The sequence below is a fragment of the Bos mutus genome, chromosome 19, assembly GCF_027580195.1.
Source record: "Bos mutus isolate GX-2022 chromosome 19, NWIPB_WYAK_1.1, whole genome shotgun sequence".
Lineage (NCBI taxonomy): Eukaryota > Metazoa > Chordata > Mammalia > Artiodactyla > Bovidae > Bos > Bos mutus.
The window spans coordinates 23,985,918-24,109,350 of NC_091635.1; the positions used below are offsets into that span (position 1 = coordinate 23,985,918).

A 123,433-nucleotide genomic window follows, 5' to 3' on the forward strand; every position below is an offset into this window, starting at 1 on the left:
CTCACAGTCCTGCAGACGGACCCACCCACAAAGGTCCCACCACCCTCTCACTTCCTGCGGCCTGCGTGTGCGGACTCTGCTCTTGCTCTCCTCTGTCCTCCGTTGCTTCTCTCTGGAGCACCTCTTTTCTCTCACCTCCCTCTTTCAATCCCGGTCCCTTTTTGTCTCAAGCCCAATTTAAAATCCTTCTTCTCCAGGAATTTGCCTGTGGCTGACCTCTTCCCACCTCTTCTTTACACAGAAGGTCTCTTTTTATTCAAAAGACTTTAGCTCTGGAACTCTGGCAACAGAGGGGTTGAGGATTGAACAAAAAAAGGAGTGAAGAGGCCTGTCCCAGCCGGTAGAGGCTGGGATGCTTTGGCAAGGCCCAGACGCACATGGCTGGAAGAGAGAATGGAAATGTACCGGCCTGGGGAAGCTAGTTTAGATTTGAAAGAGGACGATTTTGCCCAGGACGCTGTGTGGAGGAGGAGGAGGGTATATTTCCAGCGTCCTCCAATCAAGCTACTTTGGAAGAGAGAGTACAGCTAACAGGGCAAGGCTACTTTGAAGGAACTGGAAGCTGTTGTCATCCAGGGAAGATCAGACAAACCACCTGGATTAGTCAGAAAAGCCTTTTATTGATGACAGGCTTGGACCATCTAAATTTGCCTAAATGAGCTGCAAACATTTGGGTCAGGGACTGGCAAAGTCTGGCATGCAGGCCACATGCAGCCCACTGCTTGTTTTTGTACAGCTCCTGAGCTAACAGTGGTTTTCACTGGTTTTCAATGGTTGGAAAAAATCAAAAGAATACTATTTTGTGAAACACGAAAAAGATATGAAAATCAAGCTTCAGTGTTCATAAGTAGAGTTTCATTGGGAAATAACTATGCACGTTTGCACTACAGCAGCAGACTTGAATACTTATAACCGAGATTATATGGCCTGCAAAGCCTGAAGTATTTACTGTCTGTCCCTTTATAGGAAATGTTTGCTGACCTCTGACTTAAGGAGATTAAATAGCCTTAAAGATGGGGTGAAGCCTGAAATTTGGAAGTCTCAGGCCTGAGGGCTTTATGTCAGATACAATGTGATTGTCACCCGAGTCCTCGACTGTGTCCGAGGCTACAGTAAACTGGGAAGCAAAGTAACACGGAGGCCCTGGCACACAGACTTGCAACACTAGCGTCTCCGTGGCTGCACGTGGTTCTGGAATAGGCAGAATGGGAATGGGGAAGGAGACAGATGGGAATTAGGTGACCTCATAGTCACCGAGGGGTCTGAGGATCTCCAGGCCTGGGGTAAAACCACTTCTTTTCCATTTGTCTACCCTCCAGGAGGGTTTGCTGCTGGACTGTCCTTTCCAAGCCAGGCGAGGCCACAGCCAAGGAAGGGAGCCTGGTGCAGCAATGACTTCAGAGATGCGGCCTCTGGGACATTTAGCCGCTGGGTGGGAGAGTCTCTTGGTTAAGATGGTGTCTATCCTGGACAATCAGAGACCCCAAAAGAACCCACAGATGTTCCTCACTGTAGATTGTGCCAACCCTGTTCTCCACCAAACATTCAAGAGCAGAGGAGCTTGCCGTCTCTGGCTAACGGCTTCTTTATCTTACTTGCCTCCGCCGGCCTCTCAGTGGGAAATGCTATTTCCCTCTCCTACGTCCACAACCCTCCAGCTCACTTACCTCCTTTGGGAATTTCCACTGCAGTCACAACAGCACAGAATTGAGCAGAAGGTTTCCAGGGCCTCAGGAACAGCCCTTCATTTGGGGGAGGAGGGGAGGAGACTTGCCCAGCATCCCACAGGATGCAGGTGGTAAGGCCAAGGGTGGAATCTGGCGTCCACCCTCCATTTAGTACTGTTGCCATCCCATCTCTCAGCTTCCAGGATTCTATACCCAGGAGCCCCTGTCCTATAAATCCCTGGCACTCATGGGTGTGCAAGTGCGTGTGGGGTCCTCATTCCCTTTGTGGCCGCACTCCCATCCCCAGCTAGACCACAGCACTTAGGAGGCAGAGACAGCACTTACGCCTTCTAAGGCCCTCATGCCAGGGCACTATATTCAGCCTTGCTGACACTGAAACTCTGAGCTGGCCTGGAAGTCCCAGGTTTCTCACCCCAGAAGACAGCTAAGTTTGTAAAAGAATATGGGTTCTAGAATCAGAAAGATTCGTGTTGGGATTCTGACTCTGCCACTTGCTAGTATGGGAGACCTTGGGTAAATTACTCAACAACTTTAACCATCCTTTTTGTCTCATTAAAACTAAGGACACAAATATCCACATTGCAGGGTTATTGAAGAATAAGTGAGATGACAGATGTGAAAATGCTCAGCACAGGGCTCAGCACACAGGAGATGCCCCAAATCTCCTCGTTCCTATCCCCATTTGTGTTTGAAGGTGCTGCCTGCCTCTCCCTAACATCAGATATCAAAAAACTTTTTTGGGCATCTACAGGCCCCTGATTCAAGGCCAGTTATTGAAGAGAGGGCATAGGGACCATCATGGGTCTGCCCCCGGATTGATTCAAACAAGAAGATGTTGGAGGAGTTGAGTTCCAGGCTCCTCCTCCCCAGAGCCCAGATGTCTTGAGGCAGGAGGCTTGATCTAGCACTCAGAAAGCTGCATTCAGACCTTCCTTATTTGAGATTGGGGGTACAAGTTGGCTGCACATATTCCAAAATGTGTTTCATACAAAGGATTTGCACAAATCTCGTTATATCTCCAAGTCTCCATTTTCCCATCCTTGCAATGAGCGAGTAAATAGCTGTTTGCCCACTGAGCTCAGGGGAGTGTGGAACGTGTCCCCTGGGGCTCCGAGTCCCTCCTTCCCCTGCTACAGCCACAGCAGTGTTGAGTTCAGCAGTCTTACAGGAAGGCCTCAGTCACTTAGTGGTCTTAAAGGAAGAGATCCATGGCTACAAAATTTTGAAATCCACTGTCCTGTGGAAGCTGTTTGAGATGGTAACCCACTCCAGTACTCTTGCCTAGAAAATCCAATGGACGGAGGAACCTGGTGTCCATGGGGTCGCAAAGAGTCGGACTGAGCGACTTTACTCACTTCCATCTCTCAAGTCTGTTTCAGGCCCAGCCCGGCAAGGCTGTGGCCTCCCTTCTCCACCAGGTGGCAGCAACCTGCCTGCTGCTGCAGGTGCCAGGCTGTGTTGACAAGTACAAGATGTTCAGAAAAAGAGCCCAGGGAAAGGACCAGGAGGATGTTAGCACCAGCTAACATTACCCTTAACTAGAGGGTAAGTAAATAGATAGAGGTGACCCTCTGCAGTCAACTTCCTGATATAGAACCCCCTGGGCATCTGTGACTGTAAATATACCAAATGTTCTGCCCAAACCACCAGCCAAACTGGTGCTACCCCTCTCTTTGCCAGGTGGGAGATCGCCACTCGTTCAGCTTTAACTCTTTCTAAAACCAGACAGGCTCTTACTGTGTTGGATACTCAGGCTTTGGCAGCCTGAGGTCAGTTTGGGGGAATTAACCAGTTTTTAATGAATTAGTGAGACACAGAGGAGACATCACATTCTCCTTCTGAGACCCCAAGAGTTTCCTTCCAACTCCCCAAACACTCATGAGGAAAAGCAAAATCAAATCTGATAGTCTTAGGGGTAGTTTGGACTTCCACTGCGTGGATGCTCTGTGAATGAATAGACCTGAAAAGGACAAGTGTCATATGCACAAGCTGGTCCATTTACTCATCCAACAATGATTACTGAGTGCCTACTGGGTGCAGTCCTGGGCTAGATGCTTCGGGGGACCAGAAGATGAGTCAAACACAGATCTTTTGTAAAGAAGTGAGTACAACTTAAGTCAAATGACAGGTGATCGGGTTGTGTGTATTGAAGTCATATTGTGTATCTTCTTCTCCCTTCAGATTTCTGTTTCTTATTGTTTGGTTCGGGTCAAAAGTTAAATGATGAGGGCATGAAATGGGAGGAGAAACAGGGAAATGGAATGGTTAAAAGGAAAACAGAGACAGTTCAAACATTTGCCATAGGAATCCATAAAGCGGAGCATTGAATTGGCTCCACTCTTACCAATGTGTACAGATCTTAAAGCAAAGCATTCTCCCCATCTCCTCTGGTCAATTTTTCTGAAGAATATGTGATCCTAGCTCTACCCTGTTTAATCTTGCAAATGCACGCTGCCTGACTCCTTAAATTGGCTTAAAAATAATACTTATTGCTTTGATATTTTAATTTCATTTGTTTATTTTTTTGGCTACACAGAATGTGGGATCTTCCCCCATCAGGGGTCAAACAGCAGGCGCCCCGTAGTGGAATCACAGAGTCCTAACCACTGGGCTACCAGGGAAGCCTAATATTTTTTATTGTAAATGATACAGAGAAGTACAAAGAATTAAACAGAGTAAACCACAATCCCAGTGCCTATGGTAGTGTTTTTTAAATATTATATTTAATATCGTATATATATATCACTTAAAAATGAAAAAAGCACAGGAAAATAAATAGTGAACAGTGAATACCTTTCCACCACTTTTCTCCCACAGTTGCTTTTCCCAAAATAATCACTTTTAGGTCACTTAAATTTCCTTTCAGAAAACAAAAAGTCAAGCATTCAGGAGCACATCCATCTCTAAGCCTATATGAACATGTCCTCTGTGGTTATTTACAGAAAAGGGATCATGCTCTTCCGTATCTGACTGCTTTCATTTACTGAACTTATCTTGGACATCTCACCGCAGTAGCACAAACAAATCCACCCCATTCTTTTGAATGGCTGCAGCATTTCCCCTGAATCTATCATATTTTGTTGCCACCAATTGGCTTTTGTATGACTTGGTGGTGGTTTTTCATGTATTTTGGTGTTGCAAACAAAACCACAATGCACACATCTCCATTTTTCAAAGGGTCCAATGATTTCTGCACAAGGTTTCCCCCTAGGGCAAAAGAGATGTGCCCAGGGTCCTAGGAAATAATCTTTGGGGTGGGGGAATGGTATTACTTGAGCCCTTTGAGCTGCCCAGAGGCTTCATTTTGTGAGTGTGTGACTCTAACTTCTTTGGAGAAGTCATTACTCCACCTCCTGTCCCTGCCAAGCTGGCATGGCTGCTACCAGGCTGGCCATCCAAGCGCGGCTGCCCTGGACAGGTCCCTGCTCTTGAGTCCCAGCTGGCTGAGGGCTTGCTGGATTGGTTGGCGAGCTCCCCAGAGCTCTTGGCTCAGGCTGGGGTTGCTCTGCTTAGCTGAGGTTCATGGCTCCATGGTGCTGCTCTGAGATTTACAAACAAACAGGAAGCCAGGCCACTTCCTCCTTGCTGGGGCTGGTCCCCCGTCCTTATCACCCAGTTGGCCCAGCGGGGAAGGGGCAGCCCAGGATTCACAAGGCAGCTGCTGGGCAGAGGTGGTGGGGAATTTTGGTTCCACTCCCAGATGAGCTCCGCAGCCCTGTGCATCTACTCGCCCAGCTGGGACGGCCCTACTGAGAACCAAAGTTAGACTCCAGCCTCTCCCTTTCAAGAAGACTTTTCTGATAAAGCCTTCCCCGTTTGACTCCCCCTTCTTCTTTGATTGTGAGACAGAGTTCTTGTGAACTTCAGTAAGCAGCTCTCTGGGTGTTTGTGGTGGCAGAGCTTTCCCCTTGAAGGCGGCACCAACCTCTTCTGTCTCTTCCCAGCACCTACCCAGCATGGCACTCTGCTCGTGGGGGATGCCCAATAAGTGTCTGTAGACTGAATGACTGACCAACTCCAAAAGGGGTGCCAGGGAACAGGGGAGGCAGGACAGGGTTGTAGTCCCAGCTCATGGTGGAGCCTGAAGGCATCGCTGCTTCGGAGCAGACCATGGGGCAGCTGACCAGCGGGAGTGGTGGGTCAATTAAGAGAATGTGAAGCAGAGAGGTGGTTGGGGCCGAGGCCAGGGATGAGGGCTGCACTCTGTCAGGTTTACAAGGCCCAAAAGCCTATTTCCAATCAGTAGTCAGCCAGTTACTATATAGGTTATACGGGGGGAGGGGAGCTGGAGTGCCTGTTTTTTAAGGAATTCAACTTTTTAAAGCACAGTCAACATAAAAACAGGCTTCCCAAGTGGTGCTAGTGGTAAAAAAAGAAAATCCTCCTGCCAATGCAGGAGACATAAAGAGACGCAGATTTGATCCCTGGGTCAGGAAGGGCCCCTGGAGGAGGGCATGGCAACCCACTCCAGTATTCTGGCCTGGAGAATGCCATAGACAGAAGAGCCTGCCGGGCTACAGTCTATAGTGTTGCAAAGAGTTGGACACAACTAAAAGCGACTCAGCACGCACACACGCACAACATAAAAACAATGCTGAATATACTTTTAATCCTTCGTGGTGACTCAGAGGGCGCAGTGGGATACTGCGCTGCCCGGGGCGGTCCTTACGCCTATCAATTATTTAGAGAACATTAGCCGTGGGCCCAGCAGCCTGCAGTGAGTCACCGTCAGTTGCTTAAAAGAGAATCTCAGCTATCAACTCATTTAGTTGCCACTATTCTCTTATTTAAGAAAGCAGAAACCAAACTTAAAAATAAACAATAACTGGGAAACTCTGAAAGCCCAGTTATCTTCCCTTTGCAGTTGTTTGGTTTTCAAATAAAAGTTTCTCTTTTAAGCACTGGCAGGGCTGGGAAGCCTGAGCAGGGGGTTGGTTGGAGGCTGGTGAGGACAGAGCGATGGGGGACCAGGCTGGGGCTGAGGCGGAAGGTGAAGCAGGAAGCGTTGCCAGGAGGCAGAGACGTCGGTGGACAGCATGGGAGGGGAGAGAGGGGGTCAGAGCCGCCTCTCCGAAAATGCGAAAATGTGCAGACAACACAGACCAGGGACCAGCAGCCCCCGACGCTTCATAATGAGGGTCACACAGGTGGACCGAGAGCTGAACTTGGAGGCCTGGTGAGGCTCCAATGTGAGTGATCCTCACCTGGTTCCACAGCAGCCTCCCAGCATTGCAGGAGGTGGGGGGAGTCAGCTCCCTACCTTACCTGCACAATTTCCAAAGCTTCAGTGAACAGCCCATTTAGGGTGTTTCCTCTATAAGTGGAAAAGGGAGAGCTTAGGGAGATGGCTAAGGGTGAGGGCTGAAGCTGGGCTCAGCAGGGAGGCCACAGACTGTAACCCCCATGGTTGGCAAACCATGCCAGCAGCCCCACCTAGTCCCAACCGGACAGTAAGAGGTGAGTGGAAACCTCAGGTTAAAAATACCCAGTCTTCTTGTAAAGAGAAAGAAGAACAGGAAGGAAGTGTGGGGAAGTAAGGCAGAATAGAAAAAAAGCCCCAGAGAAGGAGAATGAGATGTTAGTAATGCCAGAAGTTGATCAGGTAAAAGAGGTGGGGAAAGCCCCCCAGGTGCCCAAGGGGCCGGTGGGCAGGGTTCAGGCAGACATTCCCAGAGAAATGATTTGGATCCACTGAGACCAGGGCTCTAATCCCCTGCAAAGAGCCTTGGCCCAGGAAATCAGTGCCCCCAGGGACAGTGGGGCAGGGGTGACCAGCGGGAGACTGTCGTGTCTGTCCTTTCCTCTGGGGGGAGAGAGCCAGCTGAGCCACCAGACCCTCAGTCTCTCCCCTGGACAGGGTGGAAGGGGGTTCAACTGGCCTTGGGAACAGCACCCACTCTTCTGGAGGGAAGGGAGAAGAGTGAGAGGGCTGAGTGAGGTGGCACGGCACTGACCAGAGGTGACCATCAGCCCCTGTACCCGGGATCCTGAGTCTGACTCCTGACTCAGCCGCCTACTAGCCCCACCATGTGGGACTGACGAATAACTTTTCTGTGCTTCAGCTTCCTTGTCGGTAAATGGAGATGCCAAAAAGGACAACCTCATGGTGTTGGGGGGAGGATTAAGTGAGCTAGTTTGCCCAAGGCTTCTAGAACAGTACCTGGTACCAAGTATTGCTTTTCAGCATTAGCCACTGGGGCCTGCAGTAGGAGACAGTGTGGGTGATGGGTGGGAAGGAGTTCCCAATGCCCCATGTCCAGGGGACAGCGCTTTGCAGAGAGCCTGCACCACCCCAGGCTAGGCAGGAAGAGGAGGAAGGAGGGGATAGAACTAAGATAGATGTTGCCTAAGCATTCAGGAACCAAGAGGATACAGACAGCCAATCACATTTCAGCATTAAACAAAAGCATTTCGTACCAAGTGCTAGAGTGCATGAAGATGGAGTAACTTCCCTGCTTTCAGTGTTTGGAAGGTGCCGGGTACACTGGTCTTAGAGGTCAAGTAGAGTAAGTCAGCAGGCTGAGAAGGGAGCATGGTATTCAAGCTGTCGCTCCTGGGTGAATGCCTGGGGGTCGGGAGCAGAGAGAGTAGCTGGGACTGACCAGCTTAGAAGGGTCAGCGGGGCCCAGCCATACAATCCTTTGCTGAGAGGTAGAACTTCATCCTTTAAGTCTGAGGCATGTGCAGAGGCTAGGAAGGGAGAGACCCAAATCAGACTCATGTATTTGAAAGAATTCTCTGGCAGAAATGTGGAGGGGAAATTAGAGGGACCAGAACAGTGGCAGGGAGGCCAATTGGTTTATTGGCCCAGCAATGGTAAGGGCCAGAGACACCAAAAGGAGGACCCTTACAAAGTGGACTAATGCAGGGAGGGATAAATTAGGAGTTTGGGATTAACACATACACACTACTATACACAAAATAGAGAAACAACAAGGACCTACTGTAGAGCACAGGGAACTCTACTCAGTACTCTGTAATATATGGGAAAAGAATATGGAAAAGAATGGATATATGCATATATATAACTGAATCACATTGCTGTACACCTGAAACTAACACATTGTAAATCAACTATATTCCAATATAAAATAATAAATGTAAAAAAATTGGAAAATAAAAAAATAGTACAGCATGGGGAATACAGCCAATATTTTATAATAACTATGAATGGAGTATAGCCTTTAGAAACTGCAACTCACTATATTGTACACCTATAACATACAAGGAGGTCAAACCAGTCAATCCTAAAGGAAATCAATCCTAAATATTCATTGGAAGGACTGATGTTGAAGCTGAAGCTCCAATACTTTGGCCACCTGATGTAGAGCTGACTTATTAGAAAAGACCTTGATGCTGGGAAAGATTGAAGGCAGGAGGAGAAGGGGACGACAGAGGATGAGATGGTTGGATGGCATCATCGACTCAGTGGATGTGAATTTGAGCAAGCTCCAGGAGATGGTAAAGGACAGGGAATCCTGGCGTGCTACAGTCCATGGAGTCGCAGAGAGTCAGACATGATTAACTAATTAAACAGCAACATACTAGGTAATATGTTATGGAAAGACCTGAACAAACTTTTGGGCCAACCCAATATAATATTGTACAGCAACTATACAGTTAAAATAATAATAAAAATACTGCTCAAGAAAACAAAAGAAAGTGGACTAGTTTGGAAGGATGGCAAGGAGGAAAGAGAAGAAATGCCCGTGTAGTTTCTAGTCTGAGTGTTTAGTGGTGTCCTTATCAGAGATGGGGAAGAAAGGTAACACAGTAGGCTTGACAGAGGAGGTTTAGGAAGGGTGAGCTTCAGGGAATTGCCTGGCAGCCCAAGGGTTAGGACTCAGCGCTTTCACTGCAGAGGCCCCAGGTTCAATCCTTGGTCTGGGAACTAAGATCCTGAAAGCTCCATGGGACGGTCAAAAAAAAAGAAAGAGAGAGAGAAAGAGTGAGCCTTCCCTGGTGGTCCAGTGATTAAGAATCTTCCTGCCAATGCAGAGGACACAGGTTCAATTCCTAGTCTGTGCAGATGCCACAAACTGTGGAGCAGCTAAGACTGTGTGCCGCAACTACTGAGCCCACAAGCTACAAGTAGAAAGTGTCCGCCTGAAGCAATAAAGACCGAGGGCAGCCAAAAATAAATAACTAAAATTTTTTTAAAAAGGAAAAGAAAAGGGTGAGCGTGAGGTGCCAGAGATAGCCAGGAGGGGCTTGGAGATGGAAGAAATGGTAGTTCAGTGATGGAAATGAGGTGCAGTTGCAGAAGACTCGCTTTAGACTGAATCAAGCAAGTTGGGACATGAAGCCAGAGGCCATGGTAGACACCAGGGGGCTGCTGGGAGAGGCATGGAGGCATGTCAGAGGGACTGACACCAGAGGGGTTGACACCAGAGAGGCTGATACCAGAAGGCTGATACCAGAGGGATCTACACCAGAGGGGTTGACACCAGAGAGGCTGATACCAGAGGGGCTGATACCAGAGGGGTCTACACCAGAGGGGTGATACCAGAGGAGCTGATACCAGAGGGGCTGATATCAGAGGGGCTGATACCGGAGGGGTTTACACCAGAGGGCTGATACCAGAGGGGTTTATACCAGAGGCGCTGATACCAGAGGGGTCTACACCAGAGGGGTGATACCAGAGGAGCTAATACCAGAGGGGCTGATATCAGAGGGGTTGACACCAGAGGGGATGATACCAGAGGGGTTGACACAGAGGGGCTGATACCAGAGGGCTGACACCAGGGGGGTCTACACCAGACGGGTGATACCAGAGGGGTTTACACCAGAGGGGCTGATACCAGAGGAGCCCATACCAGAGGGGCTGATACCGGAGGGACTGACACCAGGGGGCTGACACCAGAGGGGCTGATACTAGAGGGTCTGACACCAGAGGACCTGACACCAGAGGGGTGATACCAGAGGAGCTGATACCGGAGGGGCTGATATCAGAGGGGCTGGTACCAGAGGGGATGACACCAGCGGGCTGACACCAGAGGGGTTGACACCAGAAGAGCTAATACCAGAGGGGGTGACAAAAGAGGGGCTGACAGGGCTCCCCGAATCCTTAGCTCATAGCTCAGTTCAGTTCAGTTCAATTGCTCAGTCGTGTCCAACTCTTTGTGACCCATGAATCGCAGCATGCCAGGCCTCCCTGTCCATCACCAACTCCTGGAGTTCACTCAAACTCATGTCCATCGAGTTGGTGATGCCATCCAGCCATCTCATCCTCTGTCGTCCCCTTCTCCTCCTGCACCCAATCCCTTCCAGCATCAGAGTCTTTTCCAACGAGTCAACTCTTCGCATGAGGTGGCCAAAGTATTGGAGCTTCAGCTTCAACATCAGTCCTTCCAATGAACACCCAGGACTGATCTCCTTCAGAATGGACTGGTTGGACCTCCTTGCAGTCCAAGGGACTCTCAAGAGTCTTCTCCAACACCACAGTTCAAAAGCATCAATTCTTCAGCGCTCAGCTTTCTTCACAGTCCAACTCTCACATCCATACATGACCACTGGAAAAACCATAGCCTTGACTAGACAGACCTTTGTTGGCAAAGTAATGTCTCTGCTTTTGAATATGCTATCTAGGTTGGTCATAACTTTCCTTCCAAGGAGTAAGCGTCTTTTAATTTCATGGCTGCAGTCACCATCTGCAGTGATTTTGGAGCCCCCAGAAATAAAGTCTGACACTGTCTCCACTGTTTCCCCATCTATTTGCCATGAAGTGATGGGACCAGATGCCATGATCTTAGTTTTCTGAATGTTGAGCTTTAAGCCAACTTTTTCACTCTCCTCTTTCACTTTCATCAAGAAGCTAGAAAACCACAGAGTATTAATATCACAGTTTCCATTGCCTGGTTAAATGATGTTATGGATTATATTATCCAACTTGAACTAAATCAACTTCACAAAGTGGACATGGGAATTAAAATAATTCCCGCAAGGGAGCTGCAGGTTAAAGATCTCTGTAACTCAGCAAGCACTAGCACAACAGAAAGCAGCAGCACGGGTGCTCCTCACAGGAGCTCCTGGTCAGCCCCATCGGGAAGGTAACACAGGGACAAGCTGATCAGGTCTAACACAATGACGGCCAGCGAACTTGCTTTATAATTTGTCATTATCAAGGTCACTGTTTGAAATGTGAATTACACTTCCTACCATTGTTAAAAACAGACCTCACCCAAGTGTATTTTGTGTGTTGAAATAGAATGATAGTGGGTCATGTGTATGATTTGTCAGTGACTGAACTTATGTCAAGCGTGCATTCTCAGACTTTATTACTGATGAGATGCACCTTCTCAGTGTGAGAGCTGTCATCTCACACAGGCTTTGATTTGGAGGGAAATTCTTAAGTCATAAGTTCCAGGTCCCAGGACATGAACAGGTTTCCTACTTTACCAGTTCCACACATCTGCAATGCTACGTATTGCATTTACCTCTTAGAACAAAGGATGCTTGTACTCAAAGTGTGGCCCCAATGGTTCACTTTTTCATTGTCTTGGTCCTTCTCTTCCTTCTGGAGATGAGGGAAAGATTAGTTGAGCTCCCTAGAGAAAAGCATTAAGTAAATACAAGGCGTTGCCGAAGTTACGTTACTGTTAATACTATTCGCAACACTAAACAGGCAGCAGCAGTGAACGCTGCTCCAAGGTGTTCTCATAAGGATCCAGCTGAGAGGGTTCTAAACACATCCAACCACTCATCTCTTTACAACACTTGCATCTAGGGGTCCTGCTGGTGTGAGTCCCATGGGGCATGGAGGCTGCTAGGGTTTAGAAGCCCCAAAGGGATGGGACTGCTATTCTCTGAGGAAGGAAGCGCTCATCTCCTTTGAGCCGGAATCCAAGACCAGACTGGACCAGACTGGCTGAGGAAAGCCTTCCACCTAGTGGCCCAACGCCAGGGAGCTAATGCCGTCCCCTGCCGCTTGAGTACCTGCATCCCACTGCCCCCGAGGAAACTGGGGAGAACACACATGCACACAATTTTATGTTAAAGTAACTACTTTTACTTTTTCAAAGCACGTTTGTGTGGGGAAATTAATAGGATGGGGATGATTATTTCCCACAATTTATGCCCAACACACTCATCGAGCATGTGCTGTATATGCAGGGTGCTATACGAGGCACCAGGAGGACCCAGAGATGGAGACTCCAGCGCACTGATGATTCAGTGAGCGACCTGAGATCTGCACATACCATGGTACAGGCCAGACCCAGGGGCTTGAGGCTCAGACAGAGGAACAAGCGTTCTAAGGTGGGTGGGGAGTCACGGAGGTGATGACCCTGGCTTGGACCTCAAAGGCTAGGAAGGTCTGACAAGGTAGAAACAGAGCAAATGACATTCACAAAGAAGAACAAAAGTTCTGGAATGGGAAGGCATGGGATATGCATGGCCAGCAGTGAGGAGTCACTTTCGGCTGGCATCTAGAGAATGAACAGTGGGGTTGGAAAAGTGATTTAAAACCAGATTCAACAGCCACATGCTGGACTACAAGATTCAGAGTTTATCTGCAGTGAGCAAGGGGCAGGTGAGGTAGTAGACACAAAATGTCGAAATCAAAACAAAAGTCACCCAGGGTCCTATGGTGAGTTAATCTGTGGCCCAGCCAGGACTTGAATGCAGATTTATATTGACACAGGCAAAGCTCCTAGACCTGACGCTAACCCGACAGAAATGGGTCTGTGGGAAAGTGCTTCAGGCCAGGGATGGCCAGATGCTTCTCTGGGAAACCCAGGAGCCTGAGTCTCCAAGGAGCCGGGCGTCCTACCTTTGACAAATGGGTCTTGTCGAGCTCACTCTTCCCATGGGGCTTGAGTGAGCAGGTAGCTGGACTGCAGTCGTTGGGAACCCAAGTAGGTTGGGCTGGGAATGGCTGAGTGTGGGATCACTGCAATAAAATGGAGAGGAGCCCTCGGAGTGTCTCGGGGTGTGGGGAGCACAGGGCGTGGGCCTCGCATTCCCGGGTGGTTGAGACGCCACAGCTGATGATTATCATTATTATTCCTGCTCTGGCTTCTCTGAGCTTTCATCCTGCAGGACCCTGCCTTGCTGGCCGGGAGTCACCAACTAGCAAGGCGTCACTAACTAGCAAAGCCTCCTGGGGCAGGGCGGGGCGGGCAGGTCTTGGCTGCAAGGAAACACAACACTAGTTCGGGTTTCTTCCCCAGTGAGGCCAGGGAATTAACTTCCTAACCCTGGAACCAGGAGCCGACTTTCTCAGGGGGGAAACTGAGGCACGGAGCCAGGGAATGATTTGACCAAGATCCTGGGGGTCCTCACTATCCTGGCCCTGCTCACCAGACCAGGCTTATCCTTCCCCAGACGGGGCAGGTCCTGTCGGCCTGGAGGGGAGCCAGGGAAGGTGAAGGTGTGGATGCTAGAAGAGAGAACTGGGTCTGGGCCAGGACAGCAGAGCTGGTACCCTCCTTGCCAGGTGCTGCGGGCGTCATGAGGTCAGACTCCTGGTTTGGCGTCTCTCTGGAAGGTCCCTCCTTATGGGTGGATCAACCCAAGCCCCTGAGGGAGGCCAAGGCCACAGATGCAGACCTGCGAAATGCCCTGTTCTCTCGAATCAGACACTACATTCAGCACCTGGAGAGGAAGAGCCAGAGTCTCATAAAGACGGGCCAGGCCAGGGGCGGAGGGCCAGATGAGGCCCTGAGACAGGGAGAGGGGCGTGTGTGCATGCACACACGCGTTCGCTAAGGCCAGGCTTCTAGCAGTGGCATGTCCCTGCCTGCCCAGAGGAGATCGAAGAGCAGAAGATGTGAACACCAATCTGATGGCTGGGTGGGGGGCTGAGGGGGATCTTATCGGCAGTGGGAACCCCCAGGAGAAGGGAGGGAATGGCCTGATCAGCTGAGGCTGAGACCCAGCTGGTGCTGTCCACTGAGAGAGCAGTGAGCTTTGGGAACGTCTTCTGGCTTAATGCAGAGGTGGGACCACGGAGGGCAGGCCGAGAAGGATGAAGAGAGAGGATAGTAGACACAGCTGCGGAGGCCTCCACAAGCTCTCGCGTTCTCAGCGAGTCCCAGAGCCAGCCAACTACCCAATCATTCATTGCGTGCTCAGTCTCGTCTGCCTCTTTGCGGGGCTTCTCTGTCCAAGGGATTCTCCAAGCAAGGATACTGGTATGGGTTGCCATGCCCTTCTTCAGGGGACCTTCCCGACCTGGGGATTGAACCCGCGTCTCCTGTGGGTTGGCATGCAGATTCTTTACCACTTGAGCCACCTAGGAAGCCCGATTCATTCACTACCAAGCATGTATTAAGCAGCTATGATATGTCAGGTGCTCTGCTCTGAGCCGTGGCTTTGATTCTTAAGACATGGCCTCTGCCTTCAGAATAAAGACAAATCTTCCTACTTGGTTTCGTCCCCCCTCCTCCATGTAGTGCAATACCAGGATCCTGGGCTGAGTCCCGAGGCATCTTCCTCTTTGGCCATTTTTGACCATGACTGCACTTGCTTGCTTCTGTTCCCACCGCCAGCTCTGAGTTCACTTAGGAGCAAGGCTCACTAGAATTCCTACCACTTTCTTGACACTTACCTAGCTAAAATAGTCACCCTTCAGTCACAAAAGTCATCTCTGTAGCTTGCAACTGTGATTAGACTTCTTCAAGAAGATGTACTTGTTCTTCAGGTGATCCTACCCTCTTCCAGATCAAATACAGCTTGCAAAGTCCCCACTCCCAGGGGTCACCTACGGTTGGGCAAGATTGAGGGCAGAAGAAGAAGAGGGTGTCAGAGGATGAGATGGCTGGATGGCATCACTGATGCAATGGACATGAACTTGGGTAAACTTCAGGAGATGGTAAGGGACAGGGAGGCTTGGCGTGCTACAGTCCATGGGGCTGCAAAGAGTCAGGCACGACTGGGCGACTGAACAACAACAATAACACAGCCCCCACCGGCTCGCCATCTCCTGTTGGTGACCTAAAGAAGTCGCAGAGGTTCCCTGTTGCTTAGTAGATACAACTGGAACACTTAGGAGCCCTCCCACACATTTCTAACTCCTTTTATTATAACCCAAAGGTGTCCCTTCTCACCACCAGCACACTCGTCTTGTAACTCAGTAGCTGAGAAAGAGCAAAGAGCTCTTTAAGAGAACCACTTCCACATTCATAGTTGATTTATTCAACAAATATTTACTAACAGCCACTCTGTACCAGGCACTGTGATGTATTAAGATGGCTCTGATGGTGACTAGGGCAGATATGCCTCCTGTCCTGGGGGAGCCCATGAACAGACAGGACGGACACTAATAATGAAAACAGAATGGGATGTGTGATCAGACTGGATGGCCATCTGGGGTTCCTGAGAGGCCGGGCATTTCCACTGTGGCTGCACAGATCTCTTTTACTTCCTGCCTGGATTCTTCACAGAGCAGAGCATGCTTTGCTGGGGAGGAGTGGAGAATGTGCCAACAGGATGTCTACATGGTAAGAGCCCAAAGGCATCAGTCCGCATTCTGTTCTCCCCCCGCCCCAGGGGAGGAGGTCCCGCCCTCCTTGAATTCAGTCTCCTAGGGAAGTGACACAGGAAGCAGGGACGGAATTAAGAGCTTAAGAATTCCATGTCCAAACAAACCATGAAAGTGAGAAGGGCTGCAAAAGGCACTTCCCAATTTCACCGTGCTGGGAAATACCAGATCCTGCCACTTCTCCAGAAAGCAGCCACTTTGTTAAAGGTGAAATTCACTCTCTTCTGTTCTCTGACTACATCGCCCATGAGAGGTGGTGACGCTGTTTCATTTTGAAACTTGTCCATGAACGAAGGCTCTAAGAAGCTCTTATGCAGTTGTTGGATGTTGAGTCAGTGCTTAACCACTATAATTTGCAGAAAAGTCCTCCAACAATCTAACCAAGACGAGACACTACATATTCCACTTGACTTGCTTGTCCACTGCTCTCTGTGGAATGGGGAAAATAAGGAAAAGTTATGAAGTATCCCCTACTCCTAATGTTTTCAGAAAACATCTATAAAACTGACAAAAATAAAAGGGTTTCAAAGCTGACGACCCTTTCTCTGTAAGGGTCAGGATCCTGTGCAGAAACTTTTTTAGAGGACGTGATGGTGGGGTAAGAGGGTGGGGGCAGAGAGCTCCCATATTCTTGAATGTAAGCCTGCTGGGTGCTTCCCCAGGGCCTTCTCGTGGGTGGGGGTCTCTCCCCATTTGGGGCCTCTATCATCTGGTTGTGGAACTGGAGTGGGCCTAAGAATGTTGTGGAGGTGGTGGGTGGGGTGGGGCTGGCCTGCGCAAGGCAGCAAGGCAGCAGTCGAGTGTTCCTTTTTAGATGCTCCTGGCAGAAGTGAAAGTGGCGTGAGCGCTAAAACAAGAAAAGCATCAGAAGAAAACTTTCAAAGGCCACTGCCCTAAGTCGCTGGGGGTTTCCTAAACCAACAGGCAAATCCCTACACTAGAAAGTTTCTTTCCCTCCATCTTTCCTGTCTCCCCCTGCTTCTTTATTTCCATCCTTCCTTTTGTTTCTCTTTCAATGGAAACACCTTCTTCCTCTCTTCCAGCCTCAATTCTACCATCTTTCCAGGTCAAGCTGAAGGCTAACCTCTTTCACACACCTTTCCCATCTAATCAATCTCCGGCTGTCCACTCCTTTCCCTGAATCGCTTGGTATGACTACACAGTGTCTGATGCTCCCCAGCTGTTTTGTGTACAAGTCTTCTTTCTCCAACTAGGTTGAAAACGTTTAGAGGGCAGGGGCCATTCCTTACATTTTAGAGTCCCTCAGCCCAGAGCTGGGTATCTAATAGGCCTTTATTGAGACCTCCACTTGCCCTTTACTTCTCATTAAACATCAGAGAATTCACACAGGAAAATAAAAATAATAAAAGTGAATAAGCCTTCCTTTGGGTGGAGTTGTCAACCATTTTATACATCAGAGAATTCCTACTGGAGAGAAGCCCCATATCTGATGTGTCTGTGGGAGAGCCCTCGGGTGAGTCTGGAGGCTTGGAAGGCTCATCTGACTCAGTGTTCTGGAACTCAGTTACATAGAACTTGATGTGGGGAAACCTTCGCTTAAGAGACCCAACACTGGCGTGCACATTAGAGAGAAGTGATGAATCCGAAGAATGTGGACAAACCTCCCTCGGGACCTTTACCAACCAACATCAGAGGATTCACCCGAGTCAAGAGCAGGGGAGATGCGGGGAATACAATAGGATGCAAAGGGGCCACAGCTCCTGTCTCTGTACAGCTCGTCTCTGATCCATTTCTCAGCTGAAAAAATTGAGACTTGGACAGGAAGCATTTTCTACCGTAGGTACAGCTGGAATATCACAAAACTTTGATTAGTGCTATTAAAAAACAAAACAAAACAAAAAAAAACTTGAAACACTTCCATGTCTGATTTTCTTTGTCATTATTTCTCAACAGGGAAGGGAAGGGATGATGTCCTGGAACGCTTGTTACTGATGGTGAAATGGGGTTAGAGGGCCTGCATCACAGGTCAGGATAAGAGTTCTGTTCTCTGGGGACCTTTCTTTGATGTGCTGGGGGCCATGCTAGGTGCTAAAGGAGATCAGAGCTGAAAAGAGAGGTCCTTGCTCTCAAACAACTCATAACCCAGGAAGGGAACAGACAGGTTCTTACAATCTGCTTTAACGGGAGTGAACATGAAAAACAGCAGAGGCATGAGATACAGGAAAGGAGTCCCACGTTCCTTTGGGGGAAGTAGGATAAGCCTCACAGAGGAGGTATTGTTTTATAATAGCTGAGACATAAAGGATGAGGAGTTTGCCAGACAAACAAGTGAGGAGAGGGTGTTCCAGGCAAAGGCACTGACATAAGAAAGGGTATGGCTGTTGAGGATCGTGAAGCAATTCAATCTGTAAAGAATGGTGAGGGTGGCACAGGGGTGGGGTGGGCATAAGCTAGCCAGGCAGTTAGACGAGGGGAAGATAACACGAGGCCCCTGAATGTCCTGCAAAGCAGTTCAGATTTCCCTTTAAGCAATGGAAGCTGAATTAGTTTCCTACTGCTGCTGTAACAAATTGCCACAAACTTGGTAGCATAAAACCACACAGATTTATTATCTAACAGTTCTGGAGGTCAAGAGCTTCACTGGGCCAAAGTCAAGGTATCAGCAGACTGTGTTTCTTCTGGGGGCTCCAGGAGAGAGTCAGCTCTTTGCTTATTCCAGTTTCTAGAAGCTGCCGACATTCCTTGGCACCTGTCCCTCTCCCATCTTCAAAGCTAGCAATCACACCATTCTGACCTCCGCTTCCTGGTCACTTCTCCTCTGACCCTAATGTTCTTGCCTCTCTCTTCTAAGGATCTTTGTGATTAGATTGGATCCACTGGATAATGGGGCTTCCCTGGCAGACAGTAATGAGTCTACCTGCAATGCGGGAGCCCAGGTTCAACCCCTGGGTCGGGAAGATCCCCTGGAGAAGGAAATGGCAACCCACTCGAGTATTCTTGCCTGGGAAATCCCATGGGGTCACAGAGTCAGACACAACTGGGTGACTTCACTTTCTTTCTTTCACTGGATTATCCAAGTTAAGGTCCGCATTTCAAGATCCTTAACTTAATCCCATCTGCAAAATCCCTTTCACCAACATAAGGTAATATATTCACAGCTTCCGGGTTTAGGATGTGGACATATTTAGAAGGCTATTATTCGGCTTATCACAGGAGCCGTGCCAGAATTCTGAGCAGGAGCGTGGGGGCAATTGGAGTATTGGGTAGTACAGCATTGTGGTTCAAAGAGCAGCTGTAGGAGTCTGACCTCCTGGATCCAATCCTGACTCCATCATGTAAGACTTATGTGACCTTCTATCACTTCCTACTTCACTTCTCTCTGTTTCCTCATCTGTGAAATGAGAATATCTACCTCAAAAGACAGTCGGAAGGATTCTGCAGACTAACAGAGGTGCAACACTTAGGAGAGTGGAAAGGACTCAAGCTGGGGACATCTTGGTGCTCAGTACATGCTAAGAACAGCAATCTGGACAGGAAAAAGACTGCAGTCAACGCCATGCACAGCAGAACATAGCTTCTAGGGGACCCATTTCCACAGGACCATCAACATGATAGGAAGGAGGTCTCCAAGCAGCAGGGGATTCTATGGCACGGAGGAATCATGCAGGCCCTCTGAATGGCACCACGTTGCTCAGCGGAGCTCTCACCTTCTTCCTTTCTGCTGGCAAAATGAAATGAGAGAAAGAATTTGCACCAATCTGTTCCTATCCTTAGGTGGGGTTCTGTCTGTGTTGGATAATATTAGAGTGTTCAGTTCAGTTCAGTCGCTCAGCCGTGTCCGACTCTTTGAGACCCCATGAATCACAGCACGCCAGGCCTCCCTGTCCATCACAAACTCCCGGAGTTCACCCAGACTCACGTCCATCGAGTCAGTGATGCCATGCAGCCATCTCATCCTCTGTCATCCCCTTCTCCTCCTGCCCCCAATGGCCCCCAGCATCAGAGTCTTTTCCAATGAGTCAGCTCTTCACATGAGGTGGCCAAAGTATTGGAGTTTCAGCTTTAGCATCATTCCTTCCAAAGAAATCCCAGGGCTGATCTCCTTCAGAATGGACTGGTTGGATCTCCTTGCAGTCCAAGGGACTCTCAAGAGTCTTCTCCAATACCACAGTTCAAAAGCATTAATTCTTTGGCGCTCAGCCTTCTTCACAGTCCGACTCTGACATCCATACATGACCACAGGAAAAACCATAGCCTTGACTAGACGGACCTTTGTTGGCAAAGTAATGTCTCTGCTTTTGAATATGCTATCTAGGCTGGTCATAACTTTCCTTCCAAGGAGTAAGCGTCTTTTAATTTCATGGCTGCAGTAGGTGATGCTTTGTCTTAAGCTCTTCCCTGAGATCCCTGGAACAAGTGTTTGCTTTGACACAGGGCCAGTGAAAGACCTGGCAACATCTCAGCCACATACCCAGTGTGACCATGAGTGTGCTTCTGAGTTGATGGACAACTGGTTTGGGGCCTCTTCTTCCCTATCTTCTCTGTCCCTATTTTCTTGTACCAATGAACCTGAAGCTATCAAAGAAAATCTCTTCTTTCTGTTGTTTTTTTTCTCTGCTTCTGCTGCTGCTAAGTCACTTCAGTCGTGTCCACTCTGTGGGACCCCGTAGACAGCCTCCCACCAAGGCTCCCCCATCCCTGGGATTCTCCAGGCAAGAACATTGGAGTGGGTTGCCATTTCCTTCTCCAATGCATGAGACTGAAAAGTGAAAGTGAAGTCGCTCAGTCATGTCTGACTCTTAGCGACCTCATGGACTGCAGCCCACCAGGCTCCTCCATCCATGGGATTTTCCAGGCAAGAGTGCTGGAGTTGGGTGCCATTGCCTTCTCCGTTATTTTTCTCTACAGAACTCTAAAGGAGCAGTTTTGGATTACCTAGAAGTTTACCTGCAAATGGATAAAATACAGGACACCCAGTTAAACCTGAATTTTCAGATAAACAATGAATGATTTTAGTATGTCTCAAATGTTACTATATGTTTAAAGTGAAGTGAAGTTCCTCAGTTGTGTCCGACTCTTAGCAACTCCATGGACTGCAGCCTACCAAGCTCCTCCACCCATGGGATTTTCCAGGCAAGAGTACTGGAGTGGGTTGTCATTGCCTTATGTTTAGTAATACTTTAAAAACCAGATTATTTGATTAACCAGAATACTCTGTTCCCTAAATTCATCATATAATACTTTATGTTCTTTGATGTAATCTACAAGTGAGATTGGTATTCAAGCCCTGAAAGTTCTCACACCTTCTGCGGGTAGACATTCTCTGTACTAACACAGGGAAAGGAGGGAAGACTGTTTCCAGAGGGATGGCAAGGGTCCAAATAGTGAGGTCTGGTCCCTCTATTTCTCTGATATGAATGGTGATAGCTGTGATACAATTTCTTCTTCTGCCCAACTCAGAGATTCAGAAAAGCTCAGTTCCTGCTCTGTATCACGTCTGCCCTCCACATTAATGGGGAGGATCATCGCTGCTGCTCCAGGACCCAAGGATGACCAGGACACCCATTCTGCTTAAGTATATTGAGATTATTTTGTCTACATGGCTGCCTTTGATCTGGACTAGGATAATGATGATGACTCTCACCATCTATGGGATGTAAGTGAAAGTCTGTCTCTGGATTGGGTGTGTATAATTTGCAGTCACTGTTATACGGAACACATAAACAAAAGAACAGCTGAAATCTGCAAGCCTAGTCACTGTTGGCACTAAGTTTGCTCAAGGTTTGGCTCTCAGGCTCCATTCCATGTAACTCCTCCAATCTAGAATGACCCTCCTTTTTTATTCAACTTGAGCCCTCTAAACTTCGGTCTGTGGCAGGGAGTGGGGGGTAAACACCTGAAATCTTCCAACTTGTTTGCAGGCTGAGGCTCAGCCCTGCCGCCAATTAGGGCTTCAAGCAGATGATCACTTCCAGGTCACTCCCTGGTCATCTGCAGCCACTCTCCACTGCAGCATATTGTTCAGCCTGGTGCTGTTAGGTAGGACTTGAGTTTTCACATCCAAGTTATTTAGACATGTTGTGATGGCTGGTTTCTACATTTCTGTATTCACCCCCATTTCAGCATCATTTCAGAAACTCTAAGTAAATGCAAACGATTATAACAGTTTGTGAAACAGGAAGGAATTTTACCCCCTCTGGATGTGAACTGACCCACCTAGCTGAAGGCAGGAGGCCTAACCACACAGGATTAACTGTGTTCTCTAGCACCTCCATTACTTCTAGAAAAAGTGACCCTGAGGGGCCAGGGGAATTAATGACTTAATGCCTACAAAGCTCTAGGAACAACTTGCTGCAGATAAGGTCTCATTATCGTTAATTGTTGTTATTATTTTTGTTATTGTTGTTCTTAACCCAACTCCTGTGAAAAGCTGCCACAGCTCTGTTAGTGACCTCAGGTCAGGGGTTTAATGAATACCTCTTCTGAAGCGAGAGGCCCCAGGCACTATGTTCCCGCCCCCACATCCAGGCTCCACCTCCTTGGAGCTCCGTCTTCAGGGTCCTAGCAACCTGGCAGATCTTCCCAGGCCCTGTCTGAGGGACTCCATCGTTCTTCAGTCCCGCAAACACTCCAGCTCCCACTGCTCCCAGCTCCAGAGACCCGCATCCCCTTTGCCACCTCTCCACCGTGGAATCTCACACACCTCTCTTGACCTTGTCTCCCCTTTTCTGCAGTTTTCTAGCACTCCCAACACATTTCTTTTGACTCCCAAACTGCTCTCCAGAGCCAAGGCTTTTGAGGATCACGAAAGCTAAGAGGGGGTTCCCTGAGCCCTGTCCTTCACCCTTGCATTCCCCGTGTCCTCCACTGCATCCCAGGTCTCGCATCCCACCTTCGTGAGACCTTCAGGATTGTTCCTCAGGTGGCAAGGCCGGTTGGGTGGGTTTGGTTTAGGGTTACGGAGTTTGGCACTAACTCACAGCCCCGTGCAGCTGCCTTCTTTAATTAATTACTTCCCATTTTTGAAAAATCATCTCTTCATTTGGACCTCAGTGCATGCCTCTGGGGCACATGTCACATCAATTACACACAACAATTAAGTCTGCTGCCTAAAGAAGCTGTGAGCCTCTTAAACAACTCAAACACAGTTGAGCCTAACTGCCTTAGATCACTCAGCTGTACATGGACCTTGAGGCCGAACCCCCAGGGGAAGAATCGAGCTGCAGCAATCCACTTAGGAATGGAAGATGTTCTCTTGCTGTGGGTGCCTGCCCTGGGCCACCCATGCTCCCTAACCCCAGGGTTCCTCTTGGCCTTTGCTTAAATAGTCAGGAAGCTCAGGTGGTTTCTCTAGGGTAGTAACAATGTCTCTCAAATTCCAAAGCCCGCCTCTCTACTGTCCTAATTGGCCATCTTGCCTGGATAAAGATGAATCTGAGGCCCTCACACAACAGGATGGGGACTAAATTAATCTGTCCTTCCATCCATAGAGATGGTAGACACAGGCTTAACTAATGCTTTCACAGTGGTTTGAATTAGGAAAACAGTCACAGATGTTGCTTGAGGGTAGAGATAATTTCTTAATGGTCCTTGATTCCCACCTTGCATGACAGACACTTGGTAGATATTTCAGGAAGGTTCAGAGAATGCTAAAGACAGAAAGGGGTAAGAGCATGCAGTACATCTACAGTTCTCCACGTGCAAAGCAAGTAGACATATGGGATTGGTTTAAAACCTCAGCCTCATTAACATTGTCCTTTCTACCCAACTGGAATTAAAAAAGCAAACAAACAAACACATTAGTAGGCCACGTAAACATGGCTTTCCTTATCTATTTAACTCATTTCTTTATTGGCATACGTGAGTCACCTGTGAATCTTTTTGTCCATTTATCTTTGCCAGAATCGTGGCTGGCCATTTGAGTCCAAACTTCCAGAGAGCAGAGACCACATGTGTTCCATTTGCTTTGTATGGTGTCCAGCAAAGGGCTGCAGTAGAGTATTACAGACAAGTCCTGGACTTGGACCCTAGAGACCCAGGATTTCATTCTGGTCATGTTACCCTTAAAATCTGAACCTTGTTTTTAATATATTGTTTTTAAAAAATTAGCAGAAACAAACATTTTCTGCCCTTCCTACCTTCCAGTGTTGAAGGAAGAATTAAGTGAAATATTGTAAAAGAAAGATTTGTACAAGTTGTCACATAGAGTGCGTTTTTTAAAAAAATTATATGGAGAAAGAAATGGCAGCCCACTCCAGTATTCTTGCCTGGAAAAGTCCATGGACAGAGGAGCCTGACAGGCTGCAGTTCATGGGATTACATGACTGAGCATGCGTGCATGAGGGTGGAGGGAGATGGGTTGATAGCAATAAACTGGTAGAACTAAAAATAAAAAATTATAAAATGCATTTTGATGATAAGGACACCAGAGTAATTATGACCTAAACTCTGAGATGTTTCAGTTGGAGAAGCTGATGTATAGAGACCACAGCTATATGGAGTTCTGAACCAGATGATGGTCCCAGGCCATGAGGCAGCTAAATCAGCTGAGATCAAAGTGGCCAAGAGCCTCAAGAGCCTCCCTCATCTTTGTCCCCAAAGCAAAAGAGCTCCACTCACATACCTGACCTTTTAGTGCATTCTGGCATTTGTTTTAACTTTTCATTGGAATTTTAGTGGGGGTGGTGCAAGTTGAGACGGTATAGAATGAAAGCGCCCATGGACCACATACACACAAGTGCACACACACAAGCCCCCTGGCAGACAAGCCAAAAGTCCAGCTTTCTGGGTTGTCTCTAAACATTATCACTTGAGAAAAAAGTGGCTACCAAAGGGAAGTCCAGGACAACTTTATCCATTCTGTAAAAGGGGCAGTTTCTTATAGCAAGGGCTTCGAGATGAGAAATTAGATAGTAACTCTTAGGAAAGGAATGGAATTACAAGGTATTAAGGAACACAGTCAACTTTCTAAAGGAGAATCCTAGGTATTACATCTGAAAGGCTCTAAAAGCCATATAATCCCCTCTTCTTACAAAACCTCAAAGGTGGAGTGATTGAACAAAGGTCACAGCACTACAAGTATGAGGGCCTAGGAAACCCCGAACAGAACTCTGGCCCCAAGTCTGGTGCAATACATGGGGTAACATTAGTCAATGGGTAGGCAGGGAGCCACAGCCACTGCCCCTCCACGTGGAAAGAACTAGTATCGACTAGGGCTGCATCCCTGGAAACTTGGGGAGCAAAGAAATGCAGTGAATCGGGAGCTTGTACTAGGCTGTCCAGCTCACCTTATAGGAACCAGATAGCTCTGCTGCTGTTTAAATTAAATCTGTAAGATTTTCAGAGCTGTCAAAATATACAGAACTTTTTACTAAAATTTTTAAATTAAAAAAAAAATGGTGGGAGTTCCCTGGTGGCTCAATGGTTAGGGTTCTGGGCTCTCACTGCCATGGCCCAGGTTCAATCCCTGGGGAACCAAGATTCCACGAGCTACATGGCATGGCCAATAAGAGGGTGGGGGTAAGGGAGTTTTGCTGGTTTTGGCTGATGGCCTTAATGAGATGGTGAAGAATTATCCAGGACCAGGAAACCAGGATGACAGAAGTCTCATTTTCCAGTAAGGCCAGATGTGGGTGCTAAATATTGCCTGTAATGACTGCCAAGCAGAAGAAGGGAGGCACTGAAACTAGCCAAATGATGACAGCACTTCTTCTGGTAGGTTCTCAAGGGGGAAGAGTTAAGGGGGAGCAGAGGAACTAGGATCACCATGCCAGGCCCAAGGCCTTCCAAAGTACCTGTCACCAACACTTCAAATACACTGGTCAAGTCCCAAGTGCCTGGAGAGAGCGAAGAGGAAAAAAACATGAAATAAAGGACATATGTAAAACTGAATATTAGAACTATTATCCCTCACATGGTGAGGCTACTTGTTTTCACTCCACAGGAAAATGCAGCCATTTTTCCAAGAAGCCCTTTGAGAGGACAGCATGTTGGGAGTCAGAAGACTGAGTCCTGCCCTGCCTCCATTGTTGACTGGGCTGGGTGATTTAGGCTGAGCCAGTAGACACACCTTGGCTTGAATTGCCTTCATTGGGAATAATACCTGTTCTGTTTGCATCATGGGGTTGTTGGAAAATCTGATAATGGATATAACCTGTCTGCAAAAACCGTAAAGCACTCTTCAAGTGGAAGGTGATACTACTACTATTCCAAAGACTAGGAGCCCTTCAGAGGTTTGGCCCATGGGTAGAAACTCCTAGAGACTTGGTTCTTCAGCCCTCACTCTGCATACCCCTCTTCCAAGAGGCAGAGTGGGAGAAGGGATGGAACAAATGTCCAAGAAGGCAAAGTTAGACATCTCAGTGAGATATTCTAGGCTCACTAGCCTCCATGGATGCCAAGGTTTTTCTCACATCGAATCTAGGTTTTTCCTTTTACTACTTATGCTTGTTTCCTCCTGTTTTTCTTGAAGATTTTCTCTCACCTGCTTCAATATGACATTATTTTTAGTGTTTATCCACTGAAGACATTCACTATTGAAGAACTTGACCCAAAGTTGCTAAATTATGATCCCTGGAGTCCAAGTGTAATAAAAACGAAGCATCTGTTTTGAGAAGTAGCCAAGGATAGAGTCAGCCCTGGAACCCTTTAATTTATAAAGTTTCAATCTCTTCCCTTTTCCCAGACTCAGGTCATTTTATTCCCCACAGGAATTTTTGGGGGTGCAATTTTTGGAGAAGTAGCTGCATACGTATTAAAAATGTTGAGAGCTCAGATTTAGTGCAAGAACATTTATTAAGTGTAGTGTAAGAATAATAAAGAATTCCAATTAAGATAAAATTTGGAAAACATCAGGGAACTTTGGTTTATGGTGGGAAAGGTCATGACTTGGTTCTACTCCACTGGAGGCCTTTACTTTGCCTGGTTCATTTCCCCTCCCTGTACTCCAAGCGCTTTCAATTATGGACAGCTTCTCTTGGCGATGAACTTGGATAAATGCTACCTTGTTAGCTAATAGTACCATTAATTATATTAATGATTAATAGCTAATTAGTCATGATGCTGTAATGCTTAAATGGAGGCTTCCTTTCTTTCGGCAGCTCCATATCTCAAGCACAATAGCGCACACGCGCCTGCACACACACACACACACACACACACACACACACACAATCCCCTTCCCTATTTCTGGCCGCAGAACAAGCAGGGTTCTAAATTTGTTTTTCTGACAAGTCTGGGCGATCTCTAAATTTCTCGTTTTTATTAGCTGTCTCATTCATCAGACAAATAACCCACTACTGCTTACATTCCGTCTTTTTTATTTCTGTCTTCTGTCACCCACACAGCCCTTCAGTAACAAGGGGGCCAGAGTCAAGTTGTTTTTTGTTTATTTACCTTATAAACCAAAAAACCTCCTTGACTTCTACTAAATCTCGCTTGGACCTACTTCTCTACTTTGGCCCCCTTTCTGAACTTCACTTTCCCTAATCTTAACCCGCTCTCTACTTCATGGAACGCTCCCACTCTCCAGCCCAAAGCTCCCTCCGACTCTACATTTTGGCTTCCTTTCAGCAGCCACGCCCCCAGACCCAAGGGGAGCGGTGCGCACGCGCACTCCACGCCTTTACCTGGGCGCTCGGCAGTGGGCGGAGTAGGGGAGGCGGGGGTGGAGCGGGAGTCGGCGGTTGTGTGGGAGGCGAAGCGCTCACAATGTGGCAGCGGGGAGAAAAGGTGCGCCAGGGCCGGCCCCGAGGGCTGCGCATGCGCGCCGCCGCGCCCAGCGGCCGGGATGCCAGGGGGGCGGGCGGAGGGAGGTGTCGGGCTCCCTGTTGGGCGGGTGGGGGGGGGCCGGCAAGGGAAGGGGCCGCGGGCGCGCGCGCGCTCTCGCCGCTGCTCGCCCTCCCTCTCTCCCTGCCCCCCTCTCTGCACACACAACCACACACGCACACCCCCCCCCTCCCCTGCCTCCCTCCCCGCGCACCGCCCGCCCCGCCAGCCCCGCTCGCCCTCGCGCGCTCGGAAGGGAGTCGCGAGACGTCGGAGCGGCGGCCACGTAGCGCTGCGGCGGCGGCGGCGGCGGCGGCGGCGGCGGCCGAGGCCGGGTCTGCGGAGCGGCCCTGAGGACAGACGTTGGGCAGGGGGGAGGGGCCGGCCCGGCCGGCGGTTGTTACTCGAGCGCCGCGGCTACAGGCCCCCCGCCGCAGGGATGGACCGCCGAGGCGGCGGTCGGGGCGGCGGAGGCGGAGGCGGCCGGCCCGGGTGAGTAGGAGCCCCTGCCCCCCACGTACACGCCACAGTCGCGGCTGCGCCCCTGGCAGCAGCCCTTCCTCTCCGCCGCCCTCCGAGCCGACAGGGGCTCTGGGCGCCGGGTTAACCCTTCGCCGAGGCAGCTGCGTGCACTAGGCCGGAGCAGCCCCCATCCGGAGGGGAGGCCCCGGGCGTTGAGCTCTTCTGGCCCGGAGCCTGGTTGGAGGCGCCGGCTTCTGTTCCTTCGCCCCCTCTTTCTCGGACCCGGGCTGGGCTCCAGTTTTGCAGAGTGCGCTCGCCCGAAGGCCCGAGGGGAAGCTGGGGTTGCACGGGGTAGCGGGCCGAGGGGAGGTTTGCACCGGTCCTCCTTCGAGCATTCTCCTGCCCAGCAGCTGGTGGCTTGCACCCACTGCCTCCCCTGCCCTGCGGCTGCGCCCAAACCACCAACCCCCGGGAGTATTGTGCCGCCTGAGATAAAAATGCATCTAAGTGTACACCCGCCCAATACTCACCCAGAGGGTAATGCAGACCTTTCTCCACCCCCACCACAGCCTCCCCTCCAATCAGGCTCTGCTTAAGATTCTTAGATGGGAGCCACTAAAGGTAGTGACACCCCCGTTACATCTGCACAGAACATGTTCATTGTCGAGGAATGTCTCCGCCAGAAATGAAAAATACCCCTGCTTCACCCTGGAACACTGTCTTCACGATTTAAGATCCCGTCTGCTGTTCTTGAAGAGGGCCAGTCTTTGATCCCATCTAGCACATCCCTCCCCCACAACACGCGCCCGCGCGTGCACACACACACACATACACACACACACACACTTCCTGATTGCTGAACAGTCCCTGTCATCGCGGATCCATTGTCAGGAATGGCTTGTGCCAATCAAAGGAATGTGCTTTTGCCTTTGGAGAAGGGTGCTTTCCACAACCATGCTCTCAGGATATTGCTGTGTGAGTCTTGTCTTTGATTGTCCTCAGGTTGCCTCTGTGTTCAAGTATCATCTTTCCAGCGTTTCCCCTATATACATTACATCTCCCGTGGATCCCCAGTAATACCTGAGTGATGGAGTTTTTTCCCCCAGTTAATTACGTATGGTGTGTGGGAATTTCATTTTTTAAAAAAATTCGTTTTTTCTGTTGTAATGTTTAACATCTGTGGTCAAGGCATAGTAAATATATAGGGTAATATTTGGGGACGAATTTTTTTTTTTTTTCTTTCCCAGAGATGGCCTGGTCCGTATTGTTCTGGGAATGGCAAATAGCACATGCTTTGTTGACATGTGTGTGCTTAGGGAATGAAGAGCTGCTGTGGTTGGCGTGTGAGAGTGTGTGCACTGAATGCTGGTTGTGTTCCCATGTAGGGCTGATTTGAGAGTGGTGAGCTGTACGGTGACAGGGCTGGCAGGCATCTGGGATGTTTGTATCAGGACTGTGCACATATATTCAGATAGATACTGCCTTTAGTATAATTTTGTTGAAAATGTACACTGCTGCGTTTTCGGGATTCTGAAAATGTCTATTTTAGTGGTTCCTAACCTCTCTTTGGATTCATGGAAGCCTTTAGGACCCTCTTCCAGGGGAAATAGACACTCATAATTTTGTATGCAATTACAGTCATCTTGAGCCTGGTCCTGGGCCCTGAGGTTAAAATCTGTATTGAAAGGACTTTGAGTTTTGTGTTTTGCTTTCTTTCTTGAGGATTGGCATTACTTTGGTCCGGAGCAGTAAGCAACAAACGATGAAATATGTATCCTCATGTTTTGTTCTTAGATTACAGTGAGTTAGGTATTTGTAAGGTATCATTTCCCTGTCTTGCAGTAAAGAAATGTATGTGAGAATTTCAGAAAAAGTTAAAACTGGAGTCAGGATAACTTGTTTAAATGTGTCTAAATGTGCCTGGCACTATCTTCTAAGTATAGCAGATTTCAACAGCAGAATCAGTGGTCTGTTTTCTAATGCCTATCTGGAATCAATTTGTGTTGTTTGAGGTTGATCTGATCTCTTAAAAGAAGGCCTTATCTTTCCCCTGGTAGAGTACCTGCTCTGTGAAGATTTTTCAGCTTTAGTAAGTGTGATTTCATGTCTTTTTTTCAGAGTGATATTACCAGCAGAATCATCCATTTTTAAATTTCATTTTAATGGAAGGATTTTAATTATAATAAGGAAATAATTCAGTCTCTGTGTTTAAAATCTAGAACTAGGTATGAATGTTGCACCATTCTACAATAAGCAGGGGATAAATATCAACTATTCTTGTTTAAATCACCCTGCCCTCAGTTTTTGCCTTTTGACCATATCTCAGTCAGGAGACAGTGTGTGATAGTGTTATGATGGGCGGTGAGATAAAAGAAACAGGTCCCCAGCGCTCCAGGAGCTTGTAATTCTGATAATGTTTTTCGCTTACAAAATCCTTTAGGACGTTCATATTTTTGATATTTTGGAGTTTCTGAGAGGCTAAGGAATTTATGGTATTAACTGCATTTTGGATGGCAAGGGAGCCTTGGAATCTTGCATAAAATCTGTTTCATTCACCTGAAGAATAGCATTTATTCTAATAATTACGCAGTATATCCTATGAAATTTGAAAGCATGCTGAGATTGCAAATATTGCATTTTTATTACCTAATAAACGTGATTGAGGTGGCTTATATTGCAGGTTATGTTTTCTTTCATGTTGTGCCTAAAGTTTTACTGTCAGAAATTATTTGCCTATCCTAAGCCCAAGGAATTTCAAAATTGCAAATATGTTGCTTTTCTTTCTCAGTGTAGTATATGACAAATCATTAAAATCTCAGGGGCCAGTGTGCTTCCTTGATTTAACATCACAGAACCTCTTCTAACCAGTCACTTACCTAAGTAAACACCCACACACCACAAAGCAGCTGATCATATAACTCATATGGCTGTGAGAACAGCATTCTCTCTGCCAAATTCAGAGCTTGGAAGCTGGAAAACAATTGCATAGCAGTGAAACATGGAGTAGTGGTGCCGGCTACTCACTCTCATTAACACAAACAGCTTGCTGTAGTTTTTTCAACGCTCTTCTTCAGACACCCTTCCCTTAGGAGGTTTCAGATCAGCAGCTTCTACTCAAGGGAAACAGCACCTACTTTCTGCAACTGTGGCCTCAAGATCTGATGCGTGACACCCAGAGCTGTTTCCATTTCTGCTCTCAGTATGGGAAGTAATCTTGTAGTGTGGTAAGAAAATACTTTTCAAGTCTGTAGAAAAAAGTTGATTAGTAATGCTGCTGATGTGATTTTGTTTTTGAATGTCTGAAGCCTTTCGAAGAAGCAAACTTGTAAAAGTGAACTGTTTAAAAACAAGTCACCCTTTTCTCAAGAGTTTTGGAAAATTTCACCAAAATGTGAATATACTCTTGAGTTTCATTTCCCTTGTTCTAAAAAGTCAGTTGAGAGACAACCAAAAGCAAAAAAGAACTCAACTGGACTCTCTCGTATTTTGAATCATAGCCTTTGGAACTAAAGGAGGTGACTGCATTTCCTCGCCAGGAATTCCTGAGTCTTATGCTACCGTTTTAGGTATGATGTTTTTCTCATCTATTGTCATCATTTCAGACAGCATTTTGATAAAATGATTTTGATAAGCAGAATTTATTTTAATAAAAGTGAGTTGGTGTTGGAGTTAGTGACTTTAGCTGAGGGAGGATCAGGAAGATGGTTCTTTGGAGCCAGGCAGAACTAAGTTTGAATAAAGCTCCACTGCCTTTACAGCATTGGACTAATCACCTTGACCTCTCTATAGCCTCAGTTTCCTCATCGGAACAATGGGGTTTGTTATGATATTAGAGATAATATATATGAACTTCTGGAACACAGGCACATATACACATTAAGGACTCAATGGTAGGACAGGAGTGATGGAGTGAAACTGCAGATCATTTTGGCTTACAGGATTTAGAAGTCTGGTGCTGCGATCTGCATACTTTAATTTGTGCTGATTTGAGATGAAAAAATTGCAAATATTTAACTTGGTGCATACCTAAGTCTTGCAGGTGCACTGTGCTTGTTGGAACTTTGATTTGTTGCTCTATGGCTGGCTGAACTTGGTGGAGACAATAAAACTTAGCTCCAAATTCAACAGTGTTACCCACAGGCTGTGCTTGTTTTAAGCCTTTTCAGAGCTTACGTGGTGAAAGGGGTGTTTTAGGACACTAATGTAGCTCAATGAGTTCTGTGTCCAGAGCTGAATCACGTGCAAAGCCTTGTGTAAATTTTCATGGTTAATGCAAGTCATAAAGTGCTTGGTGGAATCAGTGAAGACATCCAGTGCTTATTTTAGTTAATCTGTTTGTTTATATAGCATTATCTTCAATATTTGAAAACACTTATGAACATTTTTTTCTTAAAAAATTCTCATTGCTCTTCTGAGGTTTTGATCATAAACTATTATTAGGGCTATAACTTTGAGTGCCTAAGGCATTTTTGCTTTGATGGGTGAAGGAAAGAAAAGTAAGGTCACTTACCTGTCAAATTTGATCAGCTCTCCACTTTAGACCTATAACTTCAGGTTGTGTATATAGTTCCCAGCATTGTTTTTAGTCAAAAAGGCAAGTTTATGGTAAAATACATTATTTTTTTTTAATGGCAACCCACTCTAGTACTCTTGCCTGGAAAATCCCATGGACGGATGGAGGAGCCTGGTAGGCTACAGTCCATGGCGTCTCAAAGAGTCGGACATGACTGAGCGACTTCACATACATAAACATACTATAAGAGTCTGATTACTTTGAAAAGTAGATTCAGGGCACATATACAGTTTTATTCAATACACAGAACTTTAAAAATAGGGTTTCTTGAGTTCTGTAGAATTAAATTATTCTGTCATTTTTGCAGAATATCACTGTGATAAGTCCATAACCCAAGAGTTAGCTAGAGACTTTTCAGATAAGGTAGGCACATCAGTAATGCATTAGGAAATAGCTCAAGGGACTCTGCTAAGCCTTATTTTCTTTTATTATTGAGCCACCTAGGGGCTTGCCCATGAGTGGAATCAGTCACTCGTATTGGATTGCTGATAAAGAAGAGTTGGCAAGTAATGGTCTTAGCCTCACCTTAGACTTTGCAGAACACTTGAAAAAAACTTAGTCTTGGCCAGAATGTATAACAGCAGCATTTATGCTGTGTGAGCCCACTGACTAAACAAGGTTTAGGTGATTGAGTTAACATAGTTTTTTCTCAACTATAATACATTTTGCCAAGTAAACTTTTTTTTGGAAGTGGTGTATTTTTTTTTTTCTGTCTAGTTTACTGGAGTCAAATGGCTCAGTAGATGGCTTGTTGCTTTTGTCAGTTTCTTGATAGGCCAGTCAGTGTGTGGTGAGAAGGGATTACTGGAGGAGAATAAGAATGGAAATAATGCAAAGAATGGCTCCTGAGCATGATTTTTGGTCTTTACCATGGATGTAAAGACCATGATATCAGAGAATTGTGACTCTACCTGGATTTCACCAAGATAGGCAGTGTGGGTGATTCCTTTTGACTTCAGTGCTAATGTAGAATATAATCTTCAACACATTTATACTTTTCAGCTTTGTGGTTTAGATTCAGTTTGGGGGATTCAGTGGAATATAACTTCTTTTTTTAAATAATCTTTTAAACATTTTTTGTGTATTTTTCGCTCCACTGGGTCTTGGTTGCTGCTCATGGGCTTTCTCTAGTTGCGTGGAGCAGGGACTGCCCTAGAGTTGTGGTGCGTGGGATTCTCATTGTGGTGATTTCTCTTGGGGAGCAAAGGCTGTAGGCGCAGGGGCTCCAGTAGTGACACACAGGCTTAGTTGCTCCACAACATGTGGGATCTTCCTGGACCAGGGATTAAACTTGTGTCCCCTGCATTGGCAGGCGAATTGTTAACCACTGGACTACCGGGGAAGTCCCAGCATATAACTTCTTAATTATACTGTGTGAGCTATAAAATGAGATTTATAACTAGGCCCTTATAAATTGTTTTTACCCTTTTGAATATATCATTTTAATATATCTAGAATAATGTCAGTGGCCGATGAATATTGAAATGTAAAAAATAATACAGTAAAGTACTGTTTTGTTTCTTGAGGGGGTGGCAAGGAGAGCATTTGTGACTTCAGTTTTGTACATAAATCTGTTTTTTTCCCCTGGTTCCTCTTAAAACTATGTCCCAGCTGACCACGGACTTTTCCTATATTAATATACTAAGAGCTGAAGTTTGAACAAAAAAGATCTTAATGACCTGGATAACCACAATGGTGTGATCACTCACCTAGAGCCAGATATCCTGGAGTGTGAAGTCAAGTGGGCCTTTGGAAGCATCACTACAAAGATAGTGGAGGTGATGGAACTCCAGCTGAATTATTTCAAATCCTCAAAGATGATGCTCTTAAAGTGCTGCACTCAATATGCCAGCAAATTTGGAAAACTCAGCAGTGGCCACAGGACTGGAAAAGGTCAGTTTTCATTCCAGTCCCAAAGAAGAGCAAGGGCAAAGAATGTTCAAACTACCACAGAATTGCACTCATTTCACATGCTAGAAAAATAATGCTCAAAATCCTTTAAGCTAGACTTCAGCAGTTTGTGAACCAAGAAATTCCAGATGTACAGGCTGGATTTAGAAAAGGCAGAAGAATCAGAGATCAAATTGCCAACATCCATTGGATCATAGAAAAAGCAAGAGAATTCCAGAAAAACATCTTACTTCTGCTTCCTTGACTATACTAAAGCGTTTGACTGTGTAGATCACAACAAACTGGAAAATTCTTAAAGAAATGGGAATACAAGACCACCTTTCTGCCTCCTGAGAAACCTATATGCAGGTCAAGAAGCAACAGTTAGAACCAGACATGGAAAAACAGATAGATTCAAAATTGGGAAAGGAGTATGTCAGGGTATATTACCAACCTGCTTATTTAACTTATATGCAGAGTCAGTTCAGTCAGTCAGTTCAGTCACTCAGTTGTGTCCGACTCTTTGCAACCCCATGAACTGCAGCATGCCAGGCCTCCCTGTCCATCACCAACTCCCAGAGTTCACCCAAACTCATGTCCATCGAGTTGGTGATGCCATCCAGCCATCTCATCCTCTGTCATCCCCTTCTCCTCCTGCTCCCAATCCCCCCCCAGCATCAGAGTCTTTTCCAATGAGTCAGCTCTTCGCATGAGGTGGCCAAAGTACTGGAATTTCAGCTTTAGCATCAGTCCTTCCAGTGAACACCCAGGACTGATCTCCTTTAGGATGGACTGGTTGGATCTCCTTGCAGTCCAAGGGACTCTCAAGAGTCTTCTCCAACACCACAGTTCAAAAGCATCAATTCTTCGGTGCTCAGCTTTCTTCACAGTCCAACTCTCACATCCATACATGACCACTGGAAAAACCATCGCCTTGACTAGACAGACCTTTGTTGGCAAAGTAATGTCTCTGCTTTTGAATGTGCTGTCTAGGTTGCTCATAACTTTCCTTCCAAGGAGTAAACGTCTTTTAATTTCATGGCTGCAATCACCATCTGCAGTGATTTTGGAACCCCCAAAAATAAAGTCTGATACTGTTTCCACTGTTTCCCCATCTATTTCCCATGAAGTGATGGGACCAGATGCCATGATCTTCGTTTTCTGAAAGTTGAGCTTTAAGCCAACTTTTTCACTCTCCTCTTTCACTTTTCTCAAGAGGCTTTTTAGTTCCTCTTCACTTTCTGCCATAAGGGTGGTGTCATCTGCATATCTGAGGTTATTGATATTTCTCCCGGCAATCTTGATTCCAGCTTGTGCTTCTTCCAGCCCAGCGTTTCTCATGATGTACTCTGCATATAAGTTAAACAAGCAGATTGACAATATATAGCCTTGACGTACTCCTTTTCCTGTTTGGAACCAGTCTGTTGTTCCATGTCCAGATCTAACAGTTGCTTCCTGACCTGCATATAGGTTTCTCAAGAGGCAGGTCAGGTGGTCTGGTATTCCCATCTCTTGAAGAATTTTCCACTGTTTATTGTGATCTACACAGTCAAAGGCTTTGGCATAGTCAATAAAGCAGAAATAGATGTTTTTCCGGAACTCTCTTGCTTTTTCCATGATCCAGCAGATGTTGACAATTTGATATATGGTTCCTCTGCCTTTTCTAAAACCAGCTTGAACATCTGGAAGTTCATGGCTCACAGACCATGTGAAATGCCTGGCTGAATGAATCATAAGCTGGAATCAGGTTGAGGGGAGAAATATCAATAAGCTCAGATATGCAGATGACGGCACCTATATGGCAGAAAGAGAAGAGGAATTAAAGAGATTAAAGAGCCTCTTGATGAAGGTGAAAGAGGAGAGTGAAAAAGCTAGCTTAAAACTCAACATTCAAAAAATTAAGATCATGGCATCTGGTCCTATCACTTCATGGCAAATAGATGGGGAAGCAATGGAAACAGTGACAGACTTTATTTTCTGGGCTCCAAAATCACTGCAGATAGTGACTGTAGCCATAAAATTAAAAGCTTCTTGCTCCTTGGAAGAAAAACAATGACAAACGTAGACAGCATTTACTGTGCCTCTAAAGATCTGTATAGTCAAAGCTATGGTTTTTCCAGTAGTTATGTATGAATGTGAGAGGTGGACCATAAGAAGGCTGAATGCCAAAGAATTTATGCCTTCGAACTGTGGTGTTGGAGAAGACTTTTGAGAGTCCCTTGGACAGCAAGGAGACCAAACCAGTCAATCCTAAAGGAAATCAACCCTGAATATTCATTGGAAGGACTGTTGCTGAAGCTGATGCTCCAGTATTTTGGCCTCTGATTCAAAGAGCCAACCCATTGGAAAAGACCCTAATGATGGGAAAGATTGAAGGTAGGCAGAGAAGGGGACAACAGAAGATGAGATGATTGATTGGCATCACCAACTCAATGGACTTGAGTTTGGGGAAACTCCAGGAGATGGCGAATGACAGGGAAGCCTGGTGTGCTGCAGTCCATGGGGTCGCAAAGAGTCAGACATGAATGAGTGACTGAACAAGAGTTTGAACTTAACCTTGCCTGAAGCATCCTGAGCTCTTCAGTTTTCTTCAGCATACCAGGCATACACACTAGGCATACAAAGTCATTTAAATTAACTCAGTAAGTGTTTAGGAAAATCCTAAATCCTTACAGTAAGAATTGGATAAATAAGTTAATGTATATTCATGCAATTGAGTAAATTTTATATGGCTACAAAAAAGAATGAAGAAGCTATATATTGTGAAAAATCTCTAAGCCATATTTAAGTGTAATACAGTATGTACTCTTTTGAGTATGGCTTATAAGATTCATTCATATTGTATGTAATAATGCTTCATTTATTCTCATATAATATTCATTGTATACATACATTCTAATTTATTTCTCCATTCTACCATTAATTGGAGAAGGAAATGGCAACCCACTCCAGTATTCTTGCCTGGAAAATCCCATGGATGGAGGAGCCTGGTACGCTACAGTCCATGGGGTTGCAAAGAGTCAGACACGACTGAGTGACTTCACTGTCACTTTCTATCATTAATGGACATTTGGATTGTTTCTGGTGTAGCTGTCATGAGTAATGCTGCTGTATTCACTATATTCTCTTCTGTACTTAAATTTTTTGATCCTTGCATATGTATACTAAATAATTTTTCTAATTTAAAAATTATATAATTTCAAATGGCTAGTTTCCTCCTGTCAGATTGTGGTAAACAACGTACACACTTATGCATCCATTCCAACTTGTCAGGAATTAAAACTGCATCCAAAAGGTAGTTTTTTCTGCCTTTCAGAAACTCCTCAACCTTTTCATCACCTCAAATGGAAAGTTAGATTTTTTTTCTTTAAAGATGTCTTGTGTCTCTAAGGTCAGGTGGTACAGAGAGTCCTAAAGACATTCCACAGGAGCTAGCTGTTGCAGGGTTGGACTCTTCTAAATCTAGAACTGGTGTTTATTTAATTCTCTGTAACACTGTTTCTCAAACTTTTGGACCATGATCCACAGAGAGAAGCAGTATATGCATGCCCACGTGTATTCCCTCACATGTGTTCCACCACCTACAATTGAAATAAAGCTCCAGAAACAGTACTTAGCCTTACCATCTGTGAGACAGGCTGTTGTTTTACACTGTTTCATTTGTAAAACTTGGGTTGGGACAGACAGTTTGAAAATCACTGCCCTAAATAGAACTTAACAAAAAGTATTTTCTTGAAGCTGATGCTAAACAAATGCTTACTGGAGTAAATGGGGATGGGGGTAGTGATAAAATGAAAAGCTGTGCTTAATGGTATGAGTTTGAAGTGTTAAGAAACGTGGCATGAAGGAAATCATCATATTTATGACCTAGTTATTGCATTATTGTTGTTTAGTCGCTAAGTTGTGTCTGACTCTTTTGAGACCTCATGGACTATAACCCACAGACAGGCTCCTCTGTCTGTGAGATTTCCCCAGCAAGAATACTGGAGCGGGTTGCCATTTCCTTCTCCAGGGGATCTTCCTGACTCAAGGATTGAACCTGCATCTCCTGCATTGGCAGGAGGATTCTTTACTGCTCAGTCTCACCACGGAAGCCCAGTTATTGCATAAAGAGAATTAATTCTTAAAGATGAAACTCTGGAAAGGTTAAAATTGGATTCTCATTTTGCCTAACATTTAAACTATGTTCTTCTAAAAGATGGGACACTTACTCTTGCTTAATACACACACACATACAGTCAAACACTGGCTACCTGTTTATTCATTGTTAGGTAGAATTGAGTGGACTAAGAAATATATACAAATACATATAAACATATACAAATGTAATAAATATATACAGCATAACCTTTAACACAAAATGTGGTTTAAATATCAATTTACTTGTGTAAAATGGTTACAGGATAAAAATACATCAAGGACTCAATAGTGAATTTTTACCTCTGTGTGAAAATCAGACTCTGGGCTTGGACTACCTTTCAGAGATATCTCTGTCAGAAAAGCAATCATCAGAACCTGGTTCAATGGAAGGACAAAACTTAAAAGTTACTTGGCTGGAGTTGTCTTTCATTTCCATACCCAAAGTTATGTATACTGTGACTTTGTCTGTATTTTTCTTTATTTAGCTACCATTTAATCCTCATATAACCCTTTGAGGTAGGTATTATTATCCCCATTTTTCAACAGGGAAATTAAGACAAAGTGAGGTTATGTAACTTGCCAAAGTGAATGTGTTCTTTTCTTAGTGTTGAGATTTTGTAGGAAAAGACCCATCAAATGATTTTATTTTGGTAATTGAAAAATTAGTTTTAAAATTAAATTTAAAAACCCATAAATATTTCTGGCTTTTAGAAGCCAGAGACTATGTAAGTAATTTTGTTAAATTGTTATTTAAAAAGAGATATTTTGGCCATGCCGTGTAGTGTGCAGGATCCTAGTTCCCCGACCAGGGATCAAATCTGTGCCCCCTACAGTGGAAGCCTGAAGTCCTAACCAGTGGACCACCAGGGGAGTCCCTGTTTTATTTTTAAAATAATGTACAGCAAAATTGATGTTTTGGCATGTGTACAGTTCTTTGTATCAGTACCTGTATAGATTCATGTGACCACCACCACGTCAGGATATAGAACAAGTCCGTCCCTCAAAACTTTCCTATAATCCCTTTGCACTGGTACTCTCCCCCACCCTCCACTCTGGCAACCATTGATCTGTTGTCCGTCTCTATAGTGTCCTCTTTTGGAAAGTGCTACGTAAATAGGATCAGTCAGTATGTAGCCTTTTGAGACTGTCTTCCTCCACTTTAGCATGATGCTTATGAGATTCATCCAAGTTTTTTGGTTATCAACAGTTTGTTCCTTTTTATCACCAAGTAATATCCCATTGTGTGGGTACACCACAGATTGTTTATTCATTCTTAAAGGGCATTTGGATTGTTTCTAGTTTGGGGTGAATATAAATTCCCATTTCTCTAGAGTAAATACCTAGGAGTGGGACTGCTTGATGACAGGTGTGTGTGTTTAACTTTGTAACAAACTGCCAAACTGTTTTCCAGAGCGAGTGTGCCCTTTTGTATCTCCACCAGTAACGTACGAAAGTCTTGTTTGGTCTACGTCTTTGCTGACCCTTGAAATTGTATTTTTATCTTCACTGTCCTAATGGGTGTGTGTGTGAAAGTGTTAGTCACTCAGTCATGTCCAACTCTTTGTAAACCATGGTCTACAGCCCACCAGGCTCCTCTGTCCAGGGAATTCTCCAGGCAAGGATACTGGAGTGGATATCCATTCCCTTCTCCAGGGGATCTTTCCAACCCAGTGATTGAACCCGGTTCTGCATTTCAGGCAGATTTTTTTTACTATCTGAGCTACCAAGGAAGCCTGAGTCCTAATGAGTATGTAGAAATAATTCATTTTGACCCTTAGGACCAGAATCTGGGTAATAGACCAAGCTGTGCCATCAACTAGCTGTTGACCTTACAGGAACCATTTAACATTTTAAAGCTTCATTTTTCTTCATCTCTCATATAATAAAGAATACTGAATATGTTGTAAGTTCTTTTGCAGCTCCCCGGTTCATTGGTGTGGAAGCATAAATCCTTGGCAACAGGACAGATCTGTGTTGCTTGTGCAAAAAAAATCTATTGACAGATCTAAGCTAAGGTATAAACACTATAAACAATACGTGTCTATTTGTAAGTAGAATCTATGTGAAATAACTTGATATTTATAACTGTAATTTAGCTCTCAGTTCAGTTCAGTCGCTCAGTCATGTTCGACTCTTGCGACCCCGTGAATCGCAGCGTTCCAGGCCTCCCTGTCCATCACCATCTCCCGGAGTTCACTCAAACTCATGTCCATCGAGTCGGTGATGCCATCCAGCCATCTCATCCTCTGTCATCCCCTTTTCCTCCTGCTCCCGACCCCTCCCAGCATCAGAGTCTTTTCCAATGAGTCAACTCTTCGCATGAGGTGGCCAAAGTATTGGAGTTTCAGCTTTAGCATCATTCCTTCCAAAGAAATCCCAGGGCTGATCTCCTTGCAGTCCAAGGGACTCTAAAGAATCTTCTCCAACACCATAGTTCAAAAGCATCAATTCTTCACGGGTGCTCAGCTTTCTTCACAGTCCAACTCTCACATCCATACATGACCACTGGAAAAACCATAGCCTTGACTAGACAGACCTTTGTTGGCAGAGTAATGTCTCTGCTTTTGAATATGCTATCTAGGTTGCTCATAACTTTCCTTCCAAGGAGTAAGCGTCTTTTAATTTCATGGCTGCAGTCACCATCTGTAGTGATTTTGGAGCCCCCAAAAATAAAGTCTGACACTGTTTCCACTGTTTCCCCATCTATTTCCCATGAAGTGATGGGACCAGATGCCATGATCTTCGTTTTCTGAATGTTGAGCTTTAAGCCAACTTTTTCACTCTCCTCTTTCACTTTCCTCAAGAGGCTTTTTAGTTCCTCTTCACTTTCTGCCATAAGGGTGGTGTCATCTGCATATCTGAGGTTATTGAGATTTCTCCCGGCAGTCTTGATTCCAGCTTGTGCTTCTTCCAGCCCAGCATTTCTCATGATGTACTGTGCATAGAAGTTAAATAAGCAGGGTGACAATATACAGCCTTGATGTACTCCTTTTCCTATTTGGAACCAGTCTGTTGTTCCATGTCCAGATCTAACTATTGCTTCCTGACCTGCATATAGGTTTCTCAAGAGGCAGGTCAGGTGATCTGGTATTCCCCTCTCTTTCATAATTTTCCACAGTTTATTGTGATCCACACAGTCAAAGGCTTTGGCACAGTCAATAAAGCAGAAATAATACTGAGACGTGTCTGTCATGTCTATAAGCTAAAATTATATAGCTAATGTTGCAGTTAACATTGACAATCAAGAGTCTTTGGCTAATGTTGGATGTTTTCATAATAGAACTATTTCTCAGCTTTCTAGAAAGGCTGTTGTTTACAGTAAGTTTAGTAACAAATATTTTACCATTTTCAGTCATGAAAAGGGGTCATTTTTTAAAAATTACGTATTTGGGTACTTAGTGTCTTACTTGAGCGTGAAACGAATTGCTTCTATAATGTTATGAAGAATAGTTTATTATTTTTCTAAAGAATTATACAAGCTTATCCAAAATTATTTAAGGATTACAGAAAAATATGAAGGAACAAAGTATCTCCTTCATCTTTGCCCCTATCCTAGGTATCTCTCAGTATGAGCATACATATGCATAGTTGTGTGGGCATAGTTTTATGTAGTGGGATTGCGTGATTCCAACTCCCACATGTACTTTACTCTTATTTTTTCTCATGTGGACATATTTCTCTGTCAATTAGTATAAACCTACATCATCATTCGAATGACTGTGTAGTATGCCAGGATCTGTGTGTATCACTATTTATGTTTCAAGTTTTTGTTATATTAAGTAGTGCTATAAAATGAATACCCTTGTATACATATCTTTTTGTACTTGTGTTATTATCTACTAATGAGGAATTCTCGATAAGCTGGGTCCAAAAATATGCACACTTCACACTGAGGAAAATAGTGCTGAGTTGCTCTAATGAAGGTTATTCCATAGTCACATAGCATTCTGGTCTGTATTGGCCAAACCAGCTGATGTCAGAAGTCAGGTTATCTTGGCATTAGCCAGTTTGGGATTTAAGCCATAAAACATATCTATACATGTTTGTAGGTGGATCCTGCTGAAAAAACTCAGTCCATTTGGTAATTGATAGTCTTTACCAAGTAAACCTGAAACTGTTGAAAAACATCAAAGTTAAAGCAGTTTTTTAAGGAATTCCCTAGTGATCCAGTGGTTAGGACTCTGCACTTCCACTGCTGAAGGCCACAGTTCAGTCCCTGGTAGGGGAGCTGAAGTCCTGCAAGCCACGTGGCATGGGAAAAAAAATTTAAAAAGCCCTCACTTTTGAGAAAAACTAATAAAGCAGTTTGTTTTTTTAATTCAAAGAAAATCTTTTCATTGATGTGGTTATATCTCGATTTGTACTACCCCTGTAAGTTCTCTTTTTTAAAATTAAAAAAAAATTAAATTTTGGAATAATTTTAGATTCACAGAAAAGATGCAAAACGGGTACTTTTTTTTCTTTTTTAATTTATTCTAGTTGGAGGCTAATTACTTTACAATATTGTGGTGGTTTTTGCCATGCATTCACATGAATCAGCCATGGGTGTACATGTGTCCCCCATCCTGAACCCCCCTCCCACCTCCCTCCCCATCCCATCCCTCAGGGTCATCCCAGTGTACCAGCCCTAAGCACCCTGTCTCATGCATCGGACCTGGACTGGCAATCTGTTTCACATATGATAATATACATATTTCAATGCTCTTCTCTCAAATCATCCCACCCTTGCCTTCTCCCACAGAATCCAAAAGTCTGTTCTTTACATCTGTGTCTCTTTTGCTGTCTCGCATATAGGGTCATCATTACCATCTTTCTAAATTCCATATGTATGTGTTAATATACTATATTGATGTTTTTCTTTCTGACTTACTTTGCTCTGTATAATAGGCTCCAGTTTCATCCACCTTATTAGAACTGATTCAAATGCATTCTTTTTAATAGCTGAGTAATATTCCATTGTGTATATGTACCACAGCTTTCTTATCCATTCGTCTGCTGATGGACATCTAGGTTGCTTCCATGTCCTGGCTCTGGTAAACAGTGCTGTGATGAGCACTGGGGTACACGTGTCTCTTTCAGTTCTGGTTTCCTTGTGTCTCTTTCAGTTCTGGTTTCCTTGGTGTGTATGCCCAGCAGTGGGATTGCTGGGTCGTATGGCAGCTCTGTTTCCAGTTTTTTAAGGAATCTCCACACTGTTCTCCATAGTGGCTGCACTGCTTTGCATTCCCACCAACAGTGTAAGAGGGCTCCCTTTTCTCCACACCCTCTCCAGCATTTATTGTTTGTAGACTAAAACAAGTACGTGTATATCACCTCATCTAGTCCTCTCTTTTTTCTTAAGATGACTGTATATGCATTTGTTTCTTGGTTATAAAAAGAAAGCCTTTGGTTAAAATATACACTTAAAAATGTTACAGTAACACAGTACAACTAACTCTATAGAAATATTATAAATGCTATTGATAATGTTCAATAACTTTGTAGTCTTCTTGTGGTTTATGGAATAATGGTAGAGTTTAAGGTCCAGTACTTTTAAAGGTTTATTTTTGTTTTTTTCTATGGCCGTGTTTCCATTTCCTAACCTGATACTGAGAGTTTTACCTAACAGCCGTTAAAATAATATAATTTAGTCTTTCACATTACTCTGAACCAAACTGAAAACAAATTATTACTTAAAAAGCAATTATATATCAGTATTTCTGAGCTTATTACGTATTCTACATAGATTTTAGAAGTTAAGTACTTTATATTAGAGAAATGAATCTGTAATTATTTTTAGCTAAATTCATTGTTCTCTTATAGTTGTTAGAACAGGTAAAATAAAATGGTAAGAACATTGAAGTTGGTATATTTTTATTGTATATTTGGCAAACTATGAAAATTAGCATTTGAAAATTACTTCATTGTGTTGACATTTTGTTCACGTTAAGTTATGATAAAGGTAGAATATGAAAATATTCCAGATGATTATATCTTATGAATAAAGTTGAAAATCATATAAACACAAAGCATAGTAATAATTATAACATTTGTGTAGGGTTTTGAACATGAATTTGAGCTATCTCCAGGAGACAGTGAAGGACAGCAGGGGAACCTGGAGTGCTACGGTCCATGGGGTTGCAAAGAGTCAGACAACTTAGTAACTGAACAACAACAACAAATAGGATTTTGAGATACTTTTCTCATATATTAATTCTTTTTTAAAAATTTTAATTTAACTTTATTTTTATTGAAGTATAATTGATTTACAGTGTTGTGTTTCAGATATACAGCAAAGTGATTCAGATATTTATCTTTTTTTCCAGATTATTTTCCCTTATACATTATTACAAAATATTGAGTATGTTTCTCTTCATCTAGTTCTGTTATTATTAAAGTCTTACATACACTAAGAAACCAGCGCTGGTACATTACTATCAGCTTAACTCCAGGTTTAGTTCAGATTTCACTAGTTTTTCAACTAATATTCTTTTTCTATTTGGAAACATCCTAAATCAAGCTTTTAAACTCTGTGCTTAAATAAGCTTGAATATCTTTTCATAGATTAATTTTAGTCATACATTGTACATTTGTACCGTGTATAATGTATCTGGATCTCTATATTTGTCTAGATAAGTTTAAAGTATCTTTGACGTTATTATCTTTGAAAGTTATCTTTTGATGTTCACAGATGTCTGCCCAAGGCCATATTAGGGTAGGTTTGGAGGTCTTTTTCCCCTACCGTTCTTGTGTCCATGCAGAAGCATAATTTATAATATGAGTAAGTATAGTTCTTGCACAGTGATACCCTTTTCAGTCCAGTTGTAAGTCTCTATCTCCAGGAGCACATAGCTACCTTTTGTTTTACTAGGAAATTATCTTGTGCTGGATGGTTGCACTGTCTGGCTCTGAGAGAATATAAATATTAAGCAGTTCTTGAAAGAGAAAATGGTGCTGGTTTTGCAGCAGAATACCATTATAGGTCAGTTTTCATTTCCAATCCCCAAAAAAGGCAATGCTAAAGAATGTTCAGACTACCACACAAATGCACTCATTTCACATGCTAGAAAAGTAATGCTCAAAATTCTCCAAGCTAGGCTTCAACAGTACGTGAACTTCCAGATGTTCAAGCTGGATTTAGAAAAGGCAGAGGAATCAGAGATCAAATTGCCAACATCTGTTGGATCATAGAAAAAGCAAGAGAATTCCAGAAAAACATCTGCTTCATTGACTACTCTAAAGCCTTTAACTATGTAAATCACAGCAAACTGGAAAATTCTTAAAGAGATGGGAATACCAGACCACCTTACCTGCCTCCTGAGAAATCTGTATGCAGGTCAAGAAGCAACAGTTAGAACCGAACGTAGAACAATGGACTGGTTCACATTGGGAAAGGAGTACATCAAGTCTGTATAGTGTCATCCTGCTTATTTAACTTATGTGCAGAGTACATCATGAGAAATGCTGGACTGGATGAAGCACAAGCTGGAATCAGGATTGCCAGGAGAAATATCGATAAGCTCAGATATGCAGATGATACCACCCTTATGGCAGAAAGAGAAGAACAACTAAAGAGCCTCTTGATGAAAATGAGAGGAGAGTGAAAAAGCTGGCTTAAAACTCAACATTCAAAAAATGAAGATCATGGCATCTCGTCCCATCATTTCATGGCAAATAGATGGGGAAACAGTGGAAACAGTGACAGACATTATTTTCTTGGGACCCAAAGTCACTGGGGAACCGTGACTGCAGTCATCAAATTAAAAGCCACTTGCTTCTTGGAAGAAAAGCTATGACCAACCTAGACAGCATATTAAAAAGCAGAGACATTACTTTGCTGACCAAGGTCCATATAGTCAAAGCTGTGGTTTTTCCAGTGGTCATGTATGGATGTGAGAGTTGGACCATAAAGAAAGCTGAACACTGAATTGATGCTTTTGAGCTGTGGTTGGAGAAGACTCTTGAGAGTCCCTTGGAGTGCAAGGAGATCAAACCAGTCAATCCTAAAGGAAATCAACCCTGAATATTCATTGGAAGAACTGATGCTGAAGCTGAAGCTCCAATACTTTGGCCACCTGATGCAAAGAACTGACTCATTGGAAAAGACCCTAATGCTGGGAAAGATTGAAGGCAGGAGGAGAAGGGGACAACAGAGGATGAGATGGTTGGATGGCATCACCAACTCTATGCACATGAGTTTGAGCCAGTTCCAGGAGTTGGTGATGGACAGGGAAGCCTGGCATGCTGCAGTCCATCAGATCACAAAGAGTCAGACATGACTGAGTGACTGCACTGAACTGAACCATTATAGAGGGGGTACTTACTTGGCTATCTTTCACTCTTCACTTGCTAATGCAGAGAATCCCTCCTGCAGCAAACTGTGGCATCCAAACTCACTATATTTAAATGACTTATTGAAAGTTTACATTATGGAAGAGGCAGAAGAAATTGGCAACATCACATGGGTATGGATTTTTAAAAATCACTTTCCTCCCAGCTTAAACAAAACTGTTGAGTGTTCCATTCGCTTACATGTCCTTTTAAAAGTAAATAAAAATCTTCCTAAGCATTCTTGGAAACAAAAGTGGTAGTCAGCAAAAGCTTCATGAAGGAGATAGGTACTTTTGAGCTAGGTCTGCAATGTGCCTAGAATTTTATAGTCATATAGGCCGTGGGGGTGGAGTGGTGGTGTTCCTAGGTAGAAGCAAAGAATGACATAACCAAAGGTTTAGAAGTGGAAAAAGTCAGGGTGCACTTTACAAATAGCATGATGACATTAGGTGGGAGAGAAGGATTTGGGGATCCAAGTCTGAAAAAGTCAGTTGGATCAGATGGAGGAGAGCTTTGGAATGCTTTGCTAAGGTATTGAACTTTATTCCAAGGCTCTGGAAGCCAATTATCGTTTTGTAGCTAGGGAATGACATGATCCAAATTCTTTAGGAAAATGTAGTTTAGAAAATCTCTGTGTAAGGTGGTTTAAAAGAGGGAGGCAGAAAGACTATTGTAATGTGTGTATGAGATGATTAGGGCCTGAACTCAGAGGTTATGTTAGCAATTGGAATAGGGAGGATATGTCAGTTTTTAAAAACAGGACTTGTTGGTTCATTAGGTATTGGGGTAAGGTAGAAGGAACAGCCCAGAATGAACCTGAGGTTTGGATCCTAAGTCAGAAACTACAGCTGCTTCGTTTGGATCTTCCACAAAATTGACCATAAAATAAGAACTTAAAAACAATAACATCCTAGAACTGAGGAAAATTATGTAGTCTCCTTGTTCCAGAAACCATAAAATGCAGCTTAGAACCGACTCGAGACAGAGGAAGCAAACTAGGGAAGGAAGAAGGTAGTTTTTCATTTAACAGTGGAGAACCATTGCTATGGCTTGTACTTGCATCTGATTTTTATATGGTGAAGTGGTGTAGGCCATTTTATTTACAGGCTTTCCTGGTGGCTCAAACAGTAAAGAATCCACCTGCAATGCAGGAAACCTGGTTTCAATATCTGGTTCAGGAAGATCTCTTGCAGAAGGGAATGGCAGCCCACTTCAGTATTCTTGCTTGGGCTTCCTAGGTGGCACCGTGGTAAAGAATCCAGAGGAGACTCAAGAGATGTGAGTTTGATCCCTGGGTCAGGAAGATCCCCTGGAGAAGGAAATGGGAACCGACTCCAGTATTCTTAACTGGAAAATTCCATGGACAGAGGCGGCTAGTAGGCTACACAGTTCATGGACTCACAAGAGTTGGACATGACTAAGCAACTGAGCACATACTGTGCTTATGGCGATAGCAGCACCACAGCCCTGACTGAAGATGAGAATCCTGGTGGCCTCATAGTGCAGCAGATTGAGAAAATCGTCTAAAATGGTCTTCTGCTCACCCATAGGCCTCTCTTTATAAACATACACGTATTTTGTTTGGCTGATGGCTTCTTAGTTGGACCGGTGTATATGAAGGTGACAGAATGTATTGTCTCGTCCATCAGCTAGAGAACACATGTAAAGCAGCTTTAATGCTAGTTCTTACTAAAACATTGGCTAAGCATGTAAACAATATAGACCTAAAACCTTACCTATAGCCAGAGCTACATAGTGAGTTCCACATGAAGATAGAAGTTTGTAGTTCAGTTTTATTGTCCTTTCATTGACAAATTAAAAGTTGACTTAGTGTATAGGATACAGTAGTGTCTACTGTCTAACCAGTCTTGACTGAATGATGATCTTACTAGGCAAATTGTTTTATTCAAACATATTTAACTTTTTTTTATTATTCTCTGTTAGCATATTTGGGATTAAAGTTTTATTATATCAAACATATACCATGTTTGGTACATTTTATATTATAGTTTTTAGAGATGTGAAATTTAAGTTATGGAAAATAAAATGTCATAATATGGGGGATTTTAAAACTATATTTTACCTCTGTAATTCCTTAGTTTCAGTTCAGTTCAGTCGCTCAGTCGTGTCTGACTCTTTGCGATCCCATGAATCGCAGCACGCCAGGCCTCCCTGTCCATCACCAACTCCTGGAGTTCACTCAGACTCACGTCCTTCGAGTAAGTGATGCCATCCAGCTATCTGATCCTCTGTCGTCCCCTTCCCTTCTGCCCCCAATCCTTCCCAGCATCAGAGTCTTTTCCAATGAGTCAACTCTTCGCATGAGGTAGCCAAAGTACTGGAGTTTCAGCTTTAGCATCATTCCTTCCAAAGAAATCCCAGGGCTGATCTCCTTCAGAATGGACTGGTTGGATCTCCTTGCAGTCCAAGGGACCCTCAAGAGTCTTCTCCAACACCACACTTCAAAAGCATCAATTCTTCAGCATTCAGCTTTCTTCACAGTCCAACTCTCACATCCATACATGACCACTGGGAAAACCACAACCTTGACTAGACGAACCTTTGTTGGCAAAGTAATGTCTCTGCTTTTGAATATGCTATCTAGGTTGGTCATAACTTTCCTTCCAAGGAGTAAGCGTCTTTTAATTTCATGGCTGCAGTCACCATCTGTAGTGATTTTGGAGCCCCCCAAAATAAAGTCTGATACTGTTTCCACTGTTTCCCCATCTATTTCCCATGAAGTGGTGGGACCGGATGCCATGATCTTCGTTTTCTGAAAGTTGAGCTTTAAGCCAACTTTTTCACTCTCACTCTTTCACTTTCATCAAGAGACTTTTTAGTTCCTCTTCACTTTCTGCCATAAGGGTGGTGTCATCTGCATATCTGAGGTTATTGATATTTCTCCCGGCAATCTTGATTCCAGCTTGTGCTTCTTCCAGTCCAGCGTTTCTCATGATGTACTGTGCATAGAAGTTAAATAAGCAGAGTGACAGTATACAGCCTTGATGTACTCCTTTCCCTGTTTGGAACCAGTCTGTTGTTCCATGTCCAGTTCTAACTGTTGCTTCCTGACTTGCATATAGGTTTCTCAAGAAGCAGGTCAGGTAGTCTGGTATTCCCATCTCTTTCAGAATTTTCCACAGTTTATTGTGTCCACACAGTCAAAGGCTTTGGCATAGTCAATAAAGCAGAAATAGATGTTTTTCTGGAACTCTCTTGCTTTTTGCATGATCCCAGCAGATGTTGGTAGTTTGATCTCTGGTTCCTCTGCCTTTTCTAAAACCAGCTTGAATATCTAGAAGTTCACGGGTCATGTACTGCTGAAGCCTGGCTTGGAGAATTTTGAGCATTACTTTAATAGTGTGTGAGATGAGTGCAATTGTGCAGTAGTTTCAGCATTCTTTGGCATTGCCTTTCTTTGGGATTGGAATGAAAACTGACCTTTTCCAGTCCTGTGGCCACTGCTGAGTTTTCCAAATTTGCTGGCATATTGAGTGCAGCACTTTCACAGCATCATCTTTCAGGATTTGAAATAGCTCAACTGGAATGCCATCACCTCTACTAGCTTTGTTAATATGTCTATTAAATAAAATATATAGGTTCTCCTTCCTTTCTTTTTCCTTTTCCTTGGAATTTTTGTTGAGGAATGCATGTCATTTATTGGATAATCTTCCGTAGTCTGGATTGTGCTGATTGTATCCATGTGACACCATTTAACATGTTCCTTGGTCCCTTTTTATTTCCTGTAAATTGGTTTTTAGATCTACGGACTCGATCCGATTAAGGTTCAGTTTTTCTTGTGGGTGTGGGGCAAGACTAACAGGCGGTGGTGTATAATGCTGCCAGGAGATGCACGGTGTTGGTTGTTTCTTCTTTGGTACTGTTACTGAGGATCTTTGTCTATATTTATTAATTCATTACAGGATGCAAAATGATACAAAAATAATTTCTTCTTCAATTATAATACTTCTATAGAAAGAAATTTCCCATCAACAAATATTTAATTTCCTTGAAGTACAGATCTGGTAGGAATGGCAAGTTCAATGCTTGATTCTTGTCCTTCACTAACCAGTTTTCAGAAGCATGAGCTTATTATTTTGTCATCCCCTACAGGTGACCAGTGGATTTAAGCATATTTGATGTGTTTGAATGCGCTCTGTTCCTCATCCTTGTTGATACCCAGTTGTCCTGTTTTTATCCATTAGGAGCTTATCAGGCTGGCTTCTGAGTCTTTTGACACCACCTTGGTAGTCTCTGATAGCTTCTTTGCTTTCCATTATTACAAGATGTTTCAGACTTAGATGTTTCCTGTCCTATTTCCTTTTAGTGGGAAATATCTGAACCTCAGTATGTTCTCAGTACTGAGCTAGACATAAGCTAGAATGCTGAAGTAGTATTTCAAAAAGAACTACCTGATCTCAAGTGGCTTATAGTCTTTAAAGTTTTTATTTTTTATTCATTTGGTTTATTTACTTTGCATACATTTTGATGTGGTAAAATCAGATTTCGATTTTCTCTTATTTGATTGAAGCAAATTTTGATTTTATTGTATGATAGGTATATATCAGAATGAGATGAAGGTCTAAAATAATTTTTTAAATTTAATATGTAATAAAAATTCATAGAATGACTTTAAAAAGATAAAACCTGGAAATGATACACATTTTACAAACCTGTTGCCATGCAGGAACAATAGTATGTTTGTTTTTTTGCATAAATGTGTAACCATGTAATTTATTGTCCAGACTGGGAGAAATGTGAGAGGGGCATTATTAATAATTACTCTGGGAGAAACAGGTATAAATCAGGACTATACCACCACCCTGTTTATAAACTAATTGGCAATATTGTAAACTTCCAGAGACCAGGGATCATATTAGCATGTTAGTAGTTATATCTGTGGTAACTCACGTGTGGTAGGTGCTCAGTAAATACTTGTTGAGTGTTACTGAAAATCTGCTGGTATTTTGAGGCTTGGTGTAGATTTAAGTGCTTTTTATGCTTTGTTAAATTATGTTTGCACTTTCTTCCAGCTTTCATCAACACTTGCGTCTAAGGGATCTTATATGTTGAACCTGAATAGATTTGATGAATTCATTTAATTTTTAAGTTTAGGATCTGTTGTTCTGTTTATTATAGAAATAATACATGTTCATTGTAAAAATATTAGAATATGTACATTTCCTCTTTACCAGCAACTCTCACCTCTGCTCCCCCACCTGCCAAAAGTCATCTATCCTTTGATTATGGGCTTCTCCAGTGGCTCAATGGTAGAAAATCTGCCTACAGTTCAGGAGACTCAGCAAGAGATACCGGTTCAATCCCTGGGTGGGGAAGATTCCCTGGAGAAGAAATGGCAGCCCACTCTAGTATTCTTGTCTGGGAAATCCCATGGACAGAGGAGCCTGGCAGGTCACAAAAGAGTCAGACATGACTAGCAACTAAAAAATAACAACATCCTTTGATTGGATTTTAGTTTAAGGAAGAGAAGAGCATAGCAGTTATATACTCAACTAGTTCTTAACTCTCAGAATCCCTCTCACTCACCATTTAGCCAATGGATCTTAATTTCCTCTCTTTATAAAGGAGACTTATACGCATTTGACAGGAACTTTGTAATTCTTAGATTTATGTGGGGTTTTTGTTGGGGGAGGGAGGAGCTGGGGAAGAAGAAAGCAGTTACTTGAGCAATAGTTATGTGATTAAAACTCTCAAGTATTGCCAAAAATAGTTGATAGAAATTTTGCGTTGATGTGAACCAGTGTGAAAACACTTTGATTTTGGTGAGGGAAGTATATTTAAAGATATTACAGTAAAAATCCACATTACTATTTAAAATATTTTCTTCAGTGTTTAGGTGAAAGAGAATTTGTCTTGGTCACATGTCCATGAGGCTTTGACTGGGCAACCTGCTTGGTCATATTGGCTTGCTTGTCTTGATCACTCATTGGATTTGGGTTATGACAAAAGTTATTTAAAAGGAAAAAAGTAGGCAAATAAATATTCAGGTTTTTGACTGGTTACACCTATTTATAGCACATATATTGTGAAGAGCTGTGGTTTTCTTTAGATTAAGGAAAGCATCATGTAAAAATCATCTCCACATAAACATTTCCTCTACCCACTCATTTGTCTGCAAGCCAGGAGCCTGTCTGTTCATTTCCTCTTGGGCTCAGTGCCTTTGCTGTTCATAAGCTCATTTTCTAGACATTCCAGTGCATTTAAAATATAAGTGTTTAAAGTGTGTATTGTTACTAGTTAATTTATTTTATACCCTCAAAGTAACCTCTCTGGGGCTTATAGGGAGATGGTGCCTTGGAACAGGTTGTTCGCTCAGAAATATGGATGTTTGGATTTTTTGTCTTACTGAAGTATGCACAGTCATTCTCAGCTCAATATAGAGAACCGTGTTTGGGGAAAAGTAATTAAAAATTCTGTGTGGAAAAACCTTTGTATATTTGAACATCTTCCATCAGCTTTCTCTGCTCAGGTTACCCCTGACCAATTATTGAACCACAGAGCAAATAGTGGAGAATAATTTTGTGTGATGCTGAGGGATTTTTGCTCCTCACAAACACATTGTTAAATTGCCACATGTTTTATGGGTTGGCCTTGAGTTAAAATTTTAGTGTTTAGTCACCAATAACTAGCATAAGTTTGTCAGTATGATACATGTGTATGTATGCATGTTTGTATATGTATGTGTTAGTAAGGAGTGTGCTTTTCTTTCCTTAAACTGAACTATTGAGATGTGTTTGACTTTTTTTTTCTCCACTGCTTTACCTGTTATATGGCATTTAGTGAAAAAAAATTTTTTTCTTGAAAGTTGCAGCTCCCTTGAGGGCAACAAACACTACACTCAAAGTGAAACTAGGTTACTGCTTCTGCAACATGCGGTGGTTTGTATCAAAAGCTGTTTTGGTCTTAACTTTGAAATTATCCCTTTTTCTTTGAAGTGGTCGTATTTTAATTTGGAGTGGTTTTAAATTTTAGAAGTTTCTGAAGGGAACATTAAAATGTTTTAGTATTTTTTATGTGGTTGTTGTACACAAGTTTATAGAAAGCTTATCTCTAGACAGCATATTTCTTCAATAAGACCACAGGGAAAAAATACTTAAGATTTGAGACTGTTTATTAAAGACTGAAAGTGTTTCAGGAGCGTATTTCCAAAGGTTTTAGGTAGCTGTGTTATAGATTTCCTTAGCTTTTAAAATATCTGAACTTTTATGATTTAGTACCCAGTGTTTTAATATTGGAATTACTGTTTTGGTATAACCAAGAGAAGATTAGGTACTTTTCTGCTTTTCATTATTTACTGTTACTACTTATTGTGGTAGATAGATGGGGTGTTTTTTTTTTTTTTTTGGGAGGTTGACATGTTCTGAAATGAGGTGGAGATTAAGTTTGTGACTTTATCATAGTTTTTCTTCTGTATATAATTTTTTAAAGCTTATTAAATTAACCTACTATGATGAAATTCTAAAATCTTTTCTTGTAGTGGGTTCTTTGTGGTAAAAGGTGTCCCTTCCCATCAGCAGTTAAACGCACTCAAATCTCTCCCATCCTTGAAAACCAAATCAAACTTTGTGTCTTTTTGGAGTCCTGTTTCTGTTTCCAGTGCTTAGCTGCCATTCCCTCCTCCTCTCAGGCGGGGCTGGTTAGTTGAGTAGGCCCCACAGCTAGGAGTGGAAGCTCTAGAACTCAACCCAAGCCTGAGCCCTCAAGCATTACACAGTAAGTCCTGCACATACACACCTTCAAGTTGCAGACTTCCCAAGAGCAAACATTTCGCATGTCCAGTCACGTAAGCTGGTTCACATGTCTGGTATGCATGTGGCCGTACCTTGTCATGTGCGTGCATTCTTTACAAGTGGTTGTGCTTTTGTGTGCTTTACTGTAGAGTACTGTGTGTAGGCTTGAAATATACCATACTACATTTCAAGCCCAGGATGTCCTGAAGCAAACGTAAAAGCAGCAGTGATGTAGCTGGTACTACTGTGCTATACTGTAGGATTTAAACTTCTTTCTTTATTTTTTTATGTTTGTTTTTTTATGTATTATTAGTGTGAAAAGTATTATAAACCTATAACAGTATAGTACTACATAGCTGATTATGTTAGTTGGGTACCTAGGCTAACTTTGTTGGACTTAAAAGCATATTGGATTTCCAAATATGTTCTCAAAATGGAACTCACTCATATGTAGGGGACGTATTGTACTAATTAACTCAACACGCCTGTTTTTCCAGGGAGAAGGAGGCTGTGGAAGGACAAAGGGCCCTTCACATTAAGGAATTATTCAGCCACTAAATTCGGCGGTCACTTTTCTCTGTCTTCAGTTCAGTGCAGTCACTCAGTTGTGTCCGACTCTTTATGACCCATGGACTGCAGCATGCCAGGCTTCCCTGTCCATCACCGACTCCCAGAGCTTACTCAAACTTATATCCATTGAGTTGGATGCCATCACCAACTCATCTCATCCTCTGTCGTCCCCTTCTCCTTCTGCCTTCACTCTTTCCCAGCATCAGGGTCTTTTCCAATGGGCCTGTTCTTCACATCAGGTCTCCGTCTTACTCAGTGTTTTCAACAGTATTTGATACAGCTGACCAGTTCTTTTTTCTTGGGGGGAAAAAAATTCTTTTTAATCTCTTGGCTTCTGTGTGTTGCAGTTTAGCATTTTCATTTTACCTCAGTGTTAATTTTTTCACTCTTCCTTGTTGGCTTTTTCTCCTCTGCTCTTAGAGTGCCCTAAAGCTTTCTTTTCTCTATCTATCCTGTCTTCCCAGTCCTTAAATTTAAATTCTTTCTGTATGCTGCTGTCTCCAAAATATGTAACTCCAGTCCTGACTTCACCCCTGATCTTCTATCCAATTGATTACTTGATGTCTTTGCTTGCATGGTTAGTTTGCATGTCAAATATGACCGTATAAATTAGGATGCCTTAGATACGAAAATTCAAATTGTCTTAAGTCATCTTTGATACTTTTCTTTCTTTCCTTTTTTGGTAGCACTGGGTCTACATTGCTGCACTCAGGCTTTCTTTAGTTGCCGTGAGCGGCAGCTACTCTGCATTGTGGTGTGCGAGCTCCTAATTGTGGTGAATTCTCTTGTTGTGGACCACAGGCTCTAGGTGCGTGGGTTTCACTAGTTGTGGTGTGGGCTCTAGGGTACATGCTCAGTAGCTGTGGCACACGGGCTTAGCTGCTCTGCAGCACGTGGAACCTTTCCAGACCAGGGATTGAACCTACGCCTCCTGCATTGGCAGCGAATTCTTATCCACTGTACCACTAGGAGATCCAACCAGTCCATTGTGAAGGAGATCAGCCCTGGGATTTCTTTGGAAGGAATGATGCTAAAGCTGAAACTCCAGTACTTTGGCCACCTCATGCAGAGACTTGACTCATTGGAAAAGACTCAGATGCTGGGAGGGATTGGGGGCAGGAGGAGAAGGGACGACAGAGGATGAGATGGCTGGATGGCATCACTGACTCGATGGACGTGAGTCTGAGTGAACTCCGGGAGTTGGTGAATGACGGGGAGGCCTGGCGTGCTGCGATTCATGGGGTCGCAAAGAGTTGGACACGACTGAGCCACTGAACTGAACTGAACTGAACTGTACCACTACACTAGGGAAGTCCATTACTTTTCTTTGTTTATCCTTCACATCTGATGAGAAAATCCTGTTGATTTCCCCCTTTTTTTTTTTTGGCTCTCTGCCACTTTTAGTAATGCCCATATCTCTCAGCCCTGTAGTCAAACCCTTCCATTTTCTGTCCCTGCGCTAATCACATTTATAAGCTTATAACCCCTGGTAAGATCTCTTTGGCTGGGCCTGAGTATACTGTGCTTCTTCATGATGACAGCCTTACTCTCCTCAGCCTGTGTTTTCATTTCCTTTCTGCTTCTTGAGATCCCTCCATCCTCCAGGACCTCGCTCAGATCTCATGCTCTTCATGGGGACTCCCAAAGCTGCACATTCTCCATCTTTCTTGCCCTTTTAAATAGTATGTGGTGCCTTTAAAAAATACCATTTGTTTTATTGGGCAATTGTGACTTGTTTTTTGTTCTTGCTCTCCGAACAAATTTAAGCCTATGAAGGCTGGGGTCAATACAGTAATTATTTGAAGGAATAAATAAATATCTTCTCCTTATATTAGACTCTTGGTACTTTGTGTGTAGATGACAGATGTGAATGAAGAGTAGAGTTCTATAACTGGACAGAAAACACTTAGTGTATAAACCCATTTGACCTGTAAACTTTGCCTTTAATAATCAGAAAAAAAAGTTAAACATTTCTCTCCTTAGAGGAAGAAAGGATATCTGGGCATTCACAAATAAACCCTATGTTTGAGTAGCAGCAGTTTTGGTAGAGTCCTGCCACTTCCAAGACTGTGACTCACTGGATGTCTCGTGACAATTCTTTAACCATAACTCAGTGTGGTTTGGGTTACAACCCACATCCCAGTATCAACCAATTCTCTATATTCAGCTGTACTTCCCAAAAGAGAAGGAAGAGCCATTGGTTCAGTTTGCTACCACATGTCTCTACCTTTTTGACACAGTTGTGGCATTGCTACCTGGTTTTGTTTCACTCAGCCTACAACTTATTTTTTTTAAGGACCATTAAAAATAAGGTAGCAAAGGATATGGCAGGTATCTGAGGCTTCATAGATTTCTTCTACATCCTATTTGGCATGTTGTCGTAAATGCCTTCTGATCACGGCTGAGGATTGAATCGTCCAAGGAACGGTGTTAAGCATGGTCATATCTCTACTCTGAGAATGTGTGGTGGACCCAGTGTTGATTTTGGAATAAGTTACCTATACTGTGGTTCAGGCTATGAGCCAGTCCCATTTAGTCTCATACTTCCTTCAAGACTGTAGGTAATATATACCCTTAACTCAGACATCCCTATCCTGAGATTAATAAACTAATTTTAGTGTTCAGAAAGTCAAATGGAAATTATGGTAAAAGCTGGAGAGCCTAACCGAAAAATTAAGGTAGGCTATGTTTTGATATTTGGTTAGTACAAAAAAATTTTTAAAAGTATGACCTAAATACAAATTCCTAAACACAACTTTCAAAAACAATGCTGCATGCACACATGGAAGGGGCATCATGAGAGTGGCAAGGGGAGTGTAAATGATAGCCCTTCATGTTGAAGAGATTAGGGTTACTGTGCAGCATGATAGCCCTTCATGTTGAAGAGATTAGGGTTACTGTGCAGCAGTAGGTGACCAGATGAAATAGGCAAGAGAATGGAAAGAAAGAATAGTGCAAACAGGAAGTGTCACTGGTGGAAGCGATGCCCTTAAGTATGTAGAGGAGAAATCTGAGGGTTTGAAAGGTAAAGTAACCTGCCCAGTGGTATGGAAGAGCCCAAAATAGTGCCAGTTTAAATCCTGTGACCTTAGTACTGTGGGTGGTTTTAAATTTTCCACTCAGTCTCATTGCATCACTCCTGTTAAGAGTCCAGTTCATCACTTATGACCTATCCAGTAAATCAATAATGTCATTTTTATATAGAATACCTAATTTCATCTTTTCTTTTGGACCATCTTTGAAGTATTAGTGTCCAGATAGCCCATTTCATTTCATTTATTTAATTGTTTTCATTCCAGTCCCAAAGGGCAATGCCAAAAAATGTTCAGACTTCCATACAATTGCACTTATTTCACATGCTAGCAAGGTAATGCTCAAAATCTTTCAAGCTAGGCTTCAGCAGTACGTGAACTGAGAACTTCCAGATGTACAAGCTGGATTTAGAAAAGGCAAGAGGAACCAGATACCAAATTGCCAACATCTGTTAGATCATAGAGAAAGCAAGAGAATTCCAAGAAAAACATCTACTTCTGCTTTATTGACTACACTAAAGCCTATGATTGTGTGGATCACAGTAAACTGTGCAAAATTCCTAAAGAGATGGGAATACCAGACCACCTTACCTGCCTCCTAAGAAACCTATATGCAGATCAAGAAGCAACAGTTAGAACTGGACATAGAACAACAGACTGGTTCAAAATTAGGAAAGGAGTACATCAAGGCTGTATATTGTCACCCTGCTTATTTAACTTATACACAGAGTACATCATGCAAAATGCCGGGCTGGATGAATCACAAGCTAGAATCAATATTGCCAGGAGAAATATCAGTAACCTCAGATATGCAGATGACACCACCCTTATGGCAGAAAGGGAAGAAGAACTAAAGGGCTTCTTGAAAGAGAAGAGTGAAAAGGCTGGCTTAAAACTCAACATTCAAAAAATGAAGATCATGGCATCCAGTCCCATCACTTCATGGCAAATAGATGGGGAAACAATGAAAACAGTGACAGATGTTATTTTCTTGGGCTCCAAAGTCACTGGGGAACGGTGACTGCAGCCATGAAATTAAAAACCACTTGATCCTTGGAAGAAAAGCTATGACCAACCTAGACAGCATATTAAAAAGCAGAGATATCACTTTACTGACAAAGATCCATATAGTCAAAGCTGTGGTTTTTCTCAGTAGTCATGTATGGATGTGAAACTTGGACCATAAAGAAGGCTGAGCGCCAAAGAATTGATGCCTTCAAACTGTGGTGCCAGAGAAGACTCTTGAGAGTCCCTTGGACTGCAGGAAGGTCGAACCAGTCAATCCTAAAGGAAATCAACCCTGAATATTTATTGAAAGGACTGATGCTAAACACCAAAACTTTGGCCATCTGATGTGAAGAGCTGACTCATTGGAAAAGACCCTGATGTTGGGAAAGATTGAGGGCAGGAGAGTGAGATGGTTGATTGGCATCAGTGACTCAATGGACACAAATTTGAGCAGGAGATAGTGAAGGATAGGGAAGCCTGCTGTGCTGCAGTCCATGGGGTCACAAAGAATCCAACATGCTGAGCAACTGAACAGCAACAACAATGAGAAAACATAAACAGTCCTTTGTCTTTTGGTAAGTCAGATATGCCACCCCAAGGTGGCTCAGTGTAAAGAATCCACCTACCAGTGCAGGAGACTCAGGTTCGAGCCCTAGGTCAGGAAGATCCCCTGGAGGAGGAAATGGTAACCTCTCTAGTATTCTTGCTGAGAAAATCCCATGGACAGAGAAGCTTGGTGGGCTACAGTCTGTGGGGCCACAAAAAGTAGGGCGTGACTGAATGACTGAGCAGGCATGTATGCAGGTCAAATATATGAATTTTATAATTTCCTGGTGTTGGTCATGCATCTGAATACTGCAGTTTTTATTTTTGTAAAGTATCACGGATGAATGTAATGAGAGAATTTCCTGATTTTCGTTTTCTAAATGAGCTTTTAATTCAAGTTCACAGTGCTCTAATCAACATACATATAGGCCTCTAATGATGGCTTCCATATAGGTAGCCATGTATGAACATCTGTACCTGCTAATTAGGTCTCGGTTCTAACTTAACGTGTTACCTTTAGGAGTTTAAGAAATGTAAGATGCGCAAGGCCTTTCAAGTCTTAATTTTTCTCATTCTCATAGGCAGGGTATCAACTAATAATGACCAAGATACTCACATTGATAGCAATTTTGAAAATAGGCTAGTACATTAAATGCAATAACTGTTCCATAAAACAATCTTTGGTCAAAGCTAGACTGAGAATTCAGAGAAGGCAATGGCACCTCACTCTAGTACTCTTGCCTGGAAAATCCCATAAATGGAGGAGCCTGGTAGGCTTCTTCAGTCCATGGGGTCGCTAAGAGTCGGACACGACTGAGCAACTTCACTTTCACTTTTTACTTTCATGCATTAGAGAAGAAATGGCAACCCACTCCAGTGTTCTTACCTGGAGAATCCCAAGGACCAGGGAGCCTGGTGGGCTGCCGTCTTTGGGGTTGCACAGAGTTGGACACAACTGAAGCGCCTTAGCAGTAGCAGCAGAGAGTTATTGGTGAAAGTTAAGGTCATGTATGGATGTGAGAGTTGGACTGTGAAGAAAGCTGAGTACCGAAGAATTGATGCTTTTGAACTGTGGTGTTGGAGAAGACTCTTGAGGGTCCCTTGGACTGCAAGGAGACCCAACCAGTCCATTCTAAAGGAGATCAGCCTTGGGTGTTCTTTGGAAGGAATGATGCTGAAGCTGAAACTCCAATACTTTGGCCACCTCATGCGAAGAGTTGACTCATTGGAAAAGACTCTGATGTTGTGGGGGATTGGGGGCAGGAGGAGAAGGGGACGACAGAGGATGAGATGGCTGGATGGCATCACTGACTCGATGGATGTGAGTCTGAGTGAACTCTGGGAGTTGGTGATGGACAGGGAGGCCTGGCGTGCTTTGATTCATGGGGTCGGAAAGAGTCGGACACAACTGAGTGACTGAACTGAACTGAACTGAAGGTTGCTTAAGCCGACAGTGTAATGAGTAATGCACTTTAGTTTTTATTGTCTTATATGGAAATGTGGAGACTGTTGATGCTTGAAGGTAATCAGGTAGTACCTAGGAAGAGTACCTCTCCCCTGTCCTCTTCCACTAGCTTCACTTGCATATTACCAAGGAGCACAGTGACAGTCTCATTTAAATGCATATGTAAGAAACCACAGTGAAATTTTATTTTTACAGAAGGTTTGTTTAAAATTGAAGGTGACAGACATTTCTCAATTTCATCTTTAACAGTTAATGGATTAAATGGACTGCTTAAAAATAATTATTTGACATATTAAATTTTGTTAAATAAGACAGCATTAAAATTAGTTACATTTTTCAACTATATACAATATAGGCATGTGAGAACACTTTAGGACGTTTATCTAAAGTATGGTTCAGTGATATATATCATTTGAGGTTTTGTTTGTTGTAAAGTTGCCTTTAAGTTTGTTGTAAAGTGTTGGTGTTGGTAGCTTTTCTTGTGTAACCCAGATCAATTTTGTGAGCACTTTTAGAAAGTAGGCACTTAGTTAATGTTTAACAAATGTATGATAAATGTGCTTTATATAATATGTAAAGTATGTAAATGTGTATAATTATCTCGACTACCGTATATGTTTCATAGATCAGAGAATAGAATTTATCAAGTTTTGCAGTTTGTTTTCTTAACTCCCGTCTTCCAGATTAGCAGATTGAGACATAGATTAGTAAAATTTAAGGGTTGACAATACCAAAATTTAGGTTAAAAATGAACCCTGGTTATCAGTCCCATCATTAAGGCTGTTTGATCATGCATTCTTTACCATAATAATATGGCTTTGTTTTATATAAAAGAGCAAGGATAGAGGGGTCTAAATGATTCTTACTAATTAAAATTATGTAGCAGTTTATCATCTTAAGTAGTTCAGACCTCTGGTGTATACCACAAGGTAAAGTCATCCTTCAGTATCCATGAGGGATTGATTCCAGAACTCCCATGATACCAACATCCAAGGATGCTTCCTTGTATGTAATGGTATATAGTATTTATATAGCCTGTGCACATCCTCCTGTAGGTATCTCTAAGTACTTATATTACTTGTACTAGGTATACAGTGTAAATGCTGTGTAATAGTTGCTTGGGTGCTGCAAGTTCAAGTTTTGCTTTTTGGAACTTTCTGCAATTAAAAAAATTTTTTTAATTAATTTATTTTAATTGGAGGCTGATTACAATATTGTAGTGGTTTTTGCCATACACTGACATGAATCAGCCATGGCTGTACATGTGTCCCCGATCCTGAACCCCCATCCCAGCTCCCTCCCCATCCCATCCCTCAGGGTCATCCCAGTGCACAGGCCCTGAGCGCCCTGTCTCATGCATCGAACCTGGACTGGTGATCTATTTCACATATGGTAATAAACATGTTTCAGCGCTATTTCTCAAATCATCCCACCCTCGCCTTCAAATATATATATTTTTAATGTGAGGTTGGTTGAGTCTGTGGATGTGGAACCCCTAGATAGGGGGCGCCAACTGTATACTGAAAGATTTCTAAAGATTTTTTCCCCCCAGTTTTATAGACATGTAATTGACACACAGCACTGTATAAGTTTAAGGTGTGCAGCATAATGACTTGACATATATATATCATGAAATGATTACCATAAGTTTAGTGAATATCCATCATCTCGCATAAGCACAAAATGAAAGAAATAGAAAAAAATTCCTTGTGATGAGAACTCTTAGGATTTACTCTCAGCAACTTTCGTGTATAATGTATGGAAGTGTTAATTATATTAATCATATTGTATGTTGTTTAACTGAGTTATAACTGGAAGTTTATGCTTTTTGACCACCTTATCCAGTTCCACCTCCTCCCATGCCCTGCCTCTGGTAACCACAAATCTGATCCTATTTTCTGTGAGTGTGTTTGTTTGGTTTTGACCTATAATTGATCTAAAACATTATGTTAGTTCCTGGTACGCAACATAGTGATTCAGTACTTCTGTGAATTTCACCGGGATAAGTCTAGTTACAAATATGTCACCAAAGATATTACATAATTACTGACTATACTCCCTACACTATACATTGTATACTCATGATTCATTTATTTTGTAAGTGATAGTCTGTGCCTCTTAATCTTCCTCACCTTAATGGGGGGATAGTTTGTTCTCCCCCCATTCTCCACCCCTCTGGTAACCACCTGTTTGTTTTCTGTATCTGTGACTCTGATTCTGCTTTGTTATGTTTGTTCACTTGTTTTGTTTTTTAGATTCCACATATAAGTGAAGTCATAGTATCTGTCTGACTTATTTTACTTAGCATAGTATCCTCTAGATCCATCCATACTGTTGCAAATGGCGAGATCTCATTCTTTTTCATTGTTCTTGTTGTTTAGTTGCTAAGTCACGTCCAACTCTTTTGTGACCCCATAAACTGTAACCCGCCAGGCTCCTCTCTGTCCATGGGATTCCCTAGGCAAGAATACTGGAGTGGGTTGCTATTTCCTCTTCCAGAGCACCTTCCCAACCCAGGAATTGAACTCACATCTCCTGCATTAGCAGGTAGATTCTTTACCACTGAGCCACCAGGGAAGCCCATTCTTTTTCATGGCTGAGTAATATTCCTGTGTGTGTGTGTGTGTGTGTGTGTGTGTGTGTGTGTGCGCGCACGCACTGTATCTTCTTTATCCATTCATACATCGATGCCTTGGGTTGCTTCCTTTTCTTGGCTATTGCAAATAATACTACAATGAACATAAGCATTTTCTTCAGATAATTACCCAGGAGTAGAATTGCTAGATCAAAGGTAGTTCTATTTTTAATTTAATTTGAGGAATCACCATACTGTTTTTCATAGTGGCTGCTTTCACAGATGATTTTTAAGGAAAAAACAGGACATGGTAAGATATCACTTATTTTAGGCCTACTGAAAGTAGAACCTACTGTATTTTATATATATATATATATAATATATATATAAAGATTTTAGTGTGAACATGAGTCTTAAACTCAGTCACTAAGTAGGGAGTTAATTATTTGATAAAGAATGCATTCTTGTAAAGAACTCTTTAAAGTTGCCATTTGGATATTGTAAATTTTAGTCTGTATTAATATAGTATTTAGAATAAAATTGTGTTTTCATTTTGTTTTTATCCTAATTCCTGGTATTTTCTTATTTTCCTACTTTAGTTTTTTTCTACTTCAATTTATTTACATATTTTAAATTTATTCTATTTTGCTTAATTGTATATTTGTTTTACCATGTATATGTTGGGCTTCCCGGTTAGCTCAGCTGATAAAGAATCCTCCTACAATGCAGGAAGCTCTGGTTTGATTCCTGGGTTGGGAAGTTTCCCTGGAGAAGGGATAGGGCTTCCCACTCCAGTATTCTTGGGCTTCCCTGGTGGCTCAGATGGTAAAGAATCCACCTGCCATGTGGGAGACCTGGGTTCGATCCCTGGATTGGAAAGATCCTCTGGAGGAGGCCATGGCAACCTACTTCAGTACTTTTGCCTGGAGAATGCCCATGGACAGAAGAGCCTGGCAGGCTGCAGTCCATGGCGTCTCAAAGAGTCAGACACAACTGAGCAACTAAGCACAGCACATATATATATATAAGACATACTTAAATATAGGTCTACAATTGTTTGTTATGATATAATTTGACCCCTAAAACATGACTCTAATTATATTAGTTCCTTCTTGGAAAACCTTTGCTCTATCTTGTCATCCATATTAACTACGAACTCTTCAGCCCAGGGTTTAAGGTTTGTCACTATATGGTAGTAACTCACCTATCTTGCCATCTCTCTGTTGCTCAAGCTCTGTATTCTAATAAAACTAAACAACTTATACTGTCTCTTGTTCAGGAGTGTACCTCACTGTTACCCCATTCTTATTTCCCTATGCTACAAATTATTACTTCTGCCTTCATTTCTGCCATTCTGAAACCTGCCCGCCTTTCAGGTTTTCCTGAAATGTACTATCCTTCACAGAACTTTCCTGATTTTAGCACCTGAAAGCAATTTATCTTCCAAACTTTCAGATTTCTACTTTTTAAATTCATATTAAACATATAGTTAGTGGTTTTAAATAATTACTTGACCATCCAAAGACTTTGAGATTAATTGTTATTTGATAAATGTGTCCCTAACATACTTTCCCAGTAAGAAAGAAATGAATAGCCTTAAGCAAAAGCAAGAAAGCTTTGACTAAAACATCAGACCCTTGCTATCACAAACCCATCTTATCCATTCTTTCTAATGGATTATTTTTCGAAAGAACTTTGCTGATACCTATTTATCTCTCCCTCCTTTTTCCTTTCCATTTCTTGATGGTTTTAGTTTTGGCCTGAGCCTTGTAGGTAGTTGTACGCTTTAGAAACCTCTCCGTTTGGCAGGACCAGGGTCTGGCAGCACATGGGTGGTTTGAGCTTTGGAAACAGGTCAGGGGCCACGGCTCTGAAGGAAGTAGAGTAAACAGAAGTACCAGATTGATATACCTTACAAGATTGCCTTTTCAACTTGAAAAGACTCATCCCAAATAGAATCTTTTTAACATACAAGGGGAATGCACAGGTACATATTTTAGTAGGAAAAAAAAAAGTTAAATTTGTTGAAATTAACTTAAAATTCTCAGGGAACAAAATTAATTGTTTTCCTTTTAAAACTAAATTCAAATAAACACCCTTGAGGACTGCATAAACTTATTTTGTAGTCCACTTGGGGGGAAATGGCATTGAAAAAAGCACATTCTGGAGGCTGTACTTTACTATCTATATATATGCTGACATATTTTCTAACTTTTTAAAAAAAATTGTATTTTCTTGCCAATAGCTGGTCCAACTTATAGAGTACCAGGACTGACTGCTTCTCAGCTTGTGTACCCCTGACATACATACTACATTTCCCCCCAAGTTATATACATTAATTATAACAGAACACTAAAGAATGACTGACTTTATTTTGGAATTTATTTTAATGACACTTTAGAAAATTATCTTTAAGAACTGATGGACTTATGTTGTTTTAATACTATAGAACAGCTTTAAATATCAGTGAAAGTTACTTCTCATTTGCCTCTTCTGTCTGTCTTTAGTTTCTTAGAGCTCAATATATTCACTTAGTTTTCTTAAAAACTAAGTTAAGATGATTTGTAATAGGTAAGTTAGAGCTCTTACTCTATAAGTAAGGATAGAACTATATCCTCAGTTACACATGAAGAGTTGGATAATGGAACATGGAAGGTTTTAATTTCCCTAATGTGGTTTTGGTTTTTTAAAAGTTACTCAGTTGTGCCCTTAAGAGATATTTTTAAGTTTTCTGGAAAGAAAATACAGGAAGATTATCATCAAAACTCAGACAAGGGAAAAGGTGCCAAAATCAAATGAAGAAAGTAAAATGTGAGCAGAAAGCTGGAGTGGGTTGCCATTTCCTTCTCCAGGGCATCTTCCTTACCCAGGGATCTAACCTGTGTCTCTTGTACTGCAGCCGCCAGAGAAGGTCCCATATATGCGTATGTCGTTAAAAATAGAATAAAGCAAAAAAACAGGAGGGGAGAGGTATTCCCTGGTGTCCAGTGGTTAAGATTTGGTGCTTTTACTTCCAGGGCCCAGGTTCAATCCCTGCTCAGGAAGCTACGATTCCACAAGCCATGCAGCATCACCCCCACAAAAAAATAGAATAAAGCCCTTTAAGTCTAATTTTTTTTTTAAAAAGGAAAAGTCTTATTTTCTAACTTATTAAGTAGAAAATTGATCTCATTATCTTTCTGATTTTTTAACTTTCACCTAGCAATTCTGTTTAGCTTAAGACTGAAACCATTGATGTATGTATATATATTCATAAAAAACTGCATTAGCTGTTGTGTTCCAGTAACAAACCATGTCCCAATCTGGTTCACTAAAACAGTGAAGGAATTTTTTTTCTCACTTCGTGGCCATGATAGATCAGCAGGGGAGCTCTGCTTGTGTCACTCAGTGATCCAGGCTGATGGAACAACCAGCCACCTTTTTGTACTCTACTGGTCATCATGCTAAGAGGGAAATGAAGTCCAGAGGGTCTCTCATTAGCTCAGAAGTGACTCACATTGCTTATTTCACAACATGATGGTCCCATGTAACTAGGCGAAGCCAGGAAACATATCATGCCTATGCCAGGCAGACAGCTGAAAATACTTGATTAATAGTTGATCTACTCTCTCACACAGGAAAAATATACTCACTTCATCCCCAGGTAGAAAACCCTAAGTTCCTATCCAATCATGGCATTAAGCTTGAAGTCCAGGATCTCTGAGCAGATATGCAAGGATGTGATCCTGGTGGTCTGTTTGTGAGGAGATGATGCATGGTCATCTCTACATAGGGCCCAAATGTTGCTCTTTTTGATCCATAGACTTAAGGAAAAAATTGACAAATGATTGGCTGCCCTCACAAACAATGTACAGTGGTGACTAGTGGCAGGATGATAAAAAAAAAAAAACAACCTCCCATTTGAAAAGGGGAAGGACAGGAGACATACAGCAAATACGGCAGTCCCTCTGAGCAGTCATTGAAGGGACCCCTCCAGGGATGGTGAATGTTCTTTACAAGATCCCGAGTTTGCTCCTTAACTCAATTGTCTACTCTTTCTTTGCTCCCTGGCTTAATCTCCTTGAGCCTCCTCCTTTTTTCCTGTTATGTTCCTTGGCTGTATTCCAAATGGACAATGAGGAATATTCCCCCTAAAGGGGATGAACAGCTTTTTTAATCCACTTCCTGCCATGGATGCTTGGGAACCCAAAGATCATTTTTTAGAAGTCTTGAGTACTTCCCTGGTGGTCCAGTGGTTAAGATTCCACTTCCACTGAGGAGGGCATGGGTTTGATCCCCTGGTCAGGGAAATTCTACATGCCACATGGTGTGGCCAAAAAGAAAAAGTCTTGAATAGTCACAGCCTCCCAAGTGTAGGCTGGTGGTTCTTTTAGCAGTATAACTCTCAAAAACTTAGTTGGCTTTTTACTTATTTGTTTCCAGTCAGCTCCATGTGCCCTAGCCACATCCATAATTTTTCTAACCATACTTCATAGATTTGTTATGTGGCTCTGCCTTATTGGTCTCATACTTCTTTCTTGACTTAATTTTGAGTACAGGTATTTCTGCTATAATGCCATATATGCTTTCCTGAATTCTGCAAAATTGCGCACTAAAATAAACAGGGCTTATAGGAAAAAATAGGATTGTGCAGACTCAAAATCTGTGGACCACTGTAGCCAGTGCACTAATAAAAACAAAATAATTGAAAACAATAGCATATTAAATCTCCACTGGCATATGCAGTCAGCATCAGATGGCTGAAGCTTTACAGACTCAGTCTCCGGAATGCTTGTTTCTTCCTCTGAGACTTTGGGGTCTTCAAGACATTCACTTACAATAGAAACTAATTTCATTATAGTAAAAATTTGATCTGTGGTGTGGTATATGATTCAGCAGTCAAAAACTTTCCTCTTTAAACACAGGAGGAGAAACATATATCCTCAGCTTCACCAGGTATAAAGTGGAAAATGCAGGTTCATGAAGCAACTGAATCATCCACGACTTTCATTAAAGAAAGGTACATAAGTGGGATGTTTAGCTTTTTTCTTATTGTTTTCATATATTGCTAAGGCTTTCTTTTAAATTTGGGAAAGCTTTTGCCTGGTTACTACCAACAAGAGAAAAATGCATATAAACCAACTTAACTTCTGTGTTATATTGACATCATTTCCTTATTTACTAATAGCATTTGAACTAATTCACATCAAAGCAACATGCTTAGTAACAAAACAGACTAAGAGGCTGTTTTGATGAGAGAACCCCTCTTTAGTCTTTTTTTAGAAAAGCTGTTTTATTCAGCAGTACCTTAAGCAATTGGGAAGTTTTATCAGTGGTTGTAAAGGCCAAATCTTTGATTTGATTTTTGCCTCAAGACTGAACTCTGATCAGCATTTGTAGCTCAGAGACCTTCTCAGTTTTGGGTTAAGCACTTGATTCTTCTGACCCCACAAATCGCTGGAAACTGATTCTTTTCTGAATTCATCCAATTATTTGTTAAATACAGCCAGCAGTAACCAACACAATCTCTTAATGGTCCATTTTCCCACTAGAGCTATAAATTCTCAAGGCATATTAGCTCTCTTCACCACTGCACACTATGAGCTGCTATCCTTTTAGCCTCTGATAAGTTTTTCCTTACCTCCTTCTCCCTAACTCCTTAGCCTTCACCATATACTTTAGGTTTTTTGATGAGACAGTACCACACTTCTGGATTCCACCTGTATCAGCTAGGAGAGACCCAGGTTATGCTGCAGTAATATACAACACAAGATCTCAGTGGCTTTGAAAACATGTTCTCCCTCAAGTTAAATAAAATACAAAAGAATTCTAATGATTGCTGCACTGTGCATATCCTGTGGGTCATTGTGTTACTCAGGGTCCTAGGTTGACAGCAGCCAAGCAGTCGTCACTTTGAGGGTTGCTGGTCACTGTCACAGTGGAGGAGAGGCCTGGAGGGTCTCACATTGCTCTTCACGTGTCACTGCCACTCGACTGTACTGGCCAAAAGTAGCCCTGCGGCCCCACCCGACTCCTGGGGAGGGGCAGAGGCAGAAAGTGCAGGCCTGTCGTGCGTCCAGAAGGCTGAGGGCCAGGATATTTGGGAAGAGCACATGAATGACTGACTGCCATAGAGGATATCCTTTCATTTATTTTCCTTCATGATTTTGTTCCGTTCCTATTTTTTGCTGGTTAATTGAATTTTACTGTCTCTCTTCCCTTGCTTAATTTGAGATAATTAATGTAGGTCCGTTTTATTTACTGGTACTTGTAGTAGTTTACATTATTTCAGAAGTTTGGGCAATACAAAATAAAGCTACTGTGATTTTCCTACTTAAAATACAAGGTATAAAACTGATTAAAAAGCAATATGGTTACAGGAAGAGTTGAGTTTAAATTATTTTGGAATGTCATCTGTTATAGTAGAAATAAAGCTTTGGAGTCAGGCCTGGGGTCAAATATTGCTTCTGTCATTTAACAGATATGTGATCTTAGACAAATTATTTAACCTCTCATAGGCATAATTTCCTCTTTTATAAATACAAAGATATATATATATATATATATATATATATATATAAAAAGATGTCAAGTAAAGCACGTGGCATTTATCACTGCTCCTTTCTGAAATTTTACTAAAATGAAAGTAAAATACATTTTTTTAAGTTAATTAATTAATTTATTTGGCCATGCCACACGGCTGTGGAATCTTAGTTCCCCAACCAGGGATTGAATCCGGGCCCTTGACAGCGAAAGCACAGCCTCCTAACCACTGGACCACCAGCGAATTCCCTAAAATAATTGTTTAGAAAATGGAAGAGAGACAGTAGCAGAGGAATGATAGAAATAGTTGTGAATTACTTATTATGGTCATAATAATGTAAGCAATAAATACCTTACAAAAAAGTGACACAGCTATATTAGGAGGATGAAAGGAGAGTTGAGAGCAATAAGGTAAGAAAACTATAGTGGAAGATAAGTGGTAGTGTCAAATTGGGGGGAAAAAAGTCAAGAAATAGAAATATCATCACAGGGATTTCCCTGGTGGTCTGATAGTTAAGACTCTACGCTTCTACTGTCAGGGGCCCGGTCTCAACCCCTGATGGGAGATCTGAGACTCTACATGCCATGTGGCACAGCCAAAAAAAAGAAAAAGAAAAGAAATATAACCACATTGTTTAGAAATATAAAAGTAAATACAAGGGGAAAGGGAACAGGAGCAGCTAAAAGAAACACTTTTGTCTCAGGTAAAGGACTCAGATGGGATGGAGTAGGCAGAGGATGGCTGCTTTTATTATAAACCTTGCAGTATATTTGATTTGTAAAACTGTGGATGCTTTTTTTATTAGTGATTACTTTGATGAAAGATTTAAAATAAGTTTAAAACTCAACCGCAAAGTTTCATAGTGGGTATTAAATAGAAATAACAAATAATGAGCACCTTTACCGTGTCTGTGCACATAGCAGCTATTCAGTAAGGACTGGTTTCCTTCCTTTTGTTAATTAGATGGGGTATTTGCCTGTAGTAATAGTTACGTGACTCAGAAGTTAAGTGGTTGGCTAAACAGCAATGTGAGGTATGTCACAAAGCAAATTATGCACCCTTCTCATCTTTTTTTTTTTTAATGGATGATTTTATTTTTCCTGGAACCATATCAGCTTTATGGCTACTGTTTCTTAGAATTTAGACTTCTGTGCAGCTGACACATGAAAATCATCTGGTTATTGAGTGAGTCTAGAGAGCTGTGCATAGAACAAACTTAAAAATACCTAGCAACTTTACAATTATTCTAATAAACCTGAAAACAATGATATCTATAACTAGATTATAAATTATTTAAGGCCAGGGATCTCTCTCTCTCTCTCTTCTATTGTTATGTCAGTTAGCTGCTTTATTTTTTGGGTCCACAGTGCCTAGACCACTACTTCCTTTGTTCCTTAAGCTCTCACTGTGGTGGATGGTGGTGTCTGATGTTGAAAAGAGAGCCAGCCAACGTGAGGTTCTTGTGTGTTTCATGGACCTCACATACTGTGTATCTAGACTGTAAACTCCTTGTGGACATGGACCGTATATTCTGCCATGTCAGTATGTCTAGGAGAATGACTGCTATCCAAAAACAGATGTTCACTAAGCATCATTAAGTATGTAATGAATACCAGCTAAGTGCTGGTAGTCACTGTACTAAGCTCTAAGGATATCTCAGTGAATGGGACAGATAATGACTCCTGCTGTCTTAGAATTTACATTCTAACACATGTTTGTTGAATTCATGTAATGCAGTAAAATGATGGCCCACACTGAACCATTTGAGCGGATAAAGAATTGTATATATAAAGAGTTTAATCATTTAAGATATGTTTGTTGTATGATGTCAGTGCCTGCTATAAGAAGGAAATAAGAGATATCTGATCTTTTTTCTCTTTGCTTTTCTTTGCAGATAGGATGCTCCAAGTCACTTGCAGCTCTCTGCAAAAGGAAAATCACTAGTGCTCTGCTCTTGCCATAATACCAAACCTTTTGACTTATGCATTGGTGCTGCAACACACTGGAAGAATTGCACAGAGGTTCCAGGAATACCTTTTTCGCCCCCGTTTGAGTGATTCTTCATGGATGGAAAAAGATTTGAGTCCTAATGATTATCCTGTTTTAAACCTATTCTCTATAGTCTGAACTGCTTAATAAATTAGGCCACTTACTAATGAGCCACACAGCCAGCTCTTGTCAGGAGCTGGTTGAAAACCGTGCTGTGCACGGAGCAGGAATGGCACAAGAAGATAGCCGCCGCGGTCAAGTGCCATCTTCCTTTTATCATGGTGCCAACCAAGAACTCGACCTGTCCACCAAAGTGTACAAAAGGGAATCAGGAAGTCCTTATTCTGTGTTAGTGGACACCAAGATGAGCAAGCCACATCTCCATGAAACAGAGGAGCAGCCGTATTTCAGGGAGACAAGAGCAGTGTCTGACGTGCACGGTGTTAAAGAAGACCGAGAGAATTCTGATGACACAGAAGAGGAAGAGGAGGAGGAGGAAGTCTCCTACAAAAGGGAGCAGATCATAGTGGAGGTAAACCTTAATAATCAAACGTTAAATGTGTCTAAAGGGGAAAAGGGTGTCTCTTCTCAGTCCAAAGAGACTCCTGTTCTTAAGACAAGCAGTGAGGAGGAAGAGGAAGAGAGTGAGGAAGAGGCCACGGATGACAGCAATGACTATGGAGAGAACGAAAGGCAGAAGAAAAAGGAGAAGACGGTGGAGAAGGTCAGCGTCACACAGAGGAGAACGAGGAGAGCTGCCTCTGTTGCCGCAGCTGCCACTTCCCCTACTCCCAGAGCTACAAGAGGTCGTAGGAAGAGTGTAGAGCCACCTAAGCGTAAGAAGCGGGCCACAAAGGAGCCCAAAGCAGCAGTCCAGAAAGCTAAGTGTGAAGAGAAAGAGACTCTGACCTGTGAGAAGTGCCCCAGGGTGTTTAATACTCGCTGGTACCTGGAGAAGCACATGAACGTTACTCATAGGCGCATGCAGATTTGTGATAAGTGTGGCAAGAAGTTTGTCCTGGAAAGTGAGCTGTCCCTTCACCAGCAAACAGACTGTGAAAAAAATATTCAGGTAGGTCTTATCACCAAGAGGGCAAACTTTCCAGGATAGAACCTGGCTGTTTCAGACTCACCTGGTATCTGCCCAAGAAAATAAATACAGTAGAGGCTGAAGGGACAGTTTTCACCAATGTATCTTTTTTTTTTTAAAGCCCCTGCTTTGGTATTTTCAAAACCAGGCTTAACATTTTCTTTCAAAAGCATAAATTTAACTGACGCTGGACTAGTGGGAACCCAGGTCCATTGGAAAAGGGAATCTGTTATAGGTGATTGACAAGGAGGTATAGTCAACACTGACTTGGCACTGAGATTTACTCTTGTAAGACATGTAATATAGTTCATTCTGGTGTCTTCGCTGTCAAGGTGGGAGATACCAAGTAAAAGTCAGGAGTAGAGAGAGGTCCTTTTCTAAGGTTTGAAAGGATGCCAGGTTCTAGTGCAGCTGTTGGGGACAAAAACCATAATGACTCAGACTGGTGGAAATGGAAGATCTCCAGGAGTGAGTTTGCTTCTAAACCAGTGGAGAGATGACAGCACTAAATGTGTCAAGAGGCTAAGCTCATGGGAATATACAAACTTTAAAGGAGGCTGAGCTAATTGAAAATACTGCCTACCTGGTGGTAGGCTGATATAATGCTACTGTGTAGTACTAAAGTAACAAAACACGGTATTCAAACCAGGTTGGTGTCTTGAAAGGACTACATTGTGATAGGTTAAGAGGTGTGCTAATTATGTTGTGTAAACTATATTATGTTGAGCTGTGTTGGTTTGCACATGTAAGTGCATATTTATGAATGTGAATTTTCATTCATAAAAGGTAAGTCTATTAATGTCTCTAAAAGATATGTAAAATAGAAATGTCTTGTACCATACTTAAGCTGAACTGCTTGTAGAAGATGAAACCATTTGGTTTCAGTGTGTTTCTTGGAGTAGTCCTGATTTGGAATGTTCCTTATTTTTCATTTTTATTTCTTGTTTTTAATCAACAACTGAAATCATTACTTTAAAGAGATTTTTAAAAAATATAAATTAGGGGCTTCCCCACTGGCTCAGTAGTAGAGAATCTGCCTGCCAATGCAGGAGACATGGGTTTGATCCCTGATCCAGGAAGATCCCACATGCCAGAGCTAATCCTGTGTGCCACAACAATTGAGCCTGTGCTCTAGAGCCCCAGAGTCACAACTCTTAAGCCCATGTGCTGCAACTGCTGAAACCCTTGTGCCCGAGAGCCTGTGCTTTGCAACAAGAGAAGCCGCCATAGTGGGAAGCCTGAGCACTGACTGCGACTAGAGAGCAGCCCCCACTCTCCACAGCTAGAGAAAAGCCCACGCAGCAACAAAGACCGGCACTGCCAAAAATAAATAAATAAAATTATAAATAAATAGATATATAAATCACATTTGCTAGAAATTCACTGCGTTTTGATCCATCAGTTGTGACTTGACCTCTGACATACTTGGTAAATAAAAGAAGACTGAATCGTGGCGCCTGTCACTCAGTAACTGCTGGTGCCGGGCTTGGTTCTCAATTGGTTGCGGCAGTTCAGGCCAGAGGGAGTGCTATGCAGTGCTGCACCCTAGGGGTCAGACTTAGCTCTGTAATGATCCGTTGCTGAAAAGGTGTCTCTTGATCTTGATGTTTGTGTAGTTGCTTTTTGTTTTTTTTTTCTTTTAACTTTGCTTCATTAAGTACAGAAGGGGCTTTCTTGGTAGCTCTGCTGGTTAAAAATTGGCATGCCAGTGCCTGCCAGTGCAGGAGATGCGGATTCAATCCCTGGGTCAGGAAGGTCCTCTAGAGGAGGAAATGGCAACCCACTCCAGTATTCTTGACTGGGAAATCCCATGGACAGAGGAGCCTGGCAGGCTGCAGTCCATGGGGTCCCAAAGAGTCAGACACAACTTAGCGACTAAACAAGAAGAAGAAATGCAGAAAAGAAAACGTTTAATAAATCCTTTTTTTGTGTGACTGTATTCACTGTTCCTCACCGTAATTTCATTTAAACTTATAATTTAAGTTTTGTGGATTCTGCTGAATGAACTATTTTTGCATTTCTAATCCTGATGACCTAATAACAAGTAAAAATTAAAACTGCTCTACAGAATGAATGGCTTATAGGGTTTGTCTATCCTTTCCTCCAGCAGTATCCAGCCAGAGGCTTATCTTTGTGACTCTTCTTGGTCCTCATTTCCTGAAGTGACAGTGTGTTCAGAGATCTTTATTAAATTTTGCAGCAAGTAACAAGTTTTTCCCTTATGTATTACAGAGTCTGATGGTTACCTAGAACGTCATAATACTGTTTTTAACCAGAAGTATTTTATTTTGATACATGTTATGATATCCTAGACTAGTAATGATGCATAATAGAGGGCAGTAGGTAGATTGCCTGTGTCTCCTACAGATCCCTGCGCGAGATCTGGATCTGAGCTCCTCAGGAAAAGGGAGGATACCAACAGCTGAGGGGTTATGTTAAATTCTGCCAGAGGGAAATGTTTAATAGAGAAAATTAGGAAAATATAGTAAAATATAAGTAGTTTGTATTAATGAAGACTCTGAATATGTTTGCTAAGCTACAAAAATATTGTTATTCTTCTGTAGATCTATAACCATTCACGTATGCTTTGTTTTATCTTGCTTTTATGTTAATTTAAAATTAGTTTGTATTCTCTGGTAAACACATATTAACTACATAGTAACCCATGTGTAGGAAACAGCTGCTTACGGTAATCCATATTTTAAAAAAAAATAAAATGTGAAGGTTCTTTTCAAAGGTACAATACTAATTTGATAAAAGCAGTTAATTCTTTGATATTAGTGGAACTTTGTATTTCTTTTTGTCTTACTTTTTGCCATTGTTTTCATACTCCCAAAGTGTCTCTAAAAAAATTCATCTTAGGAAATTGAACATAAAGATGTTGGCTTTGAAATCTGGACTTCATGAAAGAATAGCATTTGTTTGGATTCTGGTCTGTGCCACAAATCTAAAACACACCCACTTCATGAGACTTCCCTGGCAGTCCAGTGGTTAGGACTCTGGACTTTTACGCTATGTCCTGGGTTCAGTCCTTGGTCGAGGGAACTAAGATACTGCAACCCATTCAACTTGGCCAATTTCAGCTGCTGGTCCACAGGTGAGGCTTTCTGGAAATCCCTATAAATAAAGATTATTTCTGTTTATCCTGCTCAGTGTGTTTCCTGTAATAAATCGTTCAAGAAACTCTGGTCCCTTCATGAACATATCAAGATTGTCCATGGATATGCAGAAAAGAAATTTTCCTGTGAAATTTGTGAGAAGAAATTCTATACCATGGCTCATGTACGGAAACATATGGTTGGTAAGTTGCTTTTCTCTAACACCTATAATTTTCTCGTTCTTTGGTGTGTCTTATGCTTCGAAGTGGGCAGCATATGAGACACGGCCTTATTTGAATCAGTTTTGACTTGTTGAAACCGAATGCAACATGTGTTCAGTAAGCATCACCAGACTGGATGGTAGTCTTCCACACCCAGGGAAGCGCGCTTTCTTTTCAACATTGTTATTCTTTCACCTTTGCTGTTACAGCCTCACAGATTAGAGTGTAGTAAATTAAGATGTCCTTACAGTAGAACGTATCTCTTTTCCAGTTTGAGCCTTTTGGTGAGCTGATTCTGAGTGTAAGTGCATTCTGTGTTGCAGCACACACAAAAGATATGCCATTTACCTGTGAAACCTGTGGAAAGTCATTCAAACGCAGCATGTCACTCAAGGTGCACTCCCTGCAGCACTCTGGAGAGAAGCCCTTCAGATGCGAGGTAAGGCCTGGCTGCCCCCGGGCCCAGGCGTGGGGGCTGGCTTGTGTGTGTGTACGTGGTGAGCAGGGGAAGAGAGGCATGCATTGTGCAAGGCGCAGACTGCGTTTCCACAGAAGCATCAGACCCATGTGCTGAGCGCTGCGTGTTGTTAGCTCACTGCTGGGTAAAGAGCAGTCATTTTTAACACAGCGTTGACTTTCTTAGATTAGGTTAAAGTTGGGACTAACACGTGGTGACTTATTTTACTTTTCTCACTAATTCAGAGAAGTTGGATATACTTCAGTGATAATTATTTAAGAAATGTTCCCTTTTATTAATAACTCAGCTGGGGAAATACAGCAGACAGAGCCAAACAGTTGACACAAGCAGGTTCTATTTTGAGTGTGAAAAATAAAGCTAATCTCAGACTATATAGGGTGGGTGCAAGTAAAGCTGCTCTGCCTGGCATTCAGAAGTCTCCACTGTGTCCAATGCAGAACTGTGACGAAAGGTTTCAGTACAAGTACCAGCTCCGCTCCCACATGAGCATCCACATCGGGCACAAGCAGTTCATGTGCCAGTGGTGCGGCAAGGACTTCAACATGAAGCAGTACTTCGACGAGCACATGAAAACACACACTGGTAAGGAATTCTTGAGAAAAGTACAGATGTGTCTCAGGCGCTTATTGATGATCACCTGTGAATCTGTTTACTTAAAATTCTAAACCACAAGCCTGCATCCTAAGTGCAAATGCCGTTTTACATAAATCTGATATTGAACAATGCAAATTTGTAATATTGAAAAATTAAGCTTTTATCAATTTATTTTATTTCAAAAAGTATTGTTAGTGCCTTTTAACTGTGAGTTCCTTCAAGGTGATGGACTCTTTATTTGGGGCACAGGATCTCCTGAAATTGTATGAAACTTATTTTGTGTATGTGTATATGTTATTTTTCTGAGGAAAGGATTCTAGGTCTTTAAAAAATGGAGGATATTGACTGCTTTTAGCAGAAAACCCTCTCAGTATTCTTAAAGTTTGATTGGAATTGATTTACCAAAATTCACTACTTTTCATGAACATAACCATCAACTGAGGTTAAATAATGTTTTAACTGCTTTATGTTTTCAGGGGTATATGCTTCATAGCATAGAATTGTCTTGTAAGCATTTGATCACCCAGCCTTCAGAGAGCTGGTTAGAATAACAGCCCAGTGTAAACACTGGGGCATTGTATCTCCATCTCTTCTTGATGCTCTGGAATTAGATGTCTTTGCACAAACTGAACAGTATGAAACATTTTTCAAGCTTTTAAATAAAACCTAATCACAGAATTCTAGGTTTTATTAGTCTGCAAAGTAGCAGAGCTAGAAAGAACCACAAGAGATTATCTAGCTTAGCCTGCTTACGAGTGGTGAGGAAATTCTGCCCATGTCTGGGTCTCTCTAGTTCCCATTTCTATATTTAAAGCCCAAGGAAGAATGCCTGCCTGATGGGCTTCTTTCCCCTTCAGAGCAGAGCACCTCAGATTTTAAGGAATAAGCTAGAGGAAGAGAAGAGCTAGAGCTAGAGCATGAGAGAAGTTTAAGTAAATTACATTTCAAAAGGTAATGCTAACTTTGAAGCCTAAGCAGATAGCAGTATATATCAGAGTATTTAATAGATTCTCCCCTTAAAGTCTGGTGGTTCTTGGATAGACTCTCAGTTCTGAGTCAGTTTTAGGGCACAGTTTTTGTTAATTCAGCAGGAAACTATTCAGCAGAAAGTAAGTCTTTTGATGGCAGAAGCTGCTTCACACTCACAAACAGCGCCTGGCACATGGTAGACGCCCAGTCAGTGTCTGCTGCAAGCCTGGAAGGGTCCACTGTGTGAGCCGCTGCCTCTGCGCCCACCTCTTCCCTGCCTGTCTCCCTGTGCTGCTTCCTCCCTGGACTTTCTCCCCCTCTTCTCCTCCTGTGTTTCTCCCTCTTTCTTCTTTCTCCTTTGTCCTTCTTTCTGTTTTCAGGCCCTTAAATGTCCAGAGTATGAAACTGAAGTGTACATTTCATGATTAATGTATTTGTTGAATAAAAACAAAGTTTTATATATTTAGCATATTCTTCTTTGACCAAATAGGCAACCTGAACATTTCCTGTTTCTTCTAAAGGAATATAGCCACTTATATTCACTTAAATGTTTATTCTTCTCATTAAAAGTAGTAGTACATACTTATGAAAGTATATTAGAAAAAATGAAAAATGCAATGCTCTATAATCTTTATCAGTGAGATCACTACTGTTAACATTTTAGCATATGTATTTTTTTTAAATTCTGTGATTTTTTAATATATATACAGATACTGTGAAAAACTTTATATATATATATATATATAGTAATAAAACCAAAGTTGGGTCTTTATGCTCTATTATAACCTACTTTTATTTTACTGTATTATGTCATTAACAGTAATATCATTTTAATGGTTGTGTAATAGCCCTTATAAATTTGTTGTAATAATAGCCATTATTTATTATGCACATATATGCCAAGTATTATCTTAAGCACTTTGCATACATTATCTCATTTAATCAATATAACCTTTACCATGGTCCTGTTAAGGACATTATCTCCATTTTATTTAACTAGTCCCCCATTGGACATTTAGGTTTTTCCAAGTTTTTTTACTGTTATAAGTATTAATAGTACTGTGACAAACAACTTTCTGGCTAACACATCCATGATTATTTTCTTAGATAAATTCCTGGAAATGGGATTATTAGGGCAAAGGTATGTGTGTATTTTTAAGAATTGGTGGTATGTATTGCCAAATAGCTGTCCATATACACTCTTAGCGGCTGTGCCTGAAAGCACTCATTTTCCCAACCCTGTCCAATGTAAATAAAATAATTTTTGAATTAATAGGTGAAAAATGGCTTCTTTTTGTGTTAATTTGTACTTAATTGCTAAGTAAGATGGAGCATTTCTTTCAGTACACTTGTTGGGTATCAGTGTATTTTCTTTTCTGAATTGCTTGTGCCTTATTTGTATTCATCCTTTCATTGCAGTGTTTGGCTTTTTCTTATTGTTTGTGGTAGCTCTTTATATCATAGCTCTTTGTATATATTTATGTCCCCTGGATCTTGTTTAACAGCAGTATTAAAATACTTCCCCCGGTTGGTCATCTGCCTTTTAATATTGTTTATGATGCTTACACTGGGAAGGCACTGCCACTCACTAGCAGTGTGGCCTTACCTGAGTTATGCAACCCCTGTAGGCCTCTGGTTCCGTTGGTATCAGTATTAAATAAGGATGGCAGTAGTACCTTGGAGAGGACCCAAGAAGGGTTAGCTTTTACAGAAGAAAAAAGATAGCTCTTTTACGGCTGGTTGGAACCACTTGTAGAGTGTGTTTTGGTGGGGATTAAGGCCATTGCAGGAACTGACATTGATTGGGCTATTTCTTTGCAGTTAAACAGAAGTGAGGCAGATCTTATCTAGGGAGGCGACCAGCCCTCAGGCAGGGTTTCCTGGGATGGTGTGGACACGGGGTGAGTTCAACATAGAATAATTGCTAATTCTCCTTGTACCAGGCATAGTGCTAAGTACCTAGAGATACAGAATGAATTAAGGCCTGGTATTTGCCCTTAAAAAGCTTATAGTCCAGTGATAGTAATGGTAATAATAATAGTAGTAGTAGCAATAAAATGCATTGAATGTTTACTGTGTATCAAATACTGTTGAATTTGATCAAATACTCCTCGAATTTTTAACTTATCACAGTAACCTATTATTATCTTCATTTTTCAGATGAGGCTTAGAGAGTAAAGAACTTGTCCAAGGCAATCTGATTCTAGAAACACATACTTAAGTTATTCTGATACAAATTTAAGGAAGCAAGTAATAAAATGGAAGGATACACAGGACATCATGAGGGCAAAAAGCACCATCCCAGAGTCTGTTCTCAACTTCCAGAATTTGTCAGCGTACCCAGTCAGGATCAGAGGGATTGATCTGTGCTAAATAGTCTTTGTGTGTGTGTGTGCTAAATAGTTTTTTTGTGTGTGTATGCTAAGTAGTCTTAATGATATATTAATAAAATTGCTAATTTACAATGAAAAGCCTGAATGATAGGTGGTTCAGAACTCTTATGTTCTTTGGTCAGAATATACTTTGCCTAAAATAAAATTTATATTAGTTGCTAAATTATAATCACAAGATTGTCAGGGACAGGAAATTAAGGCAAGGAAGGTAATTGAATGATCTTAATGGTGAGTCCCAACCTTCATTGAATTCAAGAAGTCATCAGTTCCATGACAAAGCTAAGTTTATATATCACTAAGAAAATGCTGCAAATTAAAGAATGAAATGCCATCGATTGTTATGGTATATATCAGTTTCACAGATGTCAGTATGGGGGGAATGCATGTCTTAGAATTAACTAATATTTATTTATTGATGTTAAGAATCTACTCAGTGGGGTTACTGTAATGAACAAGGTTAAAATAGTCCCTAGGTTCACAGACCTTATTGTCAGATTAGGGTGATAGTGATAGACGATTAAGGCCTAACAGTGGTTTGGTGATGAGAGCATAGTAAGTACAACTAAATGAAACTGGCTAGAATTTGATGAATTAGGGGAGGAGAAGAGGCAGGGAATATGATAAGACATGATACCTGAGAGCAATAAGCAAGTATTGGATCGCAGGATAAGCCACGTAGAAAAGTTTGAGCTTTATTCTGAGGACAGTCAGAAGTCCTTAAATGGTTTTAAGCAGAGTGTGACACAACTGTCTGAAAGTTCACTCTGGCTTCACAGTGTGAAGAGTGGACTGATTGGAGGGTGGGGGCAAGAATAGATAAGCTGAAACCAGTCAGATGGCTGTTGCAGTAATCCACGTGAAGGACTGTAATCTTATGGTAGGCCAGATATATAGATATACAGATTTCTGATGCTGCTCATGGATACTCATAAGCAGACTAGAGTGGTTATGTTTATTGGCCAGATCAGTTTTTCCTTTGAACAGTGCAGAAGACAGCCAACTAGCCAAATTCTTGCTCTCTTTAATCTTCCCTGCAGATTCTCTCTTTGTTTATATTGTGTGTTCTTCAGATTCACTATAATACTATTTCTTACAATTAGGTTAGCTTTATCTGTATGTAACAGGTCACATCATAAGGTGTATTGATATATGTGTTTCTAGTTACCCTGATGGACTTAGATGTTAGTACCTCCTCCAGCCACCCATTTACTAGCATTTCCTTAAAATGGGACATTGTACAGGTGGTTGATTTCAAGTATTATATTTTTATTTTTCCTTGTTTCAGCCTCATTGTAATCTTGCCTTGAGGTTTCAGGGAAACTTTATCATCAGTCATTAGCACAGTTAAAAGATTGGGCCTAATAAATAATGAGAGTTAGAGTTAGTTGAAATTGTGGGTGTATGTCTCGAACAGCAAATGTGGAAAATTTGGTAGGACCTCAAGAAATGGATAAAAGATTAGTAAGTAGTAAAAAGGACTCATTTAAATTTGAATACATGGATTTGTGGTAGACCAATTCTAATAGTTTTTGATCTATCTGTAGCAAATCATTATAGCCTGGAAGACTACAAATGAGAGACGATTAGAGCAATCCAGTTTTGGAGCCAGGTTTGAACACATAACAGAAAGTCCATATATTTAGTAAACTTTCAGTCAGTAAAATGTATAGTGAACCAACAAAGTGATTAGTGAAATGGAGAGTGTTTGCGTGTATTAGATTAATAATCAAAGATTAGGTCCTTTGGCTCTGGTTCCATATGGCTGTTGGGAATGAAGAATGTTAACTCTGGAGAGTCAAGGAGGAAAGGGTCAAGGAGATTAATAGGTTATCAAATAGGTGTGCTTTTAAAACATTTTATTATACAAATGAATCATGTTTATCTTAGAAAACAGGAAGTACATATAGGCATAAAAAAGAATAAAAATCACTCATAAACCCATTATCTAAAGATAATCAAAAAAATAAATAAATAAAGATAATCACTTGTAACATTTGTTGTATTTTTTTCCATATTTTCCTATATGCATTTTTCATTAAAAGTGGATAACACATACATACATTTTCATAACTTGCTTGTTTTATTTAATAGACTATAGATAATAGATTATAGGTTTTCATGTTAACAATTACATTTCTATACTTTTTAAAATATTGTTTTTAATGACACCCTCCATTAGATAAGTGTATCACAATTGATCAGTTCCACTTAACAGAGAATTTTAAGTTTTTAATTGGAGGAAATGGATTAAAAAGAAGGAAAGCAAATGGGTACAGAATGTATCTAGAAAGATGAATGTGAATCACAGTGAAGAGTGGCAGTGATTGAATAATGAAAGGTAGGAAGATAAAAGAAATATTCTAGTCAGCAGATAGTACTGGTAACAGTGGAGAAGACTGGTCTGTCCTGACAGTTCAATTCAGGCTTCAGGAAGTGAGGGCAATTCTGGCTTCCATTGAAGGGGAGGGCACCAGGAGATTTCCGTTTTCAAAGGCAGAGAGAAGTAAAGACTGCAATATGGATAAAGAGGTGTTTGCCAAAGGGTTAGAAGTCTCAAAGTGGAGGAAAACAGTAAGAAAATAACATTCCTTTGTGTGTGCAGGAATGCACAAAGCATTGGGGTATAAAGTGCTGTGGTTTTTGTGTCTGGAGCCATTCTGCAGAATTTTAAATCCTGCCTCTCCACTAGCCATAGAATCTTTAGCAAGTTTCTTAATTTCCTCATCAGTAAAACAGGGATAACAACATACCTCCCTCATAAGGCTGTCAGGATCACCAAAGGTTAATGAGATGTTAAGTGATTAGAACAAAGTAAGTAAGTAAGACTGCATATTAGAACAATATGCAGTATCTTTTATTTATACTGAGTAGAATAAGGACATCTGTTAGAAAGAAAGGGAGCAGTGATTGAAGTGAGAGCAAACTCTTGTAGCAGGAGCTACAGTAAAGATAGAAGCTACATACACTGAGCATTGGTGAAGGAATTGACAAATACAAGCACATGGTCACTGAAGCACATGTGTACAGGTACTGCACACCGTACCACAGCATTCTGGGTGAAGTGATCACAGACACGTATTTTTGTTTCTCCCCTATAACCTGGGGAGAGGGGCAGGCAAACAGCATAGAATAAGCAGTAAGTCCACTATGCAGTAAGTCCAAAGGAAAGCTTAAAAATTAATCCCTTAGAACCCAAACCCAAGTTCCTCCCTAGGTGCACTTAGAATTATGGGGTTTTGTTTCCTTTTTGGCTCCCTATCCCAAATGTTCTCCACCAAGAACGGTAGCCTGCCTGTCAATCCTCCCCACACCCATGGGCATTTGGAAATGGTATGGGGACATTTTTGATGGTCAGAATTTCTTAGGGGCATTTAGTAAACTGGAGCCAGGACCACTGAGTGCTCTTCAGATGTGCAGACAGTCCCATGTGATGGAAAACTGCCTGCAGAGAAACACTGCATTGTGAAATCCATGTTGTAGGGTGAGTCAGTCCACTATTTCCCCAAATACCAAAAAGTAAGCCACATGCGAAGCATTAGCAACGAGGAGACATAAGGAGACTCATTTACTCCATGGGACATTTTCAGCAAAGTCCTGCGTTGTGTTGGAATGTCAGAAATTGCTTACAGATCAGCTGGCCTAGCTTAAAGGCAGAGATTCATCTGTGGGCTTGGTCCTCTTGAGCACAGGAAAGCCATCCGACCACTTCTTCCTGTAGGATGTGGGAGATGACTTTTGTAGATGCCTTTTTTTTTTTTTTAATCTTTTACCCAAGCCCCGATGGTAGGTTGTATATAAGTTTTAGTTGTGTCTGCTGTTTTTTGTGAAGTCCCAACTTTGGGGGACTCTTTCATGACTATCCGAATATAATATGCAGTAAGGGAGAGGAGTGGTAACCTTATTTAATATGAGGGGTAGCTGGAGCACATACTTACCGCCTAGTGTGTTAATCATGTCTTTGTGTCTGTGTTCATCTCAGGAGAGAAACCCTTTATCTGTGAAATCTGTGGCAAAAGCTTCACCAGCCGCCCCAACATGAAGAGGCACCGTAGGACTCACACAGGCGAGAAGCCCTACCCGTGTGACGTGTGCGGCCAGCGGTTCCGCTTCTCCAACATGCTTAAGGCCCACAAGGAGAAGTGCTTCCGGGTGACCAGCCCCGTGAACGTGCCGCCTGCTGTCCAGATCCCACTCACAACCTCCCCAGCCACCCCAGTTCCTTCTGCGGTGAACACCCCCACGACCCCCGCCCCTCCCGTCAGTATGAACCCTGTCGGCACTCTGCCCCCTCGGCCCATCCCCCACCCCTTCTCACACCTTCACATCCACGCTCACCCTCACCACCCACACCACCTTCCCATTCCGCCCGTCCCTCACCTGCCCCCACCTCCAGCTCTCTTTAAGAGTGAGCCTTTAAATAACAGAGGCCAGGGTGAGGACACGTTTCTGCGGCACCTGGCAGAGAAGAACAGTGCAGCACAGCATCACTAACATCCATCTCCTTAAGTGTGTTCTCCACGAGTTACGTGCCCCTGTTTGAGTTTGCAGAGAGGGGGTTGGTGAGCATTTCTGTAGCTGTCAGACTCTCAGCCTCCACCAAGAGCTTTGTCATTGTCTTGGTGAATCAGCACATCCGAGGGAGTGAACAAGAAGACCTTGAGCTCACGGAGGGAACTGTCATCTAAACCAGGGAACCACCGAAGTAAAGCCCAATTTGCTTGCATTTTCTGGTGACTTTTATAAATTTCAAATACTCAGACTTGTGGAATTTTATAATTTCATATCAGCTGATGAGGTATGCTTGCTTTTATATCCTGGACTTCTCCTCAAAGAGGGGACAGGCCTGGTTTCCTTTGTACTAATCGGGAAGGCTGTGAGATTAATCCAGAGCATTAATTGTATCACTGTGTATCGTAACAAATTATTTTCAGCTTTTGGTGCTGGCTTCAGAGTTGAGCTAGCTGTGTTTCACAGTATATCAAGCATTATAGAGAAAGACAGAAAATTTCTTCTTTGTGTAGCTCTCCTAATGCACTCTTTATTTTACTACAGAAATTATTTTAGAGTTTTTGTATAGACTTCTTTAGTAGTCTGTTTCTAAAACGAAATGTATTTCAATAAGCGGTGTAATTTTTTCAGTGTAGCTGGACCTATGTTGTAAAATAGAAAAAATTTTTATAATCATCAAAATGTGATTCTTAAAGATGCATATAACTTCTATAGTTCAAAGTTATTCTTACATCCGTACAACTCAAAGGTGCTTCAGAAAGTAGATGTATCTCAGAGGGTCTCCAGACCAAGTTACTGCAAAAAATGAGGTTTAGCTTTCAGAACTTGACCTAAGTCCTTGGTAGTTTTTTAATCTCTGCTTAACACTTGGGGGGTCTGTTAGGCTTACGGACATGCTCTATCCTCCATGTTCCGTTTGGTTCAGTTTAGTGTGTTAAATGGAATGATTTGCAGGGGGTTGAGCCTTTTCCAGGGAAGTCACCTGAAGCTGGCCTGTTTTGAAAATCTGAGTCAAGCTGTTCACCATCAAGAGGAGGAAGTTGGGGAGGCTGTTTCATCTCAGCCACGTCTCACTTCCCTCAGAACTGTGTTCAGGTTCAACCTTTGTGGGATGATAGATTGAAGTCTCCTGCTACTCTGCTTATTTTGAGGTTGCTTGTTTTTCTAGAATTGTTGTGGAAAGATAAAACAGTACATTAAAATCAAAACATGATGTTGCTAATAGTGGCTGAGAAATTTGGATAAGAACACAAATGGGTTATGACTTCTAAAATGTCTCTTGTATCAATGGATATAGTCACAACTTCAAGCTGTTCAACACAGTTAAAATTGTAGTGAGGGGAAGAAAGTGACATTTTGCTGCCCTGTCCTCTGCAAGTAATTACCTGGTAGCAGTCTTCTTGGTGATAAGAAGAGCCAGTCTCTAATTTGGGGCAGGTTTGGAAGAGTTTGGGCAACTTCTAAAGAGCATGGTCAGTCAGGGGTTCATTATAGGAAAGGCTGAGCAGAAGGGCTAACAGATTACTTTTAACTGATCACATTTATCCAGACTCAGTATAGCTAAAAGTTTTGTAATTTTTCATGTCAGTGAACTGAGTTCCAGCACAAAGTCTACTCTCTCTCTCTCTCCCTTCCTCAGTTTTTTTTAATCTTGAAATTTCTTCATTTTTCTTTCCTCGGGTTTTTAAATCTTTGCGTGACTCAGAACCCTGACTTTTATTTATTTTTATTTTTAACATTAAGTGTGCGGAAATATTTGCAGCACTTTTCTGGCTTATTAGCTCTGTGGTAGGAAAAACGGGAACTCTCCATTGAGGTTAAGTCCCTATTTTTAAAATGCTGTATTCTCTGCTAGCTTTTTGGTTTAATACTTCCAGATTTTTTTCTTTCTGATTATCGCCTTTATCTTCTATGGTGAGCATAGGAAAATTTGGAAGTGAGGCAGAAAAGTATCTTCAGTATCATATTTTTCTCCCTATTTTTGGATGTAACTTCTAAAGAATGCTGTTTTAAATGTTTGTATACATTCTTTGACCACTCAAGTACCCAAACCAATAAGAAAAGTTAATTTATGACTGTTCTATCTTTGGTGGCTGCCTCCCTTTACTTCCACAATTTCCTTGGCATTCCATGACAATTTGTGGGTATACACCTTTGTGTGGACATAACCATTTTTTCATGTCCAAGCTTACAATATTAAAATGATTTTTAAGATGTAAATTGAGCTTAATTAATTGGTTATTTTATTCTAAATAAATTTACAATATTGGGCTGCAGTTCTGAATTCTAACTGGAGACTTACAGAATCAACCATTTTATGAGGTGTACTATAAATTACACACTGGAAAATCCAGTTAGTCATATTTCTTTTTTCATTCAAGTGAATATAGCCATAAAACATGTGCTACGTAGGAAAACCAATACTAAGCAGAAAATCACTACCACCCTTAATAGAAGCAAAAAAAAAAAAAGGATTATCTTCTTTAAAAAATGAGCATTGTCACACAATACAGTTTCTTAGTGAAATATATTATGGAACAATCTGGAAACTCAAATTTTTCCCCTAGTTAAGTATACCTTCCCTGATTTGGGGTTTGTGGTCTTCAGGAAAACTGCTCAGAATATATTGGCTGCTCATCAGTGTCAGATTACATATGCCTAATGAAATGCATTAAGAATATTCATAACAATGTTTCTGAATAGAAGAACTGCAGGATGAAGCCTTAAACATATATGTGCATCAGGTTTAACATGCTTAAGACTCGAACTCAGGGTTAAACATTTGATGGGATCCTTTACTAAGATAACAGTTGTGTGGCATGTTCCCTCTCACCTATGGTACAGCACCCTGTGACTTCTTCAGAAATTATTACCTATTTGTTACCTGTTTATGAAAAAAAGAACTCTGGAGGAGTTTGAGTTCTCAGCCCTTCTCTGTACTTAAATTTTAAAGACAACAAAGGCCACATTTCAGCATCATATAGATATCAAATTGAGGCTGCTTTTCATGACTTAAATTTTCCTGTCTTCAAAGGCTTGTACCATTGCTAGAATTAAGACTTACTTAGAAATCCCAGCTTGAGTTGATACTGCTTTTTAATTTTCTTTTTACATTTTTCTATTCTTTCACGTAGATTTGTCATTCAAATATAAACTCTTCCTTAGCCTTAGTGAAAGGCTGCTTGCTGCTTTCTCAAATCGAGAGGGGCAGGCTTACACAGAGTTAGACTTTTACATTTGAATGAAGAAAATCAGATGAACAGTTTAAAGCATGTGGCTTCCTTTCCATGTATATTTGTGATTTGATTCCTATTTTTAGCAGGCAGGGAAGTCTCCACGTAAAACTTTCCTACATAGTTCACAGTAGCCTTTACAGATCAGTTACATATACTTTTACAGTCTACCATTTACATTTTCTGTTCTAAATTAATGACTGAGCATGGACATTGCCATAGTCATACCATCTTTCTTAAACCAACATTGATTGGAAGGAAATTTTCATTGTGTTTAGAATGTTCCGTATATACACTCTCTATATATGGTTGATTGTCCCTTGTATTCTAAAGGCAAAATACTCTGAAGAGATGCTTGTAAACTTTTGATTTTCTATTTCTTGACTTTTTTTTTCAGTTTTTATGTTTGTTGAATGGATATGCTTGTTTAGCTTAATTTTTATTTCACTGGAAATTTTAAGAAAATCAAGCAGACATAGAAATTCATTACAGATGTGTGTGTATATATATGTATGTGTGTGTGTATTTACCACATCTTAAAGATTTCAGTTAGTGAAATACAGAATGGTGGGTGGGATTTTAATGTTTGAAAAAAAGAGAGAAAGAAAAACTAAAGTTAGAGAAATCCTTCTGTTTGAGCTACTGTATAGAAGAGACAACTTTTATTATTATTATGTTGCTGACCAACATGATGAACATTTTGATGCTGTTCCAGACTGTATGAGAAGTATTTGATGAAAAAGGGATAAATTACATTTAGGGATAAATTACATTTTATGAACTATGTCCCATTACAAAAATCAACCCACTTGGATTCCTTCAGACTATTACAATTGAGCAAGTAAATATTGGGTTTTAATTTTCCTTTGCCTGAACCAAGATAGGAAATTTCCCAAAAGATCTTTTTTTTTTTTTCTTTTCAGGAATGAAAGGTCATTAGCCATTAAGAGATACTGGCATTATTATGTACTAGCAACACCCTAGCTAACGTGCTTCTGTCATCTGTAGCATTTGTGACAAATGACAATGACCTTCCAACCCTGGACACTACCTCGATAAAGCAAACCAGAGATCCTCTCTAGACTTTCTATGGAAGCCATAAAAGTTGCCATCAAGATATCTACTTTCATAGTTCTGTACTTTTATACTCTCTGGACTTTTTATAGACTTTGTGATCAGATCTTTTTGTCTTAGAGGATAGGTTTTGCAATATTCAAAGGAAAATCACACTCCTTGATTGTCCCAGCTTTGAAGCTGTAACTCGGTACTTTTGTTTAAAGAATTAGATAATATACCATTTATCATTTGCAGAATCGCATATCCAGAAAACAAACTTCTCTTCCTTATCCCCTAGGTAGAAGCTATACTGTTGTCAGAAACTACTTACAAAGTGGATTTCTACCTTGTTAAACTCTGTGTATAACTTGATAATATATGTATTGTCACAATGTTTCCGGAGTTGTTTTTAATTTTCTTATGACAGGTTAGTGAGTGTACATCTCTCTAATCTCTCTCGCTGCAGCTTCAGTCTCTCTCTCTCTGTTCTTGAGTGCCTTCAAAAAGCCAGCATCCTGGAACATTCTTTTCCTGATCTGAATCCTACCTCTGATTATTTCATCCTCCATGACTGTTGGAACTCACCTATATTCCAGTTGATTTGTCTCTACCAGCTCGCTGAAACCTTGGGTGTGAATTTTTTATGCATTTCTGTTTTGTTCCCCCATTTAGATTACACTTTAAACTTTTATTTATATCTTGTTTCTTCATGTATTACATCTCTAATGATGAAATATTTTATTCTTATCTTACTCCTCATGTGTTTTTCTTTCACCAGAAACCAGATGGTCCTTTCAAATTAAAGGTCACTAAGTATCTCTTCCAAACATCTTTTTCTCATCTTAGTCTTCCTGAATGCCTCCCCTTTCTGAGTAAGGGATCGTGAATGCTGCTGTTGCTATACCCTCTTTCTATGTGCTCGCTCTCTCTTCTAGAAACATTTTGCAAGGTTGTACTCATAATTTTATTTTAGTCTAATTTCAAATTGCTCTCTGGGTTTATCAGAAGTCCCTTACTGATTTTTGATCGGCCTCTTTTATCCTATCCCTCAAAAACTTCCAGTTAGTTTCTCTTCTGCTTGTTCTCATCTAATTAATTTTTAAAATATTGTGGATACGTAATATATGAAGGATGTAATAAAAAGGAGGTTTCCTTGTATTCTCCATGTGATATGAGCACCTTACTGATAAAAACATTTTCGTCATTGGCTCACCTTTCACAGTCAGCACTGTGGTTTGTGCTGTGTACAGGTCTCTTGCTCCCTTTCAGTTCTCCTCTAAAACTGAAAACAAATTCAATTCTTTCAAATGAGGAAATCAGAGTAAAAGAAGGCTGTTGAGTTGAGTATGTTGGCCTTAGTCAAAATCTTTCCTTTCTGACTTGAAATGTCATGTCTCTTTCCTTAAAGTTAATAGTTCTAATACTCAGGTTTTCAAGACTAACTAATAACCACATGAAGTGGGAGTCTAAGAAGGCAGCTGTTAATAAATTCTTACTGCTTTTTATCTGGTGACAGTATGTTATTGATAGGATAGTGCAAAATTGTGAGAATGCTTAGGTTTGATAATGAATACATTCTAGACATTTGAAGATTTCCATGGGTATTTGGAATGGGAATACTAGTTTACAAAATGCAAAAAGTTGATTTCTACAGAAATAAGTAACAACAGTTTCTTGTTGTTTTAAATCTTTTTACTTTAATATGCCTTGGTAGTCCCCATTATTGCCCTAGAAGTTTGCCTCTTTTATGTGGTAACTTTCTACTGAAAGCAACCGCTTTGTATTTCTGGCTTTTCTCCTGGGACTCTCAGGCAGTACAGCAGTGGGAGTGATGGGGGGCTCACACTGAGAAGCCGCATCCCTGAGACAGACTGTTGACCTGTTTCATGTCCATATCTGTATGAGACATTTGGCACAGGTATCAAAGGGTCTTTGCCCCGGAGAAGTGTCGCCTCCACTTTCTAGTTTCACACTATCTGAGCTTCCCTGGTGAGATCAGGGATGTTACAAATTACTTGAAAATGATTTGGGGGACAGGGCAAGAAGGGGTAGGAGCTGAGTTTTCCTTCCAAAGTTGGAAGGAAGTCTGGTACTTGTGTTGTTGGGTTTGGTCAACCAAAGAGCCTGTCTCTGTAGTGGATGTGCCAGAGAGTCCAGGTGTTTCTAAATATCCAGCTCCCTTGACAAACACAGCTTCCTTCTTACCTGCCTTTTACGGGTGGAAAGGGACCGTGTGATTGCAAGGCCAGAGACTCCAACTCACATTCTGCATAGGACTAGAGGCTATGTTTAACTGCATTTGAAAGCTCATGGGGAAATACTTTATTCTCTTAGAATCTCTAACCTGACCTGGAAATACATTTTCTATGCTTGGTCATTCAACTCCTGAGACTTTTTCCAAAAGTGAAAAAGGAAGAAAGTAGGTGGCATAATTTTGGTGTTTCCTGCTAGAATTGTATCCCCAACCATACATATGCAGCCTCAGAGGAATTCTCAATCTTCTGCAAGTTTTGAGTATGCCTTTCCCTCTTTTCTTGACATGGGCAGCGTGATTCTGCTCCACCAGCAGTACTGGCTTTGTCCACAAGGGAGCAACAAAACACTTGAGCTTCTCTATTCTCACCTTCTAAAGCAACATCCCACTTTTAAGTCTCTTACAGAATATTCTTTCTTGGCTCCATATTTGTTTTCAGATCTTGGTTTTTAAGACTTTTCCCCATATTACTAAGTGCTCAGCCTTATGGAAACAAAGGTTGATGTGTGGGTCAGGTGTCCTTGGGGGTCAGGCATCTGAACAGAAAGCCAGAACCTTCCCTTGAGGGATCTGTCTTGTGCTAAATGCAAAGTAGGAAGGTCACCCTCCTTACTTCTTCCTCCCAAATCCCACCACCAGTATAGAGCCATCATGTCTCTGAGAAGAAGAGCGGCAGGGATAACTGGAGTAGGAATGAGGAAAGGCTTCTTACCTTCTTTGCTCCAAGCACATGTCCATTATAGCAGAGAGCAAGTCACTGGGGTCAGCTCTGCATCCTGACCTGTGGGAGGTCTGCTATGGCATCCACTCCACCCAGTTAGAGTTCAGCTCATGTTTCCTCTGTGTCAGTTATTTGTCTTCGGGCTCCTAATCCTCATCAGCTCTCTGATCACAAGGTTTGTTTGTGCTTATAGTGGTGTCTTCCTCACAAGAAGCAGGTCAGTTATCAAGCAAAAGCAAACCCCAGACCCTAACTATTTAGCCTGTAGAACTGGGAGGCATTTGCACCTGAAATGGCCTTCCAAACAGGTGTCTGCCTGGCCCTTCTTCCCCAGCCAAATCTGACCCTGAGCAATATAGGTAGACAGAGGCGTCTGCTTGTAACTCCATTTGATGAAAAAGAGAACTGAAGCTGTGATCGGTTTAGGTAACGGGGCCAGGGGTAACTTGTTTGTCTTTATTTTTGTTTTCCCTGACAGTACTGAAATCACTTGCACTTTTCCTCATTTCTTAAAGAAAAAATCCAGTTTGCTTGCCAGGAATTGTTCAGCGTTAGGTTTACAGAGCTTGTTGTTGAATGTTGAACATTTGTCCAAAGGAGTTTGACGAAACAGAAGCTGCTTGGTCCCTGTTCTGCCTGCTAGGTCATAAGGATTAAGGCCATGTGGCTGGGGTACTTGTGTCAAGTCCAGAAGAGGGCAGTGTCCCTCTCCTACCTCTGTGAGGGTGCAGTTGAAGGTCAAGTTGGACTCATATAGGGCAGGTACCTCTCATGCTGCAAAGAAGTTTAGAGGAGTCTTCAGTTGGGGAGGTGACAGGTAATGGGACAGGGTCTCGTAAGATGGGAAAGACACTGGGGAGGGAGAGCTGCTCGGCCCCAGGGAACCATGGTGAGGGGGAGCCACGCTTCCCTCCCGCATCTCCAAACGTGCCCAGCTTCCCGGAGTCCTCTGTATTCCAGCATCCTGTCAGATCCCTCAATGTACTGATTATCCCCCTTGTGTTAACTGTACCAATATTATTTTTTTAGCAATTGAAATGCACTTTTTTTTTTTATTTCAACTCAATCATGATTTTAAGTATAAAAATTTATAGACTGTTAAAACTACTTTTTTGTGTATTTTTAACCACTTGATGTAGCATTGTCTATTTTATTCTTGTGAGACTCTGGTACAAGATGTGCCATTTCATGATATTTCCAAGATGCTGGGCCTTTGGATGTGTACGGTAACCAATTTAATGCTAATGTTCACAGTAAAAAAAAAAAAAAAGTAGCCATATCCATTGTGTGTCTTCCTTCAGTTCATTTCTTCCGTATGCTCAGTTGACAGTCTTCATAACACTCTGGCAGCCCACGAATCCTGCTGACCTCTGTATGAAAAGTAGCATGTTTTCACGGCTGCTGGCCAAAGTTAGAGTGATTAGTTCTCTCTTTTCTCTGCTGCCTGGCTCAGTGCTGATTGGTTTCAGTAACACTACTCTGTCTACTGAGCAATAATCTGAACCTGTCCTAGAAAACAGTGTTTGAAAAAAGGGTTCATGATTGGGTTCTGATCAGTCTGAAGAAAAAGAAGCCAGATGGAAAGCGCTTACAAAGCACATTCAGTGAAAAGCAATGATTATAAATGTGGTACTTGGATGAGGTACTTCGCCATTCATTCATGCACTCGTTTGTCTGCTCCACAAATGTTTATGGAGTGCTCAACACGTATTGGGCACTGATCTGCCCACTGGGGGTTCCACCGTAAACAAGACAGTCTCTGCTCTCGTGGAGCCTGTGTTCCAGTGGAGGAAACCCGACAACAAGCAAGTAAATAATTCTCCAACACATGAGCTGTTACTGTAGCCACTGGAGGAGCAACCATTTTCTGCCAGGAGCCTTTCAGCTCAGGATGCACCCTGTTTGATTCAGATTAAGAATTCCACTGAGGGAGTTAACCATACAGAAAGGAAACCTTGTTCAATGTTCCTTTTGTTTAAAACCTTTTAGAATGGAACATAACTGCCCAAATCAGAGAATTGACATTCTTATTTTCTATCATTTTGTAACTCTAAATACTGATGTTAACATACTTTTTTCATGAATATAAAGTAGATAGCCCCTGACCCCAGTATATACTAAATCAGTGACTTTCAAACTTTGGCTGTGGCCCATAGTAAGAAATGTATTCTCTCATTAGTTGGCTATTTCTCATCAATATATATATTGATGAGTTTGTATAAGTGAATTAAAAATTCAAGAAAAATATCCACTTTGATATTTTCTATTTTTTAAATGCTGACCTTGAACTACAAAATTAATTTTAAGACCCACTAAGTTCTGCCTGCAGTTTGAAGAATCCTAAAGCAGGGTTTATGTGTATGTGTATTATTTTATCCCAACAGCAGCCTGAATTCAATGTCATGTAGAATCTGGTTATTTTAACTGGGTCTTCAAACATCTTAAGTCTTAACATGTTTCTATTTCTGATCGGGTCCAGACTCTGAAGCTCCTGGCACAGATTAGCCATTGCTTATTCCAGTGCCCTGCAGTGAAGACAGGTCAGTCTTGGGCACACTGCGGTCCTATCTTATGGGGCCTCTAACCTGCTGCCTGTACCCAGGTAGCTAGAACTACTTTATTGCAGTGTCAAGGTCTCCATGGTAAATGGTAATAATAGTGATCCTTGATGAGCCATGCCTCCTGTGTCCATACCCTTCTGTAGTCTTGGCCTTGCCCCTCTCTCCACCAAGCTCCCAGTAGGAACTTAGTGGCCATTCTCAACTGCCTTGAACCTGGGCTGGTCTCATGACTTCTTTGAGCAATAGAACGTGAGGAAGTGACGTTGTGGTTCTGGAGCCTAGTGCAGCCGCCGCCTTTGTTCCTTGGGACGTGACTGAAGTAACTCAGGTAAGACCACTGACTGACAGGAACTGCTGGAGACAGACGTCCCAGGTGTCCCTGTCAAGATTCCAGGCCTGTGGGTGAGGGCATCACAGACCCTTCAGCTCAGCTAACACTAACTAAACACCTGCTTAAGAGCCCAGGTGATGCCAGCAGAATAACTGCCCAGCCCACTCAGAGAATCACTAGAAATTATTTTTGTTAGAAACCACTAAGATTCGGGGTGGTTTGTTATACAACAATAAGATAACTTGGAAAAGCCCTAAGATTTAAGTCTAACAGTTAAAACGGTTAAAACTTAAGTCTAACAATTAAAAGCTTATAACTTTGCACAGTCCATTATGTAAGAACTCTGGGGGGCATGACTGAGTGATAGTTGTAGCTCACTTGTAACCCTGCTACTTCTATTTCTAGTCCCTACTCAGCAACTATAAACTTGCAAAGGAAGGAGGGATTTCCTCATGTCCATAGCTGATTTCATCAAGAACATAACCAGTTCAAAATTCCCCTCTACCCAGACTTCTGGCCTGCCTCCTGTGTCCTCAGTCTTTTTCCTGAGCTTCCTGAGTTAGGAATTGCCTGGGTTTAGACCCCTCTGATGGGTACCTCTCACTCCCAGCCCCTGTACCTAAAGCTGGTAGCCCCCAATCTAGCTTTGATCTTTGCGACAATTTTGACTTTCCTGAGTTGTTATTAATGGAGACTATAAGAATTAGAAACACATAGACTTGTGTGTGTCTGCAAAGCTGGACTCTTTTTTCTCTCCTCTGACAGTCCCTTGTATGGCTTTGGGCAAGTTATCTAACCACTCTGTGCCTATTTCCACATCTGCAAAGGAAGATATTAATAGCAGCTCCCTTAAGTTCACTGTGAGGATTAAATAAAACCAGGCAGGTAAAATGCTCGCTCAGTGTTTGCCAGGCAGTATTTGTGCCAGGCGGCCCCAATGACCCCCACCTCCTGATATTTCCACCCCATGCAATCCTCTCCCCTTTAGTTGGGCTGGATTCAGAAACTTGCTTCTAAGGAATTGAATATGACAGAAGTGATGCAGCTTCACTTCCAAGATTAGTTACAAGAAGACTTGGGAGCAAAGAAAAAAGACTCCTGGTCGTAGTCTCTCCCTCTTTAATCACCAACTGCTGTGTCATGAAAACGCTTAAGGCAGCCTATGGATGACTTGCCCAGGAACGGAAGCCTGCCAACAACCACGTGAGTGAACTTGGAAGTGATCTTCTGAGGCCTGCCAACAGCCACATCAGTGAGCTTGGAAGTGGGCTGTCCAGCACAGTACAGTCTGGAATTGACTTAGCCCAGGCCAGTAGCTTGGTGATCCTGAGCCAGAGACACCTGTCTAGGCTGAGCTCAGATTCATGACCAAGAAACGATGAAATGATATGTTTGTTGTTTTAAGTTTGGGAGTAATTTGTGCAACAATAAAGAATTAATACAAAGTATAAATGTTACCTATTAGCAGATACAGAAAACAATAATTGCAGTAGATGTTGTGGTATGCTTTTCCAAATTCTACCCCCGAAGCACTCCCTGCCACCCTACTGCCACCGCTTCAAGGTCCAGGCACTCATTCTCGCAGTCACTCCAAAGCCTTTGTGCCTCAGCTTCTGAGTCTCTCTCCAGTATTGCTCTCAGCTGAAGACAGCCACCTCCCCCAAAGTCACACCTCCTCCCTTCCCCAAGGGCAGCCCACTTCCAGTGACTGGTTGGTGCAGAGGTATAAAGACCCGGACTTACTGCCTCAGGGGGCAGGAGTTTTAAAGAGCTGCCCTCTCCTGACCTCCTGTGAGATCAGCTGAGGTCTTTATAGTGAATGCATCACAGTTCAACTCTGCCCAACTTGACCTCTGTCCAGTCCTTCTTCCTTGAAGACTTTCCAAGTTTTATCGGGACCTGACCTAATACAGTTGGTACTAGGATTGGCTCAGGGAAGCAGAGTCAAAAACGGGATTTTGGCCCCTTGCTGGGCAGCTGGTAATGAAGACACGATCACTAGTGATAGGTGGGACAACTGTTCAAACTGTCACTAGTGATGACCCTGCAGAAGGGGATGCACTGGGCATGGCGGTTGAGGGGTGCGGTTGTCGATGGCACAGGCTTTTGAGAGGCGGAATAAGTACTAACTCTAAAGACGGGAATCTGAAGGCTACTGGCGAATGCCATTGACGCATTGGAGTAAGATAATGAATGGCTGAGGGTGCTTAATGACCAACTGAAGACAAGTGTGAAAGCCAAGGGCCTTGTGTTGTTTCAAGCACCGCCCCCCACCCCAGTTTCTGATATTCAGCAATAGAAGGTTAAAACATGTGGTACCTGGAAGCAGGGTACCAAAACCAATACCTAAAAAGGTAGAAATGGCTTTGGAACTGGGCAGCGGGTAGAGGCCAGGAGAATTCTGAGGGACATGACAGAAAAGACCTAGATTGCCTTGAACCCACTCTTAGTAGAAATATGTACATTCAAGATGCTGCAGGTCAAAAGAACATGAGGAAAATTTAGAGATCTGCCTTAGAGAAAGCCTCAATCTCCATGAACAAATCATTAATAGAAACATAAACAAGATGCTGGCAGGGCACAGACAGAAGTGAGGAATATGTTATTGGAACTGGAGAGAGGATAATTCTTGTTATGTAGTGGCAGAAAACTTAGCAGAACTGTGTCCGGCAGTTATGTGGAAAACAGAACTTACAAGCAAGGAATGTAGATACATAGCCGAAATTCTCTAGGCAAAGCCTGGTTTCTTTTTGCTAATGATAGTAAAATACAAGAGGAGAGAAAGAAATTAAGGGAAGAATTGTTGAAAGAGAATGGAGACAATGATTTGGCAAATTCTCAGCCTATCGAGATTGCAAAAGATAGTAAAATACAGAAAGTGAAAGTGAAAGTTGCTCAGTCGTGTCCAACTCTTTGGGACCCCATGGACTGTACAGTCCATGGAATTCTCCAGGCCAGAATACTGGAGTCGGTAACTTTTCCCTTCTCCAGGGGGTCTTCCCAACCCAGGGATGGAACCCAGGTCTCCCACATTGCAGGCAGATTCTTTACCATCTGAGCCACCGAGGAAGCCAAATGGCTGCCAAAAACTGGCCTAAAGAAAAGCCCTGGTATGTGGCTGTAAAACTTTTTGCTGAAACTTCAGAAAGATTCACGAGCCAGTCACCAGAGATCAGGGGTTGTACTAGATTGCTGGGGTGCTGCAGTGAAGTACCACAAACTTGGTAGCTTAAATAACAATAATGTATTGTCTCACAGTTCCTGAGATTGAGGTATCAGCAGGGTTGGTTCCTTCTGAAGACTGACCGTCTGTTCTATGCCTCTCTCTAGCTTCTCGGAGGTTGCTAGCAATCTCTGGAGTTCATGGCTTGTAGAAGCATCATCCTGATCTCTGCTTCCATCTTCTCATTGCATCTCCGTGTGTGTGTGTGTGTGTGTGTGTGTGTGTGTGTGTGTGTTTCCCCTTTTTATAAGGATACCAGTCATATTGGATTAAGGGTCCACCTATTCCAGGTTGACCTCATCTTAACTAATTACCTCGGCAGTAACCCTATTTCCAGATAAAATCACATTCTAAGGTACTGGGAGGTAGGATTTTAAGGATGAGTTTTGGGAGGACACAGTTCAGTCTCTGTCATTGTCATAGATCTCAAGCAAACCAGGGGTCCTGTAGGAAGCTTAGGGGTTATTGCTCCTTAGCCTTCTCAGCAGAAGCCAAATGTAGAGAAGGGATTATTCCAGAAAGATGTATGGGAGAGACTTTTGTCTCATTAGATGTTTGGTTAATCCCTGTGCAATCAATGCATAGCCCACAAGGTTCTCAAGAAATTTATACCCACAGGGAAAGAGAGTGGAAAATGCAAGAAGGTTTTTGGGTCCCCCAAATTTCACTGGCAAGAAGCAGGCTGATAAAACATCTCAGCTGAAAACATGTGCTATCTTTCATGAAAAATGAAGAATAGGGGATCCAAGAGCCCCAACGGCAGAGTCAAGAGCCAGTTGTTCCAAACCTTGAAATCTAAGAGCTTGCTTGATTAGATTTAATGACTGCTTTGGACTGATGACATTTCCTGCTTTTCGAATCAGAGCCTGTTATTTCTTTAGTTTCATGGGTCAATAGATGGAGAATTGTGCCCAGGAGCTGTACTTAGTGGGTTACACTCAGTAGATTCATCTGCACCTGATTTAGATGATAAAACTTTGTACTTTTGAGATGATGATATTTAGATGAGATTTTAGACTTTGAATTGATGCTGTAATAGGATGAGACCCTTGGGAACTTTGGAAGGAGTTGAGTATATTTTGCATTTAGGAGGAATGTGAATCTTTGGGGACCACAGGATAGACTATAGAAGGCAGAATTCTAAAAATGGCCTCCCAAGATTCTATGCCCTAATCCTTGGAACCTGTTAATATGATGAGATTCTACCCCCATATTTATGTTATATACTATGGCACAGCTGACCTGACACCCTGAGCAGAACCTAGTCCAGTCTGCCCAGACGCCTAAACCACATAACTGCATGACACTAAGTGGATGTTTTTTAAAGCAACTCTTTGCGGTCTTCTGTTACACAGCAATAGAAAACTAACTGCCTTGGCAGCATATAAGGACAGATCCTCATCTTCTGCAGTCAGAAAGGAGAAGAGCTGAAGATCAGGTCCAGTTTGTAAATGTAAGAGTAGCAGAATTCCAGGTCAAGTTGAATTCTCATCCATTGCATTCTCATCCAATGAATTCTCATCCATTGTCTACTATGACAAGTCCAGGGGTCTGGTTGGGAAGAGATGTAATGGGGACATCTGGGCTGAGGAATCCCAGGTCTCCCTGAACCCTCTAGCACTGCAGAAACACCTCATCCCTTCCTGGAAGAAACTAATATCCCCCTCTTGCTTAAAAAGGATGCAGAGACCTCTGCCTTGCTATAATGCACACCTCTCTGGGTCTATTCCATCTCTCCTCCTGGCTACCAGACCAATAACTAGGATCAAGTCACAACATAACCTAACCAGGGAAATGCTGGCCTTGCCAAAGGAAGAGAAGAGTTGTGCCAGTTGTCAATTTTTGCCTCTTAGTTCCGGAAATACCCTTCACTGCCTGCTCTGTAGGAGTGGATCTGAGCCCTTTAAATGTTTCTTCTTTGGCAGCTGGCATGATGCTAAGCTTCAGCACTAGAGGGCTATGGAGAACCTTTGCAGGAGCAAGGGGCTTTCCTTCCTAGGTCTCGTGTGCCACTCCTGGCAGGTTCCTGCAGCTTCTCCAGCTCCCAGCTTCTGCAGCATGGGCAGCTTCCATGTCCAGTCTTGGTGCAGGACAGTCAGCAGCACCCAGCAGCCAGCAGCCTTTCCCAGTACTCCCATCAGAAAGTTTCATAGTGGACTGAGCCAGGCAGCCTGGAGGATGGATTTGGTGAGTTTGCAGGGCCAATTTCCTGCTCCACTTGCTCAGCACCACAGTGACTTCTCTGCCATCCTGAGAGTCATGACTATATCCTCTAAACAAGATCTGGATCTCAGCCCTGGGCTGGCCTCTTCCTGACTGCTCCATCCCAACAGCAACATATAAAGTTTGCTGCTTTATACTCTTCTCAGTTCTCTTTGTTTTTTTTTACTAGCCAATCATTTATCATTCCTGTTCCCTATTATACTTCATTATTCTACATATTAAAGTTTCCATGTCCAAATTACAATGTGGTTTCTGACTCCTGATTGGACTCTGACTGATTCAGACTCTATATTCAGAAGTTGTAGGACCTAGCCAGCATGTACTGACAGAACCCAGGACAGTATTATGATCAAGATCAAGAGATATAGAGTGGTGTAAGGTTGAATAAATGACAGTTTATTGATATGGGAGCATTCTGCAAATGGACCCTAGCAAAGATTCCACAGGAGATGGTGCTAATATACTGCTGCTAGGATGGCTGTTGGAAATGCGGAGAGAAAACGGCCTACACCGAGAGAAGTAGATAAGCTGAAATTGCTGTGGGAGGCTCAAAGAAGTAGGCATGCTTGAGTGGAACATACAATGAAGAGCTAGAACATTCAACAGATAACTGTATTCCACAGGAGGACCTGGAGCTCATGCCTTTTACCAGAGGAATTAGAAATCTCTGGTGAGAGGGAGACCATGGCTGAGAAGCTCCATGTGTCTGTCCTCTGCTGACTAGAGCTGATGGTGCAGAACTAGACTTCCTAATAGCAATGGGGATGCTAGGATCCTTACATAATGGAAGCAGATGGTAGCACTTAAACATCAGAGGCAAGGTGGATTCAATTATAATGAGTGGCCGTGTCAGATTTGGGGGGCAGGGTAGCTGATCTGCAAAGAGTTACAGAGATGATTAATAGAACATGGCAGGAATGACAATCTCCATTATATCCTCGCTAAATTCACCAGTCTGGCCTTTGCAAAAAAACAGACTGGGCTTCAGGGATTAAAACAGGCTTCACTGCAAACTCAACAAATGGTAGCTCCATTGAAACTGCTGTGCCAGACTTGGTATCTTTCCTAAAGGTAATTAATACAGCCTCAAGTGTTAATACATGGTTTATGGCCATTGACCTAGTGAATGGCTATGCCAGTCAAAGAGAAGCAGAAAAAAATTTACATCCACTTTAGATGGATACAAGTATATTTTATAGCCTTATTCCCTCTACCCTCCATCTGTGTCCTCTCTCCTGCCTCTGATATAATATAGTCCAAAGGGACACGACTGGACATCCTGAAAAGCATCACATTGATACATTACATTGATGACATTATTAATCAGACTGCAGGGCCAAGAAGTGGCAAGTATTTTGTAGGCTTTGCTAAGACACGTGTGCTCTAGAGAGTAGAAAATTATCCTTAAAATTCCAGGGCCTGCCACATCAGTGAAATGTTTAGGGGTCCAGTGATCTAGGTCATTCATGCGTGCATGCTAAGTAGCTTCAGTCGTGTCTGACTCTTTGCGACCCCATGGACTATAGCCCATCAGGCTCCTCTGTCCATGGGATTCTCCAGGCAAAGATAGGAGTGGGTTGCCATGCCCCACTCCAGGGGATCTTCCCTGACCCAAGGATCAAACCTGTGTCTCTTACATCTCCTCCATTGGCAGGTGGGTTCTTTATCACTAGCACCACTTGGGAAGCCCCCTAGGGCATCCATAATAAAGGACAAATCATTTCATCCTGCACCTTCCAACTTAAAGAAGTATAATGCCTGGTAGGCTTCAGTGGGTTCTGAAGGCATCTTTACATACTTGGCTTCAATTCATATAAATGGTGGCACAAAAGGATGCCAACTTGAGTGGGGTCCAGAGTTTAAAAGAGTTCTTCAGCAGGTCCAGGCCATGGTGCAAGCGGGCCTACCACTTCACACCTTAGGGCCATACAACTGTGGCGTTAGAGGTATCTGTGAAATTATGTGGCGTTTATAGCAAGCCCAAATAGGAGAATTACATAGACATGGGGTCTTCTTGCCTGGAAAAATCCCATGGACAGAGAAGCCTGGCGGGCTACAGTCCATGAGGTCGCAAAGAGTTGGACACAACTGAATGACTAACACTTTGCTTATGGGATCTGGAGCAGATCTATTTGCATAAGGTCATTAAACATTTTTTGCAAAACAGCTACCTGGAATGCCACTGAACCCTGGTATACACAGAACAGCTGGGCTCAGCTATCAATGTTCGTGCAGCCAGAACTTCCCATCATGAGCTCAAGCCTGTCAGGTTCATCAGCGCACAAGGTCAGTGGGCTGAGCAGCACTTTAAGACATAAGGAATATATTCAGGGTTGAACTTGAGCAAAGACAGAGGGCACAAGTAAAACACACCAATAAGCCACACAAGCGCGGCCCAAACCCCCATGTCTCCCACCACATGGGCGCTTCTCCTCCAGTTATCCATGTGTGGTGGATACACTGAGTGGGGGGTGAGGGCCCTCTAGGATCATCTGAAGGAAAAGCTTGGTTCACAGAGGGTTTGGCTTGCTGGACACACTCTGGGATAGATTACTGTTACATTGCCACCCTCTCTGGGTCATCCTGAGGAAGAGCAATGAAGGAGAATCCTCCATGGGCAGAGCTTTGGCCACGCATGCCAACATCCATTGCATGTGGAAAAAGGAGCAGCCTGCGGTAAGAATATGCCAGAGACACGCATAGGCGCAAATGGTCTGACTAGTTGTCCAGGGGCTTGAGAAATAAAGTTTGGATGATCAGGAACAAAGAAGCATGGTAAAGAGATATGCAGATGGACCTAAGGGAATGGGTGGGAAGTGTGAAGATCTTCACAATACACATTAAGGACTATCCCAGACATCCACCATGTCTACACTCTACATGCCAAGTAGAACGAATGGTTGGGCCAGTTGACATTAACCATTAACACTGATCAATCCAGTGCTCACCCAGTGGGTACATGAATGGAGATCCATGAGAGCAGGGAATAGAAATTGTAACTGGTCCAACTAGCATGGACTCCCACTCACCAAGATTCTTCTGGTTACTGCCAACCAACCTACTTCTAAGAGGCCAATGCCGTGGTACAGATCCAGCACTGCCATTCCTCAAAGAAATCAACTAGCCGTTTGATAACAGGTTGACCACCCTGGATCCCTTCTACTCTGGATGCAGCAGCAATTAATCTTGACTGGAATCAACACATATTCTGGTTATGTGTTTGCCTTTCCTGCCACAGGGAAGTTAACAGGGACTGCATCAACTAGACTAGGCTATTGCACCCTTATTCAGTGAAATACCAATTCAATCTAGGTTTTGCTGTTATGATAGTTAACATCTATTGACTCTAGGGAGAGTCTTTTCAGTAATTTGAATGGGCCTCATCTAATCACGGAGAAGGCAATGGCACCCCACTCCAGTACTCTTGCCTGGAAAATCCCATGGACAGAGGAGCCTGGTGGGCTGCGGTCCATGGGGTCGCTAGGAGTCAGACACGACTGAGTGACTTCACTTTCACTTTTCGCTTTCATGCATTGGAGAAGGAAATGGCAACCCACTCCAGTGTTCTTGCCTGGAGAGTCCCGGGGACGGTGGAGCCAGGTGGGCTGCCATCTCTGGGGCCGCACAGAGTCAAACACGACTGAAGTGACTTAGCAGTAGCATCTAATCAAGGCTTCCTTGATGACTCAGTCAGTAAAGAATCTGCCTGCACTGCAGGAGACCCAGGTTCGATCCCTGGTTCAGAAAGGTCACCTGGAGAAAGGAAAGGCAACCCACTCCAGTATTCTTGCCTGGGAAATCCCATGGACAGAGGGCTACAGTCCATGGGGTCACAAGAGTCAGACACAGCTTAGCGACTAAACCACTACCATGCCTTAAGAGCAACAGTGAGGTTTCCCTAAGGAAGAAGATATTCCGTTGTGGACTGCAGCATCAGCCCCTGCCTAAGAGTTCTAGACTGCTGATCTGTCTAATAAATCATGGACATGTCTAGCTAGCCCCACAATTGTATAAGCCAGTTCCTTGCAATAAGTCTCTAAAGCCATAGGTAGACACAGATATATCTCCTACTGGTTCTGTCTCTCTGGTAGAGCCCTGGCTGATTTAAGGCCTGTACCAGCATCACTATCTGAGGGCTTACTTAAAAAAAAAAAAAAGCATGCGAGTGGACAGAAAGCCTCTGGCTCCCAAATCACCAGTTTCCAGGGAACTCATAAGTCCACAGCTCACCTGTCCCAAGCACCTGCTGTGGTATCCATTAATACAGATTTGATGTTAAAGACAAGACCAAGGAAGAAGAAAACTATTCAGGATCATAACTCTCCAGGCTAATAATCACAGATGGTGGCAAATCGCATTTGGCAATGTTATCAATGGATGATAGAAACGGTAACCAGAGAGTGTGGCCAGTCTGAGGGGGTGCAGGCACATTCATCCAAAGAAGACTTTCATTGAAAAGTCTCCCCCTTGAGGAAATGGGCAGGTGCTGAAGTTGGGGTGAAGACAGGTGACCCCGCAGGATGAATGCATGACCCCCCACAGCCCCTCATGTGTGAAGTGACCAGATCAAGCCCTGAAAGGGGTCAGAAGCAGAGGAATGAGAAGTTGACCAGTCAGAGTAATGAGAGATGCTCCTCTGGAGTCAGGAATATTGAACCAAAAAATGAGAACAGTCAGGATTCAGCATTTGAAAATTACTTTTCTTGCTTTCCGATTGTGACTTTGTAAAAATCAGTTTAGGAAGCCACTGATCTGCCTTGACTGATGCTCTGATTTCACAACTGGGTTTGTCTTCGTCTCATGCTGGGCCCATGAAAGGACATTCATTACCGTAGGCCAACCCAGTGGAGGGTTAAAATCAGGGAACTCACTGGGAAAACGCCAGCCCAATGCGGGCATGGAGCAGCAGAACTTTTAAAGAACAGGAATGCATGCAGGCTTAGGCAAATGACGGTGGCTTGGGTTAGCAAATAATATTCCAGACAATCTCAGACCACAAAATAGTGCTCACCCTGGAAAGCTATAAAGTTAGAACTTCAGACATTAGCTAGTTACCAAATTAAGACCCTTTTATTTACCTTCCTCGCCCTCAGGGAGCCACATCTTTCTGTCCAGGTCTGCACCACAAGCAGAATGAATAGAATGATGTCCTTGGGGGTGATGTGACATGTTTGGGTTGGGCCTATGAAGACCATACCGGCTGTCTTCAGTGAAAGAACAGAGCCCTTGTCAAAGGATTTGTTTTTTTCCATCTCTTTATGATCCAAGTTACCAGACCCTACGGAAGGGTCAAGGAGAGAGCTGGGGACTTCAGCTCAGGAGACCAACGGTGGAGCATCTGAAAACTCCACCATATTCGAGGACCCATTCTAGAGAATCCTGAGAGCTGCCCCATCAGTTGAATCACGTGTTGTGAGAATGACAGGAGAGCAGGATCCATCAAGGCCACCTAACAAGCAACGGGCCGAACCATCTCCAGCCCCTCTGCCTCCACCTCTACCTCCCTTCAGACCAGCCCTCTTACGGTCACATGGGCCCCTCTGCCTGGCCCTGAGCTCCCCTGCTGTGTGCTCACCCAGGCCTGGGCCCCAGACTCAGACTCTCACCCTCCACTTTTACTCTTGTGTTCTAGACTGATGCGCAGGACAGTCACCAGGAGACATTTCCATGTGATGGGGGATAAAGTCAGACAGGTTTCAGTTTCAGGAGTCTGAGCTTTCTAGGACTAAACTCCATGTTTCATAGTCCCTGGAGTATCTGCCCCCATTCTATAGGTGAGGAAACTGACTTCTGGAGAGAAGTGACCAATCAAGGCCACATTGCAAGTTCATGGCAGAACTGATCCTTGGAAGGTCAGTTCCAGAACCACAATGGAGCACTCCTTTCTCATCCTTCCACTTGCATGTTGATGTTACCAAACAATGCAGGTGAGTGTGCCCAATGCACAGTAAGGCCAAATAATGCTAAAATGTTGGAGTTTGGATCACAGAAAGGTTTATTATAGGGCCATGCAAGGAGATGGGTGGCTCATTCCTTAACAACCCCAAAGTTATTGAAAGCTTTCATCATAGCCCTTTTAAAAGCAAAAAGTGAGGGAGGGGTGTAATTAATTGTTGCAAATTTCTTGGTATCAGATCCTTTGTTCCTGAAGTCAGGTCATAGTCAAATAACGATGTAAATCTCTACCAAATCAAGTACCTGTAAATCTCTACCAAATGAATATTATTCTCTGTCCTGACAAGAAAGGGCCAGGTCCCAAGGCACAACTTTTACCCTCCGAGGTCCCCATCCTGGTTAAGAGGAGGCAGCTCTCAGCTGGCAGCTTCCTCGGGGCCAGGTCCCCAGACCCTACCCAGTTGTCATTGCTGAAGGAGGCAGGCGCCCAACCCAACTGGCCCTCAGGCTCCTCATGCTGCCCAAAGGCGGGGAGACAAGGTCCCACAGACTGCAACCCAGGCAGACTGCCACTGCTATTAGGTTGCAGAGACAAGGATGGGGGAGAGGTTCACTGCTGCCTCAAGGCCTGGGCCAAGGCTAGTGGGTGGCCTTGGTGAGGGCTATGGACACAGAGCCCTGTGTCCCTGTAGGACACAGTCCCAAGCTTGTTCTCTGGGCCCCCCAGCTCAGCCACTGGCCCAGGTGAGCAGGAGGGCCTTGGGAGAAGGCCGGGATCTGCCTCTTTACTTTCCACCTCACAACCACCACTCTACTGTTATCTGAATCTCCTCACTGTCATTTCTTGACTGTTGATTGCCAGTGGGTGGGGCCCACTTGAGGCACTGACCAATGACTGAGCAGGACCAGTTGCCTAGTAACAGGGTGAGTGATGATGCTCAGGAATGGCTGTGAGCTATGGCCTGCATGCACCGTGCTCTGTTACCTTGGTATTTCTCTCATTTCAGTTTTTCAAAATAATATGAAAATTCTAATTCATTCATATTTTAAAGGAGAGGAAGGAATATAGAGACTAATCCAAAACAGCAACAGGTTCCAACTTCATTTTTACTAGATATTCATTCTATAAGCATGTGTTTAATGAGGCATGTTGCCATTCTGAGTTGGGTTTGTCTTATGCTAAGATATTTGCATCCTTTGAACACCCATGCCAGAAGGCAGGGACCCAGGGGTCTAGGAAATAGCTTCTTTACTAGTGGATAAGCCACAGTCAGATAATCAAGAATCAAATGCTCAGATTCAGCAGGTTATCCTTGTGGTGCCTATGAGTGGAAAGAGAAATGGAAACTACCTCTCCTTTCTTTGCCTAGGAAAAATGGAACAACCTGACCATGGTTTCCCTCCAGGAGATGCCAAGGTTTTGAAGGCTTCAAATCTCCACTGCTGCTGCCTAGCACAGTGAATCTGTGAGGCTGTCTCTTATTTCCTCCCTCTACTGCCCAGACACCTCTGGTCTTCTGATGGATACTGGATCAAGGCTGAACATAAGAAGGGCCTTTCCCAGACTGCTGCATCGGTGTCCCTTTTCAGGCTGCTAGGAATTGAGGTCTCCAGCTTCCCTAGCAAGTCATCTCAAGATGATAGAAACAAAGACTTCCCTGATGGCCCAATAGCTAAGACTCCACACTCTCATTGCAGGAGGCCTTCTGGGAACTAGATCCCACAGGCCACAACTAAGAGTTCGCATACTGCAACTAAAGATTCCACATGCTGCAACTAAAAGAAAAGAAGAACCTTCATGGTGGTCCAGTGGTTCAGATTCTACCTGCCAGTGCAGGGCACACTGGCTTAGTTCCTGGTCTGGGAAGATTCCACAGCCACGGGACAATTAAGCCCATGCACCACAACTAGAGCCCACGAGCCGCAGCTAGTGAGCCTGCACACTACAACCACTGAAGCCTGTAGGCCTAGCGCCTCTGAGCCACAACAAGAGAAGCCAGGGCAACGAGAAGCCCATGCACCGCAATGAAGAGTAGCCCCCCTCGCTGCAACTAGAGAAAGCCCGTGTGCAGCAACGAAGACCCAGTGCCGCCCAAACTAATAACTAAATGAATAAATAAAAATTACGAATAAAAGAAGATCCCATATGCTGCAACAAAGATAGAAAATCCTGCATGCCTCAGCTAAGACTCAGTGCAGCCAAATAAATAATGAAATAAATCAATTAAAATATTTTTAAATAATTTGTTTAAATGATGACAGAAGCAGTGACCATATATATAAAGAGCGCCAGCCTAGAAAACAGGTCCTAACTCCAGCCTCTATCACAACCTGCCTTTCTGGGCCAACTGTCCATCCTTCAAAACCCAGCTCAAGCACCACTTCCTCTGTGTATGGGCCTACTGTGAGCTTTTGAAGGAAGAGAATTGTCTTGATCATCTCATCTTTCTAGGTACTCAATAACAAATAAATAATTATGGAATTGCCCCAATGTAATCTTGAAGATAGCTTCCTTATTGTCAGAGTCTATGATGACCCCAACCTCACTTCAGAGGTTGGGCCCCAATGCCTGAGAGGCACAGAGAGGTGGAAGACCCAGGATCCTTAAACCCTCAGAGCAAGCACGCTCGATCCAAGTGCTCCAACCCAGCTGGTCTCCGACAAGTTACCTCTCTGAGAGGTAACCCCAGAAGTCACCTCTGGGACACCGATGCAGCAGTCTGGGAAAATACATGTATATATCATGTACACCGGCATGACAGAGATCTGGAGATTAGACATGCCTCTTCCCGCTCCCCTAACCCCCGCTGTGGGCATAGATTAGTCATCTGAAAGCATTTTGAGGTCTGTCATCACAGTGTGAGATGAGATGGTGTTTCTTTAATAGGTGAGAAGATGGAGCATTTCCCCAGGGAGATGGAAGGAGGAGAATCTAGAGGAGTTGAGTGATGTGCTGAGCCACACACATGTTGAGGGGTGATCCAGATTCTCAGCTGACACTCTCAATTTCTACTCTGGGTTTTCCTGACCAAAGAAAATCTTGACCAGGTTAAGGTTTCAATCTACTGCAGCAGACACAGCTGGCCATTTCCTCTCTGAACTCTTTGGGGGCAGGGCAGGGACCTAGGGAGAGCTACTCAATACTTTTGATGTGGGACTCACATACAAAAGGTCCTCCTTGATGCGGTTTGAAACGCTGCCATGGTGTGCTTGGATAATAGCTAAATTAGCCCTTCATAAAGACTGGGAATGAAGGGACATCTAAATATAACTCTGGGACACAGTTTGAGAACTGCCCGTGGGTAGAATGCAAAAACCCCATCAAGAGGTACAAGATAGGAAAAAAATCAAACCCACCCCCCCACTCCCACTTTCCCAGTTCTAGGATTTTTTAAAGTTAGAGAAAAAACAGGCAGTAAGAGGTCAAATCAGGTCTCTGGACATCTCCACTCCTTCCAAGTGCCAGAGAAGAAAATGCTATTGTGTCTGTGAGTCCGGAGCAGGGGAGGGGGTTGGGAGGGAGGTGTTGGACTGTCTGCTGTTGCCAGGTGGCAAACATCCAGCAAGGCTGTGCAGGTGATTTGTGGAGTCAGTGGGTGAGACCTTCTAACACTCTGGGCCCCTGGAGACAGCTTTTATTAGAAACCTTCCATTTTTCTAGCATTTCACTAATTTACCCAAGCCACTCTTGGCAAAAAGTCTGACTGTCCTTAGCCCCAGGGTGGGTGTGATTTAATTTAATGTAGGTAGGAGAGTGTTGGAGAAAGAGCCCTGGGCTAGGCATAGAAAACAGAGGTCCCAATTCCGGCTGGGTAGTAACTTACCTTGGGACCTTGACCTTGAACAAATCAACCCCCTTCTCTGGGTGGGCCTCTGTTTCCCCAGCAGTAAAACACACAGGTGTGCCCTTAGGCTCTCTCCACCGTGCTCCACCAGGCAATGCTATCCTGCAGTCAGTTCTAAGATTGGTCCATCTGAGCAGGCAAAGTGTTACCCTTGGGGCAGGCGGAGTGTCACACAAGCGCGAAGGAACTGCTTCTGCTCGGGAACCCCACCCGGGGCAGCAGAGGCGGGGGGCCCAGCGGAAGTCCTTTGAGCCCCTTCCCCGTTGGTTTCGGCCCCTAAGAGGCCAACTCAAGTTGAGCAAGTGTCCGGCGCTGACAAAGCGGCCAGTGACGGACGTGCGCCCTGCAACCGCGAGCTGCCGCCCGGCGCCCCAGGAGCGCCACGTGTGGCTGGGAGGCGCGCGGGCACCCCGGCCCGAGAAGCGACTCTCCTGGCGGCCGCACCCGACCCAGAATGTGGCGCCGCCGGAGGCGTGGCCGGAGCCAAAGGGCCGCTGCCAGCCGGAGCCTGATGCCGGCCCCGTCGCGGGCCAACTCGTCCTTCCTGGACGTGACACGCTGCGCTCTCCAGCGACCGCGAACCGGGAAAAGCCGGGGACGCCCGGCGAGGTGGGGTGGGGTCGGCCATGGCAACGGGTGAGGCCGGGAGGGGACGCGTGTGCAACACTGCTCCCTCCACGTGTCACTGCGCGGCCCCCGCTCACCGCCCCCGCCGTCTGAATAGCAGTTCTGTCTCTGCAGATCCCCGCGTCGGCTGCCGATTGTTTAACTCCCAGACTGGCTGGCTCTGTTGAATTTCCAGACGCCTCTTTGGGACAGGTCCTGGGGGAGGGGGGCGGAATCTGTTTTCAGGAAAAGCCGGGTACAAATAACTTTGCCTCTGGTCTCTTTTGATTCTCTTGCCATCTGCGTCTGCGACTTGGTGGGGACCATAACTCCCTTTAACAGATGGCAAAACTGAGGAACGAAGCCACTTGGCCAAAAACGCATTGCGAGATACAACTAACAGAAAAGAAAGAATTCCTATCCCTCCATTGTCAGTCTCTGGAGTGAAGTTCTGGAAAACCCTCCTTAGCAGGGCTCAGAATCGAACAGGCCAATCTCCCTCGTTTCCTGCCTGCATCCCCTGGTGAGGGGTGGCAGGCTTCAAGGATCTAAGCTGGGAGGGAGGGAGGACCGAGGTCCTGGACCTTGCTTTATGTTCCCTGGCTTCCTTTTACAGGATGACTCCACTTTCCCCCTCTTGTCTCCACCTTTCCTGGCTTCACTCCATCAGGGTGGGAGGCTAAGGACCACTCTTATTTTCTCATTAATAAATCTGATTAAAGACCACATAAGGGTTCTAACTCGTGGTACTCTGGGTAAGCTCCTTCTCCATCATGAACCTCAGTTTTCCCACCCATATAAGAAGGATTATATAAACCCCTAAGAAATTTTGCAGCACTAATATTCCAAGATTCTAATTCACATACTTTCTCTGATGTAAAGAGTTAAATTTTCTCCCTTTTCTCCACATCATAATTATACTTATCTCCCTAGCACCCGTGCACATAGTAGCACTCAATAAAAGCCTATAAATAAGTATAAAGGGAGGCTTCCTTGGGGGCTCATTGGTAAAAGAATCTGCCTGTCAATGCAGGAGACGGGGTTTGATCCCTGATGGAGGTCCCACGTGCCCTGGAGCAACTAAGGCCATACACCAGGCTCTAGAGCCTGGGAGCTAACTCCTGAGCCCATGTGCCGCAACCACTGAAGCCCACACACCCTAAAGCCCATACTTGACAAGAAGAGAAGCCACCACAATGAGAAGCCCATGCACCGCCACTGGAGAATAGCCCCCACTCACCACAACTAGAGAAAAGCCCACACGGAAATGAAAAACTACATACATCTTTTTTTAAGTATAAAGGTACATCTTTAAAATTTGTATTTATTTATGTATTTTGGTTGTGCTGGGTCTTCATTGCTGCACAGGCTTTTTTCTAGTTTCGGGGAATGGGTCCTACTCTCTAGCTGTACACACACTTCTCATTGTGGTGACTTCTTTTGCTGCAGAGCACAGGCTCTAGGACTCCAGGGCTGCAGTAGTTCGTGGGTCCTGGGCTCTAGAGCGCAGGTTCCATAATCTTGGCCCACAAGCTTAGTTGCTCTGTGGGATGTGAGATCTTCCTAGATCAGGGATCGAACCCATGTCTCCTGCATTCCAGGCAGATTCTTCACCACTGAGCCAACAGGGAAGCCCCATTTTTCATATAGTAGTATGTATATATATACACACACAGACTTAATTAATTAATACAGACTTAATAAATTCAGATTTAAATTGAAGAAAGTAGGGAAAACCACTAGACCATTCAGGTATGACCTAAATCAAATCCCTTATGATTATACAGTGGAAGTGAGAAATAGTTTAAGGGACTAGATCTGATAGAGTGCCTAATGATCTATGGACGGAGGTTCGTGACACTGTACAGGAGACAGGGATCAAGACCATCCTCATGGAAAAGAAATGCAAGAAAGCAAAATGGCTGTCTGGAGAGGCCTTACAAATAGCTGTGAAAAGAAGAGACGTGAAAAGCAAAGGAGAAAAGGAAAGATATAAGCATCTGAATGCAGAGTTTCAAAGAATATCAGGGAGAGATAAGAAAGCCTTCCCCAGTGATCAATGCAAAGATATAGAGGAAAACAACAGAATGGGAAAGACTAGAGATCTCTTCAAGAAAATTAGAGATACCAAGGGAACATTTCATGCAAAGATGGGCTCGATAAAGGACAGAAATGGTATGGACCTAACTGAAGCAAAAGATATTAAGAAGAGGTGACAAGAATACACAGAAGAACTGTACAAAAAAGATCTTCATGATCAAGATAATCACGATGGTGTGATCACTCACCTAGAGCCAGACATCCTGGAATGTGAAGTCAAGTGAGCCTTAGAAAGCATCACTATGAACAAAGCTAGTGGAGGTGATGGAATTCCAGTTGAGCTATTTCAAATCCTGGAAGATGATGCTGTGAAAGTGCTGCACTCAATATGCCAGCAAATTTGGAAAACTCAGCAGTGGCCACAGGACTGGAAAAGTCAGTTTTCATTCCAATCCCAAAGAAAGGCAATGCCAAAGAATGCTCAAACTACCACACAATTGCACTCATCTCACATACTAGTAAAGTAATGCTCAAAATTCTCCAAGCCAGGCTTCAGCAATATGTGTACCGTGAACTTCCAGATGTTCAAGCTGGTTTTAGAAAAGGCAGAGGAACCTTAGATTAAATTGCCAACATCCACTGGATCATGGAGAAAGCAAGAAAGTTCCAGAAAAACATCTATTTCTGCTTTATTGACTATGCCAAAGCCTTTGACTGTGTGGATCACAATAAACTGTGGAAAATTATGAAAGAGATGAGAATACCAGGCCACCTGACCTGCCTCTTGAGAAACCTATATGCAGGTCAGGAAGCAACAATTAGAACTGGACATGGAACAACAGACTGGTTCCAAATAGGAAAAGGAGTACATCAAGGCTGTCTATTGTCACCCTGCTTATTTAACTTCTATGCAGAGTACATCATGAGAAACGCTGGGCTGGAAGAAGCACAGGCTGGAATCAAGATTGCCGGGAGAAATATCAATAACTTCAGATATGCAGATGACACCACCAGTATGGCAGAAAGTGAAGAGGAACTAAAAAGCCTCTTGATGAAAGTGAAAGAGGAGAGTGAAAAAGCTGGCTTAAAGCTCAACATTCAGAAAACTAAGATCGTGGCATCTGGTGCCATCACTTCCCGGGAAATAGATGGGGAAACAGTGGAAACAGTGTCAGACTTTATTTTTTGGGCTCCAAAATCACTGCAGATGGTGACTGCAGCCATGAAATTAAAAGACGCTTACTCCTTGGAAGGAAAGTTATGACCAACCTAGATAGCACATTCAAAAGCAGAGACATTACTTTGCCAACAAAGGTCCGTCTAGTCAAGGGCTATGGTTTTTCCTGTGGTCATGTATGGATGTGAGAGTTGGACTGTGAAGAAAGCTGAGTGCCAAAGAATTGATGCTTTTGAACTGTGGTGTTGGAGAAGACTCTTGAGAGTCCCTTGGACTGCAAGGAGATCCAACCAGTCCATCCTAAAGGAGATCAGTCCTGGGTGTTCTTTGGAAGGACTGATGCTAAAGCTGAAACTCCAATACTTTGGCCACCTCATACGAAGAGTTGACTCATTGGAAAAGACTCTGATGCTGGGAGGGATTGGGGGCAGGAGGAGAAGGGGACGACAGAGGATGAGATGGCTGGATGGCATCACCGACTCGATGGATGTGAGTGTGAGTGAACTCTGGGATATGGTGATGGACAGGGAGGCCTGGTGTGCTGCAATTCATGGGGTCACAAAGAGTCAGACACGACTGAGTGACTGAACTGAACTGAACTGAGTATGTATATGTTAATCCTAATTATCTCTCCTACCCATTTAGGAATTTTTCAAAGCCGTGTTTGTCAAGACATGCTCTATAGATCACCTGAGTCAGAATCTCAGAGTGTCTGCTCCTTGGGCCATAATCATTAGAGCTGGAGAACATTGATTTGAAGAATTTGACATTTATCATCCTGTGGTTGGAAAGGTATTTCCATATGTTAGTATTTCTAAATGAGGAGACTGTGGCCAAACCTGGTCAGCTTCATATAAGATCTAGAACCAGAGTTTCCAACACTTTCAGCTACACCAGTGTTTTACAGACTCTGAGTGTGTGTGTGTGATTAGAAGCAAATCTTTTTTCAAAAAGAAATCATACCTGGAAGCATATATGTAAAGAAAAGCAGAGCTCCTCCTCCTGGTGAAGTGGGGTGGGTAGGGGCTGTTTAGTGAGCTTCCTCTGCCTTATTGCAACCCCTACAGCACCTTCTTGGAGCCCAAGGACTGAGAGACCACAGTCTCATCTTAGGCGACATCCTAGAGGTGACAAGAACTTGGTGTTTAGATGTTTAGATCCAAGGTGGGAGAACCCTGGAAACCCCTGGTGTCTGGTAAACCCCACCAGGCTTCCTCACATCCCTCAAACCCCTGAAGGCAGTTTAGAGAGAAGGCTGCTTGGAGCCCCATTGTCCCCAAGATGAGAGATAGCCTCCTTTGAGCATCTACATCTTGATCAATTCAAGTATATTTATAGAGACATCTCTGTTAAGTCCAGCGCAATAAATTCCAAGCTGTTTAAAACTAGTTCTTGCCCTCCCATTGTTTTCAATGTAGCTGGAGAGAAAAGACATAAATAGAAGTGATGACATTAAGCAGGTATGTGCCAGGTCGGGACTTAAGGGAGGTGAGCAGGCAGGTAAGTCATCTCCTCTGTGGATTTGGGGGAGCTGGAGGAGGCATGGGGTGGAGGTGGGAGAGACAGCAGGATACTCTGCCAGACAGGGGAGCTAGATCACTTTCCCTGCAGACACGGTCAGAGTCGAGGAAGCGGCAAATCAGGACGTGAACCCTTAACCCCAGCTGATTTAAACTAATTGGCTTGAGGGACTTGGGTTAGAGTTTAGGGCTTTACAGCCAAAATGTCCATCTTTCAAACCTGCTTCTCCTTAAACAACAACGCTATTCTTCCAGTGGCCCACCCCCCCCACCGGCCCCCGCCACGCCGCACTGACTTTCTGGACTCTCTCTCAAGCTCTGGCCTCCTGCTGCTTGTTCCCTCTGCCTGAAGGCTTGTCCCCAAACATCTGCACAGCTGGATCCCTCATCCTGCCCCACACCTTACCAGCTGGGTTTCTTCCAGCTGGTAAGCTGTCTTTGAATAAATATCACCCTTCCCCCCGCTCTCAATACCCTTCCCTGCTTTGTGTTCTCCATGGCGTATCTAGCTGGCTAGCATTCTGTATACTTAGGTATCAGTTGCCTCTCGCATTAGATGTGAGCTCCATGAGGGCAAAATGTTTTGTGTCCCTGGTGACCAGAATAGCACCATAGACACAGTAGGTAGGCAATAAGCATTCGTTGAATGGATGAGCGGGTGAATGATGGTGAATGGTTTCCCCTTAAGGATTCTCCATAGAATCCTCCCTAGGATGGAGAGAGCTGCTCACATTAATAGATCCTGGGGCAGTTTTGGAGAAGGCAATGGCACCCCACTCCAGTACTCTTGCCTGGAAAATCCCATGGACGGAGGAGCCTGGTGGGCTGCTGTCTATAGGGTAGCACAGAGTCAGACACGACTGAGCGACTTCACTTTCACTATTCACTTCCATGCATTGGAGAAGGAAATGGCAACCCACTCCAGTGTTCTTGCCTGGAGAACCCCAGGGACAGGGGAGCCTGGTGGGCTGCCAGCAGCAGCAGCAGGGGCAGTTTCACCAGGAGTAGTCATTGAGCTAAGCTAAGTCACTTCAGTCGTTTCCAACTCTGTGCGACCCCATAGACGGCAGCCCACCAGGCTCCCCCCTCCCTGGGGTTCTCTAGGCAAGAACACTGGAGTGGGTTGCCATTTCCTTCTCCAATGCATGAAAGTGAAAAGTGAAAGTGAAGTCGCTCAGTCGTGTCCGACTCTTAGCGACCCCATGGATTGCAGCCTAACAGGCTCCTCCGTCCATGGGATTTTCCAAGCAAGAGTACTGGAGTGGGGTGCCATTGCCTTCTCCGAAACTAAACGTTGCCCCCTCTGAGGTCATTGAGAGTGTGACATAAATCTCAGCAGAAGGTGTAGGAGCCCAGTTGAACCAGCTCCTCACAGTGAATGACAAGGATCCTGGGGGGAGGAGGAAGACCTGGCCTTGGGAAAGACTACCACTGGGCTTGGGAGAAACAGGGGTAAAGCTAGGTCACCAAAGACCCTGAGCCAGAGACCAAGGGAGAGGAGGCAGTCATGTGTGCAGGGAGCTTGGTGAGGCTGGTGGCTAGGTGTCCCTGCTTATTCCTCCTTCACCTGCCCTTGACTCCTGGATGAGTCAGCAAGTTCCAGCTTCTGGGGCTTGTTGCCCCACTTCCCCCTGGGGCTGGACTGGAGGATCTTGCACAACATTAAGTAACACACCTGGGAGGGCAGGGTAGAAGGCTCAGGAAGCCGACAGGAGCCTGGGGACAAGGGTCACCCAGGGCCAAGTCTGGGTCTCCGTATGGAGATGCCAGCCCCAAACACAGCTGGTGCTGAGAACTCAGGGGTGGGGAGGGACCCCCATCTCAGCTGAAAATCAGCACTGGAGGAGAAGCAGTTGAAGAAATGCAGTTTCAGAGCAGCAAATCCTCATGGAAAATGAATGTGAGTGTGCCTTGCTTTAAGCCACCGCTTACAGGAAAACTAAATCGCTACCAAGGATAAACCAAGGGGCAAGTCCATGTTGAAGGACTCTTGGACTTCCCTGGTGGTCCAGTGGTTAAGAATCTACCCTTGAGCAGCAGCTACTGAAGCCCAGTGCTCTGGAGCCCATGCTCTAATAAGGGAAGCTAGCGTAATAAGAAGCCCACATACTGCAACTAGAGAATAGGCCCTGCTAGTTGCAACTAGAGAAAGCCTGTGTGCAGCCATTAGTAAATAATTTTTTAAAGAAAAAAGAAGGATGCTCCTTGGGGATGGTGTGCGTGGGTGAGCTCCCCTAGTGAACTGAAATTGTCACCTTTATGACAATTCAACTTCCCAACAATAATCATTTGAAATGTGGCATTCTCTTTATAACCTGCCTTCAAAGCTCTGAATACTTTTCCACATATATATTCTCATCTGATTATCAGAGGGCCCTAGGAAATCCCCATTTTACAGATGAGAACAGAGAGGCCTACAGTGGGTAAGCCATACAGTTTGGCCAGGTTTTCAGAGTTGAAGATCTTTCCAGCCCAGCATGCTGTCTGCATGTGATTCCTACAATAGTTCTGGGAGGCTGATACAAAGCAGGAAGCTGTGATCCACATAAAAGAAGAAAAAACCCAAACCCAGTGGGTAAAGGCTCCAACCAGACTCCTGACTGAGCCCAGGCTTTAGTGTCAAATAAGGTTTCCCACTCACTGGCTTTACTTAGCACCTACTCGACCTCTGTGGGCCTCGGCTTTCTCAGCTGTAAAATGGGGGTGATAATACCCACATCACTTAAGCTATGAGGGTGAACTAAAGTGATGTATGTCATTGCTTAGAGCCATGCCCGACACGTAGGTGCTATTTTTATGCCTGTCATTCTTGTTATTTTTACAGTATCTCACACTTCTTATGTGAAATATCCAGAGAGACGTGTGATGGAGTCTCCTCCAGGGGCGAGCAAGATGTCAGTGCCCCCCACCCCCATTCCCGGGTTTTCCCTCCTCTCATGCTCTCACCCCTTGAGAAGGTCACACCGGGCTGATTCTCTCCCAAGCCCCAGAAGCCTCCCTGCCACTGCCCAGCCCACCCCAGAGCTGCCCGCTGCCTTGGCCAGGGATGAATGGCATCCCCCAGGGCCTGGCTGGCGTGTGGTCACCCCGCCTCTGCCTGCAGCAGGGCCCGGAGCCCAGACGTGCCTGGCAGGCAGCCAGTGCTTTCTTGGTAGGATGCCCCACCACTCCCTCCGGGTCCCTCTATTCTGGGAGCTGTAATTTAGACAACCTTCCCCGCCCCAGTTGCTATCTGTGGCAGCAGTCACCATTCCCTCAGGCCCTGCCCACTGCCACTAGACTGCCTTTTCATAAACAGCGCCTGGGCTGCCCTGTTATCTCAGGCGCCCGTGGCTCTGGGGAGGAGGCCCTGCCACCCTGGAAATATAAATGACCCCTCAATCCCGGGGGGGAACCCGGCCTATGCGGGCAGAGGAGGGACGGAACCCTCACCCACCAGAGCCCAATATAGCGGCCCTCAGAACTGACCCCGTGGTCTGCTGGGTGGGTGGGGTGCAGAGAAGAGGAGAGCCTGTCATTACACCCCCAACACCGTGGGGAGACTGGGTCAGCCTGGGCTGAGGTCTCCCCAGAGGCTCCTGCCTCAGCTCATGCCCAGCCACAGGGCCAGGAAGGGGCGGGCAGTGGGTGGGGAGCAGTCAATACAGTAGCAGAAGTGATGTTTCTAAAATGCAAATGTAAACAAACAAACAAAAAAATAAAATGCCCGGTGGGTCTTAGAGATGAAACTCTCAAGACTGTCTGCCCTTTCTACCACCTCTCTCACCTCAGGAGTTCTGCACTAGCTCTTCCCCTGCCTAGTTCTTCTCTTCATCTAGTTCCTACTCATATTGCTGATCTCGGCTTAGAGGTCACTTCCCATGGCACTTTCCCCTGATATCACCACATGTACATGCTCCTCCTAGGTCCTCCCCTTGGACTCAGATGAGAGTCCCTCCCTGGTCTGTTTCTCTCCCTTGCTGGCCGTAACGCTCCCAGGGCAGGAAGTCTGACTTGCTCAGATTGTTTCTAGCACCCGGGCCAGTTCTGCTGTATAGTAGGGGTTCAAGAAAAGTTTGTTGAAAGAACTCACTGATGAGTAAAGGGATGGCACATCTGCCCTCCAAGATGAGTGGGTCTCTTGGGGGCAGGGGTATTTGCTACTTTGGGCCCTTCATTTTCCCAGAAAGTCCCTTCTTCAGTGGTCTGTCCCTTTGTCCTCTAAGTATACCTTCAGGCTTGCTGCACTGTCTGTCTGTTCTGATCTGGAAAATACAATTGCTATGGCCTTGGGCCTGCCAGAGGGGAGCCCCGAGGGACCATGAAGATGCACTGCAGGATAAGAGAGACATCCTTCAGGTGAGAGGGAGGAAGGGACAAAAGGAAGGAGTCCACAGGCCATGGGTCACTTACAAGCAACAGTTCTGTTACTAAGAGGCAGGGAGGCTGTGCTGGCCAAATGGGCAGAGTGGGTTCTTATTTTGGCACTTTGTGCTGTGATTCCTCCAATCACGGGCTTCCCTGGTGGCCCAGCTGGTAAAGAATCTGCCTGCAGTGCAGGAGACCTGGGTTGGATCCCTGGGTTGGGAAGATTCCCCTGGAGAAGCGAACAGCTACCCACTCCAATATTCTGACCTAGAGAATTCCATGGACTGGAATTCCATGGGATTGCAGAGTCAGACACTGAGCAACTTTCACTTTCACTCTTCCAATCGCACACTTTGCACTTTGCTTGCTCCAAAGACAGACACTGCAAAGAATAGCCTACAACGATAGCAGTGAGGCCAGAGTCAGATTATTCTACATGTTAACCCCCATTAATTATTGCAGGATCTTTGAAATTGGAGTCTTTCTGCATCCAAATTGTATCTCTTCCATCATTTCTCTCACCCTGAAGTTTCACTCAAACTTGTCCCAGACCACCAGCCTAGGAGGCTGGGGAAATATGGGCCTTGCAGCTGCTTCTACCTCCTGAGAGCCTGAGACCCGTTTCCAGGTGTACAGCCATAAAGCCAAGGTCTAGGGCCCAAGCCTTTTAGAAAGACAATGGTGGCAGCTATGCACACCGCCTCCCTGCTCCTGGAGGCTGCATGATGAGTGGCCAAAGCCAGGCCTGGTAAGGATAATCAATCTAGTGGTGAAAAATAGAGCATGAACTCTGGTAGGTCCATATCCAGACATGAGCCCACCTCAGGGCCTCTGCACTTGCCGTTTCCTCTGCCTGATGCTCTTTCCCTCACATTTTTCTGGGTCTTTGTTTAGCTGACCCCTTCGCACTTAGACCTTCTCTGGTCACCCTATTTAAAAGGAATGTCCTTGGAGTTCCCTGGTGGTGCAGTGGTTAAGAATCTACCTGCCAATGCAGGGGATACCAGTTCAATCCCTGGTCCAGGAAGATTCCATATGCAACTTAGTTCCAAGGTCAGCTAATCCCATGTGCCACAACTACTGAGCCTGAGTTCTAGAGCCTACTCACCACAACAAGGGAAAGCCCACATGCAGCCGAAAATAAATTTTTTAAAAATAATTAAGTAATAAATAAATAAACTAAATGGAAAGTCCTGGACTTTCCTGGCAGTACAACGGTTAAGATTCCACTGTTCCATTACAGGGGGCACAGGTTCGACCCCTGGTACCTCTGGTCGGGGAAGTTTCACATGCCACACAATGGGGCAAAAAAAATAAAATAAAAATTTAAAAAATGAACCTCCCTCACTCCCACCCCATTTCCCCTTTATTTTTCTCCATAGCACTGTGCTGCGTTGCGCTTAGTCGCTCAGTTGTGTCTGACTCTTTGCAAGCCCATGGACTGTAGCCCGCCAGGATCCGCTGTCCGTGGGATTCTCCAGGCAACGATACTGGATTGGGCTGTCATTTCCTTCTCCACTCCATAGCACTGCTGCTTATCTAACATACAGCTTCCTTTCCTCCCTCCCTCCCTCCTTTTCTTCCTTCCACTGTCTGTCTCCGTTCTACAGAATGTAAGAAACACATGTACAGATACATCTCTATCTATTGAGTTCTCTATGGCCATGTAACAGATGACCCTAAATTTTTAGCAGCTTTAAACTAGTGTTTATTATCTCCCACAGTTTCTGGGAACCAGGAACACTCACAAAATTGCAGTCACCTCAAGGCTTCCCAGGCGGCACTAGTGGTAAAGAACCTGCCTGCCAATGCCAATGCAGGAGGCCTAAGAGACACCGGTTCTATCCCTGGGTTGGGAAGATCCCCTGGAGAAGGAAATGGCAACCCACTCCAGTATTCTTGCCTGGAAAATCCTGTGGACAGAGGAGCCTGGCGGGCCACAGTTCATAGAATCACAAAGAGTCGAACACGACTGAAGCGACTTAGCACAAGGCCTGACCAAGGCAGAGGGTTTGCATTCAGACTGACTTGTGTGATTGCTGACAGGCCCCGTGTGCACTGGCTGCTGGCCAGAGACTTCAGTTCCTTGCCCTGTGGGCCTCCCTATAGGACTGCCCGTGACTTGGCGCCTTGCTACCACAAGAGCAAGTGATACAAAAAGAGGAAGAGCAAGAGAGTGAGAGAGCTCCCAGGAGGGAAGCCACAGTCTTATAGCCTATATTGGAAGAGACGTCCCTTTGGTTCTGCCCAATGCCGTAGGTCACTCAAGCCATCCCTGGGTGTGGCCACCAGGAAGCCAGCATCACTGAGGCCATCTT

General features: G+C 43.3%; 1 protein-coding gene across 2 annotated transcripts; it reads left to right on the forward strand.

Moving 5' to 3' along the window:
• The first annotated feature begins 28,047 nt into the window (after window positions 1-28,047).
• ZNF652 (zinc finger protein 652) lies at window positions 28,048-94,408 on the forward strand. 2 transcript variants are annotated; one of them, XM_070389714.1, is made up of 6 exons: window positions 28,048-28,389; window positions 72,637-73,803; window positions 76,975-77,122; window positions 77,464-77,579; window positions 78,056-78,200; window positions 85,554-94,408. In XM_070389714.1, exons 2-6 carry the CDS (start codon window positions 72,898-72,900, stop codon window positions 86,063-86,065), a joined length of 1,827 nt encoding a protein of 608 aa, XP_070245815.1. In that variant the 5' UTR covers window positions 28,048-28,389; window positions 72,637-72,897; the 3' UTR covers window positions 86,066-94,408. The 2 variants fall into 2 exon arrangements, with proteins under 2 accessions (XP_070245815.1, XP_070245816.1); XM_070389715.1 differs by lacking the exon at window positions 28,048-28,389 and adding an exon at window positions 28,782-29,334.
• The last annotated feature ends 29,025 nt before the right edge of the window (window positions 94,409-123,433 follow it).

What these genes read in the sequence shown, in the direction of transcription:
- ZNF652 (XM_070389714.1), top strand. Translation starts at nt 72,898, where the DNA reads ATGAGCCACACAGCCAGCTCTTGTCAGGAGCTGGTTGAAAACCGTGCT. An exon ending in TGTACGGAAACATATGGTTG is followed by an intron (nt 77,123 to 77,463) that starts GTAAGTTGCTTT and finishes TCTGTGTTGCAG; the next exon opens with CACACACAAAAGATATGCCA. An exon ending in GCACATGAAAACACACACTG is followed by an intron (nt 78,201 to 85,553) that starts GTAAGGAATTCT and finishes TGTTCATCTCAG; the next exon opens with GAGAGAAACCCTTTATCTGT.